A 144,179-nucleotide genomic window follows, 5' to 3' on the forward strand; every position below is an offset into this window, starting at 1 on the left:
ATGCAAGGCCAGTCAAACAGCATCCTTATAGGGTAAATGCGGTAAAAAGGGAAATAATGAAACAGGAGGTGGCATATTTATTGGAGCATGATTTGGCTCATCACAGTTTGAGCCCATGGAGCTCACCATGCCTGTTGGTTCCGAAACCAGACACCACTCATCGGTTTTGCACTGATTATCGAAAGGTAAATGCAGTAACCATTCCTGATTATTTTCCTATGCCGCGCATCAACGATTGTGTAGATACCATTGGGTCAGCCCGGTATGTGACGAAATTGGATCTTTTAAAAGGGTACTGGCAGGTGCCACTCTCGCCAAGGGCCTCTGAAATATCTGCATTTGCTACGCCCGATGCTTTCCTGCAGTATTCTGTGATGGCGTTCGGGATGCGTAACGCACCGGCTACGTTTCAGAGGCTGGTCAACATAGTGTTGGGGGATGTGCCCAACTGCACAGCATATCTGGACGATGTGGTGGTGCATTCAGTGAGTTGGTCTGCTCATGTGAGCTCATTGAGAACCGTATTCCAGCGGTTGGCAGACGCTTCTCTGACTCTGAACTTGGCAAAATGCGAGTTCGGTAAAGCGACAGTGACCTACCTGGGGAAACAGGTGGGCGGTGGTAAGGTGCGTCCTCTTGGAGCCAAAATAGAGGCCATAACCATGTTCCCAGTACCGACCACACGACGAGAACTACGTCGTTTTCTTGGGATGACAGGTTACTACAGGGGGTTCTGTAAGAATTTTTCCTTGGTTGCAGCCCCTCTGACTGACCTAATCAGTCCCTTGGTGCCATACCAGTGGACGGCCAAGTGTCAAGCGGCTTTTGAGAGCTGTAAGGCTCTTTTATGTAGTGCTCCGGTTCTTAATGCTCCTGATTTCAGTAAGCCTTTTTCTATTGAGGTTGATGCGAGTTGTGTAGGTGCTGGCACGGTTCTGACGCAGGTGGATTCGGAGGGTTTGGTCCATCCTGTGGGCTACTTCTCAAAGAAGTGTAGTGGCAGCCAGACACGCTACTCAACAATAGAGCAGGAGACGTTGGCATTGCTGCTGGCGCTCCAATTTTTTGAGGTCTATGTGGGATCGAGTGTAGAGCCTGTGGTGGTCCACACAGACCACAACCCACTTGTTTTTTTGCACCGCATGTATAACCACAACCAGCGGTTGATGCGGTGGTCTCTGCTTATGCAGGGGTATAACGTGGTGGTCCGGCACAAGAAGGGCACAGAGAATGTGTTTGCCGATGCCCTTTCTCGGGGGTAGCCTGTTGAAACAGGTGTTTTGCTATTCGGGATGGTTGGGTGTTTGTTTTATTTGTTCTATGGTGACTGATGGTGTGTGTTTTCGTCGGCCATGGGCTGACTCCTTGGGGGGAGGTGTTACGGACTCTGTCCTTATTTCATTCCTTATTTCATTATGTATGCATGTAATATTATATTGTATGGGTTATTATGTATATATATAATATGTGTTATGTATGTAGGCAGGTTGTAGTGTTTTCTTGTCTCCCTCCTATATAATCTATCTACCTCTCAGGGTCAATCACCATTCCACTCCAACCAACAGAAGAAGCAGCAGCAACCACAGCTGAGGCTCATCAGCCTAATTGGCCTCCACATCCCTTCATATAATCCCTGTGTATGCATTGTTAGCCAGAGCCCGGTCGGTGTATGGTAACTATCTGGTGGTGTTGTAAAAGGGGCTCTCATTTGTTTTGTGTGTAGACTCATATTTGGTTCATAGGCCAGGTAAAGCTCTGTTGGGCTTGTGGTATTGAGAGAGCTAGTTAAAGCTCTGTGGGGCTCATGTCTGTTACATGAGCCACTTACAGCTCTGTTGAGCTACAGATGGTGTGAGAGCTGGGAAAGGCTCTGGTAGCTTAGCCATTTGTATTGTATAGTTGTATCTTGTGTGATCCTGCCTGTTATTTATTTAGGCTGTAACCCATAACCTGTATTTGTGTATTTGTGTATCAAATCATCACCCGGTTTGTGATAATTGTTTCTTTTCCCATTTCTAACCTTTTGTTTCGCACACAGGGACATTGAGGGCAGGAAGATACCCTGGGGTCTACATCTGCATCACGTAGGAGAACTACTGTTAAAGACACCAGCTTAGAGTGAGCACCACCTCCTGTACTTTGGGGCGTCCGCGCCTGTAAAGGGGGGGGTGGGCTTTTGTTTAATTTTGATATTATTTGGTGCTCACTGGTAGGTCCTCTTTGCTCTCTGTGTTGCTGATCTCATTTGTGTAAAATAAATATTGTTATTTTACAATCTGTCTATGGTGTTTTGTGTCACTGCATCCTCACCTATCCTGTCTGTGGCCTAGTGTTGCGTCTCCCCACGGGGGCACGTAACAACAAGACAAACATCTTTCTCAGGTCTGCATCCCCTTAACAATTGTGTGTATTGAGCCGTACTGTATTGTACCCATTCTGCAATTCTGCTCCTGCTAGAATCTTCAGGGTATTCTTTTTTTTTTTGATCAAATTTTTTTATTGTTATTCACACGAAACAAGACAACACATTAACCACAATCACAATACATAGAACTTCACAAGAAAATAACAAAAACAATAATAATAATAATACAGACTAACAATTATACAGACAAGAGAAAAGAAAAAACAGAGTTCAACCTTCTAAATTAATTCCAAGGGGTACTATCTAATAAATGGTCTTTCCCAGTGTTCAGCCCCGATTCCCGGCCGTGTGACCCTATATTAATAAAACGTACATCTCCAATCCACCATAAGGACAATTTTTGGGAACACGACCTGAAAACAGAGTAATGAACCTTCATGAAAAAACAAAAACCTGTAGAGGTGTTCCATAGACTCACAGAGACCGTGTAAAAGTGGCCAAACAGTGAAGAAATAGTCAAATAGCTGCCCCCCCATAATATCCCCAGCTAAACTCAAGATGACAAGACAAAGGACAAGACAGACAAAAACATTTCCTCCTCCCCCTCCCAAGAGACCGCCGGACTCACCCGAACACGCACCCCAACCCCGCTCAGCCGCACACTGCGGTCTTTACCTTCTCAGCTGCTGCGAACCACAGGTCAATTCCAGCCTGCCCCACCCCAATCACCCGGGCTGTGGATATCTCAAGATAAATCACATCCAATAGAGTTATGGACCAGTTAATCATTGTAAGCTTCTCAGGCTCCTTCCATCTCATTGCTATTAGCTTCTTCGCTGCTGTGACGCCCGCTAGGACAACCCTTTTCAGTTGTACGGACGCGGGTAGTGTCGTTATATCGTTCAGGAGTAGCGTAACAGCTGTGAATGGGATAGTTACGCCACACAGATCTGAAAGTTTGTCCGTTATTGACCTCCAGAAGCGGGCCACTGGTGGGCAATCCCAATACATATGCATATAAGTGCCGGTGGCCTTTTGAGAGCACAAAGTGCACCGAGAGTCGGTTATCAGTCCCATAGCATATAGCTTCCTAGGTGTAAGATAGGTCCTATGAATATAATTAAAATTAATTTGCTGGTGATTGGGGTTGCGGGAAGATAATGCCACATTTGCCCAAACATCATCCCAGTCAAACTCGGGGTCCAACTCCGGGATATCCACACGCCAGATTGTATCCAATGATAAATTTTTATACGTGGATTGAATTAAGAGCGTATAAAAGTCGGAGACAAACCCTCTGGATGTCGTCCTGTCCACTATGAGCCTGAGGAAGGGGTGTGGGTGCAAGGCTTGAGCCCACGGTACGCCATGCGCCCTCAGTGCTGACCTTAGTTGAAGGTAAAGAAAGAAGGACTCGCCGGGAAGATCATAAAATTCTCTTAAGTCCTGAAACGCACGGAGGCCGTTCTTATCATAAATATCCTCCAGAGTATGCACTCCCCTCCTTTGCCATTGAGGAATATTAACCGGCTTGTGTCCAACAAGTAATTGCTGGTTATTAAAAATTGGAGAGTCCAGGTGCCAAGGGCATTTAACCCCACACGACCTCTGTACATTACGCCACGTTTGGATCACGTGAGTTATGATCGGTCCATACCTCAGCCGGCATTTCGAAATAGAGACAGTGGAGTACACTACATCCTGCAATCTTAGCGGAGATACCGCCGCCGCTTCTAAGGAGCGCCACGATACAGCCTCTACAGGGTCCAGCCAGCACATCAGAGGTCTCAGTGAAAAGGACCAGAAATAAAGTTTAAAATCAGGGATTGCGAGGCCCCCATCTTGTTTTCTACGTTGAGTAGTAGCCCTTTTGATTCTCGGGCGTTTGTTATTCCAGACAAACTTAGATACCATCGATTGTACCTTGCGCCAGTGGTCTATTGGAGGGGGCAGGGGGAGCATTGAGCTAATAAAATTTATCCTAGGCAGGATGTTCATTTTGATTATGGAAGCCCGGGCTTGTAAGGAGTTAGGAAGGGACGACCACCTGTCTAGATCCTGGCGTATTTTATCATAAGTACCCGTGAAGTTGTACTTAGTAGTTTGGTTCAGCGTGGGGAATATCTCTATGCCCAAGTATTTAAAATGTTCTACTATGGGGATATCAGCTGGTAGTCGTACCGCCTTGGCCAGTTCATTAAGAGGCAGGCAGGCTGATTTGTTCCAGTTAATCTTAAAACCTGACAATTTACCAAAGTCGTCGATTATCCTCAATAATTTTGTGGCCGACCGGGAGGGGTCGTCCATGAAAATCAGCAGGTCATCCGCATAGAGAGCAATTTTGTGTGGAGTATTGTTGACCATTATGGGGACGATGTCCTCCGATTGCCTAATAAATTGGGCCAAAGGTTCGAGGGAAAGCGCGAACAGTCCCGGGCTCAGAGGGCAACCCTGTCTAGAAGATCTGGAGACTGGAAAGAGTGTGGAACAGTTTTTGCCTGTCAGTATCATCGCAGACGGCGAGGCATACAGGACTTTAATCATATGAATAAAACTCTTTCCAAGACCCATGACCTCAAGTACCTTCCACAGGTATGACCACTCAAGTCTGTCAAACGCCTTCATGGCATCCAAAGACAGAACTGTGGATGGAGTTGTATTGTCTTTACTGTTATCGATTACATGCAACAGCCTCCTAAGATTATCTGCAGCCAGACGCCCCGGGATAAAACCAGTTTGATCGCAGTGTACCAATACAGACATAAATCTCTGCAGGCGACGGGCCAGCACCTTGGCAAACACCTTTAAATCGGCCCCGAGAAGACTCAAGGGTCTATAGCTACCACAATCATTGGGATCTTTGTCCTTCTTGAGAAGTAAAGAAATCAACGCCATATTGACATCTCTTGAGAACTCCCCTTGTTCGATAGCGTAATTGATCATATCGAGCATCAATGGACCCAGTTGGTCCCAGAAAGCTAAATACACTTCGGGTGGAATACCATCCCAGCCTGGTGCCTTACCCCTCTGCATTTCAACAATAGTCTCCCTCAATTCTACGAGAGTAATCGGTCTCCCCAGTTCCTTGGCCTCTTCCTCAGAAATGTGGGGTATCTCAAGCCCGCCAATGAACGATTCAAATTTAGAGTCATCCAGATTACCCTCTGAGCTATATAACTGTGAGTAAAACTCTTTAAAAGTGTCATTGATCTTTTTCGAATCAGTAGTGACTGCACCCTGGCTCGTCCTAATCGAGGGGATATCCGAGAAATGATCATTTGAGCGTATTTTCATTGCCAATAGATGGCTAGGTCTGGAGCCGTGAAAATAGTAATTTTGTCTTGTCCTATGTATCAAGAACTCAGACTGTTGTTTAAGTATGGAGTTTATTTCTTTTTTGACTATCTTACGTTGTGTGTTTAGTCGTTCATTATAGTCAGTTTGCAAGGATGCGTATAGGTCCGCATATAATGATTCCAGTCCTTCTAGCATTTTTGACCGGGATTTTCGCAAATTGGAGGCAAATAGTGTGACATGACCCCTGATGAATCCTTTCAATGCGTTCCACAGGACCCTAGGGTCTTCTACTGTGCCAACGTTGATCTGCAAAAATTCAGCTAGTTTACTCCTGAACTCAGAACAGAAGTCATCGTTCTTTAGCAGGGTCGAATTAAAACGCCATCTGGGAGCTCTTGCGGAGAGCCTGCCAAAGGTTGCCGTAAGGAAAATCCCCTTGTGGTCTGAGAGAGCCAAGGGAACCAATGAGACATCGAAACTATCAAACATATTAGGGGACGCGAATGCATAGTCAATTCGAGAGAAGCTTTTGTGTCTGGCTGACAGGTGAGAGTAATCTTTGAGGGTGGGGTTGCATAAACGCCAAAGGTCTGTGAGCCCTGTGTCTTTAGCCCACATCCTAAGGGCCTTAGAGGCCCGTTTTTGGTCGCTCGTTTCAGAGGGCCCGGACCTATCCATCTCAGCATCCCAGCACGCATTAAAATCGCCACCCACCATGAGAGCGTATCCATTAAGTTCCAACATATTCTTCGTGATTGTATTATAGAACGCTGAATCAAATGTGTTAGGAGCATACAATGCTATTATAGCCATCTTCCTATGCAAGAATTCAACTTTTGCTATAGTAATCCTTCCCTCCGTGTCCGACCATACATCCAAGATTTTGATATCAAGGTTACGTCTTGTAACTATGACTACTCATCTTCAGGGTATTCTTGTAAACGGTACCCTACCCCCCCCCCCCCCCCTCACAGTGAATGAATGAATGAATGAAAACTTTATTTAACAGATTGCAGAATGGGTACAATACAGTACGGCTCAATACATACAATTGTTAAGGGGATGCAGACCTGAGAAAGACGTTTGTCTTGTTTCCATCAGGGTCCCCCATTTTCAATTCATATAGACATTTATGACATACACAACATACATGACATTTATGGCATAGGGACATATAGGTATTTAGTACTGATACATTTGTGACATAAACGGTATTCAAATATACAGTACTGTTACCCCTAGATCCTGACAGTGAACTGTGGTGTTCCACAAGGAAGCATACTAGGACCACTACTGTTCCTAATTTATGCAAATGACATGTCGTCAGCTTGTGACTGCAACTTGTTCCTGTTTGCGGACGACTCAGCCCTGCTAGTCTCTGACAAGAACAAGTTACAGGTTGAAAAAACCCTCAGCTCGGAACTAGGCAAAATCTGCATATGGCTCGCCGACAACAAACTATCATTACACATGGGCAAAACAGAGTTCATTCTCTTCGGTTCAAATAACAAACTCAGCAAAACCGACGGCTTCTCAGTTACAGTGGGTGACAATATTGTCACAAGGAAAGATGAAATTACCTACCTGGGTTCCATCCTAGAGGCTAATCTTTCCTGTGACAAAATGGCATCCAATGTAATAAAAAAAGTCAATCAACGAACTCGATTCTTGTACCGGATCTCCTCCCTGGTAAACAAGAATACCCTGAAGACTCTGGCAGGAGCACTCATTCAAGGGTACTACAACTATGCTTGTACCTCATGGTACCAAAGCACCTCAAAGGCACTAAAAACCAAATTACAAACATCTCAAAACAAACTAGTCAGACTACTGCTTGACCTGACTCCTAGAACCCACCTCACCCCTGCACACTTTGCCAACCTAGGATGGCTTAGAGTAGACGACAGAGTACAGCAACTTGCAATGGGCCTGGTCTACAAGATACACTACACGACCAAGGTACCCATGTACATGTCAAAATACTTCCCAAAGGTCAGTGAATACCACGATCACAACACCAGAGGGAGCTCCACAAATCATGTAATACCCAGATTCGGCTCAAACAAGGGACTAAACACGTTTCGCAATTATGCCACAACAATGTGGAACGCCCTACCCAAAGCTGTAAAGGAATGTGAATCACTACCCACCTTCAAAAACACTCTCAAAGAACACCTACGGGAGACTGCAATTCAAAACTGGCCCCTCCCTACAAATGTCCTAACCCAGTTGTACAATAAAGACCAAGCATGGCTTTGTCAGTATTCCAATGTACAACCCCACCCAACCCCACCCCACCTACCCAACCTCCTCCAATGTACAGTTTCTATGTCAAATGTATGTCAGTATTCCAATGTACAGTGCCCCCCCCCCCCCCTACCCAACCCCCCCCCCCCCCTCCCCCCACCTCCAACGTACAGCCCCACCCCACCTACCCAACCTCCCCCAATGCACAGTTTCTATGTCAAATGTATATACACTCTTTTTCTGGATTTTTTTAGTATCACAAACAGTACTGTATTTGAAAATCTGGTATGTCATAAATGTATAGATGTAGCAGTACTGTCTATCTGTATGTCGTGTGTGTCATATGATGAATTGAAAATGGGGGACCCTGATGGAAACAAGACGAAAGTCTTTCTCAGGTCTGCATCCTCTTAACAATTGTATGTATTGAGCTGTACTGTACTGTACAGTCTGTACCCATTCTGCAATCTGTTAATAAACTTTTCAATCAATCAATCAATCAATCAATCAAACTATGTTTTGTAATAGTAAAAATCACATATTTGTGCAAAACAGCATGGGTTTTGGTCCTAACTGCATGACGAGACTAACATACATTTTTGTATTCATATGCATGAAGTGGGAGACCCAATCTCGTTTTAAATCGCCATATCTCAAGGCTAAGCACACACGAAATCTGGGCTACTGCCAGTGCTTTATGATCTCGGAGATCTATATTATTTGTTTATGTGAATTATAATTAACGTTAGTGTGCCTGGTGTATCTAGCTAATGTTAAACTGTACCCATTCTGCAATCTGTTAATACAGTTTTCAGTCAATCAATCAAAGATGGGTGGGCGACTGGGCGGGCACTGTGGAGCTTCCGTTCTTCCTCAAACGATGACGTCTACCAATCGCAACCAAGCAACGGGGTTTGGCCATTATTTCAAATTGCTTGTTTGAATCGCCGTTAAACCGAAGACCACATCACAAGTCACAATTCAGCCAGCAACGCCACCGGTACTATTTAACGTTATTCAGAAACAGAGCTAGCTTTTAAATGTACAGGTAGGCTGTAAGAAATTAAGCAGAGAATGGCAGAAGAATCTGCTGTGAAAGTATGCGTTCGAATTCGTCCCCTTGTCGAAAGGTAAGCGTTTAGCAGCGTTGTTTTAAACTAACTCGAGTGGGGGCTAACGTTAACTTAGCTGGTCATCGTTAGCTAACTGATGTGTAACGTTACTGTACGTTGTTCTGAGTTATGGAAAGTTCCTGTCAATCCTACTGCACTACTTTCAGAAACAATTCGAAGAGAGATCTCGTCTTGCTTTACTAACGTTACTAGTAAACAGTTGATTGCAAAACGGGCGTGGGTACATGCTACTAGAGCTAATAGGCATTGTTGACATTTACAAAAACGAGCCATTTTCTAAATGTAGTATTCAATATCTAGCCTATATGCCACAGAGCATTCATATCAGTCTATTTGCTCCATCTTTTTCTCGCTCAAATTTAATTATGTTCAACTTTAGTGAATGAATGGTTGAATGAATGAATGAGAACTTTATTTAACAGATTGCTGAATGGGTACAATACATACAGTACGGCTCAATACACACAATTGTTAAGGGGATGCAGACCAGAGAAAGACGTTTGTCTTGTTTACATCAGGGTCCCCCATTTTCAATTCATATCGACATTTATGACACATCATACTTGACATTTATGACATAGGGACATACAGGTATTTAGTACTTATACATTTGTGACATAAACGGTATTAAAATATACAGCACTGTTACCCATAGATTCTGACAGAGTATATACATATGATGGGGAGGGGACTGTACATTAGGAGGGGGTGGGTGGGAGAGAAATATACATACAGTGGGGAGGAGACTGTACATTTGGAGGGGGTGCGTGCCGGGTGGGAGAGAAATATACATACGGCGGGGAGAGAATATATTAATGCGGTGGGGAGGAGACTGTCTATTAGGAGGTTTGATTGATTGAAAACTTTATTAACAGATTGCAGAATGGGTACAATACAGTACAGCTCAATACACACACAATTGTTAAGGGGATGCAGACCAGAGAAAGACTTTCGTCTTGTTTACATCAGGGTCCCCCATTTTCAATTCATCAGGACATATATGACATACAGATAGTCAGTACTGCTACATCTATACATTTATGACATACCAGATTTGCAAATACAGTACTGTTTGTGATACAGAAGGAGTCAAGAAAAGGGAGTATATACATTTGACGTAGAAACTGTACATTGGAGGAGGTTGGGTGGGGGGGGTTGGGTACATTGGGATATTGACAACCATACTGGGTAATTTACATTGGAGGTGGTTGGGGGGGGGCACACTGTATAAACAAGTAAAACTGTACATTGAGGGGGGGGGGGGAGACACTGTACAAACAAACAAAATTGTACATTGGACTATTGACAACCATACTAGGTAAATGACTGTACATTGAAAGGGTTGGGTTAGGATATTTACAGGGGCCAGTGTTGAATTGCAGTCTCCCGTAGGTGTCCCGTGAGAGAGGTTTTGAAAGTGGGTAGTGATCCACATTCCTTTACAGCTTTGGGTAGGGCGTTCCACATTGATGTGGCATAATTGCGAAACGTGGTTAGTCCCTTATTTGAGCCGAATCTGGGTTTAACATGATTTGTGGAGCTCCCTCTGGTGTTGTGATCGTGGTATTCACTGACCTTTGGGAAGTATTTTGACATGTACATGGGTACCTTGGTCGTGTAGTGTATCTTGTAGACCAGGCCCATTGCAAGTTGCTGTACTCTGTCGTCTACTCTAAGCCATCCTAGGTTGTCAAAGTGGGCAGGGGTGAGGTGGGTTCTAGGAGTAAGGTCAAGCAGTAGTCTGACCAGTGTGTTTTGAGATGTTTGTAATTTTGTTTTTAGCGCCTTTGAGGTGCTTTGGTACCATGAGGTGCAAGCATAGTCGTAGTACCCCTGAATGAGTGCTCCTGCCAGAGTCTTCAGGGTATTCTTGTTTACCAGAGAGGAGATCCGGTACAAGAATCGAGTTCGTTGGTTGACTTTTTTTATTACATTGGATGCCATTTTGTCACAGGAGAGATTAGCCTCTAGGATGGAACCCAGGTAGGTAATTTCATCTTTCCTTGTGACAATATTGTCACCCACTGTAACTGAGAAGCCGTCGGTCTTGCTGAGTTTGTTATTTGAACCGAAGAGAATGGACTCTGTTTTGCCCATGTGTAATGATAGTTTGTTATCAGCGAGCCATATGCAGATTCTGCCTAGTTCTGAGCTGAGGGTTTTTTCAACCTGTAACTTGTTCTTGTCAGAGACCAGCAGGGCTGAGTCGTCCGCAAACAGGAACAAGTTGCAGTCACAAGCTGACGACATGTCATTTGCATAAATTAGGAACAGTAGCGGTCCTAGTATGCTTCCTTGTGGAACACCACAGCTCACTGTGAGGGGGGGGGATAGGGTACCGTTTACCTCCACCATCTGTTCCCTCCCCTCAAGGTAGGATTGCATCCAGCTCACTGATAGACTATCAAAACCAATTGCTTTTAGCTTGTCAATCAGAATGGAGTGATTGACCGTGTCAAAGGCCTTTTGTAGGTCCAGCATGACCATGCCGCAGTATTTGCCTGCGTCCACCTCTTGTTTGATGTGGTCATTCAAATAGAGAAGGCATGTGTCAGTGGAGTGGGATGTTCTGAAGCCAGATTGGAATTCGTAGATTAGATTTTTTTCCGCTAGGTACTTTTCGACCTGTTCGTAGACTATTTTTTCCATGACTTTCGAGATGGAGGTGAGAATAGAAACAGGGCGGTAGTTGCCTGGGTCTAATTTGCTGCCCTTTTTGTGCAGAGGGGTCACCCTCGCAATTTTGAAGTCCTTGGGTGGTGGGGGGTTTGGGCATTTACGGTGGCCAGTTTCGAATTGCAGCCTCCCGTAGGTGCTCTTTGAGAGCGGTTTTGAATGATTATGTGGGTAGGGATTCACATTCCTTTACAGCTTTGGGTAGGGCGTTCCACATTGATGTGGCATAATTACAAAACGTGTTTAGTCCCTTGTTTGAGCCGAATCTGGGTTTAACATGATTTGTTGAGCTTCCTCTGGTGTAGTGGTTGTGGTATTCACTGACCTTTGGGAAGTATTTCGACATGTACAGTACATGGGTACCTTAGTCGTATAGTGTATCTTGTAGACCAGGCCCATTGCAAGTTCCTGTACTCTGTCGTCTACTCTAAACTAAGCCATCCTAGGTTGTCAAAGTGGGCAGGGGTGAGGTGGGTTCTGGCCTGGGGGTAAGGTCAAGTAGTAGGGTGACCAGTTTGTTTTGTGATGTTTGTAATCTTGTTACATGAACGTCCACAACTACCGCCCTGTTTCTATTCTTACCTCCATCTCGAAAGTCATGGAGAAAATAGTCTACGAACAGGTCGAAAAGTACCTGGCGGAAACAAATCTAATCTACGAATTCCAATCTGGCTTCAGAACATCCCACTCCACTGACACATGCCTTCTCTATTTGAACGACCACATCAAACAAGAGGTGGACGTGGGCAAATACTGTGGCATGGTCATGCTGGACCTACAAAAGGCATTCAACACTGTCAATCACTCCATTCTGATTGACAAGCTAAAAGCAATTGGTTTTGATAGTTTATCAGTGAGCTGGATGCAATCCTACCTGGAGGGGAGAGAACAGATGGTGGAGGTAAACGGTACTCTATCCCCCCCCCCTCACAGTGAGCTGTGGTGTTCCACAAGGAAGCATACTAGGACCGCTACTGATCCTAATTTATGCAAATGACATGTCTTCAGCTTGTGACTGCAACTTGTTCCTGTTTGCGGAAGACTCAGCCCTGCTGGTCTCTGACAAGAACAAGTTGCAGGTTGAGAAAACCCTCAGCTCGGAACTAGGCAAAATCTGCATATGGCTCGCGGATAACAAACTATCATTACACATGGGCAAAACAGAGTCCATTCTCTTCGGTTCAAATAACAAACTCAGCAAGACCGACGGCTTCTCAGTTACAGTGGGTGACAATATTGTCACAAGGAAAGATGAAATTACCTACCTGGGTTCCATCCTAGAGGCAAATCTCTCCTGTGACAAAATGGCATCCAATGTAATAAAAAAAAGTCAACCAACAAACTAGATTCTTTTTTTTGTGTTTTATTTTTTAAACAAACATATAAACAAACATGACAACACACGATAAGATATACAAGCATTATTAACAGTGCACATCCAATGAAATCACCATATAGTTAAATGTCTTATACAGGATATCATATACCCCCAATACCTGCTATCTAATACCCTACACACATATGCTCTAGCTCGTACCCCCCCCTCCCGGACCCCCCATTGGATAATCCATCCATTATCCCTCGCTCCTAACCAGACACTACCATTATATGCTAGCTTTTATTTTCTCCGCCACTTCTAACCACATTGTCATTTTGGATTCATTGAGACCCAAAATTCTAGCTGTAGATATTTCTTTTTTTGATCCACTTTTTCTCCCATTTTTCTATATTTTCTCCCATCCCAATTTCGTATCATCCAATTCAACCCTCCCCTGTCACGAACGCTGTTCTTGCCTCCCACAAGCCGGCTGCAATGTGGACTAAGTCATACATAGCACAAGTCCCCTCCGGTACTTGAGGTAACAGCAGTCGCATCTTTTCACCTGCGCAGCTCGATCTCTCAGTGGCGAGGAGTAACGCGTGGGAGGCTCACGCTGCCCCCGACACTTCCTGATTCTACTGCGCAGGCGCACCAACCGACCTGTAGGAGTCGCTGTCCACAACGCCCGATCCCCACCCATCAGTTTCCCACCCCCTAATACGGCCAATGTGTATTAGTATGAACGACCAGCTAAACTGAAAGCAATGTGGAGCGCTGAGCTCGAACAGGCGAGCCCAGCGTCTCTGCATTCGTGGCGACGAGCGCCTTGCCCACTACGCCACGTAGCCGCCCACTAGCTGTAGATATTTCTTGATAAATCACATCGAGATATGTAATAATCCAGACCTTTCGGCACATTTTTTCCGGTTGGAACCATCGTGATGCTATATCAAACTAGATTCTTGTACCGGATCTCCTCTCTGGTAAACAAGAATACCCTGAAGACTCTGGCAGGAGCACTCATTCAAGGGTACTACGACTATGCTTGCACCTCATGGTACCAAAGCACCTCAAAGGCGCTAAAAACAAGATTACAAACATCACAAAACAAACTAGTCAGACTACCACTTGACCTTACACCTAGAACCCACCTCACCCCTGCACACTTTGACAACCTAGGATGGCTTAGGGTAGACGACGACAGAGTACATCAACTTGCAATGGGCCTGGTCTACAAGATACACTATATACGACTAAGGTACCCATGTACATGTCAAAATACTTCCCAAAGGTCAGTGAATACCACGACCACAACACCAGAGGGAGCTCCACAAATCATGTTAAACCCAGATTCGGCTCAAACAAGGGACTAAACACGTTTTGAAATTATGCCACATCAATGTGGAACGCGGCCCTACCCAAAGCTGTAAAGTAATGTGAATCCCTACCCACATTAAAAGCACCTACGGGAGACTGCAATTCGAAACTGGCCACCGTAAATGTCCAAACCCCCCACCCCCTCCTAATAGACAGTCTCCTCCCCACCGCATGTATATATTCTCTCCCCGCCGTATATGTATTTTTTTTCTCCCACCCACCTAGAGCTGCCGCGGTATTGATATTTTCCTTACCGCACAAATTTGCGAAATATTTCCTACCGCCGCGGTTATTACCGCACAGTGCGCACAAAAATAAAAATAAAAAATTTGAATGCATTTTTTTTTTAGTAGTCTACTCTTATAGCCTGCCTCTAGTCTAATGGCGCTTTTCCACTGCATAGTATCTACTCGACTCGACCCGCTTTAGGCACCTGGTACTTCGTTTCTTTTCCACTGCAGCCAGGTACTACTCCGTTTGTCTCCGTGTGGGGATGCAGGCGGGGCCGCTCGCTTGTGTACACTGAAAGCTCCGTGGGCATAGCCAATTAGCCATGTCCGAGGGCTTGCAGCAAGCCAGAGTTTAACACAGTTTAAATCAATCAATCAATCAATAACAACATTAACCATACTCTCGTTGCGTCTATTCTGCCAAAGCTAACGTTACCTCTCATTGTGTATTCTACCAAGCAACCCGGGTTTAACGTTACCTCTCATGTATATCGGCTGACGGTAGTATTAGGCTAATAACAACAACAAACTTAACACATCAGCGATCTTGTTGTGACACTAAACTCTCCGCTCGGTGGTAAATTGGGTTGATGTCGGTTTTGTTTCATCAATAAATAAGGCAGAATACACAGTGAATCCATTCTTTTTTGTTTATTGCACTTGGTTCTGTCGCAAACAAATCCTGAATGAAATGCATCCTTAGCGAGGCAGTAAAGATGGCAGCGTTCTGTTTTTGTTCAGAGCCTCCAAACTGTGACGCGTCTCTCTTCTGACCAGTCAGTGGTCTGCAATGTTTCACATGACTTTTCTGGTACCACTTCTACCCAATAGTAGGGTTGGGCACCGAAAACCGGTTCTAATAGGAACCGGTTCCTAACTTCCGGTTCTGGAACCGGAAGTAACATATTTGAATTTCGATTCTAAATTTCGATTTTATTTTTTTTTAACTTTTTTTTCTTTTTTTTTTCTTTTTTTTTTTTCTTTAATACCCTAGTTACAGTACAGCAACCAAATTAAACTGTATCAAGTCAACTGAAAATGTGAATAGTATGATTTTCTTTTTGAAATAAAAAAAAAAAATAAAATCTCCTTCGAAATAAGCTGTGACCTGTTTTGACCTGCACCTCAAAGAATCGGAATCGAGAATCGGTTAGAACAGGAATCGATATGGAGAATCGGAATCGGAACCGGAATCGTTCAAATCCAAACGATGCCCAACCCTACCCAATAGGGTCGCTTGGAACCGAGTAGGGTATATCTGCCAAGCCGCAAGCCAACTTTATTATTATGATAAAAAACAGCGGTGACGCGGTATTCAGCCTAACTCTGCGGTGAGCGTGATGCAACAGCGATACCGCGGTAATGCGGTTATCGCGGCAGCACCCCCTCCAAATGTACAGTCTCCTCACCACCGGATGTATATTTCTCTCCCACCCACCCACCCCTCCTAATGTACAGTCCCCTTCCCATCATATGTATATACTCTGTCAGGATCTATGAGTAACAGTACTGTATATTTGAATACCGTATATGTCACAAATGTATCGGTACTAAATATGTCCCTATGTCATAAATGTCAATATGACTTGAAAATGGGGGACCCTGATGTGTGTATTGAGCCGTACTGTATTGTACCCATTCTGCAATCTGTTAAATAAAGTTTTCATTCATTCACTCAACCGGTTCGACAAGTTCAAAGTGGAATGCCACCCAGGAACACGACAATTTTTTGGGAAATTAGCTTATTTGCCATCTACCCTGGAGTTATTTAGACTAGCAGTATAGGGTTGGATGAGTGAATCCACAGTCCCTTGCTCCTCCATAGGAACATCCCATAATTAACTCTGAAGAACTGGTCCTCCGCGAAACACTTGTTGTACAATAGCCCCTTTCGTGACTGTGATGCACGCCAACAAGGTTTGGCCGAGTGAATCCACAGTCCCTTGCTCCTCAATAGGAAACCAACCTAGATTTACCCTGAAGAACTGGTCCGACGCGAACCGTTCGTTGTACAAGTATCGCAGAGAAATGTCAAAGGTACTCACGGTTGCATGAGGGTCTTGGACAGACAATCGAAATGGTTTGAAAGCTTGGCGTTGCTAATAAACATTTTAAATAATTTTTATAAACTGGTCAACTGGTGATCACAGCGCAGGCGCATCAGGCACCCAATGCTGAAAATAAAGCTGTGTTGACCAGTTTATAAAAATTATTTAAAATGTTTATGAGCAACGCCAAGCTTTAATTCAAACCATTGCGTTTCTCTGTCCAAGACCTTCGTGCAACTGTGAGTACCTTTGACATTTCTCTGCGATACTTGTACAACGAGCGTTTCGCGGAGGACCAGTTCTTCAAAGTTAATTATGGGATTTTCCTATGGAGGAGCAAGGGACTGTGGATTCACTCGTCCAAACCCTGTTGGCGTGCATCACAGTCACGAAAGGGGCTATTGTACAAGGAGCGTTTCGCTAGACAAGCAGATACATATACCCTTTTCTTCTCTGTTCATGCATTAGGCTTTGCGCTTTGGGAACAGCTCCATCGTTAGCATAGCTTAGCATCATTCACTGGAAGTAGGTGTGCCAGTGTAGCCTAGTTTCCAACAGTCACGAAATACAACTCAAACTTTCCTGTAAACATGTTGTGACAGTGACCTGTGTATTTACCACATGGAGAATTTTTTTTGTTGACATTTTCGTTTTCTAAGCAGATATTATACTCTGAAATCTTTTTTGCCGAGCCACTGCTGCCTGGGCAGTGGGCACAGTGATTTCATCACCTAAAAAGCCCTGTTGTTTTTTGTACCACATATAAAAATGTATCATTAGATATGGTCTGGCGAGGGGGCATTCCAGAATAGACTGAGTTTGACTGGGATGACATTTGGACTAATGTTACATTAGCTTCCCGCAACCCTGATCACCAGTGAATACATTTGAATTATAATCATAGGACGTATCTCACATCTCTCGGTGCACTTTGTTTGTGCGCGCTGAAGGCCACCGGCACATTATATGCACATGTTTTGGGATTGTCCACCAGTAGCTTGTTTTTGGAAATCCATAACAACTAAACTTTAAAACAACTTTCAAACATAACCTGACAATTCCACTGACAGCAGCAACACTACTCCTACCGGCCTCCATACGACAAAAAAAGAAGCATTCTGCTTTCTAGCTTTAGGAGAGAGTGTTGTGTGTTCAGAAATACAGGTTGAACTGTTCTGGGGCACAGGAAGAGCATAATGTGAATTGAAATGGGTGGCATTTTCCTTTTAACTATGGCTAATGTCGGATAACATTACTGCCTCATAACTGTCGTGTAGGACAGTGGTTCCCAAAGTAGGGGTCGCGACCCAAAGGTGGGCCGCGAGCAGCCACGGGTGGGCCGCGAGATGATTTAAAAAAATACATTTTTTTTTTTTTTTTTTTTTTTTTTGTCAGGCCACTGAACTTAGAAGCAGGCCAGGACAGTGTTTCTAGTTGTATTCTAAAATTCTATTCTATTGTATTCTAAAATGTGACTATATGGTTTTATATTAACTTAATAAATAAACAAAAACGAAAAATCTACTTATTTCAACGAACATTTCAAACTAAATAACAGATTATGCACATAAAACGCTGAAAACAACCGAAGCAACAATAGTATTTTAATGAGGCTATTATCATTATTATTTTGCAACAAGTTAGCCCTCTCATAAATAGCACATATAAATGAATAACTAACTTGAACTAACTTAATAGGATTGAAGTGATATTTGGCTTAAAAAATCGGTCTCCTGGCAAAAAAAAAAAAAAAAAAAAGCCAGACGATGTGCATTGGGCCGCGGCTCTCTGACGCCTTATTTTCTGGGCCCCGGCCTGAAAAGTTTGGGAACCCCTGGTGTAGGAGACGCCCACATGACTCACTAGTAGTGGCTATACCTCAATTGGCAGACTGAGCTATACATAAATAATTCTGAGTTCAGGAGGTTTGCGCCCAAATAAGATCATCTTTGTCTATATTACACAATCCGATTTTTTCCTTAGCAGTGTTAAATTAATGCAAAACTGTGATCTCTTCATGATCTTCATGTGAACAGTCGAGGCAAAAAGACAAACAAATCTGATTTGAGCATTTAGGCTTGTAATGTGAACATAGCCCATGACCATGACAGTGCAAGCGTTATGAGTAGGAAGAGCATTTGGAACAGCCCTCCCTCTTTCAATCAACAGAATCAACATTAACTGTGCAGTACAGTGTTAGCAAAGACCTTGCATGTTATTATATAACAATGCATTGAATGGCTGGAAAACAACATAAAGCATGAATGTGTGTTTATAATAAATCCACATGTTCTCTATATAAATATTAATTTAGAACTAAGGGATGCTCCGTTCGGCCACCATCATTATCTGTAGATATTCAGTATAAACATAAGATTGGGAATTCCGATGATGCTTTCTAGTTGGCGAGTGCAAAAACTGATCGATGGCGCAAAACACATCAGCCAATTCTCAGCAGAGTTTGCTGTTATTGTCGCATGTTAACTAACCTAAAACATGTTGGTGGTGTGGAACTGTACAAGTGAGATAGATGTAGGCTAACCAATACCTATAATACTGCTATAACAAAATAAATAAAATATTTTTTAAGCAGCAGTCACAGTGTATCTGCCGATATGTCTCATAGACGATCAGCCATTGGTGTCGGGGCATCCTTATTTAGAACGTTTCAGGGCTGAAAAATAACAAAGCAGGAAGGAATTGTAACTTTTACGTCATTGAATCAATGAATACCTCTGTCATAGCCATGGTAAATATCATCACAAAAGTAACTTAAAGATCCCATTAAATAAAAAATTCCCCTTTTGACTGCACCTAGTTCTTATCTATTTATCACTGTGTCAAAAATAGACAAAGGATTTCCTTTAAATTTTTTGTCTAAAGAAATCCATGGTTTTATTTTCCTCAAAGGTACAAGAAATGTCCAATATACTTTAGGATATCAATCAAACATCAAATGACCCCCCTGCTCTTCCCCCAAGGTCTGTTGCATTCGTAATGGGTCAAATTGCGGAAGCTTGCTATGCTGTAAATTACATTTACGTGGATCTTTAAATGCTTTATATTAAAGGGGTTATGCACTGCTATTCCTAGCACTATTTGGGCAACTTTACACACTTCCTGTGAGTCTATGTAACACATCTGTAATTTTTATTCCAAAAATAATCATTGTTTTATATTTCTAATCTTGTACTCAAAACCAGCATTTTTCAGCCTCATGAAAGCAGGCTATTATTGGCTTGGCTCCAACCATACTAGCAGAATGCTTTGAGTGACAGCCACCCACCAAATAGCTCCGCCCATCTCCCCGTCAGAGATTAGGTTTCAGGTTACATACAAATATGGTATGTCATAAATATAGAGATGTAGCAGTACTGTCTATCTATATATATGTTACCACTATTTGTAAAAGCCACAACCACGTTACCATATTTGTAATAATGTAAATCATTGTGTCGTTGTACATATTGTGTATACACCGTTAGAAGCTAACATAGCTTAGCTTGGTAGCTATTGTGCTAACAACATATCCCGACGTCCGGCTCGCTGGCCGGCATGCACGCCCGACACAAAATGGTTCTCTCCTCTCTGTACACCCCCGTCCCCACGGGTACCCTGCCGGGGAGCCCATGGACGCGACAACGGCGGCAGCCGTAGGGTGCTCGAGCCCGCCGTAACGCTAGTGGTACACAATAGCTATGAGCTAACTAACGCTACGGCCGCCGCTGTTGTCACGTCCACAAGCTCCCCGGCAGGACACCCGCGAGAACGGGGGCACACAAGGAGGAGAGAACCACCCCAAATCGAGCACTCATGCCGGCCGACAAGCCGGACACCGCGGTTGTTGTTAGCACAATAGTAGCCCACTGTGATGCACCGAGTGGGCCACCATTGATCAACATGCAGCGATGTGTAGCTTGCATGATGCGTGTGCAGTGCTTTGCCACACAGGTCTGAGAAGAGGACCTGCACATGATAGCAACCGGGAGCGTCGCGGAGCATTCAGCCTGCTGGCTACATAGATCCACTTCAACCAGCCGAGCGTCGGGAGCTCCAGCAGCTTGTCGATGTGCTAATAGCCTGGAGCCAGCTACCGTTAGCTTGCAGAGGCTATTAGCACACCGACAAGCTGTGTAGCCAGCAGGCTGAATGCTCCGCGACGCTGGTTGAAGTGGATCTAGGTAGCCAGCAGGCTGAATGCTCAACGACGCTCCCGGTTGCTAACGCCGGCCCCGGCTGGTGCTAAGTAGCTAGCGATCGCTCCCGAGTCCCGAGAGCTAACGCCGGTCTGTCTGTCGAAGACCGAGGGAACCGCATCAGGCTTCAGCTGATTAGTGATCTTCTGGACAAGCCTTCCACCCTGCAGGTAGCAAGAATGGAGGCGGGCATTACTAAAACCACAGAGCCAATCACATCACTGTGCGCTATAAACAGCGCCCTGTGACGTGCACCAGGTCGTCAAATCAACATGACCTGATTTACTAGAGGCAAAGAGGGGATGGGCTGTAGCTGAGGAATTCGCCAATATAGTATTTAGGCCCAAAAACACATTGATACGAACTCCTATTACTATAATACAATGCTAGAGACTGAAAAATGACATTTATAATGCATAGCACCTTTAATGTTATTGTTGTATCTCTGTTTTACAGGGAGGAAACGTCTACAACGGATAGTTCCCAGCCCACACAACTGTACTGGAAAGCTGAAGAAAAATCTATCCATCAGATTGATGATGGCAATACCACCAAGAGTTTTTGTTTTGGTATGTTTTGGTGCATGTTTCAATGGCGTTTGAAAAGCTTAACAGACTACTGATTGTAACTGACTTGCAGCGGTCCTCATGTCATTTGTGAAAATAATGTCTAGTCCACTCCACACAGACTTCAGTTTTCAGATAAATTGGAACAGTAGTCTTTGAGCATCACCATTTATTGATTTTATTAAAAATGTTTACAGATCGAGTATTCAATGCTAAAGAAACAACTAACCAGTTGTACCTGGACATTGCCAAGCCTCTGGTTGTCTCCACTGTCGAGGGATACAATGGTAAGTATTGGATATAGTGATGCCTGTCTAGTACAATCCTTAACCCCCCCGTGGGCCTCTTGCCTAGAGGTAGCTGTTTGACTGCATTACAGATTCTACCTTTAGAGGTATCCAGTTTTCTCCTACTGAGCTCTAATGGCACCAATTTCATCAATAGGGGTCAGAAAGTCCATTGGATACCTTTTTTTTATAAAAATAAAAAAAACAGTATACCCCCCAGTTCATCACATCTGATTTGTTTCATATGGTGTCCCCAGGAACAATATTTGCTTACGGCCAGACGGCATCTGGAAAGACTTTCACCATGATGGGGAGTGACCTCGTTCCAGGAGTGATACCGCTGGCCATGACGGAGGTCTTTGAGGCCATCAAAACTGTGAGCATTTCATCACATCTTTGAAATCTGCTGAAGTTTGCCGTATTGCTTTTAAAATGTTAACCGTAACTTAATGGCTTTTTGTAGTATCCACAGAAGGAATTTCTCCTCAGGGTGTCTTACATGGAAATCTACAATGAAACTGTGACTGACTTGCTTGTGGACAGCTGGACGAGGAAGCCTCTGGAGGTCCGCGAGACCATCAATGTAAGTGGCCTTTGATGTCTGTGTGTTACTATCAAAGAAAGTGGGCCGGATTTGTGTGTGATGTATGTGTTACTTTTACACGGATGATTAAGTTGTTAATTGAAATTGCCTCCTTGCAGAAAAATGTCTATGTGGCTGACCTTGAGGAGAAATTGGTTACATCTCCTGCACAAGCCCTTGCCTGGATTCGGAAGGGAGAAAGTAAGTTCCCTTATTATCATTAGTCAGTCACGTGTTTGTCACAGTCACGCGTTTGCAATTTTGGTTTGTCAACCTTGTGTCCTCTTCTCATATTTGCTGCTCAACCTGTACACATCCTAGAGAACCGGCATTACGGAAAGACGAAAATGAACCAACGGAGCAGCCGATCGCACACTATTTTCCGCATGGTATGTTAAATGTTGTGTAATAGCACATGATGGGATTGTTTTTAGACACGTCTGTGCTGTGGTTTATAATCACTGTTCCCTTCAGATCTTGGAGAGTCGTGAAAAGAGTGACCCAGCATCAGGGGAAAATGCAGATGGAGCCATTATCGTGTCCCACTTGGTAAGCTTGGTCCTAGCTGGCTTGTTGTTTCTTTTTAAAAACTTGCATTGCGCATTAACATTCCTTGTTATTGCTCATAACAAATTCCTTATCCGCATGTCACTCCCGCATAGAATTTGGTAGATCTGGCTGGATCCGAGAGAGCAAGTCAAACAGGAGCTGAAGGTGAGCCACAGGGTAGAGGTGTAGTCTGTTTAGTCTTTTGTTGGCATTATTATTCGAAGTAACAGTAGATGTGTTGTGTGTCTTCGGTTTCACTGTGACTTGAATCGTCTACCTGTTTTTACCCATTTCCTAGGTGCGCGTTTTAAGGAAGGATGCAATATCAACCGGAGTCTTTTTGTACTCGGCCAAGTGATAAAGAAACTGTCGGAGGAGAGCCAGAGGTGAGTCGAGTCCTGATGTTGGTTGAAGATCGCACGTCACTGGTTGTCAATGAAGCAGCTCAGACTCCAAATTTAAGTGACACCACAGATTATAGTCTACGCTCTGTTTCAACCTTCTTCAAAAGGACTTTTACATATTGATTGTACTGTTCAAGAACATGGTATTTATAAATTATTGAACTAGGTGGTATTCCCAACCTCTTAACTTGCACCGGCCCAAAATCGGGCCCACATGCCCAATGCCCATGCACACAAGTCACGGCACTTTGCGACCAAATCCGTGACTCGCTCTCGAGTTACATGATGATATGTCAGGTGAGCGTCTTTTTATGTGCGTGCGTCAGGTGACCACCCCGGACTCCCGGCGCTCCATAACTGCCATCATCCGCTGATGGTGAAAATGATTGGTCAGTGTTGTAGCCAATGAGTGTAGCTTTCCAATGATAACCCACTTGGGGGGGGGGGGGGGGGGGGGGGTGCGAATGAGAGATCTATGTGAAAGTTGACGAGCAAAACCCAGAAGTGAATCACATTTCGAATGAATGGCCGTGGATGAGGAAATTGAATTCTGGAGAGCATTTTTTTTGTTCCACGGTTTACCCGGATCTCTCTCAAAGACTAATTTCTTTTATTTTTTTAAATTTCTTAGCATTTTTACAGCTTTATTGGTCACGCAGGACCGACAGAGGAGAGGGTGGGCGAACGGGAGGAGAGGTGGGGAGGACATGCGACAAATAACGACGGGAGCTGGGATCGAACCCGGGTCAGCCGCGTAGGTTCGCGAGGCACTATGGTATGCGCCACGAGGGTGTCCCCCAAAGACTCATTTCTGAACGGATATTTATTAAATTTGGACCTATACTACATAAGACTTCAAGCTATCGGGATCTGCTGTGTTTTCCAGCTTATGCCTATTTTTCTGGGATATTGCAACCACTACAGAAAAAGAGTACTCAAGTTCAACTCAAGTTCAGACCTGTTACTCTTTCATTAGCACTAAAAGTGATTTTCCTTTTTTACATTAGTAACTTCAGAATATTATCTTTCAAAAGAGACCAGGCTCATGCATCCCCCCACCCACCCAACCACCTCCAATGTACAGTCTCCCCCCCCACCTACCCAACCTCCTCCAATGTACAGTTTCTACGTCAAATGTATATACTCTCTTTTCTGGACTCTTTTCGTATCACAAACGGTACTGTATTTGCAAATCTGGTATGTCATAAATGTATAGATGTAGCAGTACTGTCTATCTGTATGTCATGTATGTCATATATGTTATGATGAATTGAAAATGGGGGACCCTGATGTAAACAAGACGAAAGTCTTTCTCTGGTCTGCATCCCCTTAACAATTGTATGTATTGAGCTGTACTGTACCCATTCTGCAATCTGTTAATAAAGTTTTCAATCAATCTATAAGTATAACGCTATTGCTTTTCAAAAAAATATTTAAAAAAGGCCACTTTTCTGGGTGCCTGTAGTTGTGTATTTATCACTGAGTTTAACACTTTCAGTGCCACCAGGTGGCGCCAGAGTTGGTGCTTGAATGCCACCATCCACTTTAATGTTAACGTTAATATCGCCTAATCTATGTTTTAAATTATGGCTATGTGTCTAATCTGCCCGTCGCTTATCAAAGAATAATTTTCCAGTCAGTGCTGTCAAGACAGATTGGCTATGTGTCTAATCTGCCCATCGCTTATCAAAGAATCATTTTCCAGTCAGTGCTGTCAAGACAGATTGGTTTTTTATCGCTTCATTTCCGTTTGAGAGCATTTTGAAAAGCACCCGTTTTGAGGTAAAAAAAACAGCCCATTCTGGGCCATTCTGTGATAATCGTCTTTTACTGGAATATTCCAGAACGTTGATATTTGTCGGCCTATTTATGACTCGTTTTCAAATAAACGCTAGATGATCAATATTATACGTACACGCACGCCCATTCGAGGCGCGCGCTGATAATAGCCGTGTTCATTTCCTCATGGATTTTACAGTGAAACCGATGGAGCCCATTTCACAAAACAGCTTATATCTTCATCAAAACGAGTCTGATTATCCTAACACTGATAACATAGATTCCTTACCTGACATCAGATGGTATCCAACTGGTATATTCCAATTCCTGATCACCATTCGAAAAAATCGATAAGTATATAGATCTAACGTATATACAGTAGAACTCATGATCCGCGGCGCTCAGAGGATCCATAATGAACTATGGTAACCCCGGCTGCATCAGTGGAATGGAAAATGTGGAGTACAGGATTTTTTTCCCCATCCATTTTCATTGAGTCCATTCCAAAATCCCTTATGTCATCTGGGAGACGATAGGGGGGAGCTTTTTTCCACATCTGATCGCCGGCGGCTCTCGGGTAGACTAGGGTAGGCTCGCGTGATGCAATATGATTTCAGATCACAAAAAAAAAAATCAGAGAAATCTCGTGAGTGGCTTTCAACGTAACTATTATAAATCCGAGAAAACTCGTGAGTGGCAATCAAAGTGTTAAGGGGCTGGGATTTTAAATGCTTTTTTTTCTCCTTTCAGGGGATTCACAAACTACAGGGACAGTAAGCTTACTCGCATCCTGCAGAATTCCTTGGGTGGGAACGCCAAGACGGTCATCATCTGCACAATCACCCCTGCCGCAATCGAGGAAACTCTGGGCACTCTTCAGGTAGGAATTCATGTCCTGAGACTTCTCTCTGTAGGTCTGGACAATCTAGCGGTATTCAATTTGAATTTCGATACCCAGCCCTAGAAAGTACCTTACCCCCTCTGCTTCTTTAAATCATCTAGTTTGCTAGCACAGCAAGGAACATGAAGAATGATCCTCATGTCACAGAGGTGTCTGATGATGGGGCCCTGCTCAAAAGGTACCGCAATGAAATATTGGACCTCAAGCGCCGTCTTCAAGAGGCAAGTATTACATGTCAGTGTGGTTATAATATACATGCCTATACATTTCTTTTATATGATTTTGCTGATATCTCAATTGATCTTGATACTCTTAGCTGCATGATTTAATCATTCCCCTGCCATTCAACTCTTTGGTTTGTGTGCACCCCTACTGTAGGTTTCTACAGTCACACATAACACTGTGACTGAGAAGGAGACTCTTTCCCAGCTCATCCAAGAGAAGGATCAGCTCCAGAGAGAGCAAGAGGACAGGATCAAGAATCTCACTAAACTTCTTGTTACCAGCTCAGATTTTGTTACTATTAAAAGGGTAACTACTGTACAAAATAGGAATTTTACACATGATTTCCCTAATTTCTTCATTTTGACAGTGTAATTTCTTTTTTATCTGCCAAGAATCCAAAACGAAGGGAAACATGGGGAGGAAAGCTGCTTAGGTTTGCTGAACATGTAGACCTTGTGGTCGGACAGTCGGACCGCAGTTTCGCAGAACCACTCCAAAAGAGGCATAGAGCAAATTTTTCCAGCTTGGTTGAGCTGGAAGAAGGTAAGAGCGAGCCAAAAATACTTCAGTATTGCTGCATTTCCTTCTATGTAGTATATTACAAAATGACAATACACATAACTCATTACACATTTTGTGAACAATATGATTCATTCTTTACTTATTTTGTTTGGTTGATATCTTATTTTGTTTGGTTGATATCTTCTGGTGTATTTTGTCAGATGACGATGAGTCTAATTGGGAACTCTCTGACGTGGCTTTCAACATGGAAATGATTCAGAACAGTGAAGACAGGTGAACAATAGCACTCTGGCATTATTTGTAATTGTATTACAGCAGAACGGATGACGTTAATTTTGGATACATTTTCTCAATGTATTGTTTACCTTCCTAAAGTGTTTTGTAGAAATAAGAAAACGCCACAATACACCCCAACACATGGTCAAATGTCTGGTTTAATATCTTGATTTTCAGCAGGAGCAGTATGTCTCCTTTGGGCCAGATGAGTGCGTTTTCTGAGAAAATGTCCCACCTGGGGAAGCAGCTGGAAACTGTGATGCGGCAGAAGGAGGAAGCGGAAACAAAAGTGGACGCCTTGGACAGGAGAGTGGAGGATTTGACCCTCCAGCTGGAAACGGCAGCTCTGCAGACACAACAGGCCACGGAGAAGACTGAGAGGCTGGAGATCAGGCTGCCTGAGCTGGAAGGACAGCTGGAAACTGTAATGCGGCAGAAGGAGGAAGCGTCAACAAAAGTGGACGCCTTGGACAGGAGAGTGGAGGAGTTGACCCTCCAGCTGGAAACGGCAGCTCTGCAGACACAACAGGCCACGGAGAAGACTGAGGGGCTGGAGATCAGGCGGCCTGAGCTGGAAGGACAGCTGGAAACTGTGATGCGGCAGAAGGAGGAAGCGTCAACAAAAGTGGACGCCTTGGACAGGAGAGTGGAGGAGTTGACCCTCCAGCTGGAAACAGCAGCTCTGCAGACACAACAGGCCACGGAGAAGACTGAGAGGCTGGAGATCAGGCTGCCTGAGCTGGAAGGACAGTTGGAAACTGTAATGTGGCAGAAGGAGGAAGCGTCAACAAAAGTGGACGCCTTGGACAGGAGAGTGGAGGAGTTGACCCTCCAGCTGGAAACAGCAGCTCTGCAGACGCAACAGGCCACGGAGAAGACTGAGAGGCTGGAGATCAGGCGGCCTGAGCTGGAAGGACAGCTGGGAACTGTGATGCGGCAGAAGGAGGAAGCGTCAACAAAAGTGGACACCTTGGACAGGAGAGTGGAGGAGTTGACCCTCCAGCTGGAAGCGGAAGCTCTGCAGACACAACAGGCCACAGAGAAGACTGAGAGGCTGGAGATCAGGTGGCCTGAGCTGGAAGGACAGCTGGAAACTGTAATGTGGCAGAAGGAGGAATCATCAACAAAAGTGCACTCATTGGACAGGAGAGTGGAGGAGTTGACCCTCCAGCTGGAAACGGAAGCTCTGCAGACACAACAGGCCACGGAGAGGACTGAGAGGCTGGAGATCAGGCTGCCTGAGCTGGAAGGACAGCTGGCAGAGCACATGCAGGTTGGTTTCCTTTTTTTTAACCCCCAATATGTTTATTAGGTCATTTCTCTATTTTAACACTTTGATCGCCGGGGTTAAATTCATAATTTACCATCCCTCGCCAGCCCTATTTAACATGGAGAAGTTCCCCTTCTTTGCAGGGCTATAACTTTTTTAATTTTATTGCTAAATTGACATTACTATGGCCCATTCAACGTCCTATATCTATTGTTCAGGGTGTAGCAACGTTATACTTTTTCATTCACATATTCATACTAAAATACGGTCTAAAGTATAAGTATGTTTTTATCGTTTTCTGCAGCTTTCTCCAGAACTTGATTTATAGCCCTAAATGCATTATATTGATGATCAAATACAGTTTGGTAGGAATCTGTGCGAGAAAAAAAATGTCAAATGGACATACTTCTAGAAGTTACTACGTATGATCTGATGATGACCGGTTGGGGGGGGGGGGGGGGCGGGTCGTTTATAATTCCGTGGGCAACGTTATATCATTCATCTAGTGTGGGTGATATGATCATTAGAGCAGTTAGTATCGAAGACATTAAAAAAATAACGCTGAAACTCACCGTAGCTTCCTCTCGCCGTTGGGAGATGAGCGTGGAACAGAATTTTTTCTATTATGGGATGTCGAAATATCCAATCCATTTCCAGGTTGTATAATAGTATATACGTCCAAATCATGTTGTTTATCGAGTTATTGGTAACGGATCACTATCCGTTGTGATCAGCTCGAGTCCTGGGACTATTAGCGAGTGATCGGACCGAATTGAAATGAGCACCAGCTTCCACTTCCTGTTTATGCCCTGGGCGATCCGCCGATCGGCCACCAGATGGCGCTCTTGAACCGTTGTCGAGTTGAGAGGGGCTCAACAGTACATCTCATGTCTCCGGGGGAGAAATATGATTTCGATCACAGATTTTTTTAAATATTGATATCAAAGACGCTGTCCAGCGTCTTCAGCAGAATGAGCATGGCGGGGAAAGACGTGTTTCAGCGTCTCCGGCGATTAAAGTGTTAATTGACCATATTCACACGGTTTCACACCATTTTGCTCTTGTGTCATGCTCGGGTTGGGATTCCTTTCCACCCTGTTCCCACCTTGAGTGGTGGCTTAGGGTGTTTAGAATATGCGCCTTACATTTAGTTTGACAACGTTAAAACTAGAGATGGCCGATATTGGAATTAAAATGTAATATCGGAAATTATCTGTTAAAGGTCCCATGTCTTATAAATTGCCTTTTCCAGTGTTTAGCATTGTTTTCTAGCAATGTGGGGTTGTATCAATGGGGTCTGTGTCTCTAATTCTCATTTTGGCTTATCAGTCCAGTTCATATGTCACGAGATCCTCCCCCACTGAACTAAGCCATTCTGAATTTCGCGTACCTGTGACGTCCCAAGAATTCTCATCTACATAATTAACGCCCCCCCTCTATGGTTGTAGCGCACACTCAACCATTCGCGAGTCTTCCTCAAACGGGTTGACAGAGGGGGAGAGAGAGGGATACGGAGCATTTACACACACACACTCCCGACTGCGTGTGTGTGGGGACCAGCGTTTCCGTTAGCCGGTAATTACCGGTATTTGACCGGCAAAATCTGTTGAAGTCCGACATGTTTAATCTCTCCGGTCTTAATGTCCGGTGAAAATAATTCCCTCTAAGCACAATTTGATTATTTGAATAATACTTAAGTATTAAAATAGGCTAAAATTAAATAGCCTATGCGATGAACGAAACAATCATTTGTTTCATCGTTGCTTCTAATAATGACAACGACGTTGTCAGCGAGAGCTTAGTGCTGGGTTTGCGAGTGCATGTGCAGCTGCAGAGCCGGAGCTGCAGCGGCACAGTGCAGTACTCTAATTCAGCCATTGGCAATTCAGCTGTTGGGTGGGGGGCGCTGCTGAGCGGTCCCCAGATAGAGCCAGAAAACAGCTGAATCTGCTGCTCTGCATCGACATACTCGCGCAAATAAGTCATTGGGAGGTGGAGAGAGAGGGAGTCGTGACGCAAACCCACGATAATGTTGCCGTCTCTCTCTGCCAAATTTCTCAGTTCTTCGCTTGATATAATTAATACAAATGTCCAATATAACGGAATTCGTTAGCTCATAAAAATTTGATTATAACAGACCGCTGTTTATTAATGTCGGGCGACTGCCCACAGACACCTATTTGATTTAAAATCGGCAGCAGCACGGAGTCTCTGGACTTATTTTATTTGGAATATAATGACTGTATACGGTATACGCAAAAGTAGCCTAGTTTTAAGTAAAAATATTACAAATCTACATGCCTTGATGTCATTCTTTTGTTTTGTTGTCATTCTTTTGCCTATCAATTGTTTTTAAGCTCAATAAACTCTGACCGGAATTTCTCTCATTTGACCGGTAGATTGAAATCTACCGGACACTGAGGCCGGCAACAATTTTTTCTAACGGAAACCCTGGTCGGGACGCATCTCTCCTCTCTCTCTCTCTCTCTCTCTCTCTCTCTCTCTCTCCCTCGAGTCGTCTCGGAGCATTTACACACATTCCCGACTGCGTGGGAAACATGCACGCTCTCTGAGCATCTCTCTGTCTCGCTCGCTCGTTCTCTGCTCTCTCTCTGTCGGCACTCACACCAACCTGTTGCAAAATATCATAGCGCACACTCCCACTTGTATTCCGATCCGTGCAATAATATTCACAGGGTATATATTGTCATTTGAAACAAGTTACCAATGCATTGTCCCGTGGGATTATGCCCCCCCGCTGCTGCATATATCTGTATCGGTTGGTATCGGAAATTAAGAGTTGGACTATATCGGATAATCGGTAAAAAAGCCAATATCGAACATCCCTAGTTAAAACGCATGTAACATGTGTTTCTTTAAATCAAGGATAAACTGAAACAGACTGCAAACTATCAAATAATTTTAGGCAAATGTATGTTCAGTTGTACTACAACAATTCATATTTAAGTAGGGAGGTGGAAATTATATTTAGTTTTTTATCTAAGTATTGATGCATAAAAGAAGTATTTTCACAATTGAATATTCCAATTTTCAACATACCCCTGAGGGTTTCTGCTAGAAAATGTATGTGTCCGGGAAGATTTCAATGTCCCGGACAAATAGGATAAATTCCGGTCAAATATTATCTGCGTTTATTGAGCTTATATTACAATAACATTATAACCAATGCTTATTATTTGTTTAAAAAAAGAATAATAAGTAGGCGACATGTTGTTAACTAATTCCAATGCAACAAAATTGTTACTCCAGTCCACACACGCACATCTTGCAAATCCAGCTGCTTTGCAAAGTAAACGCAGAAAGAACGAGCACATAATGTTACTTAACCAAATAAAAATAAGAGGGCATTTTTTCACAGGACATTATGACAAAGATTTAAATTAGGGCTGTCAGTTTATTATGTTAATTAGATTAATTACACAGCAAATTAGCCAGTTATATATATATATATATTTTTTTTTAATATAAATCTCATTCATTCCATAAGAACGTAGAATAAACATTTACATTTTATTTTTTTAATGGTCCATTTGCATGTTCTTGGTATCTGATTCTAGGCCGGGACATCTATGGATCTCAGGGAATGTATTCCCAGTGTCATAAATACTGTGTCTGTTACTAGGCTTGAGTAAATTGTGAGAATATCAATTCAATTATTTATTATAATTTTTTGACTGTGAATAACACCATGCTAAAATTGACCAGACCTGACAGATCTAAGCAAATTAAATGAATAAAGGGAAGATGATTAAACGGAAGGGTTTGTAGATACAGTACTGAATTCTGCCATCCGGACACATGCCATATGAAATATGGTTATAGAATATAAAATATCAGGCCTAAAATTGTTATGTGATTAAAATGCGATTAATTACCGTAAATCCTCTAATAGTGGAGGGTACTCTAATAAAGGACGGGCCTCTTATAATGGCAGAGGGTTTATGCAGACAAATACAGGCCGGTCTCCAATATTATAAGGTTGCAAAAAAAAGTTTTTATTTTATTTTCCGTGCCGTGATATAGAATGAGAAACTCTTGCCAATGCAAATCAAGTGCTGCCTCCCGCTACACTGACTACTGTACATTAACGTTTCCCTAGCATTAGCTAACGTTGTCATGATATCTAGATCTGTGGTGTCAGCTGGATGACGTTGACTTCGTTTGCAAACGTTAACGTTCGCTATCGGGGGAGGAAATTGGTTGTTTGTTGTTTTTATCTTTTCCCCCCTCCTTTTTCCTCAGATTTTCTCCCATCCCAATGTTAGTCGTTATGCCAATTCCCAATCCCCTTCCTGGTCGCTGCGCACTTACCCCCCACAGTCGGTCTGGGAGAGTGGAGGCTACCACGTCCAGCCAATCAACCGCTTCTTTTCACCTGGCAGCGCGGATTCTCACTGAGAGGGCATAGCGTGTGGAAGGATCACACTATCCCACTTAGATCCTATCCGCGCTTAGCAGGCGCCCCGACCGAACTGTAGGAGTCGCTGTTTACAATGACCCAGACCCACCCCGCCAGCTTCTCCCACCCTCTAATACTGCCAATTGTATTAGTGTGAACGGCCAGCCAAGCTGGTGACAAACCCGGAGCTGTGAGCTGGATTCGAACAGGCGAATCCAGCCGCTCCGGGGTTGGTGACGAACGCAATCTCCGTTACGCCACCTGACTGCCCTAAATGCGAGTATTTTTTATGTTTGGCGAGTGATTCATGAAGAGCACTCGCCAGTCTGGCGAGTACTAGTAAACAAAACAAAAAAATCATTCTGCAATCTGCTGATTCGCTCACTGGCACAAGCCGAACTCTGACTCCCCCTTTATGATTCCTCCCATTTGCGCCTCATAATAATCCGACCATAACCAATAGGGCTGTCTTAAATACTTAAATACTTAAATACTAAAAAAAATTATCGAAGTCAGTCAGTCAGTCAGTCATGGGGCCATTGGGTGGGGCCGGGGGACAAATACACTGGAGGAAAGTAACCCAGCTCAGCACTGCCCAAATTATATCATCACTATTGCCTGTTTGAAGGATATCATCCTCAAACACATATACACCTACATGCCTTGTAGAATTCCACACATAAGAAAGAAAGATACTGGGATGAATAAACAAAATAGGAAATAAAATGTAGAAATGCATGCAATACATAAATAAATATGAATCTCCATATATGAAATAGAACATTTAGATAAGGTGCTACTGACATGTTTTGGTGAGTTCTTTGTTTTTTTGTGGAAGTAGCCCTTCTTAAAAATGCATGAACATTCACTGATAATTGGTCTGTAGTGGAGTCTACAAGGTCTACATTGCCGGACCATGTAGAATCCCGACCTTGTAGACTGACATAATTCTGTGCATAGTTTAGTCTACACAGGCCATATTTCAAATGATCAAAATCTTACTTCATTCATCTTAAACATTCTTGATTTGGGGGATTGGTAGTTCCCATGAAATCTGAAGTTGTTCAAATGACAACAGCGATCCACCTTGAATTAAATCACACAGCAGAGTGAAACCTTGTTGGCTGCGTCACAGTCACGAAAGGGGCTACTTAATTAATTAATCCAATCCACTTTATTTATAGAGCACATTTAAAAACAACAAAGTTTACCAAAGTGCTGTACAAGTCCCACAACATTTTTTTTGAAGCTTCGAATTAAAATCGAAGCTTGGCCCCGAAGCTTCGATTGCCAAAAAAAGCTTAGAAAGTCAGCCCTAATAACCAATGAACATCATCGTTGTACAGATGCGCTCTAAGCTCCTCCAATGAACACTTGTTTTCTAGAAGATGTCGCGCATCTAGGGGAAGTGGACAGACCACTGCGCGCGGACCTACAGACTCCTGTCACCGGCTTGACAACGTAGAGACAAACTTAGACAAAAACACATCGTGGATGAAAACAATTGCATGTAGAGTCGTCGCTTTCGGATATCAGTGCGGTCTGACATGGGGGCGAACAACGGCACACAACGTTCTCCTTTGAGTCGGATGAGAATGACAAGTGGGCGTGAGGCTAACCAGCATTAGCCGGCTAGCTACCTAGCATGTAACATTGTAACAAGCTACCATAACGCGCATTCAACATAGTGGACTATACTGAGCGGCTTTGCTTAAATGCAGCCGAGTGACATTTTATTATTACCGGGTTTCCCCCCATATCACCACTCGCCCATATGCCCTTCACAACGGTGGTGTTGTCATACTTGGCATTCAGAATACACCTGCTGAACCCCTAGCGTTGACATGAGATTCGATTCCAATGTATTGTCATCATACAGCACAAGTACAGTACAACCAGAATACATTTGGCATCCAACCAGAGTGCAAATGTAACAAGTCAAGTTCAAGTTGTTTTATTATTTAGCTATTACATTACAGTGAAATGCTTGGTTCTTTCACTGCCCAGCCCAGCCCAACCCAGTCCAACCTAGACCAGCCCAACCTAGACCAGCCCAACCCAGCATCTTTCACTGCCCAGTTCAGCCCAACCCAGTCCAGAATAGTTCCCTCTTTCATGTTAAAGAGTACAGTGTGATTAATGCATGTTGTATGTGATTAATGCATGTTGTATGCTAATGTTGTGGAGAGTAGAGACACTTATTAATGTTTTATGCTAATAAATATTTTAAAGAGTAGAGACACGGTGTGATTATTACTATGATTGAAAATCAATTTAGATGAAGACGTACAAAGAAGTAATTATCACAATTAGTGATTTCTTTTTGGCTGGTAAAAAAAATCAGTTTGGCTGGTAAAGAAAATCATCTACTCGCCAGTTGGCTGGTAAGCCAAAAAGTTTGTTTCCTCCCCTGTTCGCTATCTATATGGTGTTGGCTGGCATTGTCCAGTTGACACATTACAGATCATGATGCTATGATAACGTCAGCTAAAGCCACTGCATTATTATCAACTCGATTCGACTGAGGAAGAGTTGAGAGGTACCACACGCTAAATCATCCCCGGACCTAAATCGTCCCCGGACCCCGCAACCTAGTATAGCCGGTTCCAATTTCAGTGTATGAATTACGTTAATCCCACAATTACTCAACAGCACTCAATATTTAAATACCAATGCTAGTCTAAATAAATGTAGGCAGACAATGTACGTATTAAAATAATAATGCAATAAAAGTTTGAAAATGAAGGGATTATGTCCATGAGTGTAATTTTTAGAAATTAAGGCATGCCTCTTATATAAGCCGCTCTCTAATGAAGGCCTGGTGCTCTTTGCAGCTGAGGTAAATAGAAGACCGTCCTATATTTGAGGATTTACGGATTAATTTCTTTTATCGCCTGACGGCACTAATTTAAATATGTCTGACTTCAACTGATTTTGTCCGTAAAAAGAACTGTAATTAGCGAATAACGGGAACCCTGGTACCCCTTTGTTTTGCAGATGAAAAAGGAATTTGGAGAGCTGATTCAACTGTGTGAAGTGCTTGATTCAGAGAAGGTAATCCATAACTACATAGTTGTTAATAATTAACTCAGCTGGTCCTTGCCCTCTGTCAGTAAATATTTTTAATACGTTGGGATCATGATGAAGGATGTACACATTTCTACTTTGTAACATATTTGATTTTTCTCTCGCATACAGTATAAATGTTTCATTTAAACTGTTTACTTTAAGTCAGGTTAAGCCGTTTCACCCAGCATGTAAATGTGATCTCTGTTCACCCTGCTCTGATTTTCTAAATTGGTGAATAAGCTGTTTTCATCTTAATGTATTGCATTCCATCAGCGATAAGTAGAAAAATAACTATTCGTCATATTGGTGAACGATTTAATTAATTTACTCACTCATCAATAAAACAAATGCAGCGTATATATATACACAGTATATTACCTTTTTGATTTGTGAAATTTGAATTTATTCACACACACGATACAATACATATCATTCATGATGAGAACATCATCGAAATTGTGTGCTAGGTCTCCCAAGAAGCTATTTAAAGCTTTTGGAGGGAGCCTGATCACAAACGGAGGCAAACAAAACATACAACATGGATAGGCTTACACACCTACCTACTTTATACATACAACATAGATGCATAAATACAAATAATATTCCCAAGTATGGTTACTATTTAGAGATATGATTTGAGCAATTCCTTTCATTTGACCACTGAGTAGCATAGATGTTTGCTAGGGGGATTGGGTTTCTTCATTGAGCGTTTATCCTCATCATAAGGGACACGTATCTTGTGTTTTATTATAATCGTATATAGTCTTTAATCCCAAAGGCATTTGAAATGTCCCCTTGAATTTTTTACTTAAGATTCCCCTTAATTTTTTTTTAATCCACTTTTTCTCCCATTTTCTATTTTTCTCCAATCCCAATTTTCATATCGTCCAATTCAACCATCCCCTGTCTTTGAACGTTGTTTCTTGCCTCCCACAAGCCGGCTGCAATGTGGACTAAGTCATACATAGCACGAGTCCCCTCCGATACTCGAAGTAACCGCCGTCGCATCTTTTCACCTGCGCGGCTCGATCTTTCAGCGTCGGGGGTCTGGGCTTTGGAGGGTCCCCGCCCCCGTCGCTTCTTGATTCTACTGCGCAGGTGCACCAACCGACCTGTAGGAGTCGCTGTCCACAACGCCCGATCCCCACCCTTCAGTTTCCCTCCCCATAATACGGCCAATGTGTATTACTGTGGACGACCAGCTAAACTGAAAGCAATGTGGAGAGCGAGGCTCGAACAGGAGGCATCCTGTTCGAGCCTAGTCTCCAGCATTCGTTGCGAGCGCCTTGCCCACTGCGCCACGTAGCCGCCCTAGATTCCCCTTAATTTAAGATTCTCATAGATGAATTTGTCTGTTTCCAGGGAACTGTGACCGATGAACGAGACAATTTGAAACAGGAACGAGACTATTTGAAACAGGAGCTGGGCATCTTCATGGAACAGTTTGAAAGTCTCGAGAAACAGATTGAAAGCCTTGAGAAAGAGAAAACGGCACTTTCATTTGAGCTGGAGGAGAAGAGAGAGGTGGACTCACTGGACGAGTTTACATCTCTAGAGAAGTCCTATAACCGAGAACTTGTGGAGGTAATGTGATTACTCTATTTTGATTTACTTTTTAGTTTTTTTCTTATAGGACTATCCTGGACACTATTGTTCCATAATCTGGCATCATGCTAATAAACTTCTCGTAGGTTTATATTTGTAGCGAGTTCTCGCATGGGTTTATACAAATAAATTTTTTCGTGATCCCACAGAAAGAGTTACAAAAGGAAGTGTCCAGCTTGAAGGAGAACATTAAAACCTCTGAACTCAAATGTCAAAAGCTTGAGGTGAGGTCACAACCTATAAGGCAGCTGTATATCACAGGGGATTATAATTTTCAACAAATTCAGTTAGTCCCCTGACCTCATCTTATATTTTTCCTTAAATTTTTTAAGGACAACCTGGAGGCTACGTCTGAGGAGCTGAAAAAGAAATCTGACTGGGCAGAGGAGCTTCAAAGTTTGGTATGTTTTAATTGGCTTCAAAGTTTGGTATGTTTTAATTATCAATAATAATCTCAACGTATCTTGCTACTGTCCCCCCCCCTAATAGGCCCTATCTCTCTGCAAACTATCATGCTACTGTTTTTCCCCCCATCTCTCCTCAACCTAACATGCTACTATCCTCCTATAGAGTGACAAGGACTTGGCCCAGCAGGTGAAGCAGCTTCACCGCTCTCTGGATGATGCTGAGGGACTCAGTCGGGAGACCAAGAAGGAATGGGCTTTCCTGCGCAGTGAGAACATTGCTCTCAAGGAGAGGGATGTAAGTGCACACCTACATGTACCCAGGGCTAGAAATGGAGGGAGTCCATCCCAACATCCTGGTGATGATAAAGATGGTTGTCTGGGATGATGTAAAACAGATTTAGGGACGGTCGATGGGTAGGGGTGTGGCTTAACACTTTCAGCGCCATAAGCCGTCCCCATCACTGCCGCTTCAAGGCCAGCTTAAAATGGTAATTTTCGCGGTGTTTCATTATGTTTGCAGAGATGCGTGTTCTGTATTATAGCTGTGGAGACACTGGTGTGGCTCATTTGACACTACTTGTAGTCCAATATGGAAACAAATAGTTTGTTTCTACACACTGTAGTTTGTAGTTTATTACATGCTAAACATCGTGCATTTCCAAGAGAATCTTCTTGGAAAGTCTTAGATCGTGAGATAAAACATGTTATGTGCAATAAGTCGAAACCGTTCTGGTTAGGGATGTCCGATATTATCGGCCGATATCGGCATTAAAATGTGATATCGGAAAATATCGGTATCGGTTTTCAATTTTTTTTAACCTTTATTTACCCAGGCAAGTAAGAACAAATTCTGATTTTATTTATTGTCAAAAGTATGCATAATGTTGTGTTAAATCCACAACAAGAGATATGTAATGTTAATTACCTGAAATTATTCCATTTTTTTGGGGGGGAAACCCTGCATATATCGGTTGATATCGGTATCGGAAATTAAGAGTTGGACAATATCGGTATATGTAAAAAAGCCAATATCGAGCATCCCTAGTTCTGGTTGATCCCCTGAAACTCCAAATACTCCCAAATCAAAGGTATATACCATGTACCTTCACAAAATCATCAAGGGGGGGGGGTCGTTTTAACTCAAAACCGTGATCGTGTTTGTCGAGCATGTTTTACGTCCGGTAAAACACAAAACTGTGATCCTTATAAAAACGTGTTTCAGGTTCGGTAAAATAGACATAGAATATACCTTACCTTAGCCAGAAGGTATTCCAAAAAGAATAATTCCAAGTGATCGCATCGCCATCGCGATTACCAGTGTGTATGTCTATACACGTTTCGATGGTAAATACGCTTTGGCAATGTAATTTCGAGGGGGGGGGGGAGATGACAAATTAACATATGTGGGGCGGCTATGGCTCAGGGGTAGAGCGGGGCGTCCAATGATCGAAGGGTTGGTGGTTCGAATCCCGCTCAAGCCCATGTCCATCCCATTGCCGTTGTGTCCTTGGGCAAGACACTTAACCTACTGGCCTCGTATGAATGTGTATGCATGTGAATGAATGTTGGTGGTGGTCGGAGGGGCCGTAGGCGATGATTATTCGCCACGCTTCCGTGAGTCTGCCTCAGGGCAGCTCTGGCTGCAATTGTAGCTTACCACCACCGGTATGACTGTGTATGAACGAATAATGGACTCTGTGAAGCGCTCTGAGTCAGAGAAGAGCGCTATATAAATCCAATCCATTATTATTATTAACAACCTAGTGGACCGACACAACATATACATATACATATAAAGTGGTTGATAAATACTGCTCTATGCAATAGCAATGTGATTATGGTGTTTTAAGCAGTGTCCCCTAGAAAGAACTGGTGCCTGTCCATGTGTCCAGGAAGATTTCATTGTCCTGGACAATTGGGAGAAAATCTGGTCAAATATGATCTATCTATTGAGCTTAATGTTAACGTTATACTAAATTCTTGTCAATTGTCACAGTTATGATTTGTAATAATTAATGTTACATTGCCTCCACTCTGTCTGCACTGCAGCAGCTCTCTATCTCACTCATGGAATGGCAGATTGAAGTTTTCGTAGCCACAACTTCATCATGTTTGTCTGTATCAATAGTCTTATGTGAAGTGGGTGACATTTTGTTGGCACAATTTTAGAAATGCACAAACATGAACCATTGTTTTTTATTCTTTTAGATAATGCTATCTAAATCTGTAATTGTATTCCAATGCAATTAACTTTTCGTGGTAACATTACTCCATAGAATCCAACTCTCATGCTCCAGCTTCCACTGTTTGAGCAATATTTCTGTTTCAGTGGCAAAAACAAGCGCTTTGAGTGGATGTACGTTACTTAGTAATCAATTATTTTCACAGGATATTATGACAGGAGAGATTTAAAGATGTCGGACTTCAACAGATTTCCCCGGTAAAAACAGTAATTACCGCATAACGGAAACCCCGGTTTTAAGGTTTTCCCATGCTATGTTTCTCTTTACAGACAGAACTGACTGCCACGTATGAGAAGATGGAAGCCGAGGTGAACAGCCTGCGCTTCAAACTGGAGGCTGAGAAGTCTCTCTTCAAAAAGATGCAGACTGACCTCCAGAGAGAACTGCAGGTTGCCTTTGATGAGAACACTAAACTCACCACTCTGATGGATGGCAAAGTGCCCAAAAGTAGGTCTTAACCCCTTAAGCTTGATCGGTCCGGTAGTACGAGATTGATATCACGCCATAAATACCGGTAGATTAATACAGAATGTATTCATTAATGTTGCGTTTCTTTTTCAAATGTAGCCAAGAGTAAAGACCCTAACCCTGTCAAAACAGCATTCAAAGTGTATATTTTCAGCACTACGTTTGTTTACCAATGATTTTAAGTGTCATTAGTGAAATTATGAGTTGATAAATATCTCTGCGCATCCCGGCGGAAACCTGATGAATTAGACGGACATACAGGAAGCTGGCATACGTGTGTAGTCTTTTGAAAGAAGAGATCCAGGGCTTTCGATGGGCTTTCGAATTTCATAAAACTACACTTCCCCAGCTCACGCCAGCCCCAGTCCAGCATCTGACTTCCAGCGTGAAGCTTTTCTTTCTTTTTTTACCATGATAGATATCGATGTTTACAGCCTTATCAACCCGTCACCTGCTGTTCCGTGACTTCCCTCTGCATCGTGTTTGTGTCATCTGTGATTGTTAATGGCAATCTTACTGGCTGTCACACACTATCCCCCCGTTAGTACATCCATAATCAGAAGAATTAACACTGGAAAAGTGCTCTCTTTCCTTGATGTTTATTCCATACACATAGACTTGTACAAGATGGAACAGATTGAAAGTCTTTGAAGAAACTAAATTCATTATTCGAATGATCTCTCTTGATACCCGTTTGGTGGTTGTTGCGGCCTAGCTGTTAGCCAAAGCCTGATATGTTAGCCGGTAGCTATCTGTCCTATTAGCCGAAGTTAGCTACCTTGTGGTCTTTCCATTCCCCCCCAGCCCTCGTTCAGAGGGCTGGAGCTCAGCTCGCAACGCTCGTCTCCTATTTTCCCGGAAGAACCCCCAGCTATAAAGTGTATTTCCCTAGCAACGGCCGTTAGCCATGGCAACGGCGCGCTCTCTCTCTGCTGTGGCTCGTTACTATAGCAACAGCTTCTCCCCTCCCTAGCCGACCAGCTATTTTTGTTGATGCTAAAGTGCCTCTGTGAATGACCTTGGCCCACAGCCCAAGTTCTTATCTATTGGTCCTCCCTTACAGCCTGAGTGGAACACACACACACACGAGGATATGTCTGTCTGTCCTCACTGTCTCTGTTCTCTGTCTGTCTCAGCGTTAATAGTTTAACAAGTATAAACTAATATCTATTCTATATACAGTAACGCATATGAAAAACAAGTGCTATCTTTCAAGCGTGAAGCTTTTCTTTATTTTTTTTACCATCTACAAAACCCCCTGTAAATCATCTGCCCTTTATTCATTTGCTTAGCTCTTTTGTACACATGATCTCGAGAAGGTACTGAATGAGCTCAGTGGCTCAATTTGTCACGGCTGGTCAATATTAGCATGGTGTTATTCACAGTCAAAGATGAAAAATTTAAATGTATATTCTCCTTTTGGTTCATTACAATTTACTCAAGCCTAGTAACAGACACAATATTTCTGACACTGGGAATACATTCCCCGAGATCCATAGATGTCCCTAGATACTAAGAACATGCAAATGGGCCTTGTAGAACTGGAGCAATCTTCCATTTACTTAGGCATGTATTTTTAGGTGATTTTTAGGCCATTTTGCTCAGGTTGGGATTCCTTTCCACCCTCAGTTGGAAGACCATGACAAAAATACTTATCGTGACAGGCCTATGTATGCTATTGTGTTGTTTGTGACTGAATATTCATATATCTATTGTGTGAATAAACTGATTTAATTTATACAATGGTGTTTTCTCTAATCCCAGACCTCATAGACAGTGTGAAACTTGAGAGAACAGTGTCTGAGCTGAAGAAGGAGCTGGCCACATCTCGTGAGGAAGAGGGAGCCCTTCAACATCAGCTGGAGGAGCTGAACTCACTCCAGGGCCTTCCAGATAAAGTGGACAACTTGATGAAGCAGGTGAGTGCAGTAGCCAACATTTGTACCAAACGCCACCAGAAAGGTTTTCTTGCAACCGCATCATCATGTCGTCCTCTTACTGCCCCAGGTGTGTGCTTTGACTGAGGAGCTGGGTGCTGTTCAAACCCAGAAGGATAGCTTGTTCTCTGCCCAAGTGCACAGTGAGAACCATGCTCAGCAACTCAGGGACACCCTTCAGATCTCTCAGGACGAGATGGCCAAACTCCAAGAGGAGCTGATCACTGCAGAGCAGAGGAAAGAGGAGTTGACCCAGAGGTACACGGAGCAGGTGGATAAGCTCTGCATGGATCTGGAGAGCTCCACCTCGGGAAAGAACCAGCTTCTCGCTGCTGTGGAAGAGATGAGCTTGAAAGTAAGATGTGTTCTGTATATTGCCAGTGTAGTAGTCGAGACCATCAAGGTTTAGACCAAGACCAGAGCTCTTAAAGTTTGAACCAAAACCAAGAATTTAGGGCGTCCTAGAAAAGATTGGAGACTGAGACTGGAACAATGAGTCTAATTCAAGACCATGACTCATTCTGCTTTTCTACCTTCAAATGTGGAGCAAAAAATATACAAAGTTTCTCTGCTAATTGACTATTAAAAGGGGGAAACAAATTTAAGCAATTTTACCACAATACAATTAGATGGGCGTGTGTATGTCAGTCACCACTGTAAGGGAGGGGGAAGAGGGATAATTCATAATAAGCAGGAGGGTAGTAATGATTATACAACGGCATGCACATTTCTCGATTCTGATTGGCTGAAACAGTCAACTTACACGTGGGTATTAAGACTAACCTCACGCTCTTGATCCCAGGACCCGCCCACAACCGCATTACTCTCACTCCGCCAAGCGAGTTTTTAGAAGTGAAGCAAGATGGCGGACAAACCAGACTGTAAACATTACGAAAGGATATGGATCAATAGGGTCATAAAGACTAAATGAAAAACGATTCTGTCACTGCGAATGTCTTAGTTGCTTAAACAATGTTGAATGATGTAATTGATGGGTCATGAGTCATTGTGGAACAAAATAAAAATCGCGCGAACTAAACTTAACCAGTTGGAAACAAGGCGGACAGTAATAAAATTAGCAATCAATCAATTCAATAACCCACGCTCACTTAAAACAGCGCACCTCCCAGCTGCTTCTATAGAAAGTAGGTTTACTAAAAAAATAAGTCTTATAGGGCAAAGAAACCCCCCCCCCCCCATATAGGGCAAATTACTTTTTTTCCCTATAGGGCAAAGAGAACTTTTTTTTTATTTGTTTTACCTACTTTCTATAGAAAGTAGGTTAAAAACTAAAGAAAAGTTGGATGTGTTAGTTTGTTGGATGTCTAGGTGAAAGACAGCATCATAATTGCATCATTCCAAATCGCGATTTCAATTTAAAATCGATTAATCCTGCAGCCCTAGCGGACAGTAATAAAATTAGCAATCAATCAATTCAATAACCCACGCTCACTTAAAACAGCGCACATGCCAGCTGCTTCTATAGAAAGTCGGTTTAAAAAAATAAATAAAAAAAACTCTTATAGGGAAAAGAGAACCCCCCCCCCCCCCGCGCTATATAGGGCAAAGAGAACTTTTTTGTTGTTTTACCTACTTTCTATAGAAGCATCTAAGAATGAAGTTCTATAGAAAGTAGGTAAGAAAAGAAAAGTTGGATGTGTTAGTTTGCTGGATGTCTAGTTGAAAGACAGTTGGATGTCTTAGTTTGTTGGATGTCTAGGTGAAAGACAGTTGGATGTCTTAGTTTGTTGGATGCCTAGTTGAAAGACCGTTGGATGTCTTAGTTTGTTGGATGTGTTAGTTTGTTGGATGTCCTACTGAGAACAGTTGGATGCACTTCCGAGCTGCTTCCACATGGAGGCAACTTCTCTTTTTTCTTTTTTTTTTGGAAACTACTTTTTCTGGCGGATGGTTTTTTTCAATAAATCTTAAATTAATGTGTGTTTATTGTATAGCAATAAGGTTGGATGAATGTGCCAGTTGTATAAAAGCCATTACACCATGCGCAGTCGTGGGTTGTGACAATTAGACCATGCCTAGAGGGGGGGTCTAACGACCACCCCTAGGCATGGTCTAATTGTCACAACCCACTCCTGCGCGTGATGTAATGCTTAATTGACCTTCAAAATGTGATCTTGAGACCGGTCTAGAGTACTAAAACACTGATGAATGCAAATTATTTTTTATTATTTGCGAAAATGTCTTTAATCTCACATAATGATGTTATTCCAGCATGCTTTGTGATACATAACTCTAATCAAACATGGTGAGACCAATTTATATAGGCAGGGCTCCAGAGTGTGACTATTTTAGGCGCACTGTGTGACCGAAATTCAGTTCAGTGCGACTTAATGTTTTCCCTTGTCGCACTGGTGCTCCCAGCTCCCAGTGTGTGTGTGTGTGTGTGTGTAGCGTCTTCTCCCCCCCACCCTCCCCCGTGGCCATGTGTGTTCTCAAAAAAAGAATCTCTGCCTTTTGATTGGCCCTAACACTTGCATTCTGCAAAGACCAGCCCCGATCTGCCTCTGATTGGCTCTGATCATCACCCTGAAATTCGTATTGGCTGAATGACTAATAAACAAAATAGCATGTGAGCATTAACTTTTTGAATTGAAACGATAAATAAGCACATAGTCTCATACTGCTTTCATAATACAACGTTTCCGAATGGACGTTTGGATTAAACAAAGTGTATGCAGTGATGCTTTCCCAGCGGAACACAAGCTGCTTAACGTTACACAAGTATGTGTCATCATGCACGTTAATTAAGCTATATAACGTTAGAGCGCAGCTAATGTTAAGGTAGCAGGAGCCGTCGGCCAACAAAGTTGTTTCAACAAATTTATTCACAAAATGGATTATCATTCAAACGTTATTCAAGCCTGCCGTGACCAGTAAGTATTTACTACTACTCAACCGCAGCAATGTTCACTATGAATTGAAAATGGGGGACCCTGATGTAAACAAGACAAACTTCTTTCTCTGCTCTGCATCCCCTTAACAATTGTGTCTATTGACCCGTACTGTATTGTACCCATTCTGCAATCTGTTAAATAAAGTTAAGGGGATGCAGACCAGAGAAAGACGTTTGTCTTGTTTACATCAGGGTCCCCCATTTTCAATTCAGTGACATTTATGACATCCACAACATACATGACATCATGACATTTATGGCATAGGATAGGGACATACAGGTATATAGTACTGTTACATTTGTGACATATACGATATGCAAATATACAGTACTGTTACCCAGAGATCCTAACGGAGAATATGGTGAGGACACGGTACATTAATAGGAGACTGTACACAAAGTGACGTCAGACTACACCTCCCTATTTAGGAGCAAATTGTTTGCATGATTAAAAACGATGGTTCGAACATCCGTTCGAAAAACCCTTGCGAATGTTCGAATCCCAAAAACAGGCTTGGGGACAGCTCTAACTGGAGCTGAGCTGAATGTGTTAAAATAGACATAAAAAGTGAAGGATTGGACTTTGTGAGCTAACTGTAATACAATGTTATTTTTTTACAATCATTTACATAACATCTTAAGAAATTATTAATGTGTATGGGAACTGACAAAAAAGGTAACGGTAAAGGTAATGCTTAAAATGTATTATTGCAGCGGCAAAAGGCGCTGTGAAATCCTTTTGGTGCACCTAAATTATGTGCTGGTGCACCTAAATGAAAAAGTTAGGCGCACTGGTGCAACCAATGTAAAAAGTTAGTCTGGACTGGTTTACAAAAATGTAACATTTTATTTTATTGTTTTTAGCCATATTCTCTAGATGAGGGGAATTTTAAAGCTACCAAGGCATAAGTTTGTCCAGTCATGACATTTGTTTTTCTTTTAGTATAAGGAGACTGACCAGCAACGAGCATCCTTTGAAGAAAAACTTAATGAAATGCAACAGCTCTTTAAAGATGTGGAGGAGAAGCTGGCTCTGTCCCGAAGCACAGCAGAGGAGATTGGCAAAGAACAACAAGAGAAGGTATGACATTGATAATACTACAAGTTCAACTGTCAATTTAATAATTCTGGGTAGAAAGTGCTCATTTGTTTGTCTCAGCAGACTATGGTTGGCCGATATATCGGGCAGATATTGGCCATCTTTAAAATTGTTACCAGCCCGCTGACATGGGGCTCAGCTCAGGGAAACCAGTATGGAGAAAAGCAACTCTCACAGAAATGAGGAAGCTGGTAGTGAAGCAGGTACAGTGACAAGAGGAAGTTGTGAGGTGTACAAAGGCTGTGGCCCAGGCTAAGCAGGGATAGTGGATGAACTGGGAAATTGTAGAGAAGAGGAGGCTTTGATGGAGGAACCTTTTTATAAAATTCTTGATAGGGGTTACTTATGAATGTGCTGCCATCTCCACAGAACCTAAAACAGTGGGTAGATGGGGACCCGTCGTGTCCACTGTGTTCAGAGACTGCAACTTTGAGGCATATTCTGTCAGGCTGTAAAACTAGTATTTCTTTTTTTTGTGATAAATAATTTTTTTCCCATTTTCTTTTAACGCATTCAGCGCCAATCACGAATATACTCGTTATTGGCCGACAAGCGTTGAGCGCCAATAACTAATAAACTATTTTTTTTTAGATCCTTTGATCTTTGTCCGTTCTAAATCATCATCCGGATCATTCTAACCGTCCCTGGCTCGTTTGTATATGTTGGAATTGCAATGCCGATCGAATATCACCAGGTGGCAGTATCGTCTGTGTCTGAACTGGAATTGCATTGGCGTGGATACACGTTTTCTTTTTTTCTCTTTTTTGGTAAGGGCTCCTCCTCCTGCTTGAACAGAGATTCACATTGATCGCCTCAAAATTCCATTGCAGAAGCATATTTACCATCGAAACGTGTATAGACACGTTGATGATTTTTTTTTTTTTTAACCTTCTCTTTCTCCTATTTTTCTCTGATTTTCTCCCCTTCCCAATTTAGTCGTGCCAATTCCCCCCCTCCCCTACCTGGTTGTTGTACGCATGTTCTCCCACGAGTCGGTACAAGGGTGTCCTGATGTCAAACGCACGCTTCCTCCGAGACGTGCGCCGTCAAGCCAGTGACGCTTTTTTCACTTGGCAGCGAGGACTCATTCAAGATTCAAGATTGTTTATTGTCATATGCACAATTAAAACGACAGTTTGCCATACAATGAAAATCTTACTTTGCTAGTCCACCCTTCACAAAAAATCACACAGTACTTAACTTAAACATATTTAAATACAAGCGAGTGCTAGAAAATAAGATAAAATAGATAAAAATATATATACAATACAACAAGGCACAGTGAGTTACATTGCACGTTCCATGGAGGTGACAGTGGGTCATAGCAGCAGTTAAAAGTGTCTTTAGTGATTCATAGTTCATAGTAGAAGGTGTGTGTGGAGGGGGGGGGGGGGGGGGGCTAGGCATTCAAGAGTGATGGCCTGTGGGTGAGAAACTGTTTGTAAGTCTCGTGGTTCTGGCTTTCAGACTCCTATATCGCCTGCATGATGGCAGGAGGTTGAAGAGTCTGTGTTGGGGGTGTGCACTGTCCTTAATGATGTTGTGTGTTCTCCTGGTGGCCCTGGTAGAGTAAATGTCCTGTAGTGAGGGGAAGGCTGCTCCAGAGATGTACTGAGCAGTTTCCATACCAGACTGTGATTGAGCTGGTAAGGACACTCTCAACTGTACTTCTATAGAAGTTGCTGAGAATCTTAGGTGGCATGCCAAATTTTCTCAGCCTTCTTAGGAAGTACAGTCGTTGGTGGGATTTTTAAATTATCTGTTGGGTGTTGTGAGCCCAGGTGAGGTCCTCGCTGATGTGGATACAGAGGAATTTAAAGGTTTTAATCCGTCTCACCTATGTACAGAGGTGTGTGCTGTACACTCCTCCTCCGTGGGTCAATAATCATCTCCTTGGTCTTGTCTGCGTTCAAGGAGAGATTATTGTCCTGACACCAGGCCACCAGTTCCACCACCTCCCTTCTGTACGCCTCCTCAGCTCCCCCAGTGATCAGTCCAATGACTGTAGTATCATCTGCTAATTTGATGATACTGGTGTTGTTCTGGGAGGCCACACAGTCATGTGTGAAGAGGGTGTACAGTAGGGGGCTCAGCACGCAGCCCTGGGGGGTCCCTGTGCTTAGAATCTTTGTGTCTGATGTCCGGTTGCCGACTCTGACTGACTGGGGCCTATTTGTAAGAAAGTTCAGCACCCAGTCACAAAGAGCCGGTGTCAGACCCACAGTGAGGAGTTTAGCAGAGAGTTTGTGTGGGATGACTGTGTTAAATGCAGAGCTATAGTCTGAATAATATTCTGGCATATGTGTCCTTGCCCTCTAAGTGTGCACGGGTATTGCACTACCTCCCCTGCAGGTTCTATACAACAAGAGGTGCAAATCCAGAGCCTGCAGAATAATGAAAGACCCCCACCACCCTAATAACAGCCTGTTTCAGCTGCTGAGGTCAGGCAGACGCCTGCGAACCCCAGCTACTAGGACAGAGAGGCTTAGGCTCAGCTTCTTCCCCCAGGCCATCAGAGTCTTGAACAATGAACATTGAGTACCACAGAACACTGAACTATCCACACATAAGCACACATGAGCACACACACTAGCAGCCACTTTGACACTTTAACATGAGCGGGCACACACTCATGCCGCACACACCCACACTTATTGCCAAAAGGAAAGGCCACTTTAAACTAGTATTAGCAACAGTAACAGTGTATTGCACTACCAAAGCTACCTAGCATGTCCTATATACTCTGTAAATAACTATGTACAAATGCCGAGATGTCACACCATGTTGCCTGTTACCTGTTATTGCACAATGTTTTTTGTATTGGATTCTATTATATGTTGTACCACTGTATTGCACATCGTTGCGGGCAAGACCACCCGCATTTCATTGTATACTCGTATGCCGTGACAAATAAAACTCTTGACTTGACTTGACTTAAGTGGGTGAGGGTGGTGTGGATGACGGTGTTGACTGCATCCTCAGTGGACCGGTTCTGACGGTAGGCAAACTGCAGAGGGTCCAGTGTGTCTGAGATGGTCTTCTTGATGTGTGACATGACTATCCTCTCGAAACACTTCATCACTATTGGGGTGAGTGCAATGGGACGATAGTCATTCAGACAGGTTAGTGTTTTTATTTGGCAGGGGCACGATGGTGGTGGTCTTGAAGCAGGTTGGCACAACAGCTTGTGCTAGTGACGGGTTGTAAATGTCAGCAAGTATGTCAGCCAGCTCTGATGAACAGACCCTGAGGGCACGGCCGGGTATGTTGTCTGGGCCGGGCTGCCTTCCGTGGGTCTGTTCTCCTCAGAACCGCACGTACCTCTGCCGTTGTCACAGTGAGTGGTGGGTCCTGCGTGCGCTCCGTGGTCAGAACCCCTCTCACTTGGTTGGTGTTGGGGACGCGTGTACCACTTCCGCAACGGATTTGATTTCCGGGGTTGCCCTGATTGGCCGCGACGGCCGCGTGACACGCCGCGGCCCCGCCCCGCGGCAGCCCCAGACGCGGCAACGCCAGACTGCTGTGTTTCACTGCCGCTTTCCCACTTCAACGCCGCAGCAAGTGCAGAGCTGTTTAATCACTTTCCCCACTGCGTTACCAGTGGCGCGACGCTGGAGTTCACTTCGTCTTGCTGAATTAAAGAATGAATAAGTTAAACGTGTCAATTCAGCAGTCAAAGTGTACTTTATAAATCTAACTTCATTAGACGGCCGACGTACGGCTCTCTTTTGGATATATAATGGATATTTTATTTATCTGCCACGTGGTCTAATGGTTAGTCCTCATACCTCTCACGCGGACAACCCGCGTTCGAATCCCCACTTTTAAAGTTTTATTTATTTTTTGCGATCTAAATGCTTCAATCTGGTGCACTTTGAGAGCTATATAAAGAATGACCGCCTGATAGGAAATCAAATCCGTTGCGGAAGTGGTACACGCGTTGGGGACCTCGAAGCGGGCGTAGAACTCATTCAGCTCATCTGGCAGTGAGGATTGGCTGTTTGTGACCCCCTTGCTCCGCTGCTCGTAGTCTGTGATGTGCTGCAGGCCTTGCCACATGCGGCGGGAATCATTGGTGGTGTAGAATCCCTCCAGCTTTTGTCTGTATTGTCCCTTGGCCTCGCTGATGGATCTACGCAGGTCGTATCTGGCCTTCTTGTAGTCCTCAGCGTTGCCCGAGACAAATGCAGTGGAGCGGGCATGTAGTTTGGACCGAACATCAGTTAATCCAGGGTTTTTGGTTTGGGTATGTCTTGCATTGTTTTGTGGGCACAATGTTTTCCACACATGTGCTGATGTAGCCAGTTACACTGGAAGCGTATTCCTCTAAATCCACAGTAGAGTCATCCCTCTGAGCAGCAGTTTTAAACATGTCCCAGTCTGTGCTCCCAAAGCAGTCCTGAAGCACCAGTTTGGTTTCTTCATTCCATATTTTTAACAGTTTTACTTGCTTGAGGCGTTGTCTGTACGCTGGATAGAGAAAGGCTGAGATGTGATCAGATAGTCCAAAGTGTGGTCTGGGCACAGCCTTGTAGGCTCCCCTCACGTTGCTGTAGACCTGGTCCAGAATGTTTTTCTCCCTTGTAGGAAAGGGAGAAAAATACTGCCAATTGTATTAGTATGAACGACCAGCCAAGCTGGTAGCAACGCCGAGAGCTGGGCTCGAACCCAGCATCTCCTGCGTTGGTGACAAGCGCAATCTCCGCTACGCCACCTGACCTCACGTTGATGATTTTGTGAAGGTACATGTTATATACCTTTTTGATTTGGGGTTTCAGGGAATCGACCAGAACGATTCGGGCTTATTGCACATAATGCGTTTTATCTCGCAATCTATGGAAAAATACTGGATTATCTTGGAAATGCGCGATGTTTAGCGTGTAATAAACTACAAACTACAGTGTGTAGAAACAAACTCAAATGAGCCATACCATTGTCTCCACAGCTATAATACAGAACACACACAGCTCTGCAAACATTGTGAAACACTGCAAAAATTACAATTTTAAGCTCGCCTTGAAGCGGCAGAGATGGGGACACCTTATGGCGCTGAAAGTGTTAACAACAAAACAGTACCCTGAAAATCCGATAAAGTAAGCCACTGTGATCGTTACAGAAAATTTCGGTTTTGGTAAAATAGACATGCGGGGTCCTTACCTTAGCCAGGAGGTACTCTAAAAAGAATAATTCCAGTGATCCCATCTGCGATCGCAATTACTCGTTTATATGTAATTACACGTGTTTACGGGACACTATAGGTTTTGAGGCGAGCAGATCTGCTAGCGATTGCTTCCCTTTCTATCGGAGTTCAAAAGGTAGGCGATACTGCCACCTAGTGATATTCGATCATCATTGCAATTCCAACATAGGTAGATTAATTATAGACACCTAGATGGCTCCGGCTGACCGTATAGAACGGGGATCAAAGGAAAATATCAAAGGATCAAAACCTGAGTATACTTTGGTTTTGATGCTCAACCGTTGGCGAGATAACCCGACTATACTCGGGTATGGCCATTAAAGAGTTAAGAACTGAGTTTTGTCTATTTATGGAATTTATTTATTTTTTAATTATCATACGTTGTGTATTTATTTGCTCATTGTAGTTAACCTCTTCCGCCCGTGCGGGGCCGGACCGCAAATTACATCACGTCATAAATCAATCTCTCCAGACTGTTTGACAAAATTATAGTGTTTTGTCAAACGTATTCAAGTATAAACATCATAACCATGTCACAACTAGGGATGGGTATCGTTAGGATCGATACTACTACTCTTATCGATACTGCTTAACAGTTCGGTACTTTATCGATACTCTTATTGGTTCTTTTAGATTATTATTAAAATATTTAAATATATTTAAATACTTATTTTTTTACAATTTATTATTTGAACGGCTTAAGGCTATATCTGTACTTTATATTTGTTTGTTATGTTGCATATTTGAAATAAACTTCAATCAAATCAAACCCGCCCTCTTAAAAAAACAACCCTGTGTTTAACCTGGCCATCTATAAAACATCATGCTAAAACTGAAACAAATGTCTTACTCCCCTAAAGAAATACATAGCAGGGGCGCCCCAGTGGCGAACCACATAGCGCGCTCAGCCGCAACACGGCCGACCCGGGTTCGACTCCCGAACCCGTCGTTATTTGCCGAATGTCTTCCCCCCACTCTGTCTCCCATTCCTCCTCTGTCTCTCTCTACTGGACTGCCCAGTAGCAATAAAGCGATAAAACGCCAAAAAGAAAATCTAAAAAAAAAAAACATAGCAAACATGACTCAGTTATGCAATAGTGCTGCTGCTTTTTATTTTGTTAAAATCTTTTAGTTAATAAGACTAAAAAATGACCAACGATTTCATGACGGCTTCCTGTCCTCGCCGGAAGTGCGTTGGATACCTACCTTAACGTTAAATTTTCAACAACAGAACAGATTGCTGCTAATTAAACACTTCATGGAAATGGACTAACGTTAACGCTATGTCGAATTCATACGTGTAGTATGAATGATGAACTCGGCATAACGTTAACGTTAGTCAGTTTCAGTGTTGCTGGATGGTACACTCTATTAGCACCTCCCTACCCATGTATGTGTGAGTGAGCGGCTCGCGACAAGTGTGTGTAATGGCTTGCTTCCTCGCTTCTCATGCAGACAGAGAGGAGAGATAGTTCGCAAACGTTTAAATTCCTCGAAAAAAACTCATAATTTCTCTAGTATCGATAGCAGTACCGATAACGTCGGAGCTTATTAATATTAGCTTATTTTCTAATTTAGTACCGCTTCCCGTTTAGAACCGGGGTCCGGGGGGCAACCCTAGTCACAACAGCAGTTAAATATGTTAGTTTACCAATAGGTTAAAATGTTATTAGTGCGATTTTAGTATTCGTTTTTATCGCGAAAGTCGGCCAGTTTGAAAAAATTACTGTCAGTAATTGTAGTTTATTTTTACCCCATTTTTAAGAGGACATCGAGAGCTTTCAATGAGCGTTGGAATTCTTCAGAAACACCCTACCCAGAGGCAAATGGGTTCTGTATGAATTTCTTTTATATCTCGCGACAATATACCACAAAACTAACGTTATTGGAGTTATGTTAGTTTGTCTCCCCTATTTTTTGCATTTGGCAACAATCTAATTGGAAATTATTTTCAAAATGGCGGCACTCTCGCAAAAATAAGAAATACAGTAGATTTCATTATCTGTTCTTCTTATACACGCCTGGTGATACTAAATCCAAATTGAACTCGGGCATTTGAAAGATAAGATTTGGCACAATCCATAAATGTGCGAATTGGCAGGGCGGCTAGGTGGTGTAGTGGGCAAGGCACTCGCCACCAGTGTGGAGACGCTAGGATTCGCGTGTTCGAATCCAGCTCTCCACATTGTTTTCAGTTTAGCTGGTCGTCCGCAGTAATACACATTGGCCGTATTACGGGGAGGGAAAACTGAAGGGTGGGGATCGAACGTTGTGAACAAGCGACTCCTACAAGTCGGTTGGTGCGCCTGCGCAGTAGAATCAGGAAGTGTCGGGGGCAGCGTGAGCCTCCCACGCGTTACTCCTCGACACAGAGATCGAGATGCGCAGGTGAAAAGATGCGACTGCTGTTACCTCAAGTACCGGAGGGGACTTGTGCTATGTATGACTTAGTCCACATTGCAGCCGGCTTGTGGGAGGCAAGAAACAGCGTTCGTGACAGGGGAGGGTTGAATTGGATGATACGAAATTGGGATGGGAGAAAAATATAGAAAAAAAAATTGGAGAAAAAGTGGATCAAAAAAAAAATTGCGAATTGGCTATAATGTCATTTATAAGCCTGCTATTCTATTATAATATTTCAAATTGCATTGGTCCGGATGGGAGAATTCAGTACTGTATCTACAAAACCTTCTGTTTAATCATCTTCCCTTTATTAATTTCCTTAGATTTTTTGTACACATGATCTCAAGAAGGTACTGAACGAGCTCATTGGCAGTTTTTCATGTCTGGTCATTTTTAGCATGGTGTTATTCACTGTCAAAGATGCAAAGAAAAATCATAATTCATATTCTTTGTTTAATCACAATTTAAGCGAGCCTAGTAATAGACACAATATTTCTGACACTGGGAATACATTCACTGAGGTCCATAGATGTCCCTAGATACCAAGAACATGCAAATGGACCTTGTAGAAGTGGAGCAATATTCCATTTACTTAGGTATGTATTTTAGGCGGATTTTCAGAAAATAGGGCTCCGGGCTTAAGAGGTTAATCTGCATTGAGGCGTATAGGTCAGAGTATAGTTTTTCCAGCCCTTCTATTTTTCTTTTACGGGATTTACGTAGGTTAGATGGGAAAAGCATGACATGGCTTCTAATAAAGCCTTTCACTGCATTCCACAGGATTCTAGGGTCCTCGGCCGTGCCAACGCTAATCTCCAAAGATTCCACAAATTTCCCTCTAAAGTCGGTGCAAAAGTCTACGTTTTTCAGCAGGGACGAGTTAAAATGCCATCTGGGAGCTTTTGTGGAGATTTTGCCAAATGAGGCCACGAAAGAGATCCCCTTGTGATCCGAGAGAGCCAAGGGAATCAAAGAGACATCGAAATGATTAAACATACCAGGGGATGAGAACACGTAATCTATTCTGGAGAAGGTCTTATGTCTGGCTGACAGGAATAGTCTCTTGACGTGGGATTGGTTATGCGCCACAGATCTGTGAGCCCAGTGTCCCTGAGAAGCCTCAGAAGATTGTTTTTGTGTTTCGGAGGGGCCGGATCTATCCAACTTGGAGTCCCAGTATGCATTGAAGTCACCACCCACTATTAAGGCATATCCATTCATTTCTACCATCATTTTGGTGATTGTTTTGTAGAACGCTGCATCAAATGTATTTGGAGCATATAATGCGATTAGTGATATTTTTCTGTGAGAATATTCCACCTTTGCCATTGTTATCCTCCCCTCCGTGTCCGACCATACATCTAGGACCCTGATATCTAGATTGCGTCTTGTCACTATAGCTACTCCTTTAGTTTGGCTGTTGGCAGAGGATGAGGAAATTACACGATATTGGCGGTTCGCCAAACTTGCCACGTCAGCTTGACAATAAATGCATCTCACTGAGAAAATCTGTACGTTTTCCTTCTCTAACAGGCAAAGGACACTAGTGCGCTTGTGTGGTGTGTTCAGCCCCCCTGTGTTCTATATTAAAGTGTTTAATTTAGCCATGGTTGTATTTGTTTGTGCGTTTAAAAACATACCAATGCAGCAAAGGCAGAGCCGGGGAATGTCGGTCCCGAGGAGTCCAGGCGGTCAGCCCCATAATTTGAGGAACAATTACACAAAACATTGTACAACACAGAGAAAACAGAAACATGTAACTGTAAAAACCTTACCCCCCCCCCCCCCCCCCCTACTATTCTGTCGTCCAACCCCCCCCCCCCCCCTTCTAATCCACACATTGATCCGTCAACCATAGGGGTTGGCTTCTCATGTTTACCACATATTTTAATCTCTAGTCCATCCACTAAGGATAGACCACCCTTCGTTACCCCCTGGATCCATAGATTCATAAGGCTATCCCGTTCTAGCTCCCCCTTTTTATTAATATACATTAACCCCCCCCCATTAGTCTTGAAGTAATGCTGTGTATTCTCCAGTATATTCTCTGGTCAAAGTAAATAAAAATAAATTGAATAAGATAACTCGAACATATCACCATGCATCTTATTAGGCAAATTGGTTGGATTTAACAGCCCTCCTATATAAACATTACCATTAACGAAAACAAAAAACAAAGTGCCGACCTACCCTCGGAATTGCAAAATAAGCATAACATAATAATTATAGCATAGCTGTAACTAACTGTGGCCCACATCAAACGTTGGCTAACTGCCAGGACAACAACGGTCGGTGTCTGTTGGGACCACATCTTAGCTGAAACATTATAAAAAGTATTGATTATGCAGCAAAGGAACATGATGAAGAGTAAATCCAATAATTTAACAAGTCACAGTAAATCCAATAATTTAACAAGTCACAAGTCACAGTCAGTAGGCTCTAGTCTCGCAGTCGGTGCGCCAGGCCGACTAACACCGGCAGCGTTAATTAAACGTTGATTCCCGCGCATGATCAGGGCGAAAGAACAGTTAGCTTGAAAGAGCACCTGGTGTCCTGCGCACACGAGGTTAGCTTGATGTGACTGAGAACAATTTGATTCCCGGACATAGCCGTGTCCAGTTAGCTCACATGGATACATGCAGTACTTCAGCAATTGACCAGCTAGCTTAATTTAACAGAAAAAAATAATCAAATAAACATAAGGCCAGCTTAGCCTGTCATGATAGCACACAGCGTCACTCCACTTACTTGTTGTGTCTATTCGTTCATATCTCCAGTTAGTTTGAGTGTGTAGCATTTAGCAATTGCCCAGCTAGCTTGGCTAAACAAACCAAGGTTAGCCTAGCCTGTTACGATAGCACACAGTGTCATTCAACGTGATTGTCCAGCTAGCTTGAGTGAGCACATGTCAGCTAGTCACACGAGCATGAGTACAGCTTGTTACAAAGTGGTAGTCCAGGCAAATGTTAAATTAGTTTGATGGACCTTGAGCAGCAGTCACTCTGTGCCATTTCCAGGGTCAATCAACTCTTTCGTCACATACTCCTGCCCTTATTAGCGACCATACCTGCATGTGTTCTTCTCTCCATTTTCACAAAGTCTGGCTGGAAATAACTAAGTTGGGCGTAGGTCCATCTTCTACAGAAGGGCCATGACCTCTCGATATTTCCCTCTCTGAGCTAAAACATCTGGCGTGAAGTCCTCAAATATGGCCACTTTACAGCCACCCAAGCGCAACTGCCCCCTCCGGGAGCAGGTTGTCCGCATGATCAGCTCCTTTGTGCGCAGACTGTGGAGCCTTGCAATGATGGGTCTAGCCCAGGGGTGGCCAACCCGCGGCTCGCGAGCCGCATGCGGCTCTTTGCCCGTCAATGTGCGGCTCTTCCATCCATAAAAAAAAAAAAAAAAAATTTACTTTTTTTTTTTTTATGTCACTCATTCCATAAGGACGTAGAATAAACATTTACAATTTTTTTTTAAATGATCCATTTGCATGTTCTTGGTATCTGAATCTAGGGACATATATGGATCAGTGTCAGAAATAGTGTGTCTGTTACTAGGCTTGAGTAAATTGTAATGAACCAAAGGAGAATATCAATTCTATTTAAAAAAAAAAAATTATCTTTGACTGTAAATAACACCATGCTAAAATTGACCAGACCTGAAAAATCTAAGCAAATGAATAAAGGGAAGATGATTAAACAGAAGGTTTTGTAGATACAGTACTGAATTCTGCCATCTTTTTTATAATGTAAATTTCTCCACCATTTTTCATCATATTGCAACATCGTTTTTTGCAAGACGTTCACAGAAAGGCAGAGAAACTAACTGCGTTCTGTTTTATGGCAATAACGTTCAGGTTTGTGGGAGATGATCCCAAAAAATAAGAGAAATTAAAAAGTAAATCCAGAAGTCAGATGATTGACAGGGGCTGGTGTGAGCTGGGTAGGGTAGTTTTTCGAAATTTGAAAGCCCTGAGTCTCTTCCTTCAAAAGACTACACTCACTTTTGGCTGTGCCACTTCCTCCTGTCAATATGCGCCGGTTTCCGACTCAATGCCCTGAGATTTCTATAATCTTATATTTCACTAATAACAGTTAAAATAATTGGTAAACAAACATAATGCTGAAAATATACACTTTTACTGTATATCTCGGGCTTAAGAGGTTAACCCTGTGAGGCCCAAATTAAAAAGAAATTAGCAACTTCAGAGGCCAGAGGGTGGGACATATAAACACATTTACTATCAAATAGCATTGTGAGGCTGAACAACAGGACCAATTGACTATACATGTGCTTAAAGGGGAACTATCTTATAAATGGCTTTTTTCAGTGTTTACCATTGTTTCTTAGCTATGTGGACTTATATTAATAGGATATATGTCTCTAATTCTCATATTGGCGAATTCTTCCAATTCTCCTCTCACAATATTCACCCTCACTGAACTGAGTCATCTGAAAATGTGCATATCTGTGATGTCAGAGATTTCTCAGCTGCATAATAATGTGGCAGTTGATGTGGCAGTTGGCACCAGGCCACACAGTGGTTGGAGCCCAGCCTCAAAACGGCTTAAGATCTTGAGGTAGAAAAATGCGGTTTTTAGTACTTGATTAGAAATACAAAACAATGCATTTTTTTTTGAAAAAAACCTAGGTGTTCCATAGACTCACAGGAATTGTGTAAAAGTGCCCAAATAGTGAAAGAAATAGTAAAATAGTTTAACATTTTTAAAAAAAATTTTTTTTTAAATGGCTAAAAGTGATTTTGTAATTTTGCAACCGTGGGTCTCACAGGGTACTTTTAACCCTGTGAGGCCCAAATAAAAAAGACATTAGCAACTTCAGAGGCCAGAGGGTGAGACCTATAAACACATGAAGGGTGCCGTGACTGAAAAAAAAAGGTTGAGAAACGCTGGTATATGGTGTGGCTCTTTGTGGTACCACAGTAATTTTTTTGTGGCTCTTAGTCTCTGACTGGTTGGCCACCCCTGGTCTAGCCGCTCGGTTGCCGTCAGACCTTGCCGGGCCGGTTCTGTAGGCAGTCTCACACACTGGAGGGGTGGTACATTTACATTTACATTTAGTCATTTAGCTGACGCTTTTATCCAAAGCGACTTACAAGTTCTGTGCGACAAGACAGCAAGAAGGGTATAACTCTATCAGCTGAGTAACAATGTTCATCAAAGTGTTGCGTGTTACAGTGTAGGTTAGTTTATTAGGACAAGTGCATGACATTAAGGTTAGTCGGAGTTAGATTTTTTTTTTTCTTTTTTTTATCATTTCAGATAATGGTTGAAGAAGTGAGTCTTTAGTCGACGGCGAAAGATTGGACGGGATTCGGCTGTCCTAACTGGGATGGGTAGTTCATTCCACCATTGTGGGGCAAGGACTGAGAATAGGCGGCTTCTCTTTGATGACCCTCCGGGAGCTTGGATAGGAGTAGATCTGAGGCGGCCAGAAGATGCAGAGCGTAGGGGTCTTGAGGGTGTGTAGTTAGAGACCATTGACCGGAGGTAGGCGGGAGCGGTTCCCTTTGCCGCACGGTATGCTAGGTCGAGGGCCTTGAAGCGGATACGTGCAGCAATGGGGAGCCAGTGCAGGTCCCTAAGAAGTGGGGTGACATGGGCCGACTTCGGTAGGTTTGAGATCAGGCGGGCCGCTGCATTTTGAATGAGTTGAAGAGGCTTGGTGGCAGTGGCCGGGAGGCCAGCTAGCAGTGCGTTGCAGTAGTCGAGGCGGGAGATGACTGTTGATTGGACGAGGAGTTGGGTGGCTTCTTTTGTCAGGAAGGGGCGTATCCTTCCGACGTTGCTCAGGAGGAATCTGCAGGTTCTGGTTGTCGCTGCGATGTGAGCAGAGAAGTTCAACTGGTCGTCGAGGACAACACCAAGGTTCTTGGCGGTCGGCGACGCGGTGATGGAGAGGTCGGTCAGGGGGGAGGATTTGGCCGGCAGGTGGAGCAATTCTGTTTTGCTTAGGTTCAGTTTGAGGTGGTTGGTCGTCATCCAGGCGGAGATGTCGGACAGACAGGCCGAGATCCGCTCAGAGACGTGGATATCTGAGGGAGGGAAGGAGAGGAAGAGTTGAGTATCATCGGCATAACAATGATATGAGAAGCCATGAGACGTGATAATGTTACCCAGTGATTTAGTGTAGAGGGAGAAGAGAAGGGGTCCTAGGACCGAGCCCTGGGGGACACCCGTCCGGAGGGGGCGGGTGGCCGACAGAGTCCCTCTCCATGACACTTGGTAGGAGCGGTCATTGAGGTATGATGTCAGCCATGTCAGCGCAGATCCAGCCACTCCCATTCCTGCGAGGGCCGCGAGGAGGATCTGATGGTTGACTGTGTCGAAGGCTGCAGATAGATCTAGGAGAATCAGGACAGAGGAGAGGCCTTTCGCTTTTGCTAAGTGAAGTGCCTCTGTGACCGCAATGAGGGCCGTGGTAAGTACGTTGAGGCCCAAAATCTGCTGGAGCAAGCCTGGCATGGAGTCCATGAGACGGCCTCCCTCAGATGCCTCCGGGACTCCCACAATACGAACGTTGAGACGTCTCTCTCTCTGGACTGCATCTCACCGATCGTAACTTGCATCCCGGTCACCTCCGATTGTTTGTCAAGCAAGGCCCCCTCCAGTAAAAGCAGTCTCTCAGCTTGTCTAGATGTTTCTTCGGTTGGAGATGCTATTTCAGCTGTTAGCCGTGGCTATCGAATTCAGCGATTCCACAGTCTCCATGGCTAATTGCTGTCCTGATTTCCAACGTAACCTTCTGTCCAAAGCTCTCAAATAGGTTTATAGCACAATCGATGTCATCATTATTGGGAGAGTTGGGGATTCATGGTCGGAGTTTGCGAATGGCAGTAAATTAGTCGAGTCAAGAGTTTTATTTCTAACACTGCATACAAGCATACAGTGAAATGCGGGAGATCATGCCCGCAGCGATTGTGCAATAATACAAGTAATAAGAATAAGAAATAACGGGTATAATGTACATAAAGTTTACAAAAAGCATGGTAAGGGCTTGTGTCCATAGCGGACGTTTTATGAGTTGTCAGCTCCTTCCTGTCATTCATTTCTATGCTACAGGCGCGCTCCTCTTCCCAGCGCCGCGCCTCGCGTTTATGAGCTCTCTGCGCCAGCGTTTTTGGGCGGAGCCCTCCCAGCGCATAAAGTTGAAACTAGTTAAACTTTTGGAAAGGAGCGCGCTCATCAAGGTAATCAACATCGAGGAAGGGGCGGAGCCGCGGCAGTCGTGAGACCCAGGAAAACGCTTTTCTTTTTTCAAAGTGGTCCGCCTTGAAAAAAACTTCCGCTATGGACATGAGCCCTAAGACATGCTAAGGTCCTGCGATAGTGCAATACAATGTTAGCTACGGATGAGGCACTGGGTCTTATGTACACTACTATACAATGAATCAAATCAAATTTATTTGTAAGGCCCGACAACACACGTTAATGTCCCCATGGGCCGGACACGTCTTCTTGAAACAAGTCAAGAACAAAACAAGAACACCATAAGGTTCAACAAATTTAAAATAAATGAATGAATGCAAACACTCCCAGACATACCCCACGCGAAGGTAAGAAAAAACTCACTAAAACCTAACGATAGGAAAAAATGCACCACAGGCAGTGTGGAGGAGAGAAACCTTAGAAGGGCCATTCAAGGGGGGGGATCTCCCTTCTTAGATGTCGCTGATAGTAGTGTTGCAGACTGACAGTTGGTAAGCATGCACTCATGTGTGTAGTGAAACACAGATGAGTGCATGCAATAGCAACTGAACATTTTGAAAAATTAAAGATAGAGCTGATAGCGGATCTATTTGAGGCACAGGGGCGGCGCAAAAAGAGGGTCGCGTCCTCCCCGTCTTAATCACGGGACGTTCAACACTCCGGTCATCGCTCCGAGACAGCCGGAAACAGGGAGATAGGGGGCGGGGCAGAGAGGGTCGTCATCGCGGGACGTCCAGCACTCCGGTCATCACTACGAGACAGTATGCTATACTATACAATCTACTAGGGATGTCCCCGACTAAGGATTTGGATAGTCGACTATGATTGGACGAAATTTACAGATAGTCGACTAAGTCAACTAAAAAGGATGAAGAAAAAAAAAAGTATAATTTTTTTTAAATTTTATATAAAAATATAATTATTCCATTTGGGCTGTGGCGGTGCTTAATGTCTGAAGGAGTCGACTGGAGGCTTCTTGTCCTCTGCAAAAGCATGCAATTGGTCCACTGATGGATACATCTTGATATTTGTCTAGTCTAGTGTGTTCATTAGATGGGTGAAATCCTCTTTCATTGCCTCTGTTCCTGTTTTCTTAGGCTGCGGTTACACTAGGGCCGATTTCGTTTTCAGTTTAGTTTTTCAGAACGCTACGTAATGGCAGGCAAGTTAGACATCGTTTTGTCTCCTGACCACCGAGTAATGTATATACATGTAGTACAATGCCAAAGCAGTAGGTGGCGATGTAGTTCAAACATGAAGGCCATTTTCAACCAATCAAAGGTTGAACGAGTCACTCCACATCCTGCTCAAAATCTCAAAAGCCATCATCTTTATACTTCGCATGAGCCATTTAGCTACATAGCATTTATTTTTCAGCAAGAAATAAAGTGCAATAAACAAAAATGGATAAATTCACTGTGTTCTGCCTCATTTGTTGATGAAACAAAACTAACATCAACACAATTGACCACCAAGAGCGGAGTTTAGTCTCACAAAAATATCGCCGATTTTGTTAGCTTACGTGCTAACGTGATTGGGATATGCCATTATAACAGTATAGCATTGTGGCTAGCAGGGTAGTAACGTAACTTAATGCTAGCAGAATGAATGGATGTAAACTTTATTTAACAGATTGCAGAATGGGTACAATACAATACGGCTCAATACAAACAATTGTTAAGGGAATGCAGACTGTTGTAGCTTGGACTGGGCTCCTCCTTATAACAATATACAGCAGCTACTTGGGACAGCTCTGCTGTAAACACTGGAAATAACGAATGGACTGAGTCGAGGTCCAGCCAGGGGAGAATTTGGTGTCGGTCTCTACTGCCCATGGGCATTGGGCAGAACGTCTCCGTATCCGGCTCGCGCAAATTACATGGCACCATTTTCGGCGAGTTTCCAAAACGAAAACACCCTTTCAGCGTTACCACTAGAAAAACGCGTTTTCCTGCCAAAACTGCATTTCTTTTTAACTTTGACATGCAAACGTAATCATTGGAAAATAGAACGTTGCTGTTTTACACCAGTGTAACCATGGCGCCTCTGGTATGCGTGCCATTAGAGTTAGCCACGCTTCTAGGCTTCTTTTCTTTTGGAAAGTGATAAAAAAAAATGTTTTTATTTTTGACTAAGAGGTTGGCAGTCGACTACGGCTCCTTTCGACCAATTAGTCGACTATTCGACTAATGGGAGTCAGCCCTACAATCTACATTTATACTATGTGTCCTTATGCTAACTTGCTATATCCATCTATTTACTATACAAGAACCACTCTCATTCTTTTTTTAAAGTGACCTTTTCATTGTGTAAAGTGACCGTTGAGTGTGAGCGTGTGCAGTGTGTGTTATGTGTGGAGGGTTCAGTGTTCAAGACTCTGATGGCCTGGGGGAAGAAGCTGAACCGGAGTCTCTCTGTCCTAGTTGCTGGTGTTCGCAGGCGTTTGCCTCAGGAGCAGGCTGTTGTCCTGACACAATTATTTGTCAGAAGAAGCATTGACAGGAAGTCAGTGGATTTGGTTGAGGAGATATAATGTGATAACTCTGGTGATGTGCTGGCTCTCGCAGCCTACCTATCTACATGTTGGGTTGTGGGGGCCATGTGGTAGGCTATGTAGCATAGTGTTGTCAAAAATATCGAAATATCTATACATATCGATACTGAATATTTAAAATGGTTTCGATACTCATTTCCCGAAGTATCGATACTTTCTGCAGTACCAATACCAGCTGGCTTGCTCCCGCAAGTTGTTGACAGACCGACGCGCTGCCAGAGCACGCTTGCCTTTCCGCCTCCTCCTCCTCAGAGACCGGCAACAGACACAAGCTGCTGCAGCCTCCTCCCCCTCACAGCCGGCCAGCCCCGTCTTCAGTTTGTAAACAAAGCTATTATTAGCTAACGTTAGCTGTCGTTCCTCCGTTAGCTTATGCTAGCTAGCTGGCCACCTTTTATAATTACTTCATGGAAACGGAGTAACGCCGAGCCCACCCACACTACACCAGTACACGCATGAACTCAACACAACTACCCCGTTTCCAACGTTACCTCGAGCCCATCCGACACTAGTACACGCATGAACTCGACACAACGTTACCCCGCCTTCATGAAGTGTCCAATTAGCAGCAATGTTGTTGAAAATGTAACGTTAATAAATGCTCCGAGCATAGCTCCGGAGAAATCTCCCTCTCTCTCTCTCTCAAGTACCCTCGTTTTCGGGTCATAACTAGAAAGGTGCGCTCAGTAGACCTCAAATCTCCAGCAGCCACTCTCTCTTTCTCTCTCTCTCTCTGATCTAAAGATAAACAAAGTGTATTTATCTTCTCGTATAGTAGTACCAGAGAGAAGCTGAGGAGAATCAACCAGCAACAAAAGCAAAATTTGTTAAAAAAAATAAAAAAATCAAATATTATTATTATTTTATGGTATCGAAGCATCGATACTTTTTCAAGGTATCGAAGTCGAAATTCCAGTATCGTGACAACACTAATGTAGCATCAGCATTGTTTATACCTGGAGCTCACATTGAAGGGGCAATTCTGTTTTTGGGGCAGTTATGGGCCATGTAATACATCCATAGTGTGTAGTTCCACAGTATAATTAATTATTTATAGGCATGTTAGACTTTGGGATTGGGTCATCATTGAGTGCATCACAGTAGGGTGTCGGATAAAGAAGAAATGTATAATAAAAACAAACTCCAATACCTATTCAGTTCTAAATGGGTGTTACTGTTTCAGCTAAACCAATTGACTGAGGATCTTGAGCGTGTGCAAGCTGAGAGAGACAGTCTCCTGTCTGAGAAGACTGTTGACACTCAGGATTCAGCAGAGGAGTTGGAGAAGCTACGGTCTAAAGTGACATGTCTCACTGAGGAGAGAGACCAGCTCCAGGAGATTGTGGGGGGACTGAGACAGGAGAGGAACCAGCTCAAAGAACATCTGGAGGAGAACATGGAAATGGTGGGAAAGGAGGGAATATTTTTTTCTACTCTAAAATTATGTCCATTAGATCAGTGGTTCTCAACTGGTCTAGCCTCGGCACTCAACATTTTCTGTAGTCATTAAGTCGCGACCCAACATTTTTAACCACTATGATTTATGTAAAAAAAAAAAAAAAAAATTGTAGTAATACGCAATCTTTCAAAACATGAAATAAACACAAAAAAGTGCTAAAAACCCAATGAAATAAAATAATAATAAATAATATATGCTTCTTAGCAGATTTCTTAGCTTAACATACCAGACCTAAATTTGGGGGAACTAATGGGATAACTGGGGTTGCAACAAAAGTGCAATTAGGGCTAAAAACCCAATGAAATAAAATAATAATAAATAATATGCTTCTTAGCAGATTTCTTAGCTTAACATAACGGACCTAAGTTTGGGGGAACTAATTGGATAACTGGGGTTGCAACAAAAGTGCAACTAGGGCTAAAAACCCAATGAAATTAAATAATAATAATAATAAATAATTATGCTACTTAGCAGACTTCTTAGCTTAACATAACAGACCTACAGTACGTTTGGGGGAACTAATGGGATAACTGGGGTTGCAACTAAGGGCTAAAAACACAATGAAATAAAATAATAATAATAAATAATATATCCTTCTTAGCAGACTTCTTAGCTTAAAATGCAGGGAACTAATGGGATAACTGGGGATGTTTGCTCCTGAAGAGTCTCAACGTCTGGGGTGATGGTAGACAAAGCAACTCTGAGGTCATGCTCAATGTCCAATCTGTTCCTCCGCTTTGTCTTCAGCTCGACCAGAGCTGAGAAGCCACTTTCACAAAGATAGGTAGTGAGGGAAAAAAAAAGTAAAAGAAATTACTTTTAACTTTTTTTATTTTTTTACACACACATCCGCGACCCACTCAAAATGGCTCTGCGACCCACCAGTTGAGAAACACTGATTGATTTTCATATATTCAAACTGATGGGCAGTAAGGAAGAATGTTTTTTTTCTTGCACAGGCCCAGATTGAACGTAACGAACAGCAACCTCTCGACTCTGAACTGCAGGAACACAGCGAACAAGTATCCCTACTTCAACAAGAAGTAAGCAAGTCTCAATTTTAACTTTTAATTGTTTTTGAAAGTATGCAAATATTTCTAATCTGGATCCTGACCATTTATTCACAGAGGGAGCATCTTCATGCCTATCTGCAGACTGCAACTGAACAGAAGAGCCAGTTGGAGGGTGATCTACAGCGTAACACAGAGATGGTGAGGGAATATGCTTTTGTAAACTTGAATCTGAGCGTTTTAAGATTTAGATGTAGTCATGCTGTCACTGATCTGAACAAAACATGATTGTGATTCAGGGTTTCCCCCAGGAAAGCAGTTGGTGCTAAGTGCCTCAGGGAGGGGTTTTGGAAAATCTCAAGATTCTTGGGGTTCTTGATTCAATACATGCATATATTTGATTGTAGGTTGCTATTTTGAGTTACTTTTCCCATTTGACTGCAGTAGACACTTTTTAATTGGTCTCAAATCACACTGAATGAAATGTAAACCCTGACTCGATGTAAACATTGAGTATGATTATTTTTATTTATTTTGTCCACTCAATATGAAACATAAATGCATATCATTAGAACAGAAACATGTTACTGGCAGTCTTCTTTAATAGTCCAGTCATTATATGAGAAAACCTAGGACAAATTGCAACAGTAGCAAACTCAACTGATTTTGTATCCTCATTATGTCCTTACTGAGGGAAAAAAAGTCCCAAGGAATCCCATCATGGGAAAGTTTTGAAAACGACCTATATATATTCATATCGAAAAATGCCTGTTATAACATAGTGGTGAAAATTTTACTTTTAGATATCACTATAAAAACTCACAAGCTGATTACACACACAAAGACAAGAAAAAAAGTCAATCACAACTTCATTGAATTATTCTGTTTACTCATGCAAATCACACATTATCTTATTTGATATGCACCAATTAGCATACACGCCAGAACTAATCAAAACATTTGATAAAGACATTTTTTTCTTCTTGGAATATTAGTAGATAGGCTCTGTGGAGCTCAGTCCACGAGGATGGGGCTCAAGGGTTTATGTCCGTGGGGATAGGTCCATGGAGATGGGGGTTTTTATAATAGGCGGAAATTACATATTTGTACAGCATGCAAAACACTACATGATTCTTGCACAAAACTACATGGGCTTAACATACATTTGGTATGTCTGTATAGGGGAGGCTTGTAGGTACCCATGTAACCCAATTCTATTAACATATATTGAGGTAGAAGGCCAAGGGACCATTTGAAAAATGGTGATGGCCATATTTCCCTCCCCAAAAAATCGTCTTAACTTTGAATAATTAGGTATGTAGCCCCCTTTCCAATGAGCTAACATGACATGGTTGGTCTCATTGGAAACCCGAGGTTGTCTAGAATCAAATGGTATCTTTACTTTTGAGCTACCTCAAAATTTGAACGCGTCACAATCTCTGAAAGACAGTGTCGTCAGTGATCCTGCCAGCAATCAAGTACATTGATGGGATTCCTTGGGACTTTTTTTCTCTCACTAAAGACATATTGAGGATACAAAATCAGTTGAGTTTGCTAATGTTGCAATTTGTCCTAGGTTTAGCCTAATTCTGGCCTATAATGACTGGACTATAATAACAGCATTTCCTTTTGGAGAGGAATTTGTATTTGTATAATTTGTGAATGGATTTTGAATCTGTAGTGATAGAATTGCAATTCTTTTTTTTTAAACTTAAATTTTTATTGAACATTTATAGACAAACAACACAACATATACAATAACATCAACAACACTATTAAACAGACATAAATAATAAAGAAAAAATGTAATACCCAAAAGACGAAAAATAAAAAATACTGACTTAAGCAAATATTCACATACATAAATAATGAAGTGGAAAAAACATAAAACAATTGTCATATCTTAAACAAAAATAAAATTAGAAAACATTAAGTGTGTGACATGGGTTCAGAGACCCTCCTTGAACCTCTTTCCTCCTTTACCCTTCGCCCTCTTGTGTTTCATTTGTTCCTTCCTTTGTGATGTCGTTTTCGTTCCCCTTATAATCCTCTCACTTTTCCCGTCTTTCCCCAAATTTCTCTTCCTGTAGTCTCAGCATTTCAAGTTTCAAGTGTCAAGTTTCTTTAATAGTTGTCATACAGAAGTACAGAATACTTTTATACAAAATGCTTCTTACTGTTGCGCTCCAGAGACTGTGCAAGACAAGATAAGTATGAATAAAATAACATAGTAAAATTAGAAGTAAAAAAATGAGGTCACAGTGTTCAGTTTAGACATATGTACAATGTTCGATGCAGAATAGACGTAGTTACCATACAATATACAATACTGTGCAGTGTACTAATATACAATACTATATAGTGCAAGGCAGAAATGGAGAAATGGGACGAGGTGCAATTTAGGTACAATTCACAGTAGGTGTACGAGTTGTAGTGCAAATCCTTTATCAATAAATATAAAGTGTAAGTGTGTTTGTGTGATCTAAAGTGTGGAGAGTGGGTGCTGCAGTGTGTTGTTTGTTTGAGTGAGTTTGTGCGTGTGGGTGTGTGTGCTGTGTGCATTTGATGGTTGTTGCATAGTGATTATTGTTCGTTTAGCAGCCTGATGGCCTGGGGATAGAAGCTTCTTCTGAGTCTTTCTGTGCTCGCCTTAAGACTCCGGTATCGCTTGCCTGACCGCAGCAGTTCAAAGAGGCAGTTGTTCGGGTGGCTCGAGTCCTTAATAATTCTCTTAGCCTTCCCCTTGCACCGCTTGTTGTAAATGTTCTGGAGGGTGGGAAGCCCCCCTCCAATTGTGCGTTCGGCTGAACGTGTCACTCTTTGTAGTCTGCTACGGTCTTGTGCAGTGCTATTCCCAAACCAGGAGGTGATGTTGCCGGTCAGGATGCTCTCTATTGTACATGAGTAGAAGTTCCTAAGGATCTTCTGACTGACTTGGAACTTCCTTAGGCGCCTGAGGAAGTAGAGGCGTTGTCGTGCCTTCTTCACAACACTGTCAATGTGTGTGGTCCATGTCAAGTCCTCGGATATGTGGGCTCCGAGGTACTTGAAACTGTTCACTCTCTCAACCGGTGCCCCGTCGATGCTGAGGGGGCTGTAGTCCTTGACCCCCGACCTCCTGAAGTCCACAATCATCTCTTTTGTTTTGCTGACGTTCAGGGAGAGGCAGTTTTCCTGACACCACTGTGACAGGTTCTCTACCTCTTCCAGGTAGGCCCTTTCGTCGTTGGCAGAGATCAGGCCCACCACTACTGTGTCATCAGCAAATTTGATGATGCATGTGCGTTATCCTCTCCATATCCTGTATCTCCTCTACTATTCCTTCCCATTGTGCTATTGTCGGTGGGTCTTCTTTGTACCACAGTCTCGTTATTGCTTTTCTGGCCGATATCAACATTATCTTTATTAAATATTTGTCCCCCCCTTGTATTCCCTCGTGTGTCAGGTCCCCTAAGTAAAGCACCAGTCCCGTTTGTGGTAACCTGTATCCTAATATTCTGATCATTGTCTCCCCTATCTCCTCCCAATACCCCTTCAGCTTCTGACATCCCCAGAATATGTGTGTGTGTGATTTGCTCCCTCCTTCCCACACATCCTCCAGCATGCCCTTTGTGTTGGTGCATATTTTCCCTTCAACTCTGGGGTTATAAAGAATCTGATTATGTTTTTCCATCCAAACTCTTTCCATATCCTCGATCCTGTTGTTGAATGTTGTACCTCGCATATGTTGCCCCATTCCTTCTCTGTTATTCCTATCTCTAGTTCTCTCTCCCATTTCTCTCTCCCATTTCTCCCTTATGTAATCGGTCGTGTGTCCCTTGCTGTTCATTATAGCCCGGTATATTGCTGATATTACTCTTCCTTGCCCCCCTTCGTATGCCCATACTATCATCTTGATTATCCCATTCTGTTCTTCGTCTTTGGCCCCCCTTATTTCTTTGTTGTAGTAATCTCTAACCTGTAGATATCTGAAGTGGTCCCTGTTTTCTAGTCCAAATTTCTCCTTAAATGTTTGTAGTGTCTGCATTTCCCCCTTTATCATTTTGCATATCGCTGTTGCCCCCCCCCCCCCCCCCCTCTAGAATTGCAATTCTTATGTGAATAGTTTTTTCACATAAGAATTGTCTGATCAGGGTCATGGGGGGGGGGGGGGGAGACTTTAATCGGGACATCCCTAAATTCAGTTGTCACTTTTCAGACGCGTAACTTCAAAATGGGTGCTCTTCCTCAGCTGAACCAGTTGACCAAGGAGCTCGAGAGTGTGCAAGCTGAGAGAGATGGTCTTCTTTCTGAGAAGATGGCCAACAACACTCAGAATTCTGCAGAGGAGTTTGAGAAGCTACTGTCTCAAGTGACTTGTCTGACTGAGGACAGAGACCAGCTTAAGAGCGACCAGCAGGAAAATGTGGATATGGTAGGTTGTCATTATGAATTTGTCCATTTATCACAAATATTTTGAGCTTTTTACTACAGATTTTTATATGTATCATGCACACATCATGTGTTTAAATCACATCCTTGAGTACCAGAACTTCAATCTTAGCTTCAGCCTATGGTGCAAATTAGTTTTGGCAACTTGTTTTAATTTTTCTTTAAACAGATGATTGAGATTCAAGAGGAGCTCAGGGCAGAGCAAGAGAAGAATCGTGAGCAGAAGAAGACAATCAAACTCCTGAAGCATGCACAGATGTCCACACAGGACGGTCTCACCAGTGAGCAGAATGGGCTTCAGCTAGAGGAACTGCAGAATCATGTAAGACCTTTTATAGTAGAGAGTTCTTGTGGTCATGGAAAACCTGGAAAAGTCATAGGATTTTTTATTTGTGAATTCCAGGTCAACAAGGTTATTGCAGGAAAAGTGCATATGCAAGGCCATGATATTTATACAATTTTCATAATCTCACTGAGCTGTAGCCTATTTTACTTCATGCAATGTGTAACATCACAATTACATCACATAGTCCAATTCTTTACTCAATAACTTTAAAACCAAATTAATATGTACAAGACATTTCATCATTTAGATTTTAGGTAGGGTGCTTTCCATTAAAGTTAAAATCCACCCTAAAACATGCTATTTCAGTGATCTTGGACAGCTAATTCCAGCATCTATAAACACGGACAACTGTTTTAGGGACAGTTGAGACTTTTGATACTAAACCCTGCATATGGACTCATATATATTAATTTGTTGATATATTTCATATATGTGTATCTAACACATTCGGGGCCATTGGGATGAGTCTAATTAATCTCAAGAGGACCGGGGAATGTAAACAGACATGGGGCTGTTTGTAGAGCTAAATCTATACTTTATAGTATTGCTATCTGTCCATTCTCATTGTTAATTGAGACCATAAACCGTCCCTTCAAAATGGCTTAAAGAGAAAAATATTTCATCAATACGTTCTCATTTTATAGCGCCGTGAATATAAGCATTATACTGGATTTGGTCTAGTATATTTCCTGGAAGCCGAGATAATGGGCTAATGGCTAATAACGTTAAATCCAATGGCATTTCGGTTATAGATACGCCCCATTTAAAACTCAAACTGCATATGATCGGTACGATCCTCACGCATGTATGCATGAAAGGGGGGGGGGGGGGGGGGGCGGAGGACGGAGGACGTCATTTCTGATTATTGATTACCAATAACCGCGTCAGCCTCATTAGCCTCATAGGCCGAACGCCTGGATATCTATCAAAACAAGGCCCGATCGGGATGTACTTTACGTGAAAAAGATCTTACCGTGGTCCGGTGGGATTGCCCCGAGCATTTCCCCGTTATCGATCGCCATCTGGTAGATTGATATGTCCATTGGCTGATGATAAATCCCCTTATTGCATGGTGAAATCTGCGATCCAAAACGTAATCCAAGCTACAGGCTGCAGATCCAGAATCCTGCTAACATAAAACTCCATTGAAAGTATAAATAAAAAAAAATAAAAAATCCACCGTTCGGGCACAGGGAACACTGCATTATCGCGATAGCGCCCCTAAGAGGATCTGGCCGGTATTGCACCTTCTCGAATTCATAGAGTAGGGTAAATCTGCAGTGCCGCTCGGCGACCTTGAATAGGTTATTAAAATGGAATAAAAGCAATAACAACTTGCCACGGATTTATCCGTGCTTCTGTCCACAACGGGTGGAATCGAAACACGGAGATATACGTCCTTGGGCGCCATTGTGTTAATAAGACTGAGATTTATTTCCATTCATACCGGGGTAGACTTGGTATACAGTATTGTGTATTTATACAGGGTAGACTTAGTTTAGCTATATATATATATATATTTGTACCTGGGGTAGATGTAGGATAGAGTCTGTATATTATACCTGGGTGGGCTGTACATAAGCACATAGCAATTCTGTTTTTGGGGCAGTTATGGGCCATGTAATACATCCATAGTGTGTAGTTCCACAGTATAATTAATTATTTATAGGCATGTTAGACTTTGGGATTGGGTCATCATTCAGTGCATCACAGTAGGGTGTCGGATAAAGAAGAAATGTATAATAAAAACAAACTCCAATACCTATTCAGTTCTAAATGGGTGTTACTTTTTCAGCTAAACCAATTGACTGAGGATCTTGAGCGTGTGCAAGCTGAGAGAGACCGTCTCCTGTCTGAGAAGACTGTTGACACTCAGGATTCAGCAGAGGAGTTGGAGAAGCTACGGTCTAAAGTGACATGTCTCACTGAGGAGAGAGACCAGCTCCAGGAGATTGTGGGGGGACTGAGACAGGAGAGGAACCAGCTCAAAGAACATCTGGAGGAGAACATGGAAATGGTGGGAAAGGAGGGAATCTTTTTTTCTACTCTAAAATTATTTCCATTATGATTGATTTTCATATATTCAAACTGATGGGCAGTAAGGAAGAATGTTTTTTTCTTGCACAGGCCCAGATTGAACGTAACGAACAGCAACCTCTCGACTCTGAACTGCAGGAACACAGCGAACAAGTATCCCTACTTCAACAAGAAGTAAGCAAGTCTCAATTTTTACTTTTAATTGTTTTTGAAAGTATGCAAATATTTCTAATGTGGATCCCGACCATTTATTCACAGAGGGAGCATCTTCATGCCTCTCTGCAGACTGCCACTGAACAGAAGAGCCAGTTGGAGTGTGATCTACAGCGTAACATGGAGATGGTGAGGGAATATGCTTTTGTAAACTTGAATCTGAGCGTTTTAAGATTTAGATGTAGTCATGCTGTCACTGATCTGAACAAAACATGATTGTGATTCAGGGTTTCCCCCAAGAAAGCAGTTGGTGCTAAGTGCCTCAGGGAGGGGTTTTGGAAAATCTCAAGATTCTTGGGGTTCTTGATTCAATACATGCATATATTTGATTGTAGGTTGCTATTTTGAGTTACTTTTCCCATTTGACTGCAGTAGACACTTTTTAATTGGTCTCAAATCACACTGAATGAAATGTAAATCCTGACTTGAGTACTATTATTATTATTATTTTTTTTGTCCACTCAATATGAAACATGAATGCATATCATTAGAACAGAAACATGTTACTGGCTTCTTCTTCTCTGGCTGACATCATCACCATAGTCTTGTCTCTCTGATGTTCAGCTTAAGGAGAGACTTGGGTCATATTCACAAATAAAAAATGTTGCGGATTAATATTATATGAATTGCATGTGAATTCTATTTTGGGGTGGATTTTCTCATTAAGTTCCCGGTCTTTTGGCCCATAGTCTGGCTAATGTGAATCCTGTTTATCTGACGTTTCTTTTATTATTGCTCCAAGAGATGATGGATTTAAATTAGGGATGTCCGATATTATCGGTCGATATTGGCATTAAAATGTAATATCGGAAATTATCGGTATCAGTTTTCAAAACATTCCTTATTATTATTATTATTATTATTATTATTATTATTATTATTATTATTATTATTATTATTTTTTTTTTTTTTTACACTTATTTACCCAGGCAAGTAAGAACACATTCTTATTTTATTTATTGTCAAAAGTATGCATAATGTTGTGTTAATTCCATGACAAGAGATATGTAATGTTAATTACCTGAAATTATTCAGTTTTTTTGGGGGGGAAACCCTGCATATATTGGTATCGGTTGATATCTGTATCGGAAATTAAGAGTTGAACAATATCGGTATATCGAACATCCCTAATTTAAATGTTCATTCTGCTTGTATGTCATAGATAAAACTGCTTACTGATGATCTTGAGCGTGTGCAAGCTGAGAGAGACAGTCTCCTGTCTGAGAAGACTGTTGACACTCAGGATTCTGCAGAGGAGTTGGAGAAGCTACGGTCTAAAGTCACTTGTCTCACTGAGGAGAGAGACCAGCTCCAGGAGACAGTGGAGGAAACGGTAGGGCCTGAAAACGTTGGCAAAAAGATGTCCATTTACCCAATAGATTTTAATATATTTCAAGGTGTATTAATTTATTCTTTATTTTTTATTATTTTAGCTTAATGAGACATCTCTGCAACGAACATCATTTGAAGAGAAACTGAATGAGATGCAACAACAGATTAAGGATTTGGATGAGAAGCTGACTGACAGTGAACTGTCCAGAAGCACAGAGGAAAACTCTGGGAAACAAGTTCAAGACCAGGTATGACTGATGAAATCATTATCACTCTATTGGTTTGCAGTTTCACTTGTAACAAATATTTCCCAGTAGTTGGCCTGGTTGTCTCAACAAACTAAGATTTTCAATTGTTTATCTGTATGACGACCTTTATTGCATGTTATCCCATGTCACTCTTCACGTTCCAATTAAGCTAATATCCCATAAAAACAAGAACATTATTCAGTTGTCTCTTTTCGAAACACACTATTTCTAAATGGGTGTTACTTTTTCAGCTAAACCAATTGACTGAGGATCTTGAGCGTGTGCAAGCTGAGAGAGACAGTCTCCTGTCTGAGAAGACTGTTGACACTCAGGATTCTGCAGAGGAGTTGGAGAAGCTACGGTCTAAAGTCACTTGTCTCACTGAGGAGAGAGACCAGCTCCAGGAGACAGTGGAGGAAACGGTAGGGCCTGAAAACGTTGGCAAAAAGATGTCCATTTACCCAATAGATTTTAATATATTTCAAGGTGTATTCATTTATTCTTTATTTTTTATTATTTTAGCTTAATGAGACATCTCTGCAACGAACATCATTTGAAGAGAAACTGAATGAGATGCAACAACAGATGAAGGATTTGGAGGAGAAGCTGACTGACAGTGAACTGTCCAGAAGCACAGAGGAAGACTCTGGGAAACAAGTTCAAGACCAGGTATGACTGATGAAATCATTATCACTCTATTCGTTTGCAGTTTCACTTGTAACAAATATTTCCCAGTAGTTGGCCTGGTTGTCTCAACAAACTAAGATTTTCAATTGTTTATCTGTATGACAACCTTTATTGCATGTTATCCCATGTCACTCTTCACGTTCCAATTAAGCTAATATCCCATAAAAACAAGAACATTATTCAGTTGTCCCTTTTCGAAACACACTATTTCTAAATGGGTGTTACTTTTTCAGCTAAACCAATTGACTGAGGATCTTGAGCGTGTGCAAGCTGAGAGAGACTATCTCCTGTCTGAGAAGACTGACACTCAGGATTCTGCAGAGGAGTTGGAGAAGCTACGGTCTAAAGTCACTTGTCTCACTGAGGAGAGAGACCAGCTCCTGGAGATTGTGGAGGGACTGAGACGGGAGAGGAACCAGCTCAAAGAACAGCTGGAGGAGAACATGGAAATGGTGGGAATTGATCATTCTTCTTCACTAAAATGATGTCCATTTGACAACTGACTTTCATATATTCAAACCCACTGCCTAAGGCTGTCCCCGAAGCCTGTTTTTGGGATTCGAACTTCGTCAGGGTTTTTCTAACGGACGTTCGAACCTTCGTTTTTTATTAAAAAAGAAAATAATTAACTTTTTTTAATAATATATATATATTTTTTTTAATAAATATCCTCAAACTAAATCCTCAATTTGAATAAAGTGATTAATCTGATTGAAAACCCCCATTGGTTTAAACGGAATGAATAGTACATTTATTTTTTTCTTTTATAAAAGAAATTCGAATGTTGATTTAGAATTCGAATGCCAACGTAACGAACGAAGGTTTGAACGTTTGGGCTCAGCCCTACTGCCAGTAAAGAAGACTGAACTGTTTTTCTTGGGTTTTACAGGCCCAGATTGAGCGAAACGAACAACAACAACAACTGAACTCAGAACTGCAGGTGCACAACGAGCGAGTATCCATGCTTGAACAAGTAAGCATCAATGTCATATTTGAAGTTTTAGTTTCCGGTTGTTTTGAGAGTATGAGCAGCTTAAAGGAACACGCCAACATTTGGGGAAATTAGCTTATCGTCTTCTCCAGAGAGACCAGAAGATTGATACCAGTTTCCTCTCTGTGCGTTCAGTGGAAAGCTATCTGGCTGCATGTTAGCCTAGCTTAGCACAATGAATGGAAGTGGAAGGGGAGGATGTTCTTCCTCCGGCAGTTAAACAAATATAAACTGCCGAGGACCATGATGGCCCAATTCTACACGGCCATCATCGAGTCCATCCTTACCCACTCCATCATCTCCTGGTTCCCCGCTGCAGCGGCAAAAGATCTCGCCAAGCTGCAGCGGGTGATACGCTCCGCGGAGAGGGTGATCGGCTGTCCCCTGCCCTCCCTCAGGTCCCTGCACGACTCCAGGGCGCTGAAGAGGGCGAGGAAGATCATGGCCGACCCATCCCACCCCGGTCACAGCCTCTTCACCCTGCTCCCCTCTGGGAGAAGGCTGAGGATCCCAAAGGCTGTAAAAGCTCGACACAGACTGAGCTTCTTCCCCTCAGCCGCCAATGCCTCAGGTCCCCCCCCCTCTGCCCCCAAGTGACACTGGCACAATGACACTGACTGCACTGCACTAGTCCGTACTGGAACTCTGCACTCTTCACTTTATATATATATAATATGTATTTTATTGATTAATCCCCCACTGCACTGTTTCGTTTCTTGTCATGTGTCTGTGTTGGTGTAGTTTACTGTGAAAAAATAAAAGAAAATGCATATACTGTATTGCTGCAACAATTACCAATGTGTTTTACACAAATGGCTCAATAAAGGAATCTGAATCTGGACAGTGACAGGTAGCCTTCGGGAGAGGTGTTAGTTGGACAATGCCTAGGCTACCCCTCACTGTCCGCTTCCATTCATTGTGCTAAGCTAGGCTAACGTGCAGCGTACTGAATGCACAGAGCGGAAACTGGTATCAATCTTCTGGTCTCTCTGGAGAAGACGATACGCTAATTTCCCAAAATGTTTGGCGTGTACTTTTAAGGAAGAGACTTGGTCATATCACAGATTTGAAACTGAGCTGATTTAATATTATATAAATAACATGTAAATAATATTTTGGGGTGGATTTTCCAGATCTATTGGCCCACAGTGGAAAGAGGGCTAATGTGAATCTTGATTCCTGGTTACCATGATGTTTATTTTATTATTGCCCCAAGAGATGATGGATTTAAATGTTCATTCTGCTTGTATGTCATAGATAAAACTGCTTACTGATGATCTTGAGCGTGTGCAAGCTGAGAGAGACCGTCTCCTGTCTGAGAAGACTGACACTCAGGATTCTGCAGAGGAGTTGGGGAAGCTACGGTCTAAGGTCACTTGTCTCACTGAGGAGAGAGACCAGCTCCAGGAGACAGTGGAGGAAACGGTAGGGCCTGAAAACATTGGCAAAAAGATGTCCATTTACCCAATAGATTTTAATATATTTCAAGGTGTATTCATTTATTCTTTATTTTTTATTTTAGCTTAATGAGACATCTCAGCAACGAACATCATTTAAAGAGAAACTGAATGAGATGCAACAACAGATGAAGGATTTGGAGGAGAAGCTGACTGACAGTGAACTGTCCAGAAGCACAGAGGAAGACTCTGGAAAACAAGTTCTAGAGCAGGTATGACTGATATCATTATCACTCTATTAGGGGTGTAACGGTACACATATCCATACTGGACCGTTTCAGTACTGGACCTTCGGTTCAGTACACGCTGTGTACCGAACTAATGCAACGGTACGTTAACCACCAACGGAACGCACATGCAGATTTTTTTTTTCAAAACTCCAAGTTCATAGGGCGGCTACGTGGTGCAGTGGGCAAGGCGCTCACCACGAATACTGGAGACGCTGGGTTCGCCTGTTCGAGCCCAGTGCTCCACATTGCTTTCAGTTTAGCTGGTCGTCCGTACTAATACACATTGGCAGTATTAGGGGGTGGGAAACTGATGGGTGGGGATCGGGCCTTGTGGACAGCGACTCCTACAGGTCGGTTGGTGCGCCTGCGCAGTAGAATCAGGAAGCGATGGGGGCGGCGCCCCTCCAAAGCGCAGACCCCTGACGCTGAAAGATCGCGCCGCGCAGGTGAAAAGATGCGACTGCTGTTACCTCGAGTATCGGAGGGGACTCGTGCTATGTATGACTTAGTCCACATTGCAGCCGGCTTGTGGGAGGCAAGAAACGGCGTTCGAGACAGGGGAGGGTTGAATTGGATGATATGAAATTGGGATGGGAGAAAAATAGAAAATGGGAGAAAAAGTTGATCAAAAAATAAATAACTCCCAAGTTCACCCCTTCCCAAAATATAACTTGCGCAAAGGGATGGATGTTCGTTCAACCCACGCACAACACTGAGAGATTACCTGCAATTTAGCATAGCCTCATAGTGTGGCGAACACACACACACACACCCTCTTTCTCTCAGTGCATGAGGAGGATTGGTGCTATATTGACAAGGGGCTGTCTCGGAGATCAAATTAATGATAGTTTGCGGCATATACACAGCAACACGCCTCCGAACAAGGTGTGATATACATGAAGTGATATATTTTCCTTGGCACGAAACGGGACCTGCATGGCGCTTCTTTCTCTATTCAATAACGTTTTACCCTGAGGGATGATTTACAATAACGTGTTAAAGAAAAGTAGGCTACTTACATTCTTGACGCTACAACTCCCAAAATAGTGTTGGCATAAAAAAGAAGGTAGGCCAGCTGTAGTTTACATGGCTTGCATAAAACTGTCTCGAGGTTCCACAAGTTAATCAAAATCCGAAGTATTTCCAACCGGGGCTTGAGATTGCTCGAGTGCAAATCACTGTCTTCGTGACCGGTTGTTGTTGTTATTGGTACTCGCACGTTCTTCAGCTCAATGACGTTGCGTGTCTCCTATCCGTCATGCCGTGCATTCAGGCCCATGCCCACAATCTAATAATTCTTTATAATAATAAAAAAATAAATTGATGATTATTTGAATATATAATATTCGTTGACGGCCCTACTTAACAGTTACTGCATCACCCCTGAGTGGAACATGGAAAGCCAAATAAATAAATGTAAACTTTCCCCCACTGTACCGAAAACCTGTACCGAACCGTGACTTCAAAACCGAGGTACATACCGAACTGTGACTTCAAAACCGAGGTACATACCGAACCGTGGTTTTTGTGCACTGTTAACCCCTACAGTCTATTGATTTGCAGTTTCACTTGTAACAAATATTTCCCAGTATTTGGCCTGGTTGTCTCAACAAACTAAGATTTTCAATTGTTTGTATCTGTATGATGACCTTTGTTGCATGTTATCCCATGTCACTCTTCACTGTGTGCGTTCCAATTAAGTTAATATCCCATAAAAACAAGAACATTATTCAGTTGTCTCTTTTCGAAACACACTATTTCTAAATGGGTGTTACTTTTTCAGCTAAACCAATTGACTGAGGATCTTGAGCGTGTGCAAGCTGAGAGAGACCGTCTCCTGTCTGAGAAGACTGTTGACACTCAGGATTCTGCAGACGAGTTGGAGAAGCTACAGTCTAAAGTCACTTGTCTCACTGAGGAGAGAGACCAGCTCCAGGAGATTGTGGAGGGACTGAGACAGGAGGGGAACCAGCTCAAAGAACACCTGGAGGAGAACATGGAAATGGTTAATATTGTTTTTCAATCAGTCGGATTATATGTTGTATTTTCTTTATTGTATATGTTTCTCACAAAATATCCCAAATATTTCATTATAATTTGTTTAATAAATAAAATAGAATAATAAGCCAATCCAGAGGCAATAATCAATTGTTAATAGTCGCCACAATTCATTTCCAGATGAAATTCCAAAGATAAGAAAATCTGATCTAAAACATCTAGAGAAACTAGGGATGTACCACTTTTTCATGTCCGATACTGATATCACAGCCTTGAGTATCGGCCGATACCGATCCTACCCCCCCCCCCCCCCCTCTTAAAAACATAAACCCGTGTTTAACCTAGCCATCTATAAAACATTATGCTAAAACTGAAACAAATCCTACTCTCCTAAAAGAATAACACCACAGGCTGTTTTGCCTTTTTCTTCTTTGAGCTTAAAATAACTCCACACAGCTGACATGACCGTGGCGCTCACGTTTAGCTAATGCTAACGTTGTTGTTGCGCTACTACTGTTGACGTGATGGCACACTTTACAGCATGTATCGGAAAATACTTCCTGTTTTTACGATATCCGATCCTGTGAATTTGACCAGTATCGGACCGATACTGAGTATAGGATCGGTGCCATCCCTAAGGGAAACCACCATCATAGGATCTTCAAGCTGTGTTGCTGACTTTTTTATGCTGTCTTTCAATCAGATCTTCGCCAGCCAGGCAGAGGTAAAACAGCTGCAGCATTCCAACTCGGAACAGGAGGTGCAACGTCAACAGGAAGTAAGTCCAGGGTCATGACATTTCTGAAGTATCATGGACATTTTGAGAGGTGTATTCCAGATTCCTAGGTAACCATATCAAATCTTGGAATTACTATACAACAACATGAACTTCAAATCAAATGGTCTAGTAGCAGTTCTTTTTCTATCTTTTTCCAACTTCTTTTGAAGTTAAAACCAGACATTTCTTCACCATTTAAGTGTTTGAAGAGCTCACTGATTTTATTAGAGAAATGTATGAAGGGAAACTGTGTGGCTTAGTACTTCTTGACCTTCAAAAGCATTTGACACAGTTGACCATAACATTCTGTTAGCAAAACTGAAGGCTCTGGGGATGCACAGCTCGGCCGTTAGCTGGATGAGGTCATACCTGTCAGGGCGAGATTAGAGAGTGGACAAGAGTCCTATCCGAGACATGCCCATTTCTTGCCGTGTCCCTCAGGCCAGTGTACTTGGGCCCTTGCTATTCCTGCTGTACATCAATGGCATGAAAGCTGCCTGCACCAGCCCGTTATTTGTATATGCTGATGATTCAGCCATTCTTGTATCGCACAAAGACAAGAATCATATTCAGGACATCCTAGCTGACAACATCAATAGTATAAAGAACTGGCTAACAGACAATAGGTTGTCACTGCATCTAGGCAAGACGGAATCTATATTAATGGGTTCAAAAATAAGGCTAAGCAGTGAGGACAAACTTGTTATAACCACCGGAGGCACAACTATCACATCACAGCCCTCAGTTAAAGGGGAACTATCTTACTGTTTCTTTCACTATTTGTGGACAATTTTACACAATTCCTGTGAGTCTATGGAACACATCTGTAAGGTTTTTCGCAAAAAACGTCATTGTTTTATATTTCTAATCGAGTACTGAAAAGCAGCATTTTTCCACTTCAAGATTTCAAGCTGTTTTGGCCTGGCTCCGCCCATACTCTCTTTGAGTGACAGTCACCCACAGTCTGTGACTGACAGACAGAGATAGAAAGATTGAGGGGGATACTAATTTATTTCGCCATGGGGGGGCATAATCCCACGGGACAATGCATTGGTAACTTGTTTCAAATGACAATATATACCCCTGTGAATATTATTGCACGGATCGGAATATGGGTGTGCGCACCGATATTTTGACAGTGATATGCGAGTGCTCCCGACTGCGGGGGAGAAGCTCCATCCCTGTGCGCACACACATTTACACACACTCCTGCTTGTGGCCCCTCTCTCTCTCCCTCTTTATCTCTCCCTCTCACTAGGGCTGGGCGATATGGCCTAAATATGATATCACGATATTTTCTGACCTTTCGGCGATACACGATACGCATCACGATGTTTTTCTTTTTTTCCCCAAACAATTCATTATGAGGCTTACCAAGACAGTATTTGAGTTTGCAAGCTAACATTAAAGACAAAATAAAATACCCATGCATTTAGCATTTTTATATTATATATTAGATTTAGATTATTGGATTATTAGATTATATATTGCATATATTTAGCAATGAGATATTATATGATTTAGATATGAAATATGATTAATTGAAAATGGGGGACCCTGATGTAAACCAGACGAAAGTCTTTCTCTGGTCTGCATCCTCCAGTCCACTGTTGACTGTTGTTGTATTGAGCTGTACTGTATTGTACCTATGCTGCAATCTGTTAATAACGTTTATATTCATTCAGTCGGCAAACAGAATCATTTTGATTGACAGTCGCGTCTGCCAATTACGTCACATCGCTTGCACCCGCCCTGCTGTTCTTAGCACCAATCGGCAAGCGCGTATTCATTTTTTACTTCCGCCATTGGAGAGCTCAATGAAAACAACAATAGCAGCGGTAGCTCGCCGCGGCCGACGTTTAGCTTTTAGCTCTGCAGAATGACTAAACGACTGGAGGCATAATGATTTTACTGCAACGGATGTTATAATAAAAGCCTTTCCATACATCTGTCTGATTGAAAACGTTATTAACAGACCGCAGAATGGGCACAATGGAGTCAGCACGGGCTGAGATATGAACGGCTAATGCTTGCTATATCTAGGTCGACCTCGGTCGTTGCTATGTAAATACGCTGATGTTATTGAAAGTGTAACTATAACGTCAATGCCACAAAACGAATGCCTTTGTTATCATAAGTAGTAACTTTTGATGCAGTAGTGTGTGTGTGGAGCGGCGCTGTTCAAAAGTGTCAACGTGTGGACCAGATTGACGCAACACAAGCCTCTTGGGCAAAACATCACGATATCCACGATACGTTTAAAAAGTGTATCGTTAATGAACTGTACCCGATATTTATATAATATCGTCATATCGCCCAGCCCTACCTCTCACTCATTCTCTGCCGTCTGTCGGCACCCGCGTTTGAGGAAGTAATTCCACTCGCTCTGTTCTTGAGCGAATTGTTGATTGTGGGCGGTGACTACAACCAGTGCCTTATTCACGTCAGCAAAACAGTAAAATCAGAATGGCTTAGATGAGTGAGGGAGGATCTTGTGAACTTGAGACTAGACTGATGAGTCAAAATGAGAATTAGAGAAACGGACCCCATGTATATAATGCCCCATTGCTAGAAAACAATGCTAAACACTGGAAAAGGCCATTTATAAGCCATGGGACCTTTAAATATCTAGGCTATATCCTAGATGAGACTCTAGGAGGTGCCCACATGGCCCTAAATGTCCTGGGCAAGATAAGCGCCAGAACAAGGTTCTTGGTTAGGAAGTCTATTTCTCTCAACTTGGACTGCCTAAAAAGTTAAAACCCTTGCCTCATGTCTGGTCCAGTGCCATTTTGACTACGCCATCAGTACATGGTACTGGAGCCTTAACAAACTCCTGCAACATAAACTTCAAACGGCACAGAACAAATCGGAGTCGTTTTAGGCCTAAACTCCAGAACTTGTATAGGGAAGACTCAATTTACACAACTCCACTGGCTACCAGTTGAGGCTGCCAAACAATTACAGCTAGGGATGGTCCACAAGATTATAAACAGGAGAGCCCCAACATATTTTAACAACCACTTTGAAAGGATTACACACACGCAACACAAGAGGAAGCCTGAGAAATGTAGTCTCCTGTAAGCACAACAGGAAGACGGGTGAATGGTCATTTAGATATAGAGGTGAAGTGGAACAAACTACCACTCAATATCAAGGAAACCGAGAATGCTGCAGTATTCAAATCTAGGATAAGGGAGTGGCTATTTAGTAACCTGCAACTGTAATGTTGGTGCGACTGTATGTGCTGAACCTCTGTTGAACTATGAGTATTGTCTCTATGCACTTTATTGTTGAAAATAATTATTGCTTTTAATGCACCAATGAACATGAATTTGAAACAACAGGGACAACGATGGAAATAAGTCCTGGGCTTTTCGTTCTATCCCTGACCAGGCAAATACACATGTTGATCTGTCACGGTTGTTATGTTTTTTTGTCAATAAATCAAATCAAATCATGGAATCTTGCGTTTGCCTGAGTGAAGTCGTGATCATTCACCAAGGTAAATGTCATAAAGACTTTTGTAATGTAATTTGACTATTTTCCTGTGGTTGTTCAGATCCAGCAGATGAAGCAGGAATTGTCAGATATTGAAGAGGAGAGGAATGTGCTCCAGAAAGACCTGCAAGACAAAGTGGAGATGGTAAGAAGATGTCTCCTTCTTACACCTTTCAGGCATTGTGTAGTACAGGGGTTCTCTTTTTTTTTATACCAAAAAAAAACATCTGATTAACCCAAGACTGGTAAAATAGAGTCCTTACCTCACATCAGATGTTCTGCAAAAAGATTAATCCAATTCCTGATTGCCATTCCAAAAATGCATCGCGTTTATTGATCCAACGTTATAGCACAAACACATAATCGAAAGCTGCTCCAAGCCTCCCCAGTGAATGTGGTAACGGATACTGCTTGCCCGAGATGGGAAACCCCGGGAGTGGAGTTTTTTTCTGATGCACAGCCCAATCCAATGATGTGCAATACCATCCGGGAGACGCTAGGCGGCGGTATTTGCCCTTTTCGAGCTCAGACCCATTCCCAATGATAACGTCAGGCTGGATGGATGAAAAATGAATGGATATTCCCGGGTCTTGGCACTCAACGCATGGCGAGTTAACCCGACTAATCTCGTGGTTGGCACTGAATGTGTTAATGTATCGTGTAATTTCAACGTGGAATTAAGGAATATCAAAATAAAAGCACTTCAGAACAGAGCTACAAAGGGAAGGGGTTGAAATCATTACCTTGAAAATGGGACACTCCTCGTTAGTAAAACAGTATCGGTAGTAAAACAAGGTAAGGGACTTGCATATTTCTGTACTGTTCTGTACGTAACAAGGCGTTCTACGACCCCGGCCCTGGAGAAAGCTAACCTGGAAATGAGGAGTGGTACTTCCCGGTTCGTCCGCTTGAGCAGTTAAACATAACCATTGTGTCCACTGTCAAAATGATAGCGTAATAATTTTTTATTTATTTGTATAATTGTATCATCTTTGGAACAGTATGCATCTGGAGAAAAGTGAGATAGAAAAAGAATCCATGTGATGCAGCATTTTCTTAAAGGAAAAGGTGTTATGCCAAGTTCTGCGGAAACCAAATATTTACAAAATATACATACTGTATACAGAAATGCAAGGCCTTTACGTCCTCCGTTTCAAGTCGGTATCTGAAAACACTCCAGTTGGAGGGCTACATGACCACTACCCCTCCATCCACAAAATAATTGGGATACCCTAGGGCAGAGGTTCTCAAACTACGGGTCGTGACCCAAATTGGTGACAGCGCATTGGCAAAAAAATCAATAAAGATCAAACGAAAATCCGCGAGCCCAATTCTGATAGTTTTCCACCTGGCCGCTGTGTGTATTTGCCAGGTCTCGCCCCTGCATCAACGGCAGCACAGTATTTCAATACACATCTCATACATCCTGCGCAGGTATAATCACTGAGGCCACGTCTAGTCTTTTGTGAGTCAGAGGAGCGCAAAGTGCCGCGACAGCCCTGCGCAGGTATATCGTCTTGTCTTTTGTGAGACAATGTGTACTCAGATATTTGTGATCCGACACTGTCTCATAACTAAAGCACTTCCAGGGGGGGGAGACTTTGCAGGCCAAGCATATAAAGCTGATTAGATTCATTTAACCTGGACACTCGCAATGGATAGGTTTGTCGTCAGAAGCGGCGCGTCACGTGCGTGTGTTCCAAATGCTGGCACGAGAAAGGCAGAATTTAGTAGTAGCGATACCAGCACTACTATGAAACGGAATAAAAGAAGTTACGATCCTAAATACTTGGCATATGGATTTACTTGGATTGGCCAAGAAGATGACCCGAAACCACAGTGCGTTTTGCGTTACGAGATCCTTGCTAACGAGAGCTTTAAACCAAGTAATTACAGCAGCACTTGGAAACTAAGCATCCTGAATTTAAAACGGAACCGTTAGCTTTCCGTAAAAAACTACAGTTTTAGAGCAGAGAAAACTGTGCTGAAAACTGCAAGAACTGTCAAGGAAAAAGGACTACATGCTTCGTTTATTGTTGCCAATTGGATCGCAAAAACTGGGAAACCCCACACACTTGCAGAGAGCTTTTGGTTACAGATCTCGCCTCAGACGAGAAGCAGATCTGCGCCTCTTTCTCAGCACAACGCAGCCACGTATCATGGAACTATGTTAAAATGGACAAGCACACCCTTCTCGTTTTTGTTTATTCTTAAAAAGCCCATGTGAACGCATTTATAAAAAATTATCTGCCGGGGGAGCTCCAGTAGCTCACCACGTACCGCGAGTGCTATTTCAGCGCCGTGGACAACCGTGCTCGTCACGGATCTGGGGCTGAGCGAGTTCGAATCCCGGACTGCAGCCGTGCCTTTCCCAGAGTGTCTTCCCCCCCATCTGAACCCTTTCAGCCTGCTTCTGTCGGTCGAACTTGACCAAGTATAAATGCGATAAACGTATAAAATAGCCAGGGAAATGGCCAAAGTTTAATCTGCCAACATATTTTGGCTAAATATGCCTCGATCGTTTTATAAATGTGTATACAGAAACAATTCCATTTGATAATATTCATTAATAACGTGCTGTAATTTAATTTGCTAATAAATATGCATGATCAAGTTCCAACAACGTGTGCTTTTATTTTGATATTCATTATTTCCATGTTGAAATTACACGATGCACGTGTGGGGTCGCCAAAAAAAATTAAATGGGCTCGCGGTATGAAAATTGAGAACCCCTGCTCTAGGGCCATGTGGTTGGGCCATGGGGAGGTATTGCAATTGGGCCTAAGTATGCAAGAGAGTCATCTGTACATGTGATGGAGGAGTACACTGCACATTGAATGCACAGTGCAGGGTTGCAATTTAATTGACATTATATGGGGATATTTTAATGGGCACTAAACTGATTTTAACATGAATCCTATCATTCCTTTGTGAGGGTAGGATATTCTGACTTAAAACTTACATGTGCTCTGTGTCTCGAGCTCAGCTGCTGTAATTTCCCTACAAATAAGTTCATTATTATAAGCTACACATTTTTATTGGGCAAGATGTCCAAAATGTACAGAGCTTAACTTCCCATAGAACATTTCCAGAAAATGTGAATTTACCAGAACGTTTTCGATGCTTTAACTGTAGAACAAAACCTCAATGTGGAACGAGAATTATTCTGCAGTTTCTACACCAGAGGGTGTGCAGGCATAATCTATGGTCATAAATTGATCAGATTGTTTTTAAAAGATGTTGAACACACTGATTAATCTGTCTACCTCAGCATTACTCAGATTACTGAGATCTACAGTAATTAGTGTTTGTCATTGTGTCTCCCCCCATTATCTCCCTTGTTTTGTATTGTTCTTGTGATGTATGTATTGTGTTGTCTAGTATTATATTAATGTGGTATCACTTAATATTACCCCCACGCCTTGTTTTGTTGTTGTTATGACTTGTATTGTTTCCCTTGTTTATGATAAAGTAAAGGTGGGGGGGAAGGAGGGGTTTGGATGTGTTACAAACGGATGTTTCTGCTCACAGGTCATTCAAGTCCAAGCCTCACTGAAGCAGCAGCAACTGTTGAACACTGAGCAGCAGGGAGAGTGGCAAGAAGATCAGTTAAAGGCAAGTCAAAGTTTACACATACAGTATTTAACAAGGTACCACTTGTAATGTTGGCATATACAAAAATAAAAGCAATAAAGATACAAGAAATTGAACAAATAAATAAGAAATATAGAAAAATACGCAACATAAAACAGGATATATGTGAATAGAATTGGGTAAATAAAAAATCCTAGTTTAAAGGAAAATCTTTGGGAAGCTTTAGCTTATTTGCCATCTTCCCTGGAGTTAGACAAGAAGATACATACCTTTTTCTTCTCTGTGCGTGCAGTAGGCTTGGGGAACAGCCGCTCCGTTAGCGTAGCTTAGCTTCATCACTGGAAGTGGGGCAGTCCTTTACCCTGAAGTTCCCTACAGTCACGAAATACACTCCAAATACAACTCCAAAACGTTCCTGTAAACATGTGACCTGTGTATTTACCACGTGGAGAAATACAAAATAATTGAATTCGACAATTACGTTTTCTAAGCAAATATACTCTGAACCATTTTTTGCCGAACCACTCCTGTCTGGGCTCAGTCAGTGACACTAAAGCAGATACTTCCGGTCGGGGGGTTTCAAAATAAAAGAGCGACGTCTAAACCACCGGAAATACGTTTATTTTGTACATTATCTAACGTTAACACGAACCTAAACTAACGTTACAACTAACCTAAAGTTACTTTAGGTTCGTGTTAACGTTAGATAATGTACAAAATAAACGTATTTCCGGTGGTTTAGACGTCGCTCTTTTATTTTGAAACCCCCCGACCGGAAGTATAGTAGATGCTTCGTTATCTGCTTTAGTGTCACTGACTAAGCCCAGACAGGAGTGGTTCGGCAAAAAATTGTTCAGACTATATTTGCTTAGAAAACTTAATTGTCGAATTCAATTATTTTGTATTTCTCCACGTGGTAAATACACAGGTCACATGTTTACAGGAACGTTTTTGGAGTTGTATTTGGAGTGTATTTCGTGACTGTAGGGAACTTCAGGGTAAAGGACTGCCCACTTCCAGTGATGAAGCTACGCTAACGGAGCGGCTGTTCCCTAAGCCTACTGCACGCACAGAGAAGAAAAGGGTATGTATCTTCTTGTCTAACTCGAGGGAAGATGGCAAATAAGCTAATTTCCCAAAATGTTGGCGTTTTCCTTTTTAAAAGCTAAAAGGCCTGGGTAAAGGGGTAGGTTATTAACCTGGATTTAAAGGCAGGTGGGAGGCCATTCCACTGCTTTTGGGCAGCAACTGCAAAGGCAGTTAGTCTTCAGCCTGGATCGAGTGATCACCTGAAGGTGGTTTGGAGGAGCTAAGCGATCTAGGTGCAACGTGGGGGGAGACGGGTGGGTGAACTGACTACCTGGGATGCCTGTTGATGACTTCTGACTGGCTCTTCCTCACTCCCCACAGGTACAGCAGTTTGAGGAAGAAATGCGAAGGCTTAAGGAGTCTATATGTCACTATAAAGCCGAAGCACAGGATACCCAGCAGGTTTGTTATTGTAGAACTATAAAAACCCATATTAACACTTTGAGTGCCAGCGACGAGATATCGCGCTTTTTTTTATTAGCAATTTGAATTCATATTTCATCAATCTAGTCTCACGTTAGTGCTGCAAATTCTCTCTGAGCTCCATTGGGAAAATACCACCCCCCCATCGTCTCTCTCTGTGGTACTGCACCCCTTTGGAATGGATTGAATGAAACGCATGGGGGGGGGGGGAATCCTGCTTCCTCATTTTACTTCTCGGGCAAGTCACCCGAGGATCGGATTCATTGCAGAGCCCCAAAACGGCGTGGAATACATATTTCCAGTACCCAGCGTTGGATCAATAAACGCGATCGATATTTGGAATGGCGATCAGGAATTGGAATAATCTTTTTGGAGAACATCTTTATACCTTGCTATGCTCGCTCATGCCTGTATTTCTTTACTGTTGTGAAGCACTTTGAACTGCAACCTCTGTATGAAAAGTGCTATACAAATAAAGTTATTATTATCTGATCTGAGGTAGGGCTGGGCGATATGGCCAAAAACGTTATCGCGATAAAATTCTAAAATTATTTTCATATACCGTAATTCCTCTAATAGTAACCGGTATTCAATTAAAAACCGGGTCTCTATTAATGACCGGGTGTGCTGTTGAGCTAAGCAATTATAAGCCGGCCTCCTAATACAAGCCGGGTTTCATGTATATTAGAGGAATTACGGTATTTCCCTCAACGGATTTACCATAGGCAATATATTTTGTTATTGTTGTTATAAGCTGGCCTGGCTGTGCAGTAAATACCATATAATGGTATGGTGTTAATGTTTACCAAGAGAGTAAGCCTACCTCAGAATTGTATAAAACGAAGTTATTATTATTATTATACCAGTATTGTGATTGCACTATTTTACTTTATTAAACTTTTTTTGACCACCTGTAATTGCACTGTTTACTACCGTATTTCATACAGTACTTGGTTTCAATAAATGAACCCAGTACATTTTACTGGGTTCAAACTGACACAAAATGTTGATTTATTCATTATGATCAGTTTGAAAATTAGAAATATAGGCCTCTCTCTTATACATGCCTCCTCCTAATACAAGCCTGGTATCCGCCACAGTTGAAACAAATACAAGCCGGGGTTACTATTAGAGGAATTACGGTAACTCGATATCGATAATTATCGTAGATATAATTTCTGTCAAGTTTAATTAACTTCTTATGCCCGGCACCGATGGACGGGCTATTAATAGACTTGTTTTGCTGCTGCGAATGTCTCGAGTTGATGTCGTCATCAGTCCGCGCACGTTAGCAGTTAGCCAGAGCAAGCGGTGTATGATATCCCATGACAATGTACTAACTATTACCCTAAAATACTCCGTTCCGCCCCAATACATTGCAACAACGTCCACCGCATACCCCACACTACTCTAACCGTGGCCTCAGAATTCACGCCACACACCCACTCGGCACGTAAACTATAAAATAGTGGCGTGCAAGCTAATTATCCTAGCCAGCCTTGTTTCCAATGTACTAACTATTACCCTAAAATACTCCGTTCCGCCCCAATAACATTGCAACGACGTCCACCGCATACCCCACACTACTCTAACCGTGGCCTCAGAATTCACGCCACACACCCACTCGGCATGTAAACTATAAAATAGCGGCGTGCAAGCTAATTATCCTAGCCAGCCTTGTTTCCAATGTACTAACTAGCACCCTAAAGTACTCCGTTCCGCCCCAATACATTGCAACGACGTCCACCGCATACCCCACACTACTCTAACCGTGGCCTCAGAATTCACGCCACACACCCACTCGGCACGTAAACTATAAAATAGCGGCGTGCAAGCTAATTATCCTAGCCAGCCTTGTTGACTACCAGAGTCCTACCTCTCTACCCAGAGGTGCACTGCGGGTCTCCCTCACTGTCGGCCATCTCCTTCACTGATTGGTTGTTAGTGCGTGTGCTCATATCCAAGCTTGGAAAATCGATATATCGAAACTTTGCGACCACGTTTCATGTTTATTTCGAGGAAATAATTTATCGCAATAGTTATCGTTATCGTTTTATTGCCCAGCCCTAATCTGAGGTAAGGAATCTATTTGACCAGTCTTAGGATAATCAGAACTTTTTTCACATATCAACGTGTGCCCTGTGTGTGTGTGCTGATCAGGAAATGAGAGAATCGATTTTTCAGCTCGCTTCTATAGCGTGCATAAGTACACATATACTATCGATAATCTAGCGTTTATTTGAAAACGATTCATAAATGGGCCGAAAAATGACAACGTTTTTTGTGTATTCCAGTAAAGGGCGATTATCACAGCATCTTTATATTTTCCTGAAACTTAAAAAAACAAGCGTTTTTTTAAAATGGTATCAAACGGAAATGAACAGATTATTAACTATTTCAGTGCCGGCCATTTAACATTGAAAACCCCGTTGAGTGCCAGCATCCACTTCAATGATAGCGTTAAAAACGCATAATCTATGTTTTAAATTATGGCCGTGTCTAATCTGCCTGCCGTTTATCAATGACTTGTTTGCAGTCAACATTGTCGAAACGGATTTTTTTTTATCGGTTCATTTTAGTTTTATAGCATTTTGAAAAGCCCTCGTTTTCAAGGAAAATATAAAGATTCTGTGATAAAAGGCATTTACTGGAATATTCTAGAATACACAAACAGTCATTTTTCGGCCTATTTATTAATCGTTTTCAAATAAACGCTAGATTATCGATAGTATATGTGTACTTATGCACGCTATAGAGGCGGGCTGAAAAATCGATTCTCATTTCCTCATCAGCGATCACAGCCACAGAGCCACATACACGCATAGGGCAAATGCTTATCTCCGTGAAAACAGGTCTGATTATCCTAAGACTGGTAAAATAGATTCCTTGGGGAGCTCCAGTAGCTCACCACGTACCGCGAGTGCTATTTCAGCGCCGTGGACAACCGTGCTCGTCACGGATCTGGGGCTGAGCGCGTTCGAATCCCGGACGGCAGCCGTGCCTTTCCCAGAGTGTCTTCCCCCCCATCTGAACCCTTTCAGCCTGCTTCTGTCGGTCGAACTTGACCAAGTATGAATGCGATGAAAAAGCGATAAACGCTAAAAGAACCAGCTGACTGGTCAAAGTTAAAAAAAAAAAAAAAATAAAAAATTCCTTACCTGAGATCGGATGTTATCCAAAAAGATTATTCCAATTCCTGATCGCCATTCCAAATATCGATCACGCTTATTGATTACAGTGTTGATACTGTAAATACATAATCCACAGGTTTTCCGGGCCGCCTAAATATTAAAGGCAACCAACTTGTGTCTAGCCACGCCCAACTTGCGTCTAGCCATGCCCCCGCGGCGACGCGGCAGCAGCAGAGCTCTGTCGCGACAGCATTATGTAGCAGTAATCCCCCCTTTTTTAACATCGACAACTAGCTCAACTGGTAGTGCCGCCTTGCTGTGGATCCTGCGGTCCGTTGGTGACGAGTTCAATTCCCTTAAATTTTTTTAACGTGCATGTTTAGGCATGTTAACTTTAAGCATTGTTTCGGAGTTGGTTAAGGTTAGGCATTGTTTCGGAGTTGGTTAAGGTTAGAAGGGTTAAGTTTAGGCGCTGTTAAGGAGCTGGTTAAGGTTAGAGTTTGTCTTAGAGAATGGCAATAGACAGCCTATTTCCGCGCTGCAGCGCGAGGCAATAGACAGCCTATTTCCGCGCTGCCGCGGTCACATGGGCATAGTGGCCAATCAGAGAAACGCTAAACACAAGTTGGTTGCCTAAAATATTCACACTTCCGGGCCGGCGAGCACAATCGATCCTTCAGATGCCTTGAGGGAAAAATAAAATGAGGAAACTGACCACTCCCCCTACCTCAAACCCTGCCCTCTTTTCTTGATCCTCCAATCACAACTGTCGCTTACCTTGGACAAACTTTGAATTCAAATCGCCAATAAAAAGAAATTCTGCAAACAAAGGACATTTCACGTCGTCGGCACTCAATGGGGGATCTGATAAGACGACAATTGTCGTGGCTGGCACTCAAAGTGTTAAAAAAAAAGAGAAAATCCGTTTCGACAATGTTGACTGCAAACAAGTCATTGATAAGCGACGGCCAGATTAGACACACAGCCATAATTTAAGACATAGTTTATGCGTTTGCAAATATGAGAGCTCTATCATTGAAGTGGACGCTGGCATACGGAGGCTCTTAGCGCTCCGCATGGCTGGCACTCGATGTGTTAAAGCCCTACTTGAGTGATTTCCTGATCTTGTTTTCTAAATGTTCTAATTTGAGTATTTCTTATTATTCTTTTCTAAGGCGCTTTTTGAGGACGACTTGATCATCTCGGCACTAAAGACGAAGCTCAGCAACTTTGAGCAGAAAAGCTGCCATGTCTGCAATGGAACAGCAGAAGGGTTGTCATGGAGGCTCGAGGACTCCACTCTGCAGCTTCTGGTAGATATCACTTAGCTGTGGATTATGGAAATCACAATATATCAACAGTCCGGGTTCCTTAAGGTCATGGAAAACCTGGAAAAGTTATGGAAAATGATGACTCATGATGTCATGGAAATCCATTAAAAGAAAAAACAGCCATTAAAATCTGTAATGTTAGGTGGCCTCAGATGGATCTAGTTATCTTTGACGGAATAACAACCTAAACAAATGTTCAGATCAACCATAAACATTTAAAGCAGCTATTTATAGAAATACAAATAAATATAGCCGTAAAGCGTCAATTAGCCCATTTTTCGCCATTGACGGATTAAGCCGTCATTCCTCGCCATGCTTAATCTGCCAATGACGGATTATGCCGTCATCGAGATCAATATTTCAAAAATCTGTCATGGCATTCATATTTCACCGACGGATCATTGACGGGTGCTGGGGATCTCCACTCAACTCTCCAACGGTTCAATAGCGCCACCTGGTGGCCGATCGTCAAACCGGAAGTGGGGCCGGAAGTGCTTGGTGTCCCCCCTATTCCGTCCGCCACTCGCGATCGCTCGCGGGACTCCTTGACACACTGGATAATCGATCGGTTGCCATAACTCAATAAACAACGTTATTTGGACGTATATATTATTATACAACCCGGAAATGGTTCGTCTAGATCAACATCCCATAATGGCGATCTTTCTGCTCCGCGCTGATCACCCAATGGTCAGAGGAAGCTGCAGTGAGTTTCAGCGTGTTTGATTATTATTATCCATACAAACTGCTATGATCAACATATCACCCATACTACATGATTCATTTAACGTCGGACATTGCATTATAAACGACCCCCCCCCCCCCCTCCGGTCACCAGCAGATGACCAGTCATGACGTTTAGGACCTTGTACAATTGAAATTTTTTATCTGACAATCGCTAGCAAACTGCATTTGATGATGTAATATATGCATAAATGGCTATAACTCACGTTCTATGAATTACTGCAGAAAACGATAAAAACATATTTATACTCTGGACGGTATTTTAGTATGAATGTGTGAATGAAAAAGTAAAACGTTCCTACACCCTGAACAATAGCTAATCGATGTTGAATGGGCCATAGTAATGTCAATTTAGCAATACAATTAAAAAAGTTATAGCCCTGCAAAGTAGGTGAACGTCTCCATAGACAAATAGAGCTGGCAGAGGATGGTATAAGAAGGGTACAATGTCTGGCGAAGAATGGGTTAATGGGTTTCAAGCCAATATATTTATATCGCAAAATAAGTTCACACACGGTTCAGCAGTAATGTTTCAAAACATTGAAATATAATCCGATTTGTGTTATTCCACGCACATTTTGTACATTTGTAGTGTTCAATATGAATGTAATTTTTAGGGTATGTTTCGGGTAGTTACCTGGATATATCCTGCATTTTTGGTGATTGGCCCAACGGTTGTTGACTTACATCTATTTATGTGCTGAGCCACGCCTTCTTGAAGTTCATTGGTTAATATTGTGAAAACTAAAAAAAGATATCAACAATCCTTATGCTAACTTTAATAAGCTTCATCCAATAATGTTCCACAGCAAATAATGGTAGCAATCAGACATACGGTTTAGGAGGAGATGTCAGAAATGAAAATCCAATATGGCGGAACTTTATGGGTCCTTGAGGCATAGAGATGTATGCCTCTATAAAGTGTAAATCAGACTCGAGGTGTAGGAGTTCTGATATTTTTTAAAGTTGACCTTTTAATTATAGCACCCCCTTTTGACCAATTTGGGTCATATTTGTTGGAGACTATTTGCACACAACTTTCAATCAATGGGTCAAAGTTCATGTTGCTACCATTTACCATTTCAGGGGAATTTGCAAAACCAATGCTAAAGAGAAAAAAAGAAATTCACACAAACAATAGGGTTTCTGCACTTTGTGCTTGAAACCCTAACCAGTACATTTGAACTTAAACACCAGCACATCTTGGTCATGGAACTTGCTCTTTTTAACTTGCTCAGGAGGAGTGGTCCAAAAAATGGGTGAAAAGACAATGATAATTATGAGCTCATAGTAGTAGTGTGGTTGCCTCTACTAATAATAAACATCAGCAGTCCAATATGAACTTAACGTTGAATCTGTATGTCCCCCACTTCTCCTATATGTTTGCAGGACAACTTCACAGGTTTCCAACTCTTTATGGACCATTGTTCGTTGGACAAGGCCTTAAGTGTGCAACAAGCTCAACACTTAACCACTCTTCCCAAGCACACTGCTGAGGCCCACAGAAACATAGTTAAACTGACTGAGCAGATCAATCACACCCTGAAAGATATGAAGGTAAAGTCACCAAACAACTAATGGTTTGTAGCCCATTTTCCGCGAGCTGGCTATACCAACTGTGTGTACGCAGAATTTGTGCCATTGCTGTGTACAGCTTCTTCCATTGTGTTACTCTGAATTGCCTGCTTCCTCATCTGTTTTTGTAACTTTTGAATGTGATTCGTAGATGTTTCTGTTCATAATAAGGCTGATCAGCTGTCAGCTAATTTACCCCCCTTTTCCCTGTTCAGCAACCGCTTAAATGCTATGCCCTTGACTACAAGTTGCGGTTTGAGGAGTTGATCCAGAGTGACCTGGCTGTGTTTGAAGAGATGAGGCTCCAGGATGTGCTCCTGTGCAGGACTCAGGCCCCCAGCTACTCCTTCAAGGAGGAGGACTTCCAGGCACTCTGGGAACCCAGATTCTCTGAGCTGCTTAGCAAGAGGGAGACCTACCTTCAGGTGAGTGCTACTGCTAAGCCTTTTTAAAAAAGGTTTAGGATATTTAAACATTTATTATAATTATCACTAACTAATTTTCACACCAGAGATTTTCTTTCACTTCCCGTCAGCATTTATTAGCAATAGTCGTGCAAATCAACAGTATGGAACTCTTGCACTCAAAGTTGCACACAAACAGTTCTATTACCGTAAGTTAAGTTGTACCTTATTAATCCGTCTTGGGGAAATTTGTCCTCTGCATTTGACTCATCCTAACTATTTAGGAGCAGTGGGCAGCCGCACACAGTGCAGCACTCGGGGACGACACCAGTTATAATGCTAGTACCTTGGTCAAGGATAATGTCAGGAAACACCCGCAAACACAGGGAGAACATGCAAACTCTCAGAGGTGTGGACTCGAGTCACATGACTTGGACTCGAGTCACGAATTTGATGACTTTGGACTTGACTTGACCAAATCAAAAAAGACTTTGACTTCGACTTTGACTTTAATACCAATGACTTGTGATTTCACTTGGACTTGAGCCTTTTGACTTGAGAAGACTTGATACCTTGGCTTCCCCCATGCCCAAAGATAAGTTATATTAAATACTGAATGGTTCGTTAGTTACTGCGTTATTTTTATGTAGATTGGTAGCGAGCTGCAGCGCAGTTCTCCTCTCCTGTCTGAGACCAATAGGGTACAGCTGCAGCGCCGGAGAATCCTCTCACTGGGCAATCCTGTGGCAGCCACGAACCTTCTTTCTATAGAAGCAGCTTGGATGTTCAATCAATCAATCCAATAACACACGCTCGTCGCTCACTTAAAACAGCGCACCTCCCAGCTGCTATATAGAAAGTAGTAGGTTTGTGGCTGCCACAGGCTTGCCCCTTGAGAGGATTCTCCGGCGCTGCAGCTGGACCCTACTCGCGGAGACACGCTGTGCTGTGGGGTGTTGTTTACTATTTGACCGTCATGGCAGCCCCCACTAGTCAAGTTTTTACAGATGGATATTGTCACAATTTCTCTTTTGTTGAGCACAAAGAAAAGATCGTTTTAGTTAAATGTTATTTGTGTCTTGGCTCAAAGATCATATCTTCTGCCCACTTTGTTTGAAACAATCCGACAGCATCCAATCAATTTGCGCCAGAGAAGAAGTAAGTTACGAACGTTAAGAACAACGGATCCAGTGGGAAATTATACCAAATATTGCTTTGTTTGCTTATAAAAACGATGTGGTGGTCAACAAAAAACGAATAGCAGAAAATCACAGATGGAGACGCAACAACTTCCAACTACATTTGAAGCTGCATAAATAACGGTATGTAACTTGGTTTATAAACAATCAGCAATGTCTTGCTTGATGAAAGCCTAACATTAATGCTGCTCCTTAAAAAAAATTATTGATTGAAAATTGTATTAAAGATTGCAGAATGGGTACAATACAGTACAGCTCAATACACACAATTGTTAAGGGGATGCAGGCCAGAGAAAGACTTTCATCTTGTTTACATCAGGGTCCCCCATTTTCAATTCATCATGACACTTATGACATACAGCTATACAGTACTGTTTTATCAAGACATTTATGACATACAAGTATACAGTACTGTATAAGACATAGATCATAAGAAACAGAAATATATACTACATTCGAAGGGGAAGAAACTACATTGTTGGGGGGGGGGTTGGACATTTACAGGGGCCAGTTTTTAATTGCAGCCACCCGTAGGTGCTATTTGAGAGCGGTTTTGAAGGAGGGTAGGGATTTACATTATTTTACGGCTGTGTGGGTAGGGCGTTCCACATTGTTGTGGCATAATTGCGAAACGTGTTTAGTCCCTTGTTTGAGACGAATCTGGGTTGAACATGATTTGTGGAACTCCCTCTGGTGTTGTGGTCCTGGAATTCACTGACCTTTGGGAAGTATTTCGACATGTAGGTGGTAGTGCATCTTGTAGACCAGGCCCATTGCAAGTTGATTTACTCTGTTGTCTACTCTAAGCCATCCTAGGTTGTCAAAATGGGCAGGGGTAAGGTCAAGCAGTAGTCTGACCAGTTTGTTTTGTGATGTTTGTAATCTTGTTTTTAGTGCCTTTGAGGTGCTTTGGTACCGTGAGGTACAAGCATAGTCGTAGTACCCTTGAATGAGTGCTCCTGTTAGTCTTCAAGGTATTCTTGTTTACCAGTGAGGAGATCCGGTACAAGAATCGAGTTCGTTGGTTGACTTTTTTTGATTACATTGATTGCCATTTTGTCACAGGATGGAACCCAGGTAGGTAATTTCATCTTTCCTTGTGACAATATTGTCACCCACTGTAACAGAGAAGCCGTTGGCCTTGCTGAGTTTGTTATTTTATCCGAGAGAGAGAGAGAGAGAGAACTCGCACACGAATTAGGCCCTACCTAATTCTAATACCTAATAAACTACCTAATATATGAAATACAGAGATGCCTTGTCATTTCAGTACAGATTTTTTATACCCCAAATTGATAAAGGGTTAAGGTTAGTTGAACCGAGGTCTGCTATTATGGATCATGTGCCTAGACTGTATATACAGGGCAGGCAGACGTTAAATAAATGATTGGTCCAAGTGGGAAGACAATATGTTGGTTATTGTTATCCTATACCTTTAAAATAGATATGGTGATCCTTATTTTTTTTTTCTCAATATACTCCTGAACTGGTTTTCAAGCAGCTCTTGCCCAATTGTATCTAGTTTTCTACATTTATAGAAATTAGATTATGTTTTGCCAACAAGTTTATAATGAAACTTTTTGGTGAAACGCGTATTATGACTTGTTTAGGACTCGAAACTTAAAGGTTAGGACTTGGGACTCGACTTGGGACTTGTCAGTCTTGACTTGGGACTTGACTCGGCACTTGAGTACCAAGACTTGCGACTGACTTGAGACTTGCAAAACAATGACTTGGTCCCACCTCTAAACTCTACACAGAAAGGCCCCCTGCTGGGGGTTGAACCCAGGACCTTCTTACTGTGAGGCAACAGTAATGGAGGCAACCACTGTGCACAAATGTAGATTGTGGAAATTGCGCTATTTGTCATGGAACAGTCTAGGAATTTGCTTAACAAAAATGCCTGAACTATTCTTTCCACAACAAGCTAATCTGTCTTATTCCTGATTTTTGTTGTTATCACAGAAAATGGACACTCTTTTGAAGAGACTCTGGGGAAACATGGATAATTACCAGATCATTCTCTCAGAAGAACTCGGGGAGAGGGAAAGGTTTGAGAAAGAGTGGCGTGTAGCATGTGCCAGCCAGCCACTTGACCCGACCGCACTGGACCACATCCTGAGCTGTGAACTGGACCGCCAAGCAGCAGTGGCACAAAGCAAGAAAGTGGCTTTGGAGGTAAATAAAAAAAAAAATTGTAGTGGCCAAATTAAATGGTCTATTCAAGACTGATCTGGCACCCAGTGGACTGTGGCTCTTCACAGTTCAAGACAGTTTGTTAAAGTTTCATTCTTCAACACACTTTAACTCTAGGCTACTATGTTGACACTCGACCTGCAACAAACTGATTGTATGCTCAAGAACATGTGTGTAGATAAAGACCCAGAAATCGGGGAGCTCCAGTAGCTCACCACGTATCTCGGCGCTATTTCTGCGTCGGGAGGAGCCGTGTAGCGTCACGGTTCTGGTTGACTCCGAGTTCAATTCCCGGACCCGCCGTCATTTGCTGAATGTCTTCCCCTGTTCTCCCACCCGTTTCACTCTACAACTGTCGGTCACGCTTGACCAGAAAAGCGATAAACGCTAAAAAAGAAAATTTAAAAAAAAAAGAAAAAAGAAAAAAAGACCCAGAAATCACTTGACTATTAAACCAAAGCGAAAAACTGGTGTAATTTTCTTTTGGATCTGAACATCTTTCATCTCACCCTGGAAGCCAGTCCAATGACAGTATAGCACTTTTGTCACATACAGATATGCTAGAAACAAGGCAGCTACTCATTTTCAGTCCTGAACAACTGTTTAAATGAGAAGATCAGAGATCAGATAATTTTATTGTCACAGCTTTTTAAAATGTATATACATTCAGAAAAACGTGAGATGCTTGTTTTTCCCGGGTCCTCAACCGTAGCAGATTTGTAGATGACAATATGCAACGATCTATACAAACTATAAAAAAATATATATATATTCTCTTGTGGGAGTGCAAGAAGGATGAGACAGTAGACTGGTCGGGTTCTTCCCTTTACTTTCCAACATGCATAAGAGTGCAGAGACGTTGACGTTAGTAGTAGTGACAGCTGACATATGTAAATAATAACCCCCCCCGTTTCCCAGAATCCCGAGCAGGGCCCGAAATTAGAGCCCGCCAGATTTTAGGTTTGGCGAGTGACACAGGTCTGTCTGCCACGTGGCGGGTAACAAAATAGTAATGTAAAATAATTTAAACTGCGGTGTGTTTTGGTCTTACGACAAGTCGCCTTTTTTGCAGCCCCCAATCATCTCTCCTTGCGTGTCAATCTCCTTGTTTACCGACGTCACATGCGCTACTCTTTTTCTGCAGCGCCTGCTTGCACTGTAGGAAGCTAACGTTACGTCTGCCTGCTATCACGATTAGCTAACGTTAGCTTAATAACGTTAAATGGGTTACAAATATGTGGAACCATATGGATGCGGGAGCGGGACCACCTAACAAAAGAAAGTTTTGAGAGGAGTGGAAGTTTGGAGATGGCGGTGTTTCAAGAGACTGGCTACAGCAGTGGTCATGGTCGATCTTTGAGACTTTTCCTGTAGATCTTTCCCTGAAATCTTTTTTTTTTTTTTTTTTTTTATATATATATATATATATATATATATATATATATATATATATATATATATATATATATATATATATATATTTAAGATCTTTCCCTGAGAGTCCACATTGCAGTTCTACTTTTGTTTTGATGTGAAAAGTGATGCTGCATAAGATTACTGCACTTGGCACTGACTGTCTGAGCAAGTACATATTACAGTTCTACTTTGACAAACATATTTACAATTAGCATTTTATAATGTTAATAATATGAGAGTCCACATTACAGTTCTACTTTTGTTTTGATGTGAAAAGTGATGCTGCATAAGATGACTGCACTTAGCACTGACTGAGAGTACATATTACAGTTCTACTTTATAAAATGCTAATTGTAAATATGTTTGGCAATGTTAATAGGAGAAGGTCCACATTACAGTTCTACTTTTGTTTTGATGTGAAAAGTGATGCTGCATAAGATGACTGCACTTAGCACTGACTGAGAAAGTACATACCGGTAATAGTTCTACTTTGACGTTTTAATGTGGGACCAAAGCATTGCATGTAATTAGAATACAGGCAAATAAAAGTAATTTAGTTTAAAGTACAATCTTGGCTGTCTTTTTCTCGCAATAGGTAGATCTTGCCTTCACCAAAAAAAAGTGATCTTGGGCTTAAAAAGGTTGGTTACCACTGGGCTACAGTATGATGCTGGGGCTGTAGTGATGAGTTGTTCAGTGTCCCACAAGTATGTCAAAGAAAAACGGAAATGACACGTTTGTCATCGGTAGTAAATCAATGAGATTGTGGACTCTGATGAGGACATGATTGAGGAGGTTTAAGTTAGGTTTACCACACCTTCACATTTTATTATGTTCTGTTTAAATCATGCAAAGAGAGTGAGGAGTCTGATGTTTAACAGTAGGTTACAATTTAAGCTTAAGATTGACTTGACATGTATTGATTAATCAATCATCAATCAATATATTAAAATAATTTGCTTAACATTTTGCTCTGGCTATCTTATAAATGGCCTTTTCCAGTGGTTTTCATTGTTTTCTAGCAATGTGGGGTTGTACCAACACTGACTAGATGTGAAATTTTTACCCAGTCCCATTCCTCCAGTTCAGCTGAGACAAGAACCTCCCCCATTGAACCAAGCCATTCTGAATTGACTCGCTCTCTGAAGTGGGCGCTGATCTGCCACCGCCCGCCCACAATCAACTGTGACACGTTGAAATTATGATCAAAACGGAGCGAGTGGAAATAATGCGCACACGGTTTCCCTGTCAGTCAGCACTTCCTCAAAAGAGAGAGGGAGAGACGGATAGATAGAGAGAGGCTCATACGGTGCGAGTCTTGTAGTGCACTGCATTGAGAGAGTAGGCGCTTATGTCTCTCTCTCTGTCAAGACTCGCACCTGTTGCAAAATATCATAGCACGCGCCCGACCGTCAGGGCTCGAGACTAACGATGTCCCGTCGTCCCGGGGACGATCAAATATTGATTTGGGACGAACAGAAATCATTGCCGGGACACAAACGGGACGAAGAGGATTTTTTTTTTTTCACAGGAAATGTCAATTATCCGACTGTCAGTGCGTGCACATATTGCTGTCAAACGGTGCGTGTCTCGTGCCGACTCTTAGTTGACAGAGACGGCAACATTATCATGTGGGGTTCACTGAAGTCTAAACGTTGCGTGAACGCAGCGATACGCTAAGGGCCCGCGTCCACCTAGCGCATATTTCTCCGTGAAACATGCTGGGAGTGCGCCGGCAGCGCTGGCATGCAGCGCATCTTGTAGATGACAGAAAGAAATCTACAGCCATGCCGCGGTTTTGCACATATTATAGCATATTTGAATAACTTTATTGTATATTAATTATATATATAGTTATTGCCTGACACCACAGTTCGCCCTTTGCTTTTTATTAGCTTTTTAGTAGTGTATTCGTGTAGTTATTATTATTAGTTTTGTCGCGAATCTCAATGGTCTGTGGGAGACAGCCAGACAGGCAGGCAGCTCCGGTGTCAGGTTACAAACAGAGTGGTAGATGAATGGCTGTGATTGGTTGTCTGAAAATGAGCCCAGCGCATCGCTCTGAAAGTTGAGAAAGTTTCAACTTTCGGCCGCACAAAAAAGCTGAGAAAAGAAGCCGACGGCAGCGCACTTCCTAGAGGCGGCCGCATGCGGCCGCATGCGCTCCCTCCCCATTGGAATACATTGAAAACAGATGCGTGCGGTCAGAAATATGCGCTAGGTGGACGCGGCCCCTAATCCAGCATCAAGCTCCCGCCCACCATTCTGATCAGCAAACCACAGGTCGCGCTGCAGCAGCCCCAAATTTATCTCGACATCGAAAAAGAAAGAGGTTAAAAAATGCCAGGAACTGGTGATACTTGCTGTGTGCGTGAACATAATCCCTTGGACATGAACTGACGGTACGTTTTTATTGATATATCATTGGGATCCCCCTCCGAAATTGGTCAACACGTCACCATGCATTTTGGCCGGAGCTTAAAAAAGCACGGTGGACACCTTACGTCTGTGTTTATAATGAATGAATGGTAAAACGGATTATATTGAAACATAGTACGAGCACTCACAACAACTATTCACACAATTTTAAACAGCCCATATTTATTATAGTTGACAGTCGCACGAGACCACTATACAAGAACCGCGAAAATATCAGAATGTTATAAAAATAAAAATAAACGCTATACTGGCATCCTCTGTGAAGAGAGCACCGCAAATATGCTGCACTATTTGAAGAGGATAAACACAGCAGAAGAAGATGGAGAACAGACACACACTGACCAACAGGGAACTGCATCCAACAATACAACCCCTGACTCTAACATAAGGACACATTTAAATAACAGAAGTGTAATGTTATCCGCAACGCCCCAACCGTGGACACCTTCAAAACTGCTCTAAAAACACACCTCTTGACCAAGGCTTTTCCCCATCAGTTAGTTTAGATTAGATTAGGTCCATTATCCATTATCCCTAACCTTCCCTCATCCCCTTTTTCCCCCCTATTTCCCTAGCCCTATTTTTTGTCCTGATTGTGAAGCGACCTTGGGTTCTATGAAAGGCGCTATATAAATTTGATTTGTTATTATTATTGGAACTGTATATAGTTATCGACACGTTCTAGTTATAGCTACGGTACACACTGACAGTTGGTCTCACCCTCTGTGCCATTATCGGCACAAAATATGTCCCCATATGATCAAATTGACGTTGATATATTATATATATAAAAAAATAAATGGGACGGTTTACATTCACTTTGGGACAGTTAAAACTAGGGATGCTCGATATTGGCTTTTTTACCGATACCGATATTCCGATATTGTCCAACTCTTAATTTCCGATACCGATATCAACCGATACCGATATATGCAGGGTTTCCCCCCAAAAAAACTGAATAATTTCAGGTAACTAATAATTTCACTGGATGCATTCAAAAGGCTTTCTAAATGTAAGCATTATCTGTGCAAAATATGATCATTAAAAAAGTAAAAATTAACATTACATCTCTTGTTGAATTAAACCAACATGCATACTTTTGACAATAAATAAAAGACATCCCTAGTTAAAACTGTATTTCGGGACGGTTCTGGGACGGTGGTGAAAAAAGTTAGTCTGGAGCCCTGGCGCCCGTATTCCGATTCGTGCAATAATATTCACAGGGGTAAATCTTGTCATGCGAGACAAGTTACCAATTGTCCCGTGTAGGGCTGTCTTAAATACTTTGAAGCTTTGAAGCTTCGTTCGATGGGCATGGGATTCAAATATGAAAATAAAATTCGATTATATAAAAATAATAATAAAATATCTGATTTTTTTTTCTTTTTTTTTTGCAAAATCAACTCTGCCTCTCTTTGTTAATTACAACAAGCAATGTTGTTTGTTATTTAAGATGAGGTCGGACTCTGCACTGACAGATTTGTGTTCATTGTGCTGCTTTTATAAAGCCTCAAATGACTGCTTACAATATTTCATGAAAGAAAAGTGTTTTGTTTGTCTAAGATTTAAAAAGTTTTAAACTTTACAGCACTGACAAAGTTGAACAAAGTGCTGTACAAGTCCCACAACATATAAAAAAAAAAAAAAAAAAAAGTTAAAAAATATATATATATATATATCTTTTTAATTTTATTTCGAAGCTTCGAATTAAAATCGAATCTCGGCCCCGAAGCTTCGAATTCCAAAAAAAAATCGAAGGTCAGCCCTAGTCCCGTGGGATTATGGCCCCCCTGCGGCGAATTTAATTAGTCCCACAGAACCATGTGTCAGCACACACACACACACAAAAACAGAGACACGCACACACAAATTGGCTAGGCTGCTGACTCATCGCGTGTATGTGAGCCTCTCTCTATCTCTCTCTCTCTCTCTCCACCAAAGGTATCTGCCAGTGCATGTGGGTGACTGTCACTCAAAGCGCATTGCGAGTATGGGCAGAGCCCAGCCAAAAACAGCTTGGACTTTGCAAGGGCAGAAAGTGGTGCACATGTACTTTCAATTTTATTGAAGAAAAAAACCTTACAGATGTGTTCCATAGACTCTCAGGAATTGTGTAAAATTGTCCAAATAGTGAAAAATAAAGCAAAATATGAGTCCTTTAAGATGCTTTTGTGTGTAACCTTATGTGGTCATTTAGAGTAGTGCATTTAGAGTAGAGAAGTGCTTCTCTTGGGCATTGCCATAATTCCAGCGGCTCCCTTTGACTTCAGGGGTACATGTGCCCTGTCTCATGTTATATGGCGATGTCAAAGCTCTTGAGTTCTCTGTTGTCATATGGCTCTTAAATGTAATTGGATGCACAGGTCTCATTTTGTTTCTAAATTCCACAGGGTGTGTGTGAGCACAGAGGCTTGGTCAAAGAGCTGGAGCTTCTCTGCGACCAGGCTGTAGCTCAGCTGAGCCAAGAGAAGAGCAAGACCACTACTCTGCTGCAGGCGCTGGACAGCAGCGCCCCAGTGAAGACGGAGGTTGACCTCCTGGCGGCCAATCAGCAACTTGTCCTGCAACTCCAGCAATCTGAGAAAGAAGTCAAGGTATCTAATGTAAATTATATATGGCTAACCTGGTTTCGTGATTGTATCTGTCGCAGTCCTCCAATGGGTTAAAGCGGATCATTGATGTCACACAATGATGTCATGTTGGTTGTTAGTTTGATGTGTGTTTTAATTATTTCTCTTACCACTGTGATGTATGTATCATCTGCTTCTTTTAAATGTCATTAAATATTTTGTTCCCTTTCCCCCTTACCTTTCGAGAGGGCTTTTTGTCCTCTCGCCAGGTCGTCATTGTAATCAAGATCTTTTTCTTAATTGACCTGCCTGGTTAAATAAAATAAATACATTTTGCTTCTCATTTTCAACATTTGGAAATTTTTTGTTAAACTGTTAATCAATCCTAAAAATATAATTAAAATGATATTCCCATCCTATGACCGTCAACATTTGACCTTCAAGTGTGGGCAAATTGGTCACCCAGGTGCTTTAAGCCAGCACAAATAAGAAATGTGATTTTTTGTTTAGCGGGGTTGGCCTTAAATAGCGCGGTTGGCCTTAAATACAACTACGGGGAACGTTATGTTATACGGCAAAGTCCTATTCCACCTCATTTGCATTGGCTTGGCAACCAATATGCCCACTCCTGCTTAAACAAATCATCCCAGTATATATAAAGGTTAAAATCAGTGTTTCTGTTGTAAGGCTGTACACATCCAGGTTGAGCAGCTGGAGAAGGAACAGCTGATGGCCAGCGACAGGGTCTCCAACAACAAACGGGCCACTCAGCTCCTGCAGACTGAGCTCCAAGACACTTGCGCACAGGTTGAGGAGAAAGACAGGACCATCCAAACCCTGAAGGACAAACTACGGGAGTCTGAGGTACTTTATATCTAATGCTACCAGGTTTTCACTACAACACTCACCCAATATGCACTACAACATGTCCATATTTGAGATTAAGCATGCTAAATACTTAATACTTAAACACATCCATTTGTGTATTCATCCATTCATTCTTGCTTAGTTATTTGCCTTTTTTTTCTTGCTTAGGACCACACTAGGAGAAATGTTAGTGCTGTTGAGCTCAAAGAAGGCCGGGCCCAATTGCTCAAATTGGAGGTGAAGTTGACCACAGCAACTTCAAAACATGAAGTGGAGTAAGATTCCTTCCCCTTCTTACTTTTGTTTATTCAACCTAACTTGATAACCTTTTTTTTTGTCTTGCAAGATTTCAATTCTGAAATTCCTCTGTTCTTTACCTGCTTTAAGTGCATTGGGTAGTTTATGAAATCCATTGGACTCTGTGACCAAAATCGAACTGAATCTAATCTCTAGTAAAAAAAAAAATAAGATTTTAGGACTCATCGATTCTCGGCCTAGTTGTAATTGAATCATTGTTGAACATTTGAACTTTTCCCAGTTGTGACCAAGCTTTGTGTCGTCTCCAGGATCCAGAAGATGAACACACTGCTGAACCTGAAGGAGCAGGCCCTGAGGAACCTCAAGGAGACTCTGAGAGAATCCCAGCAGGAGGAGTCCTGTAAGTCCATGGTCAGGGACCCCTGTTTGAGATCTTGTCCCAGGGACATCTGAGAAGATAATATTTCTGCTATTAGTGAAATCAAAATCTTTACTAAGCTTCCCATTATAACTAGGAATAGAGTAAGATAGAGATATACTCCAGTGTTTATAAACATTATACAACAAATCAAACACGTTAATGTCCCCATGGGCCGTCAAGTCAAGAAGAAACATCACAATAAATCAAGAACAAAACAAAAACACCATGAAGTCCACATTTTTTTAAATAAATGAATGCAACACTCCCAGACATACCCCACGCGAAGGTAAGGAAAAACTCACTAAAACCTAGCAATAGGGGAAAATGCACCACAGGCAATGTGGAGGAGAGAAACCTTAGAAGGGCCATTCAAGGGGGGGATCTCCCTTCTTGGCTATAAACAAACTATTTATAGTCACAAAATACAGTATACAATGGTGGTATAATTACCTGTTTGATGGTGGTCCTTGTATCAAGAGAATATAAATAAAGATGTGTTTCAGGGGCGGCTACGTGGCGTAGTTGGCAAGGCGCTCGCCACGAAATCTGGAGACGCTGGGCTCGCCTGTTCGAGCCCAGCGCTCCACATTTGCTTTCAGTTTAGCTGGTCGTCCGTACTAATACACATTGGCCGTATTAGGGGGTGGGAAACTGATGGGTGGGTATCGGGTGTTGTGGACAGCGACTCCTACAGGTCGGTTGGTGCGCCTGCGCAGTAGAATCAGGAAGTGTCGGGGGCAGCGTGAGCCTCCCACGCGTTACTCCTCACCACAGAGATCGAGCTGCGCAGGTGAAAAGATGCGACTGCTGTTACCTCAAGTACCGGAGGGGACTTGTGCTATGTATGACTTAGTCCACATTGCAGCCGGCTTGTGGGAGGCAAGAAACAGCGTTCGTGACAGGGGAGGGTTGAATTGGATGTACGAAATTGGGATGGGAGAAAATGTAGAAAATGGGAGAAAAAGTGGATCAAAAAAAATAATAAATAAAGATGTGTTTCTTACCCATTTGTTTACATTTGGATCACTGATTGGGGCTCTAACCCTTTCACTGCCGCACTACCAAAATGGTTAACCCTTTCACTGCGACAATACACAGAAGGTTAACCCTTTCACTGCCACATGACAGCCGGTTAACCCTTTCGCTGTCGGTTGTGTGATAGTAAAGGGTTAACCTTTTGTCGTGTGGCAGTGAAAGGGTTAAAAGGAATATGTTGAAACATTTATAAAACTGGATTCCACATAATGTTTTTGTATTGATGGTGTAAACCACTGAGGTATCCCTTTGCTTAAAGGGAGAGTACCATTTAAGAAGTATATCATAAACTGGGAGTCCCTTCAGTCCACCTAAAAACTACTCTTCCATACCGTGTTTGAGCCAATCAGCAATACCAACTGAGTCACGTGACTAAGTTGCCGCCTACCTGCGTAAGCTGCTGCACTAAAAAAGTATGACTGGGCTCTGGAGAAACCATGACACTCCCCTGACTAATGGTTGTTTCAAACAAAAACAGCTGGATGTCATTTTGCCAAATCTTGTCTTTCACCTTTTATATTATCTAGCTTTGGCATGAATTGATTGTTTCTTTACTGTCCTTTTTGCCCCCTTGATGCGTGCGCACACGGGAGTCTGACGTGGACGAGAAACGCATCTATAGGAAGTACAAACTATTAGCATCATGCTAGTGGATGTCAGTGGGTGGTATGAAGCATTCTACATTTTATTGCTATTAAGCATGCTTCATGCCCTCCTTGTCCATATTTACACAGCTGCCATTTTGCTTTTATGTTATGCTCAGGTTGGGATTCCTTTCCACTCTGTTCCCAAGTTGGCAATTGACTTCCATGAGCAATGCTTAGTGTGATGCTAACATTTTGGTACTTGTACTACTGAAAGGACTCTTCAGTTGGTGGCAAATCAGCTAGGCCTCTTAAAAATGCGGACCCATCTCTTTTTCTGTCACAACAATGGCAGACAGCTTTTTAAGTTTAGTCTGTGAAGTAGTTATATCATCCAATTAAAAATGAAGAAATAATAAAAATGAATGTGGAGGGGGGAAAAAGTGATTAACTCTGTTTACTGCAGTCAATCAGGGCAAGGACCTCTGTACCAGGCTGATGCACCCTAAAGGTCATACCGTCCAAAGCAGCATTCTCATAACGAAGGCCAAACTGGAGGAGGAGGTCAAACTACTGAAGTTGAAAATTACAGAATTGGAAAGGTAACAATGTTAGCCTGCATGAGAGCTTGTACTGGCACATTTGAAGCCTTCAGAAGAAGAACCATACAAAGCCATTTTGATTTTTTTTTAATGGTGAACATAATTTGAAATCCAATTGAAATTATTTGGATTGGGAATGCAGTGGTGGGAATTTACCAAGTACCTTATCTTAAGTACTAGGGGTCTTGGCTCAGGATTGTCAGTCAACAGGAGGGCATTGGGACAGCCATACATGCACAACTAGCCATAGATTTGACTTCTATGGTTCATTATTTGAAGGTGAAATCCACACACCCAAGGTATGGTCTATTAACATGATTAAATGAGTGTCTTCTCTGCTATTCATCCCCCTGTTACAACAGCTTGGTGAACAGTCAACAAACAGAGATTGCCAAATGGAAGAACAGAGCCTTAAAGCTGAAGGTGAAGGGCAAGGTTGCAGTGGATAACCCTCTGTCCCCCTGTACTTCCAAGAGACATATGTCCCCCTGTACTCCCAGCAAGAGACATATGTCCCCCTGTACTCCCAGCAAGAGACGAGTTCCCATGTCCCCCTGCACTCCCACCAAGAGATGTCTTCCCATGTCCTCTGAGAGCTCCCACTTCCTCAATTCACCCAAAAGGCTCCTGGATTCTGTCAAGGTAATTATATGAACCTGGTATTGTCGTTTGCGAGATATCCCACACTTCTTTGTTCCTGATTGAGAAGATGTCCCCTACATCGCACCAGGATTGTGGTTGGAATGAATGGGACAAAGAATTGGCTCGCTCAACTAAAAAAACATTTGTATCCATACTGGGTACAGACTCTTGTAACATACTGAATAATAAAAAATAAAAAAAATGTATTCATTATGTCTGAAGGTGTCTACATGCAGTGTATAGCAGCAGACAAGGAACTTTCACCTTCATGTTTGTCTGTTTCTATAGATTGTTGCAAAGAAGTCAAACAACTGATTGAAGAAATTGTTGTATTAGAAATGGTGGTTTTGAGTAAATGGAGTGGTTTAAAATTAAAGTTGGACAGTTACAATTAAGACCAGTAAACATTGTTAAAAAAAATGTTTAAAGCCGAAACAGCGGGACATTACTAGTTATCAATAGATTATGTTATAAAGCTGAATTATCAGTGGAAGAACATGTTAAATGAAACTGTCTTCAATCCCAATTAGACTATATGTATTTAGAAAAAGCAAAGGGAGCATTTATTTGTAATAAAAAGAGGATACATAGTAAGCCCTCCTTTGTTTGGTTTATTAATGATTTCAAAATTCAAACTATATTTCTCATCACAAAAATGTACCCTAGTAAAATAGCAAGAAAAAGATTTGTGGGGAAATATGTTGTTACTTGTTTGGAATTATGCCCCTTATTTATTGTTTAAGTCTTGGCTCTTTGTTTTTCTTGTTATGTATGCCTACTGGTTAGGAAACTACCGGTACTGTTTATTTACATAGAAATCCATTATTTTTATTAAACATTTTATATTGTATTATATATTCGATTTTTTTGTATGTTAAATGTGTTTAATAAAAAATGGCAAAGTGGGGAGATTATTAGACCTGCTGGGTGGAGATATCCACTCTAGTGGAGAGCAGTCCTCTAGTTGGCACTTTCTCATCCTAGATTTCCAAAGTTAATCTTCCATATTGGTCACATTCATTGGTTTACATTCACCATAATAATGCACTGCTTGTCCCATCTTTATTTCCTGCTCTTAGGATTCACCAAAGAAGACTTCTCTCCTCAACCCTCCCCCCAGAAGCAAGTTCTTTGATCCAGACTCTGAGTCACTGTCACATTGTCCCAAGCAGTTTTTCGACAACTCCAACCTTGGAACTGTTCCAGGTAAGGCTGCAGACACTACAAGACTTTTACAAGAAAATTAATAACAATTTTGTTTTACATGGCCAATCTTGAGATGAGAATCTCTTGTCATGCCATTGGAAAAATGTACAGACCAGGGTTTCCGTTAGAAAATATTGTTGCCGGTCTCCGTGTCCTGGAAGATTTCAATCTCCCGGACAAATGTGAGAAATTCCGGTCAGTTTATTGAGCTTAAAAACTATTGATAGGCAGGCTATATAAAGAATGACATCCTCAAGGCATGTAGATTTATAATATTTTAACTTAAAACTAGGCTACTTTTGCGTATAGTCATTATATTCCAAAATAAGTCCCTCGAGACTCCGTGCTGCTGCTGACTTGAAATCAAATAGGTGTCTGGGCAGTCGGCCCGACATTAAACAGCAGTCTGTTATAATAAAAGTTTTATGAGCTAACGAATTCCGTTATATTTGACATTTGTATAAATTATATCAAGCGAAGAACTGAGAAATTTGGCAAAGAGAGACGGCAACATTATCGTGGGGTTCACTGAAACGTTCAACGAAGCGATAAACTAATCCCAATAGTATGCAACTGCAGAGCCAGCAGCGCTTTCAGGTCCGGTCTGGGGACCGCTCAGCAGCGCCACCCACCCAGTGGCTGAATTGCCAATGGCTGAATCGGAGTATTGCACTGTGCGGGCACAACTGTGAGCGCTGCGGCTCTGCAGTTGCATGCTTCTCGCTAATCCAGCATCCGCTCCCGCCCCGGCATTCTCATCAGCAAACCACAGGTCGCGCTGCAAACTTGCTGTGCGCGTGATATGATATAGGAACACACATCGTTGTCATTATTAGACCTGCTTGGTGAAGCAACAATGAAACAAATGTAACTATTTTAATACAATTCAAATTGTGCTTAGAGGGAATTATTTTCACAGGACATTGTGACCGGAGATATTTAAATATGTCGGACTTCAACAGATTTCCCCGGTAAAAAAAACTAATTACCGGACAACGAAACCCTGGTACAGACTACAAACTAGATCCACAGGGGTCCTCAGCACAGCATCAAAATACGGCAACAATTCTGTTATTATAACGCAGTCAAAACTAAAGTTGGTAGCAGGATTTGTTGGTCTGCACCAAGTTTCTTTTTATTTTTTTAAGGTTTATTTTTTAGCATTTATTGCTTTTTCATGGTCAGACACGACCGACAGAGGAGGAGAGGATGAACGGAAGAAGAGGTGGGGAAGGCATGCGACAAATGTCACCCGGAGCGGGAGGCGAACCCCGGATGGCCGCGTAGGTGTGCGAGGCACTATGCAGTGCGCCACGAGGGCGCCCGCCATGAGTTTTTCACCTCATCGATTATCAAAAATCTTGGCAAATTTTGAATAGGAAAAGAAAGGGAGAAAAAAAAACTGTAAAATATATATACATACCATGCCCAACTTCATTTATTTATTTATTTTATTTTGGATCCTTAACCTCTATTATTACGACTTTTGGTCCCCACAACTTCTGAGTTGGCACAGAATCTGCACAATGTTGAAAATTGGTCAGGCTGTCCAAATAGGTCTTAAAATCATATTAAAGCAGGGTGTCCGCGGGACCTTAAAAAGTCTTAAATTTGTTTATCAACTATTAAGGCCTTAATTTGTCTTAAAATGTCTTAAATCCGACTGTATTGTACCCATTCTGAAATCTGTTAAATAAAGTATTCATTCATTCATTCATTCAACCAAACCACAAAAACAAAACAACTGGATGAATGAATGAATGAACTTTATTTAACAGATTTCAGAATGGGTACAATACAGTACGGCTCAATACATACAATTGTTAAGGGGATGCAGACCAGAGAAAGACGTTTGGCTTGTTTACATCAGGGTCCCCCATTTTCAATTCATAGTGACATTTATGACATACACAACATACATGACATCATGACATTTATGGCATAGGGACATACATGACATACATACAGGTATATAGTACTGTTACATTTGTGACATATACGATATGCAAATAATATACAGTACTGTTACCCAGAGATCCTAACAGAAAATATTATATACATATTATGGGGATGAGACTGTACATTAGGAGGAGGGGGGGGGGGTTGCACATTTACGGTGTCCAGTTTCGAATTGCAGCCTCCCGTAGGTGCTCTTTAACACATTAATTATTATTATTATTAACTGCCATGGAGTTTGCCCATCTCATACCACTCTCTGCCACCACTCTGTCTATGGAGATGTTTACCTTCTTTGCAGGGCTATAACTTTTTAAATTGTATTGCTAAATTGACATTACTATGGCCCATTCAACATCGATTATCTATCGTTCAGGATGTAGGAACGTTATACGTTTTCATTCATAGATTCATACGAAAATACCGTCTAGAATATAGATGTTTTTTTTATCCACTTTTTCTCCCATTTTTTCTATTTTTTTTCCCATCCCAATTTTAGTATCATCCAATTCAACCCTCCCCTGTCACGAACGCTGTTTCTTGCCTCCCACAAGCCAGCTGCAATGTGGACTAAGTCATACATAGCACAAGTCCCCTCCGGTACTTGAGGTAACAGCAGTCGCATCTTTTCACCTGCGCAGCTCGATCTCTCAGTGGCGAGGAGTAACGCGTGGGAGGCTCACGCTGCCCCCGACACTTCCTGATTCTACTGCGCAGGCACACCAACCGACCTGTAGGAGTCGCTGTCCACAACGCTCGATGCCCACCCATCAGTTTCCCACCCCCTAATACGGCCAATGTGTATTAGTACGGACGACCAGCTAAACTGAAAGCAAATGTGGAGCGCTGGGCTCGAACAGGCGAGCCCAGCGTCTCCAGATTTCGTGGCGAGCGCCTTGCCCACTACGCCACGTAGCCGCCCTGAATATAGATATGTTTTTATCGTTTTCTGCAGTAATTCCTAGAACGTGAGTTATAGGCATAAACGCATATATAATTATCAACTGCCGTTTGTTGCCAATACACGCTATATTAAATTTTTCAACTGTACATGATCCTAAACGTTATGACTGATCATGCGCGGATGAACGGGGTGGGGGGTCGTTTATAATTCCGTGATCGTTAGTAAATGCTTTATGTAGTATGGCTGATATATTGATCAGAGCAGTTTGCAATAATAATAATAAACACTCACGCTGAAAATGACGTCAGCGTCCTCTTACCGTTCGCCGATGAGACTGGAGGAAAAAGATCCCACTTATTTGACTAGATCCATTTCCGGTTTGTATAATAATTAGGGATGCTCGATATTGGCTCTTTTACCGATACCGATATACCGATATTGTCCAACTCTTAATTTCCGATACCGATATCAACCGATACCGATATATGCAGGGTCCCCCCCCCCCCCAAAAAAACGCAATAATTTCAGGTAATTAACATTACATATCTCTTGTTGTGGAATTAACACAACATTATGCATACTTTTGACAATAAATAAAATCAGAATTTGTTCTTACTTGCTTGCCTGGCTAAATAAAGGTTATAGAAATGTTAAAAAAAATATATATATATATATTAAACTAAATAAGACTCGTGCACATCTGGTTGGACCCCGACTGGAGGTGCAGGTCAGCGCAAGAGAGATAAATAAACTAAAAGGAGAAAACCTTCAAGGGAAAGAAGGGACCGCACACTCCACAGGACTGGTTTTTGCTTATTTATTGTTGCACAACGCGTTTCGCTATCGCTTCCTCAGGTGCACCTGAGGAAGCGATAGCGAAACGCGTTGTGCAACAATAAATAAGCAAAAACCAGTCCTGTGGAGTGTGCGGTCCCTTCTTTCCCTTGAAGGTTTTCTCCTTTTAGTTTATATATATATATATATATATATATATATATATATAAAAGAAATGAAAACCGATACCGATATTTTCCGATATCACATTTTTATGCCAATATCGGTAGGCCGATAATATCGGACATCCCTAATAATAATAATAAACGCCCAAATCATATCGATTATTGAGTTATGGCAGCGATCCATATGTACGATGTGTGTCTAGAGTCCCGCAACAATATGTGAGTGCCGGACGCATTTCCCCGGTACACGGAGATCACCAGAGATACATTTCCGGTTGTAACTCGCCCGATCACCACCAGGCGGCAGTATTGAAGCGTTGCAGAGTTGTGCAGGCTCCCACTGTATCAGCCGAGGCTGGGTGAGGGCATTCTGAATACCATGGCGAAAAAATTAAATATGATCTCAATAACGTTGTACGCCGTGGAATGGCAGAATTAGCATGATCTTGAAACACGTTGTACAACGTTTTTGGCGCAGGATGTGTTAAGAGCGGTTTTGAATGTAGGCAGGGGTAAAGTGGGTTTTAGGAGTAAGGTTAAGCAGTAGTCTGACCAGTTTGTTTTGTGATGTTTGTAATCTTGTTTTTAGTGCCTTTGAGGTGCTTTGGTACCATGAGGTGCAGGCATAGTCGTAGTACCCTTGAATGAGTGTACTGAGAGTACCCATGATTTTTGCCATTTTGTTATTGTGAAATTGGTATTAAATTTAATTCTGAGTGGCATTAAAAAGTCTTAAAAAGATACCCTGTAAAGGGTGTGTATTATCAGCCCAAACAAGGCCTTATTACGTTGTAGTTTATGGGTTTCTTTCTCATATAAAATGACTTTGTTTTACCAGAGGTATCGTGTGTTCCTAGTCCTATCATGTCAGATGTGGAAGTTGAAAGTCTAGCGAAGATGGGTAACTGCTGTAATTTCTCCACTGTTTAACAGGAACACGTGCACTCTTTTCATACGGGTGACATTTGGTATCCGTGTGGTTGGGTTGGAGGGGTATTATTAACACATTTTGTTGGTACTTCTCATGCTTACTGATTTTCACTTTAGTCTCATCCTCCACAACTAGTGGTGCACCAGTACAGACTGTATCAGCTCAAGAGTATGCTGCTTAAACCTGGTATTGGTGAAGGTCACAGACACCAATAATCAAGTATTATATCAGTGCTATTTCAAGATGTTGCAATGATCATTATCAATTACATTACAAAGTTGGGCAGATGCAATTTCTTTAAAGTAGCATGGTAAAAAAGTATCACTGATTGGGCCTTTAAGAACAAAAGAAAGTTGATGTGTTGTTTTTTTGTATGCTGCCATTATATTGTAAGCGCATCATAACCATTCCAAACAGATGGTTGATTTGATACATTTATCAAACTTGACTGTCAAACTTGTTTGAAATGGAAGGACCCTAACCAGGGCCAATTTCATCCAGCTTTTCTTTCCTGAACAGCCTGCAATTTTCTTTTTATTAGTGAACGTTAATCCATTGTTTTGTGACTATATAGGCCACGTCCACGGATATTTCTAAAAGCACATTTATTTTATATATAAAAAGATCTTCTGATTGCAGAGAATATCCAATATCAGGGTTCCCTCCTGCCGCGTCTTAAATTGAATAATCAGAATTTTAGGTCTTAAAAATTATTTCAATAGCTATTTAAAATGCATTGGATTAGGAAGTTACTTCCATGTTGCAATAACTTCTCTTTATCGCGTTTAAATGCGTTTTGGGGCAAATGCCCGGGCTGCAAGAAGTACAGTAACTATTAATGGCCTATCGGTTCATATGGAATTACTTCTTTCATGGTAATTTTCCGTCATATGTTTTTGCCAGTATGGCTGTGAAATTGGTATTAAGTTATATTCAAAGTGGTCTTGTCTTAAACTCTAAATGTAACCTGCAGGAACAATGGTATATGTGGACAGGGCCATTGGTCATGGTGTTTTCCAAAATCGGTTTTACCTGTAGTGTCCACACATATATACAGGCAAAACAGAGTTTTTAAAAAGATCTCCGCCCTGGAGGGTGTTTTCCAAAAGGAAGGGGCTTAACCATTGGGAATTGGAAAGCAGTGAGCTTTGTCTAGTTAATGGCATAACTTTTTTTGTCTTTTCAGATTCAGCTGATGGTGTGGACAACAATGAATGGTGGCCTCTGTCTCCCAAGCAAGCTGAAACTTGTAAAACACAATAATTGTAAATTATGAAAAATTGCTTTTTCCCCCTTCCTTTTTCCGTTTTTCTCCCCTCCCAATGTTAGTCGTTATGCCAATTCCCAATCCCCTTCCTGGTCGTTGCGCACTCTACCCCCTACCGTTGGTCTGGGAGGGCCGAGACTATCGCCAACTACCGCACCAATTGTAAATGTTTTTCAATTGTTACTTTGTTTGTGATTATTATTAAGATTATTTTTAAGTTCGAATTTTAAATTTAAATAGTTATATATTGTGTTGTTGAAAATTTTAAATAAAGTTTTTATGTGAAGTAAATGTCTCGAGAGATTTGGTGTCTGTGATGTGTGTGGCACTGTTGTGCTTTATCCGAAGCAGCGATCATATAAACCCATGTATTTTTTTTGTTTTTATAGAGTTTCGGTAAAGTACACGTAAAAAAAGACGTTACCTGGGGCGGCTGGGTGGCGCAGCGATCTAAGCGCTCGTCACCAACGCAAGAGACACCGGTATCGAATCCGGCTGTCTGCGTTGCCTCCGGCTTGGCCGGCCGTCATACTGGCTCAATTGGCAAAGTCAGCGGCAGGGAAGCCGGTGGGGTGGTATTCTGGTCGTTGTAAACGGCGACTCCTACAGGTCAGTCAGGGCGCCTGCACAGCAAAGAAGGGATATGTTGAAGGTAATGTGACCTCCCACGAGTTACACTTCACCAATGAGAGTCCGCGCTGGCAGGTGAAAAGAGGTTGCTGGCTGTCTCCTATGTGACGGAGGAAGCATCTGTTAGACTTCAGGACTCCCTAGAACGACTAGTGTGGGGCACATGTGAGCAACAACCAGGAAGGGGAGTGGGGAATTGGCATAACGACGAAATTGGGATGGGAGAAAATCAGAGAAAAAAAGACGTTACCTTTGTTTTAGATGTACTCCATTTCTTGCATCGAGTCCAAACATGTCTTTTTTTTTTATCCACTTTTTCTCCGTATTTTTTCTATTTTTCTCCCATCCCAATTTTCGTGTATCCAAATCTCCCCTCCCCTGTCTTGAACGTTGCTCGACTATGCCCCCCACTGGCCGGTTGTAGGGAGGATAGAAGCCTTGCATCACGTGTCCCCTCCGGTACACGAGGAGGCAGCCTGTCACATCTTTTCACCTGCCACCGCGGACTCTCATTGGCGAGGTGTAACGTGTGGGAGGCTCACACTACCCCCGCCATTTCCTGTCTCTGCTGTGCAGGCGTCCCCAACCGACCTGTAGGAGTCGCTGTCCACAACGTCCAGATTACCACCCATCGACTTCCACCCTCTAACTCTGCCAATTGACTTAGTATGACGGCTGGCCCAAGTGGAGGCAGCGCCGACAGCCGGAGTTGAACCCGGTGTCTCTTGCGTTGGTGACGAGCGCAATGTCCGCTGCACCACCCAGCCGCCTTATTGTGATGTTTCTTGACTTGTTTAAAGAAGACGTGTCCGGCCCATGGTGACATAAACGTGTGTTGTCGGGCCTTACAAATGCATTTGATTTGATTTGTAAGACTGTAGCCTATATCTCAATATAATAGAAGAATGTACAATATTATAACATTTACAATCAATTCCTATGTCTTTATCCTTGGAATCCTGTTTGTCAAAACAGATCAAATCTACAACTACTCGGGGTTCCCACGGTACCTGGAAAACATGGAATTTATTTTTTCATTTTCCAATATGGAAAAGTCATGGAAACTGAGCAAAAGTGAACACTTACATGGAAATTGAAACCGTTGTCCTGGAAAATGTTATTGGATGATGTGTAAAATAGTAATCAAATGAAACCATTGAGCTGAGAAGATGAGTTTATAAAAACCCTTTACATGTGAACAGCTTTTAGAGCATGCTCTTGGCATCATATCTGGTATATTGGATGTTGGAATTGATGCAGGCAACCTGGTGATATGGACTTTAAAAGTATAGTTTTGGATTGGTGGACTTCCGGAATAATAACCGAGAACCGTTACTCGCGATCTCAATAGAACGGTCAAATACATGCATTTCCCAGCCAACACCGGAGCCTTGACATCTACAGTGAAACTTCTTATGCAAGTAGCTGTGTTTTAACTGTGTGGTAAACCTGGGTGTATCAACGTTAGTTAGTAAGCAGTGCAATCTTGCTAACTAGCAGCTTACACTAGAATTGTTGAGGTAATTTTTACTTTGCTTTTAAAATACTATAACTATGTTTGATCCCCATATGTACTATTTCACTCATTGAGTCTTTTCCTAAAACCGTGTTATTCACAACATTTATGGGAGTTTGTTTTGGATTAATTAATGATGGTTAGCAAACACATGCAGTACAATCTTGCTAGCCAACATTCAGCTTGCTAACTAAGTAACTAGCTAGTGTTGGCTAGCTTGCATTGATGGCTAACTACCTATACATTTTCACATTAGGCTGTGACATTACTTCTATACTAGTTGACATGACCAGTCTAGTCTTGTTCTACTTTTAACTATTTTGTGATTTTTAAATGATATGATACTAATAATAGGAACATTTGGGGTGAGACATTTTTGAAAAATCATTGATTATGACCATTCAGATCTTCAGACTGTAGAGAGGAGTGGAGAGGGGGAGGGACCAGGAAGGCACAGAAGGAAAGAGGGAGGAGGAAGAGAAGAGGGGCGAAGATGAAAGAGGAGGATAAGAGAGTAGAGGATGACGGAGGAGAAGAGTGGAGAGGAGTTAAGAAGAGTAGGAAGAGAAGACAGGAGCGGACACGAGATGGGAGGTGTGGAGAGAAGAGGACAGGATGAGATAGGAGAGGAGTGGAAGAGAGAACATAAATCAATCCCAGTGCTCATGTGTCTCAAAGTTCCAGTTCAATAAATTGTTGTTCATCTACAGCAGGGGTCCCCAAACTTTTTCCTGTGAGGGCCACATAACTTTTCCCTTCTCTGGTGGGGGCCGGGGTCAGTTTGTAACAGAAAAAGTGTGACGATCGCAGGGGTGCCTAAACGTAGACATTTATTGTTTTCCAGAAAGCCACACATAACCAAATATTAATAACCCTTTCCGGGATCTTCACAGGAAAAAAAAATAGTTGGGAAATAAATAATAACACTATTAATGAAATAAATAAAACTATTTATGAAATAAATATACAGTACCTACAGACCACCTAGCTCTAGCACAGTGCAGGACACACTCAAAGGTTATCGCACCTCAGAGATGGCAGTGGACATGTATGACAGGACAAAGGCCATATGTAATGGCCTTGGGATTGAGGAACATACTACCAGCCAAAGGAGGAAGCAGAAAAGGATGGACGAGTATGTAGTTGAGTCATCTTGTGGCACAAGCTCAGACCTCAGCTCAGGAGATCAGCTGAGACAGAGACTGTTCTATCCAGTCCTCGACAGAATGCTGCAAGAGCTTGAGAGCAGGTTCTCATGAGTTGGAGAACAACTTATGAGAGGCATATACAGGCATACATGTTATCCAGCCTCAGACCAGTTTCTCTCAGTGGAATTGCTGCAACCCCTCGCCACACATTACAATATCCATGACTACTGCCAGAGGAGATCACAGTTGCAAAGTGTTTCCTGGCCAGGACAGGCAGAGATGCAGTCCCTACTATCCAAAGTGTCTTTCCCTCCTGGATGATAATAATAATAATAATAATAATAATAATAATGCATTTTATTTATAAGGCGCTTTTCAGGACACCAAAAAAAAGTCCACAAATCGGTGAATGAAAAATTTATAGAATCAAATGAAAACTACTACTTACTAAAAATGGATGTTTAAAAGTACTAAAAACCAAAAAAAAAAGTTCAAACACTAACAAACATTCAGCACCGACAATGGGGATGCTGCAATCTTTATTTTTATTAATTTTTTTTAAAGCTCCGGGGCTCTAGGGGGCCGGGCCAAATGTGGAGGCGGGCCGTAGTTTGGGGACCACTGATCTACAGCTTGTTGCATTATTTCATGCATTGATATTATCAATAAGACATAATCTATAAGCATTTACAATGTAGACTTGACTGGCACATCTTTTAAATCAAGTAAGTAGTCAGGTGTCCTAGGGGGTTGTGTGTGTGAGGGGAGGGGGGCGCGGATGGGGGCGGAAAGCTTCAGGGGCCTATAGATCACCACTTAATATGGTACCTGGAAAATCAGGAGGTAGCATGGAAAATGTTTTCAAGGCAAGCGTGGGAACCCTGCTACTGTACGATGTCTTCAGGTCAAGATTGTTATCAGTGAGAGAAGAGTGAAGACATGGTGGTGAACAAATTGAGCTCTGATTGGGTGCAAAAAGAGGCCAATGACAATCATGAGTGTCTGAGGTTAGGTGCAAAGGGGGTACTACACTAGAGACCACTGACATAAATGGAGAAGAGAGGAGAACTGCTATTGGAATGGCAGAGCTGAACCTCCCACCCACATAATAACAACGGTCCAGCTCATAATAGGCTATAGGTCAAATTATCCTGAAGCTTAACCCTTTACCGGCCAAGTAACCATTTTTGGCCACTTCCCCATACAATATATTACTTCTACCATGTAGTACCCTGTAGTATCCTGTAGTGCCATGTAGTACCTTGTATTTTCATGTAGTACCATGTATTGCCATGTAGTACCATGTAGTTATATAGTTTTGTCCGCTATTCTTATTTGGGCCTTTATCGGTTACTGTTGCCATGGCAACGCAAATTCAAGAAAACTCCCAAATACATTTTCTTATTTATTTTATGTTATGAATCAGCCTGCCAAGTTTCATAGATATGCCTGCTAAGGAAAAATATGCCCCATAGCCCCCACATTTTTAGGGGTACCGGTCGAGGGCTTGTTTACGGACACTTTGGTTAACCTTAATTTACATGGGGGAAATCCTTTTTTTTTTTTTTATTGTAGATAACTTTTGAAATGGCACCAAAATAACAATCTATAGTTGAAATTGTGAATTTCCAGGTATTTCAAGAAGTGACCGGTAAGGGTTAATACATTTCCCACTAATGTAATACAAATGTTACTGCTGAATAAACCACCAAGGGAGCATTACTCCAGTGTATGGGTACCTTTCTTTTTCTGTATAGTTTGAGAACCACTGGTCTATATGATGTAAATTTCTCATCGAGCCAGATGCCAAGGTTGTTGAGCTTTGCAGGTTCCCTTGCGTTGCATAATGAAAAGACACGTTGTCCAAGGAGATATCTTTAGCCTGTAGCTTATTTATTGGTAGCACAGTGTAGTATTTTCCCAAGCTATATGGTTCTGATATGTATCAGAACCTGCTCTAATCTGCTCTGCGTTGTGATTCAAAAACTTTAAAGCCCTGGAAAATACTTTAAACAAAGACTTGAGGGTCTTTGTTATGACGATCAGCGGTGCAGCAGGAGGAATGAGGAGGAGAAGAGGGTATATACCAGCAGCTGTTTAATCAAAGTTAAGAGTTGTATACAAATTACAATAAAGAACACTATAAAAGATTCAAGGTACCAGAGCACTATGCCGCTCGCCCTATCTAAGAAATCAGATTAAAGAATGATAGTTGATAAATTGTTGATGGCTTTGTTCTCTCGCTAGTGAACAAAGTATAGTTCTGTTTTTCCCTCAAAGTGATGTTCTTTGTCCGTTGATCCTCCTCTGCCCGCGTGTGTAGAGATGGGGTGTGGTCTCCTCGTCGGTGAGTTGGGTTCTCAGAGTCTTCCCTCGTCACCACACCCCAGCTCTTATAGCAAAGGCCTGGAGTCTCGTGATGTCATCAGAGTGACCTCACCAGACGTGTTTCCTCCAATCCCAGGCCTGCTACGTTTGGATTTGAAATAGGGGGTTGTCCTTAATAGGCCAACCCCCCCTACTTTGTTTAAGCCCAGAGAATAGTTTCACTGTATATTTAATACTTTGGTTGGTGAACCCCAAGATATATTGATTACATAAACACAGAGAACAGTTTATCTTGATGCTAAATGAGACTCATAAACATTGTATATTTCATATCAGTTTCACTCAGGATTGTTACCACAATATAACAGGCATTTGCAGTTGTTTCACATTGTTTTGAATGATTGTCTCTGAGCTTAGTATAATCACATCATATTATCACACCACTCTATTCAGCCTCATCAGTCCAGCCTAACAGTCATATATGCAGGTATGTCATATTGATGGTAAACCTCCTATCTCTTTAAACACACATTTAAGTTATTTAACTATAATTCCTATTTGAGACTTTTCATACTAATCAGACCAGTTGGCTACACCTGTGTTGTCCCTAGGCCGCGGGGCAGCCAATACCAACTGCATGTGATCTGATCATCTCATTGTGTTAGCTGTTTACCCACCCCCCTTGTAAACAGTTGCTCTATTGTCTTGAAGGAAACCGGTTCTGTCGCACCTTCCAAGCTGTTGATTACTTCCTCCTGCGCTAACTTGGCCCGTGGACTGACTGAATAAGACAGCTGTTTTGACTAAATCTTATGTTTGCTTAGAACCTTTTTGATTGGCATGTTTCTACAAGACTATTACACATTAGTTTGATTTGTACCAGTTATGATCTATTGTTCATTAAAAACTACCACAACAGCCTCACCGCATCACCGGGTGAGACAGGTATAAAACATGTGGAGACATGTACCTGCACACAGATATATATAGAACACATATATATGCCCATAGATGTTCTATATATATCTATGTCTATGCCTGCACACACACACACCTAAAGAACACACATCCGCTCACGCAGATATGTGATACGATGACGTCATACGTGCGTTCTTTCAGTATAGCGCTTCGGCGCTTCCCAGTGGTATAAATGAGTACTGCATATATATATACATTCAGTAATGCACATTCACCTGAGTACATAAATATATACATATCTCGTAACACCCCCACTTGAACTCAGGTTGCTACAATCTTAAGCAAAATAAAGACATAAAATAAATGTGGACCTCTGTCTAAACACATTTCAAGTTCCAAAAATGATCTTTCCAAACTTCTCCAGTTTCATCTTCGTTACAGGTTTTGTAAAAATATCAGCAACCATTTCGTCAGTAGGACAATATATCAGAGTTACTCTCCCCTCATTCACTGTAGACCTGATAAAATGGTATTTAATATCCACATGCTTGCACCTCTGTCTGTGTACAGGGTTTCTGGGGAGGGAACAGATGGTGGAGGTAAACGGTACCCTATCCCCCCCCCCCTCACAGTGAGCTGTGGTGTTCCACAAGGAAGCATACTAGGACCGCTACTGTTCCTAATTCATGCAAATGACATGTCGTCAGCTTGTGACTGCAACTTGTTCCTGTTTGCGGACGACTCAGCCCTGCTGGTCTCTGACAAGAACAAGTTACAGGTTGAAAAAACCCTCAGCTCGGAACTAGGCAGAATCTGCATATGGCTCGCTGATAACAAACTATCATTACACATGGGCAAAACAGAGTCCATTCTCTTCGGTTCAAATAACAAACTCAGCAAGACCGACGGCTTCTCAGTTACAGTGGGTGACAATATTGTCACAAGGAAAGATGAAATTACCTACCTGGGTTCCATCCTAGAGGCTAATCTCTCCTGTGACAAAATGGCATCCAATGTAATAAAAAAAGTCAACCAACGAACTCGATTCTTGTACCGGATCTCCTCTCTGGTAAACAAGAATACCCTGAAGACTCTGGCAGGAGCACTCATTCAGGGGTACTACGACTATGCTTGCACCTCATGGTACCAAAGCACCTCAAAGGCGCTAAAAACAAAATTACAAACATCTCAAAACAAACTGGTCAGACTACTGCTTGACCTTACTCCTAGAACCCACCTCACCCCTGCCCACTTTGACAACCTAGGATGGCTTAGAGTAGACGACAGAGTACAGCAACTTGCAATGGGCCTGGTCTACAAGATACACTACACGACCAAGGTACCCATGTACATGTCAAAATACTTCCCAAAGGTCAGTGAATACCACGATCACAACACCAGAGGGAGCTCCACAAATCATGTTAAACCCAGATTCGGCTCAAATAAGGGACTAAATACGTTTCGCAATTATGCCACATCAATGTGGAACGCCCTACCCAAAGCTGTAAAGGAATGTGGATCACTACCCACTTTCAAAACCTCTCTCAAGGGACACCTACGGGAGACTGCAATTCAACACTGGCCCCTGTAAATATCCTAACCCAACCCCCTCCAATGTACAGTCATTTACCTAGTATGGTTTTGTCAATAGTCCAATGTACAATTTTGTTTGTTTGTACAGTGTCTCCCCCCCCCTCAATGTACAGTTTTGCTTGTTTATACAGTGTGCCCCCCCCCCCCCAACCACCTCCAATGTAGATTACCCAGTATGGTTGTCAATATCCCAGTGTACCCAACCCCCCCCCACCCAACCTCCTCCAATGTACAGTTTCTACGTCAAATGTATATACTCCCTTTTCCTGACTCCTTCTGTATCACAAACAGTACTGCATTTGCAAATCTGGTATGTCATAAATGTATAGATGTAGCAGTACTGACTATCTGTATGTCATGTATGTCATATATGTCCTGATGAATTGAAAATGGGGGACCCTGATGTAAACAAGACGAAAGTCTTTCTCTGGTCTGCATCCCCTTAACAATTGTGTGTATTGAGCTGTACTGTATTGTACCCATTCTGCAATCTGTTAATAAAGTTTTCAATCAATCAATCAATCAATGGCAAAAGCAATTGTTCCCTGGTTGTCCTCATGTACCACTGCCTGTGTGTACTTGTAATCATCAATACCTTTCAAAAGCTGTTCTAGGTATATAACTTCTGCTATGGTTGTAGCAAGGGCAATGTATTCCGCCTCACAAGTGGAAAGTGTGGGTTGCTTCTTAGTTTTCCAGGAAACTAGAGAGCTGTTCTTGCTCAGACTTACACAGTATCCTGTGGTACAGCGCCTGTCGCTGGTATCAGCCGCCCAGTCTGCATCACTGTAGGCTTGTATGCCTAACACCTCACTGCTGTCTTGTCTGAAATATAACCCCATGTCTGCAGTGCCTTTGAGATATCTTAGTACATGTTTCACAGTAACCCACTGCTCCTCTGTTGGCTCTGCGAAATACTGTGATAATCTACTCACCACAAAACTTAGGTCTGGTCTAGTACAAGCAGTGGTGCAGTGGCAAATTGACAGTAGGTCAAACGCTCCATGCGCGTGCGCGCGCATGCACAGTTTTTTTTGGCTGCTCTCGTCCTGCAGCTGGATACTATTGCCTCACAGCGCGGCCGTCAGCGCGCGGCCCAGAGAGCGCCGCTGGCTCTGCGGCTCTGCAGCTGCATGCTTCTCTGGGAGTCCGGTTGGATAATGCCATGTAAAAAGCGATTGCGCGTACTTCAGCCTCAGTGACCGAGGTATAACGCCGTTATACCGAGTTATACCAGCACTGCACCACTGCAAGTAGTCAGGTATATGAGGCTTCCTACCGCCTCTCTGTAGCCTGACGTCCTCCATCCTGACTGCATCCTCTGTGTATTCTAACTTTTGTTCACAGGGCGTTTCTCTGATTCTACAGTTCTGCATATCAAAACGCTCTAGTATCTTGTTTGTATACTTTTCCTGTGACATAGTTACACATCCCTCGGATTGATTGAAATCAATACCCAGAAAATGTTTGAGTCTTCCAAGATCTTTCATTTTAAACTTTTCTGACAGCATCTCTTTCACCTCTCTCAATCTCTCATGGCTGCAATAATCAAGTCATCGACCCATATGATTATGATCACTTTCCCTTCTTTTGTCTCTTGGGAATAAACACAATGGTCGGCTGGGTTTTGTGTGAATCCACTCTCAGTTAGACAGTCATGTAGAATCCCATTCCAGTTCCGCCCAGACTGTTTAAGACCATAGAGCAGTGGTTCTCAAACTTTTTACACCAAGTACCACCTGAGAACGTAGCTGGCTCTCCAAGTACCACCATATGACCGGCGTTAAAATACAGTCTATTCAGCTATGCACAGTTCACGCAGGAGGCAAATGTATTCCTAATACCATTATTTATTGTTAACTTTTGTCAGACACAGCCACAATGTACAAAGGGATAGTACTAGAACTAGCAAACACTTCCACACAACTCATACAATGCAAGGGGCATTGAGAACATAATAACTAACATTCTCACATAGCAAGTGAGAAAATGAAGAACAACTGTATTTCAGCAAATGTACCTAATTCTCTCTCTATCTATCTATCTCTCTTTCTCTCTCTCTCTCACTCTCTCTCTCCCTCTCTCTCTCCCTCTCTCACACAGCAAGCAATTGTCCGTCATTCTCTCTCACACTCACACACACACACGCACACATAGAGCTGCCGCGGTATTGATGTTTTCCTTACCGCACAAATTTGCTAAATATTTCCTACCGCCGCGGTATTACCGCACACACAAAAAAAAAAAAAAAAAAGGTGAATGCATTTTTTTTTTGTAGTCTACTCTTTATAGCATATAGCCTGCCTCTAGTCTAAATGTCTATCTATAGAGGATGACTTTGCAGCATGAATATTGTTTGGGATTCGGCATGCACGCATTCGCTATTAAAAGTGAAACACGGATTCGAAGTCTCCCCTCTGTGTCGCGGGCAGGTGTGGTAGCGGCGCACCCGCCGGTTACCCCCCCCCGACCCTTTCTTATTATTATTATTATTATTATAATGTTACTACTTATGATTACAAAGGCATTCGTTTTGTGGCATTGACGTTATATAGTTACACGTTCGTATTTACCGGACCATAGCAAGGCAAGCGTTACTCAATTCATATCTTAGTTCCTTTCTTTGCTCAGAGCGTGCCGAGTTGTACCCATTCTGCGGTCTGTTAATAAAGTTTTCAATCAGACAAGTGTATAGAACGAAGGGCTTTTATTATAACATTTCGTTGCAGTAAAATCATTATGCCTCGTTCCCTGAGGAGCGACGGTAATCGACTCCGGACTCCGGTCTCCGGTGGGAGCTAACGTACTATTAGCCGTGTTGTGACTGAGCTCTGATCAATGGCTGAGATTCAGGAAGTAAAAGCACTGCAAGATGCTCCAAAGTGTGACGCGTCTCTCTTCTGACCAATCAGTGGTCTGCAATGTTTCACGTGACTTTTCTGGTACCCAATAGGGTCGCTTGGAACCTCGATAGAGGAGTAGGGTATATCTGCAGAGCCGCAAGCCCAACGAGAGGAGAAACTTTATTTATTATTATAAAAAAACAGCGGTGATGCGGTATTCAGCCTACACTTGCGGTGGACGTGATGTAACAGCGATACCGCGGTAATGCGGTAATCGCGGCAGCTCTACGCACACACACACAATTATTTTGTTACAAAAACTTAATTTCCTGCATCCTGGTGCAGGAATTTTTGAATTTTTACCCTTTAAATGCCAGTATTTGTGATGGGCATCACAAATTATTGTAAAAAATAAAAGAAAACACATATTCAATACATTTTTGAATGTTTACCCTTTAAATGCCAGTTTGTGTGATGGCATCACAAATTATTGTTAAAAAAAACACAAAAAGTAAAATATTTACAATATATCAAATGCAAAGTAAATTTTTCTGGGGGGGATTATTACAGGCTAGGCATGTGTCAATGATTAGCAGCAACACATATTTTGATGGATTTTTTGTAATGTCAGATTTAACACCAACTATTTTCAGAAAAGTGGGAGTATTTCATTTTTTATCTGACATTACAAGAAATCTAAAAATAAATGGTTATGATCAGGGCTGAAGTTGAATTAAAGATTTATGACTGTTTAGACTGCATTACTCTCTGTCACAGTGATCTTCTGGTTGTTCCCCACTTAGATTATCTAACTATCGTGCTGCCGCAACCAGAAACACTGGCCTGGCCTGCTTCTAAGTTCAGTGGCCTGACTGTAAAAAAAAAGAAAAGAAATCTTTTTTTTTAGCTTTTTTGGAAATGTTTTCAAGTACCACCAGCAGTACCACCAAGTACCACTAGTGGTACGCGTACCACAGTTTGAGAACCACTGCCATAGAGTGATTTCTCTAGTTTATACACTGTGACTAGACCTTCATCCTTCTCTTCATAACCCTCTGGTGGATTGATGTATATTTCATAGTCTATGGGAGCGTGTAAATATGCCGTTTTCACGTCCATCTGGTGGAGGACTAAGTCCTCCTTTGCTGCTTTCTGAAGCACTACTCTGACACTTGTCAAGTTTGCTGCGGGTGAAAACGTTTCCCCGCAATATATTCCTATTTTCTGGCTGTAACCCTTAGCCACAAAATGTGCTTTGTATTTGTCTCTTCCATTTACATCACTCTTGATGGCGTAGACCAGGGGTCGGCAACCCTAGGCACGCGTGCCGGGACCATTTCCATAGGCACGCGGGGGGGGGGGCAGCATAAAAAAAAAAAAAATTATTATTATTATTATTATTATTATTATTATTATTATTTTTTTTACTTCGCTTTGAAATATTATTGTGAAATGTTTTGCACTGTTGTCGCATATCTCTTGTTGAAATCCTCCCACAGGTTCTTTTTTGTAAGTCGACTGTTCTGCACACCCCTATATTATGACAGCAATCAGCTGTTCCCATGTGCTCCGCTGTAGCCGGCCTCCCGCCGGCCTCCCGCAGCAGTCGCGCCAGGTAACACACAGTGCTGAGGTTGCATTCTGTGCAGTGTCATGATCAACCCCCGCTAAGAAATCAAAGCAAATTCGCACATTTCAGCCCTCGTGGACAGACGATTACGGGTTTGTGGACCGTCAGAAGGACCGTGCTATGTGTTCTTTCTGTTTGGAAAATGTAGTTTGCCAAACATCATCTGTGAAACGCCATTTCGAGACTAAGCATAAAACAAGTTTCAAGGATCAGGCGGATAAGGCAGAATCCATTAAACGTGCCGTCGCCAGGTATGGGAAGCAAGCCAGCACCCTCAAAGTGTTCACAAGCGCTAAAAAACACGCAACTGAAGCAATTGCTATCGCATTGCTCATTGCATTGCAAAACGTGGAAAGCCATTCACGGATGGCGACGTATATAGGCTTTTATCTGTACCTCATATGTTTTGTTTGAAGGCTTGCCAAATAAAGAGACAATAAAAGCAAGGATAAAAGATATCCCCACCATGTCAACGGAACGTTGCAATGGCTTTGCTGACGGTCTTCGGGTCAACATACCTCTGTGAGCAGATCTTTTCGCACATGAAGTACGTGCTCAACCCCTCCCGGAGTCGATTGACAACCGACCACTCCGAAGCATGTGTCCAGCAGTCCAGCTTAAAGTGACTAATTACACCCCCCAAATAACCGGAGCTCAGCCAGGCAAAACACTGACGCGACAGGTAGGCTGCTGTTTATTTTCCTGTACATCGGTTTGCATGTTAACTTGAACTTGAACGTGCATATGCAGGGCTCTACGCATAATAGATCATACGCACAATCGCGCATATATTATTATTATTATTATTACGCGGCATGTGTATGTGTAGGGGAGCTGTCCACTGTGCATGTGGTGCTGAACCCCCCTCTCTCTCTCTCTCTCTCTCTCTCTCTCTCTCTCTCTCTCTCTCTCTCTCTCTCTCTCTCTCTCTCTCTCTCTCTCTCTCTCTCGTGGAGCACAGTGTGCTTTGCGTGTGCACTGTGTGTGCCATCATGTTAACGTTAGCCTCAGTTAAACTTAAACCTTGCGACGCCTCGTTAGATGAAGCTGTGTTCTGAGGTGTTCTGAGCTTCTGAGCTGTGTCATGTGACAATAGTACACATATTTAATTGAAACCCTTTATTTGTTTATTATTTCAATTTAGCTGGAAATACATTGCTACATCATTCAGTAACATTTGCAGAGCCTTATAACAAAAACATTATTACGGTCACCATTGTGACCAGTGCTTAATCAACACATTTTATTATTTATTTTTCTATTATTTCATTGAACATGTTAAAAGCCATTTTTCTTACTCAAAATGTGAGTATTACCAAGTCAACTTGTGTTCTTAAAACAATGACAATAAACATAGTTTTATTAGGTTGAAATAATGTGGTTGTGTACTTATTTTTCTGTTAACTTATTATGGATTGAAAACTGAGCACAGTAACTGAACTCAATATTTTTAAGTTTGGGTAACTTATTATTATTTATTTTTGTACAGTTCTCCATTAGGCCTGTAGGTGGAGCTATGGTGTGTGCTGTGTCCAAAAATGAATGGGCAAATGTGAGTGAAATGGTCGCACTGTATGCAGCTGTTTGTCTGCATTGCACCCCCCCCCCCTCCCCAACTCAGATTTAGGGTTGATACAACCATCATAATAATATTGTTAATAATAACAATAACAATAATGATGTAATAATGTAAGAATTATCATTAAAAAGACCTGATTATGAGAGAAAAAAAAATACGATGCATGGAATATTGTTGAGGCACACTAGTTACAACTATATTTCAAATAGGCACTCCATGTCAAAAAGGTTGCTGACCCCTGGCGTAGACCCATCTACCCCCCACTACCTTTTTGTCTTTTGGCAGGGTCAAGGCCAGATTAAGACTTCAGAGGCCCCTGGGCCAGATTCTTGAGGAGGCCCCCCCCACACACACATACACGTGCACGCACGCACAGTGGCGTTTTTATATGTCACTTTAAAAAATATATAGAATATTTAGAAGTGGTGGGCTCTGAGGGCCAAGCTAAAAGGACTTTGATCACCCCTGCCCACTTTGACAACCTAGGATGGCTTAGAGTAGACGACAGAGTACAGCAACTTGCAATGGGCCTGGTCTACAAGATACACTACACGACCAAGGTACCCATGTACATGTCAAAATACTTCCCAAAGGTCAGTGAATACCACGATCACAACACCAGAGGGAGCTCCACAAATCATGTTAAACCCAGATTCGGCTCAAACAAGGGACTAAACACGTTTCGCAATTATGCCACATCAATGTGGAACGCCCTACCCAAAGCTGTAAAGGAATGTGAATCACTACCCACTTTCAAAAACACTCTCAAAGAACACCTACGGGAGACTGCAATTCGAAACTGGCCCCTGTAAATGTCCTAACACAACCCCCTCCAATGTACAGTAAAGGACCAAGTATGGTTTTGTCAATATTCCAATGTACAGTTTTGCTTGTACAGTTGTACAGTGTCCCCCACCCACCCACCCCTCCCACCCACCAAACCACCTCCAATGTACAGTCCCCCCCCCCCCACCTACCCAACCTCCTCCAATGTACAGTTTCTACGTCAAATGTATATACTCTCTTTTCTGGACTCTTTTTGTATCACAAACGGTACTGTATTTGCAAATCTGGTATGTCATAAATGTATAGATGTAGCAGTACTGTCTATCTGTATGTCATGTATGTCATATATGTTATGATGAATTGAAAATGGGGGACCCTGATGTAAACAAGACGAAAGTCTTTCTCTGGTCTGCATCCCCTTAACAATTATTGAGCTGTACTGTACTGTACTGTACCCATTCTACAATCTGTTAATAAAGTTTTCAATCAATCAAGAAGAGAAGAGAAAAGAAACACATCATGTTTAGATGGGGGGATGGCGCCATCCTCAGGAAGAAAAAAAACATGGACACACTTTGGAGACAAGAATATAATATTAGAATAGTAAGCTTACTTTTACGTGAATGTCAATTTAAATTATAATTAGGGAAGGGAGGGGGTTGAAATGTGTTTTTGTCCTGTGTTACTGTCTGTGAATGAATGAATGAATGAAAATTGTGTTTAACAGATTGCAGAATGGGTACAAATAATACAGTACGGCTCAATACACACAATTGTTAAGGGGATGCAGACCAGAGAAAGACGTTTGTCTTGTTTACATCAGGGTCCCCCATTTTCAATTCATAGTGACATGTATGACATGCACAACATATATGACATCATGACATTTATGGCATAGGGACATACATGACATACAGGTATATAGTACTGTTACATTTGTGACATATATGATATGCAAATATACAGTACTGTTACCCATAGATCCTGACAGAGAGTATATACATATGATGGGGAGGGGACTGTACATTAGGAGGGGGTGGGTGGGTGGGAGAGAAATATACATACGGTGGGGAGAGAATAATATACATTACATACGGTGGGGAGGGGACTGTATTAGGTGGGGGTGGGGCTGTATGTATGTATGTGTAGCATCCTGAATATTCTTCTATTATTCAGAAGTGCTAACGTAATCTTCTACTTCCCCTTTGTGCACAAAGACATCATTGATATTCTCACGAACAATGATGCGAGTCCCTCCTTCTTTCACCGACCAAAATATGGATTATAAACGGCATTACTGGATTCTATTCTACAATCCTTTTCCCTGTGGAGCTAGTAGGCGGTACCAGCAGGGGGCGCCGGTGGCAAGCAGAGAGCGTACGAGAGCGACGGAGAAGGAAGCAAGCCAACTGAGACGGAAGTGCGAGGAACCAGCCTCTTCGGCAGTGAACTTGACCATGAACAGTCGCAACGGGCGTGTGCTCTGGAAGAGCCCTATTGCAGAAGTTATGTTGAAGGGCCCCGTGGGATAGCGACGGGTGATAGGAAGTACTTGCTAGTTGACGTGATATCCTAGAAGTACCAGCGATAGTGTGTGAGCAAACGGTACAGAACAAAGCACTAACGTTCATAATAGTCGGGTTACAGTAGTAGTGTGGCGGTATAAGTAGCGTGCGGCTAACAGCATATCTGAGTCCATAGTAGTCGGGTTACAGTAGCAGTGTGATGGTATAGAGTGCGAGCCCAGATACACGCGTGGACCTACAACCAGTCTGCTCCGGCTGCCTGCAACCAGTCTTCCCCGGCTACCTGCGACCAGATCTGCACCAGGCTGCCTGCAGGATACGAGAGTTCGCCCCGTCCAGCAGAGGTCGTCGTCGCCCCGCACACGCTCTCAGCCAGCACTGCTTCTCTGCTCCAGCTCCGCCTGCTAGTGTCCTCACCGAGAGTGCTCGACGCCATCTTGCCTTCCGGACAACAGTGGCGCGGCGAGGCGGCCATTTTGGATGAGTATAAATGAGCGTCTATGCTCCGGAGCCTTACACCGTACACAGTGTGGTGCAGCCCGCGGGCGAAGTCAGCGTTGCTATTACAGTTCATAAGGGGAACCCCAAACAATATATGCCGGCATTAAGATAGGACTTCTGTTTGGTATTTTGTGGGCCCACTTGTTGATTTCTTTCCTTTTATTTAAGTGTAATAACGTGTATGTTTATTTATAGTAAATTCCCATTCAGTGAACCCTTCTATTCCTTTCCCATGTCCTCCCTTCTTCCCCCATAGTTGGGAGTACTAGAGCAGTATATGTAAACCCTTAGGGAAGGTATAATAATAATAATAATAATAATTCATTTAATTTATATAGCGCTTCTCAATAACCCGAAGTTGCTGACAGTAGTCGGGAGCACGAGTACAAACAAAGAAACGAAAGCAAAGAAACAAAAACAAAAACAACAAAGAAACAAAAACAAAAGGAACATGAGACCATGGGGGGAACAGGGGAGACAGCCTGATAGCACAAAAAAAGACTGGAGACAGACATCAATCAGGTTGGAGGGGAGGGGGGGGTTTAGGGGTGGGGGGGGGTTGAAGGCAAGGGAGAACAGGTGGGTTTTGAGGCAAGCTTTGAAGGTGGAGAGTGTAGGGGAGTCTCTGATGGACTGGGGGAGGGAGTTCCAGAGTCGGGGTGCAGTGCGAGAGAAGGCCCGATATCCGCTTGGATGTCGGGACAGTGAGGGAGGCAGTGGAGGAGGACCAAAGGGAACGGGTGGGGCGGTAGGGGAGAAGGAGATCAGTCAGGTAGGGGGGGGCCAGGCTGTGGAGGGCTTTTAAGGTGAGGAGTAGTGTTTTAAAGTTAATGCGGTGTTTGATCGTGAGCCAGTGGAGGGAGTGGAGGACAGGAGTGAGGTGTTCGCGGGACCGGGTGTTAGTGAGGAGGCGGGCGGCTGAATTTTGGACCATTTGCAGTTTATGGAGGGAGCGGGAGGTGATACCAGTGAGGAGGGAGTTGCAGTAGTCCAGGCGGGAGGAGATGAAGGCGTGAATGAGGGATTCAGCAGCGGGGGGGGGGAGACAGTGACGGATTTTTGCGATGTTGCGGAGGTGAAAGTAGGATATTTTTACGATGGAGCGGACGTGGGGGTACTGTGTCTAGCCCAGACGTGGGCAGCACTTAGTCTGTTTACAGCGAGAGCACTTGGTGCCTAGGGCCTAATTACATGAATACCAGACTGTAACTATTGTGTAACGATAACAATGGTGCAATAATAACAAACTGAATGGGAGGACGGTGTGTGTGTCTTTTACTGAGCCTAATCCTAACCCTTTTTGATGCGGGTAACATATATACTATTAATCCCTTCCTATTCAACCTTCCCTTTCCTACTGTAAGGTTTCTAGGGTTTACGAGGGAGGGTACTGCTTGCGGGGGGAACCAAGTTATTTATTTACAATCCAGTCACTAGGTGTGGGAGGGTGCTAGAGGAGTAACTGGGGGGAAGTGAGAGCGTGTTGGGGAGTACTGCTGACCGCCCTGGACGGGAGAGGAAGACCAGAGTACCGGACCAGGTTCGTAAATCCCGGGCCCCATACACTCCCACTGCCAGCCTCCAGTTGACGCTCCGGACCCAAAGACGGAGGTGCAGCTAGCCAGAGTTCTACTGTGTCTCGCTACCCAGTGACTGTGCACACCCGTTCCCACGAAGCAGGGATAATCCACCCTGCTACATATGTATGTATGTATGTATAAAAAAAAAAAATACAATAGAAATATTGATTGACGTTTCTTAAGCGACTGTTTCGAAGTTGGTTAAGGTTAGAGTATGGAATCAGGGCTGGTGTTCTATCGCCCTGCTCTAAGATTAACTCTAACCTTAACCAACTTCGAAAGAGTGCCTAAGCTTAACCGGTGAAAGAAAGAGCCGTCACACGATTGGCGCTACCAGAAATGTCAGTGGCCAATCAGAGCGCAGAACGCGAACGCGGAACTGGAAATCCGTTGGTAAAAGTATTCAGGCGTCGGGGCTGCTGGGATGTGGAGATGCAAGTTGACTTTTTATTGCTGTTTTTACCTCAAACGGAAAACCTCAAACTCTTATGAAGAGTTTTTGTTTTTTGGTCATGTTTATCAATAAAAGCAATGGCAATATTTTTGAGGCAAATGTACACAGTCATAGATACTCCTCAAAGATTGCACCAACTACCATGTCAGATATAATAATAAATTCGTGGAACATTAAAGGCTTGGGAAATCCTATTAAAAGGAAAAAATTGTTATCCCTTCTAAAAGAAAACAAAGTAGATGTGGCTTTTTTACAAGAAACATATTTGTCAGACACTGAACACGCAAAGGTAAAAAGAGAATGGGTAGGTCAGGTCTATTTCTCATCATATAAAAGTCATAGCAGGGGAACGGCTATTTTGATTAACAACAATACCATTTACAGTAGAAAAAACAATTACAGACCCAAACGGACGGTTTGTCTTGGTTTCAGGCTGCATTTGGGGAACATCCATAACTTTTTTGAACATTTATGCCCCCAATGCCGACGAACCCACATTTATGTCTGACATGGTGTTGCTGTTCAATGAAAACTGTAAAGGTGAAAAAGTGGATAAAAAAAAAATAAGCTTTAATCGAACCTCGGATAGTCCGGTTGGTTTGGGGTGGTGTGAAAGCTCATTCACTCTTGCAAGTGAACCCTGCTGCGGTTCATTTGAGATGTGAATGCAAAGCGGACCAAAGGCAGGAAAAGACCCAAAAATCGAATATTTTTTTTATGAGAAGTCTGTAAACATATGTATATAATGAAACACACAATAGTTTTTTTTCAATTGCCTAAGCATGATTTTGAAAACGGGGCCCGGTGTTTCAAAACACACAATTAGCACAACCACACACACAATTATCAGAACACCTCAGATCCTTTGCTAAATTAAACACTTGTCAAAACCATACACTAATTTATAAAAACTACATTTTGTTACCATATGAAACACACGTTTCATATGACTTAATTCTGTTTGAACCAGTTACACACACTGCTGTGCTTAACCTAAAACACATTTAGCAATTCTACTTCTCAGTGATTAGAGTACTGTAAGTGAAGTACGCAGAGAATGTGCAAATATACAATAAATTCACCAAACACTACACAAGACCAATGCTGTAGACCAGGGGTAGGCAACCCTAGGCACGCGTGCACGCGGGGGCATTTGCATAGGCACAGGGGGCAGCAGTAAAAATTAAAAAAAAAAAAAAAAACGTATATATATTTTTTTTCTTTTGGCTCTGAAATATTATAGTGAAATATTTTGCACTGTTGTCGCATTTATCTTGTTGAAATCCTCCCACAGGTTCTTTTTACTACCACATATTTAATTGAGACCCTTTATTTGTTTATTATTTCAATTTAGCTGGAAATACATTGCTACATCATTCAGTAACATTTGCAGAGCCTTATAACAAAAACATTATTACGGTCACCATTGTGACCAGTGGGATTAATCAACAATTTTTATAAATGGTTGCACCCGTTTGTCTGCATTGCATTCCCCCCCCCCCCTCCCCAACTCAGATTTAGGGTTGATACAACCATCATAGTAATATTGTTAATAATAACAATAATGATGTAATAATGTAAAAATCATTAAAAATACCTGATGAGAAAAAAAATTACGATGCATGGAATATTGTTGAGGCACACTAGTTACAACTATATTTCAAACAGGCACTCCATGTCAAAAAGGTTGCTGACCCCTGCTGTAGACTGATGAAAATATAATTTATTTATCTACATATACCCAAATCAATGATGCAGACTGATGAAAAAAATAACATTTTCTCTCCATATACCCAAATCAATGATGCAGACTGATGAAAATATAAATGTTCCCTCCATATAACCAAATCAGTCAACATTTCAACATGGAGAATCACAACAATACATGTCCCAGTTTTCATGCTACTATGTGCATAACACTGTAAGCTCAGCAAATATCAGACAAACATAAAATACTGTATCCAGTACAGGTTAAAATTACAGTAACACGATTTTTTTTGAAAAGCTTTAAACAGAAAATACTAGACATTATCTCTTTGCCTAGCTGGATCTGGCAAGATAATTTTTTGTTGTGATTCTCCATGTTGACATGTTGACTGATTTGGGAAAATGGGAGAAAATGTATATTTTCATCAGTCTGCATCATTGGTTGTCTTGTGTAGTGTTTGGTGAATGTATTGTATATTTTCACGTTCTCTGTGTACAGTACTTCACTCTCCTTCCATTTTGGTTGAAGACAGGTGAACTCACCTGCTGCATTTTTATAGTGCTTAAACCTGATTGTGTATCTACAATTAAGCAATGGTGTGTTTGTGCATCTGATGGCTGTGTTTAACCAATTGGCTCATATGTGTGGTAATTTGACATTCTGTGTCTAATGTAATGCAAGTGTGTTTAGTATTTTGCAAATCACTGTGTGTATTGTTTTGCAAAAAGTGAGGCTGACATTGTAGGGGTGCAAATCTGGGCCTATATTTTGCTCCTTGAGTGTAAGGTTTTGATAATTGTGTAATACTTTTGATTTGAGTGTTTATGCAATTGAAGAAAACTGTAAAGACTAGAGTAGTAATAGACCATGCTATCCTCATTGACCGTCTCCACCAAGCAGTTGGTGTCAGTGGCACAGCCCTATCATGGTTCACCTCCTACCTCAGTGACAGAAGCTTTTCCGTTAACATCGGAAACTGCTCCTCCCCCTCTGCCTCTCTCTCTTGCGGGGTTCCACAAGGCTCCATCCTTGGCCCTATCCTATTCTCCCTATACATGCTGCCCCTTGGTCTGATAATTAAAAAACACAACATCTCTTTCCATTTTTATGCTGACGACACTCAGGTCTATCTCCCCATGAAACCCAACAATATAAACAATCTTGACAGTCTTCATTCCTGCCTAGACGACATCAAATGCTGGATGGCACACAATTTTCTACAACTCAATCACTCAAAATGTGAAATCCTCCTTTTCGGCCCTCCAAACCAAACCAATGTCATTGCCAGCAGCCTGGGTAACCTGTCTCCCCTAGTCAAGCCCTTTGTTAAAAACCTGGGCGTGCTCTTTGACCCCGAGTTTTCCTTCAATAGGCAGGTAAACTCGGTGGTGAAGGGATGCTTTTTCCAGCGCCGGTCCATAGCCAAGATCAAGGCCATTCTCTCCCCCTCAGACCTGGAAAGAATAATTCACGCCTTCATATCCTCACGCTTAGACTACTGTAACTCCCTGTACCTGGGGCTAAATAAATCCACCATAGCCCGTCTACAACTCCCCCAAAACGCTGCCGCTAGACTGCTCACAGGTACCCGGAAGAGAGCTCACATCACCCCTGTACTTGCCTCCCTCCACTGGCTCCCGGTGCGCTTTAGAATAGACTTCAAGGTCCTCTTAATGGTGTACAAAGCCCTAAATGGTAAAGCCCCTGCTTACCTAGCAGACCTCCTCACCCCCTATACCAACGCCAGGGCCCTCAGATCGGCTGATAAGGGTCTCCTAACCACTCGTAGGTCCAACTTCAAGTCTAGGGGGGGACGTGCTTTTGCGGTCGCAGCCCCTGACCTCTGGAACAGCATCCCCATGTCCATCAAATCTGCCCCCTCCATCGAGTCTTTTAAATCAAAACTCAAAACCCACCTATATCGCCTGGCCTTCCCTGACTCACTTTGACTCTTGCCGTACTTGTTGACGTGTTGTTCTGTTTTTCCTTTGTCTATCCGTTGATTTTATTTTGTTTCTCTGTTTATTTTATACTTTTCTTTGTACTTAGCTTAGCCATGTGAAGCACTTTGGTTGACAAGCGTCATGTTTAAACGTGCTATACAAATACATTTGATTGATTGATTGATTGATTGATAGAGATGAACTGTTTATTTATTTTGTACATAGGCTGTGCATATGTTTGTTTGTTTGTTTATTTGCTTATGTGTATGATTCTTAACTGTGTTTTTATTTTGTTATTGGTGTATATGTGTATGTATGTACAGTATATGTATATATATATATGTGTATATATATGTGTATATATGTATATTTGTACTCCTGTTGGCCAGAAATCCGGAAAATGACTGTGGATTGCCAGCGCTATTTGTCTATGGAGAAATTCCCCTTCTTTGCAGGGCTATAACTTTTTAAATTCTATTGCTACATTGCCATTATTAGGGCCCATTCAAAGTCCTATATGTATTGTTCATTGTGTAGCAACGTTAAACTTTTTCATTCACATATTCATAGTAAAGTATGGTCTAATGTATAAGTATGTTTTCATCTCTTTCTGCAGCTTTCTCCAGAACGTGATATATAGCCCCAAATGCATTATATTGATGATGAAATACAGTTTGATGGCAATCGGGGCGATATAAAAAATTTCAATTGGACGTACTTCTAGAATGATCTACGTATGATCTGATGATGACCGGATGGGCGGGGGATCGTTTATAATTCCGTGGGCAGCGTTATATCATTCATCTAGTGTGGGTGATATGTTCATCATAACAGTTTATATGGAATACGATCAAAAATAACGCTGAATCTTACCGTATCCTCCTCGCGCCGTTGGGCGATGAGCGTGGAACAGTCATTTACCTATTATTGTATGTAGAAATATCGGGTCCATTTCCAGCTTGTATAATAGTATATATGTCCAAATCATGTTGTTTATGGAGTTATTGGCAATCGATCGCTATGTATTGTGTCGAGATCGAGTCCCGGTAGCCAAACAGAGTTCCAGGAAGTAATATGGCCGACCAGCACAACCTCCATAGCACTTCCTGTTTGGCGATTGCGCCGATCGCCCACCAGATGGCGCTCCTGAACCGCCAGAGAGCTCAGTGGGTCCTCCTGGTGGATCTCAGGCCAGCGGAGGGGAAATATGAATCCGATCGCAGATTTTTTAAATATTGATATAAGGACGCTGTAAAGCGTCCTCCGGCAACTTGAGCATGGCCGGGAATGACGTGTTAAAGCGTTTTCCGGCAGTCAAAGTGCTGTGTTTTTATTTTGTTATTGGTGTATATGTGTATGTATGTACAGTATATGTATATATATATATGTGTATATATATATATGTGTATATATGTATATTTGTACTCCTGTTGGGGCTTCTTGGACCAGATCAATGTTTTATCTGGCTAAATAAATAAATAAATAAGAAACTGATGATTTGGTCCTGTTAACTTTGAATTTTCTATGGGGACTGCCCAGATCCCTCTCATGGACCTGGACCTCACTTTGAGAACCTCTAATGATTCTAGTTATTCAGTATTCATCTCTAATTACTCTAAAATTGCGTATTTCTGTGTTTAAAAAAAAAAAAGCCCCCAATGTTTTCTAACCCTAAAAACGCCCCTGGTCTCGGTCTCCCCAACCTCCAACATTATTTTTGGTCAGCCCAATTAAGAAATGTACTGTCATGGTCGTTGGGAAGACGGGACTCACAGTGGTTTCAGTTAGAAGCTAAATTTGTTGACCCGTTACCATTGGACTCTCTCATATTTATAAAACAATTTAAAAAGATAAGAAACATAGGTAATTGCTTCACTGTTTTTAACACACTGTGCTTGGAAGGACTGCTCAAAAAAACTGGGTATCACCAATTGTACCTCCATATACTCTCCTATCTATCACAATCCTGATCTAGATAAACATCTAAGATCAATTAATATACTCAAATGGGCTCAGTTGGGGATAAGTCCATTCAAATACCTGTTTCATACAAATATGCAGTTAAAATTATTTATGGATTTAAGAACAGAATATGCCATCCCAAATACTGATTTTTTTTTAAATATTTACAAATGAGAAACATTATACACATACTGAGAAGAGAAAATAAACTAAGACTAGAATTACATGAAATAGAAGAAATACTAATGTCATCGACCACAATTAAAGGTAAAATTAGTGAATTTTATGACATCTTCTCCAAAGAATGTCACTCATCTTTTTTGCCTTTGTTGAGGATCTGGGAGACAGACCTAACCATGAAATTTGAAGAAAATACATGGCTAAATATTTGTGATAGAATACACTTTCCATTTACAAGTAACAAAATCAAAGAAGCAAATTTTAAATGTATCCATAAATTGTATTTAACTCCAATAAAAATGCATAAAATGTCTAGAGATAATTCAATAAACTGTCCTAGATGTAAAACTAACGAAGGAAAATTTTTACACATGTTTTGGCACTGTGATAAACTAAAACGATTCTGGAATTGTATTCATTCATTTACAAAATCTGTATTAGAAACGGAATTTGACTTGTCTCCATGTGCCTATTTACTAAATGAATTACCAGAGATCCAGATGGATCCAAAAAAATATAGACTGCTGATTGTTATAACATACTTTGCCAAGAAATGTATTCTCCTGTTTTGGAAAAATGACTCTTCGCCCACTTTTGAGATGTTTCAAGATCAGATATCTCAGATATCTTCCATTGGAGAGATTGACCTTGGAGGAGCGCGGCCAGGGGTGGATGTTCCGGGACCTTTGGTCTCCGCTGTTTTCTCGATTGAGCAGAGGGGCTGTTGATTGATACGGCTAGTGGCGGTATGTGAATATATCCGCATGCTGTCGCTGGCCGTGTCGATTGGTGGTTTTGCTGTTTGGTTGGGGGAGGGGTGGGGGCCGGGGGTCTTGGGATGTCTATCCCCGGTTGTGTATTTTTTGGAGGTGGGTTTCCCTAGTGGAAGAAGTTGTACAACAGACATTGTATAACAATGATGTTGTTGTTGTCATTGTTGTTATTATTTATTATTGTTTATTTAAAAATACGTATGAGAAAAAATTAACAGTGTAAACAATATCATTAACTCTGAATATAAAAATATGAGAAAAGCAAACAAGACGCGGTCTCGGACTGGTGGGGGCCCCTGATTCGAGGTCTTGGTGAG

General features: G+C 42.2%; 1 protein-coding gene across 2 annotated transcripts; it reads left to right on the forward strand.

The window, feature by feature from the left end:
- Positions 1-8,893: 8,893 nt before the first annotated feature.
- cenpe (centromere protein E) lies at positions 8,894-118,555 on the forward strand. Of its 2 annotated transcripts, none has more exons than XM_084323715.1 (58): positions 8,894-9,039; positions 21,347-21,459; positions 21,654-21,743; positions 22,001-22,119; positions 22,207-22,326; positions 22,446-22,527; positions 22,648-22,715; positions 22,801-22,875; positions 22,989-23,040; positions 23,174-23,261; positions 25,809-25,938; positions 26,061-26,180; positions 26,338-26,490; positions 26,577-26,727; positions 26,907-26,979; positions 27,160-28,255; positions 35,670-35,726; positions 37,104-37,325; positions 37,496-37,570; positions 37,679-37,747; positions 37,917-38,048; positions 40,266-40,443; positions 42,229-42,383; positions 42,472-42,756; positions 46,259-46,396; positions 64,987-65,208; positions 66,222-66,305; positions 66,390-66,473; positions 70,504-70,686; positions 70,873-71,025; positions 72,845-73,066; positions 73,177-73,260; positions 73,345-73,428; positions 74,462-74,632; positions 74,733-74,879; positions 75,131-75,301; positions 75,402-75,548; positions 75,800-76,018; positions 76,456-76,539; positions 77,815-77,982; positions 78,080-78,226; positions 80,028-80,249; positions 80,946-81,020; positions 84,583-84,666; positions 88,053-88,136; positions 89,526-89,606; positions 93,934-94,071; positions 96,223-96,390; positions 96,624-96,833; positions 99,977-100,189; positions 106,453-106,656; positions 107,320-107,496; positions 107,668-107,774; positions 108,066-108,157; positions 110,264-110,399; positions 110,762-111,041; positions 112,121-112,247; positions 118,184-118,555. In XM_084323715.1, exons 1-58 carry the CDS (start codon positions 8,984-8,986, stop codon positions 118,258-118,260), a joined length of 8,742 nt encoding a protein of 2,913 aa, XP_084179841.1. In that variant the 5' UTR covers positions 8,894-8,983; the 3' UTR covers positions 118,261-118,555. The 2 variants fall into 2 exon arrangements, with proteins under 2 accessions (XP_084179841.1, XP_084179842.1); XM_084323716.1 differs by having other exon boundaries at positions 27,163-28,255.
- Positions 118,556-144,179: the final 25,624 nt, after the last annotated feature.

This window comes from Notolepis coatsorum (assembly GCF_963971535.1).
Source record: "Notolepis coatsorum genome assembly, chromosome: 10".
NCBI classification, from domain to species: Eukaryota; Metazoa; Chordata; class Actinopteri; order Aulopiformes; family Paralepididae; genus Notolepis; species Notolepis coatsorum.

Bases quoted from the DNA above. Each gene is read 5' to 3' on its own strand.
- cenpe (XM_084323715.1), top strand. From the start codon at position 8,984: ATGGCAGAAGAATCTGCTGTGAAAGTATGCGTTCGAATTCGTCCCCTT. The intron at 28,256-35,669 runs GTTGGTTTCCTT...TTTGTTTTGCAG, and splicing joins AGCTGGCAGAGCACATGCAG to ATGAAAAAGGAATTTGGAGA. The intron at 107,497-107,667 runs GTACTTTATATC...TTTCTTGCTTAG, and splicing joins ACAAACTACGGGAGTCTGAG to GACCACACTAGGAGAAATGT.